Source organism: Phyllopteryx taeniolatus, chromosome 9 (genome assembly GCF_024500385.1).
Source record: "Phyllopteryx taeniolatus isolate TA_2022b chromosome 9, UOR_Ptae_1.2, whole genome shotgun sequence".
Lineage (NCBI taxonomy): Eukaryota > Metazoa > Chordata > Actinopteri > Syngnathiformes > Syngnathidae > Phyllopteryx > Phyllopteryx taeniolatus.
In genome coordinates, this window is record NC_084510.1 from 4,407,508 (window position 1) to 4,533,699 (window position 126,192).

General features: G+C 43.5%; 3 protein-coding genes across 9 annotated transcripts; 2 read left to right on the forward strand and 1 right to left on the reverse strand.

Annotated features, from left to right (window-relative positions):
- Positions 1-34,279: 34,279 nt before the first annotated feature.
- On the forward strand, positions 34,280-106,676 carry slc41a1 (solute carrier family 41 member 1). 4 transcript variants are annotated; one of them, XM_061786134.1, is made up of 13 exons: positions 34,282-34,816; positions 37,129-37,245; positions 37,381-37,437; positions 37,503-38,281; positions 59,880-59,987; positions 74,508-74,579; positions 89,859-90,003; positions 90,924-91,070; positions 99,232-99,379; positions 99,899-99,978; positions 100,910-101,050; positions 101,170-101,318; positions 102,399-106,676. In XM_061786134.1, exons 4-13 carry the CDS (start codon positions 37,799-37,801, stop codon positions 102,582-102,584), a joined length of 1,659 nt encoding a protein of 552 aa, XP_061642118.1. In that variant the 5' UTR covers positions 34,282-34,816; positions 37,129-37,245; positions 37,381-37,437; positions 37,503-37,798; the 3' UTR covers positions 102,585-106,676. The 4 variants fall into 4 exon arrangements, with proteins under 4 accessions (XP_061642120.1, XP_061642118.1, XP_061642119.1 ...); XM_061786135.1 differs by having other exon boundaries at positions 37,384-37,437; XM_061786133.1 differs by lacking the exon at positions 37,381-37,437.
- Positions 59,998-74,501, forward strand: LOC133484062 (uncharacterized). Of its 2 annotated transcripts, XM_061786138.1 has the most exons (3): positions 59,998-61,736; positions 61,927-62,044; positions 62,248-74,501. In XM_061786138.1, the coding sequence occupies exon 3, from the start codon at positions 65,454-65,456 to the stop codon at positions 66,372-66,374; it is 921 nt and encodes a 306-aa protein (XP_061642122.1). In that variant the 5' UTR covers positions 59,998-61,736; positions 61,927-62,044; positions 62,248-65,453; the 3' UTR covers positions 66,375-74,501. The 2 variants fall into 2 exon arrangements, with proteins under 2 accessions (XP_061642122.1, XP_061642121.1); XM_061786137.1 differs by having other exon boundaries at positions 59,998-62,044.
- A 2,206-nt stretch (positions 106,677-108,882) lies between the features above and the next one.
- si:ch211-112f3.4 (EF-hand and coiled-coil domain-containing protein 1) lies at positions 108,883-123,257 on the reverse strand. 3 transcript variants are annotated; one of them, XM_061786130.1, is made up of 9 exons: positions 122,542-123,257; positions 119,442-119,868; positions 119,225-119,359; positions 116,771-116,829; positions 115,621-115,765; positions 115,349-115,499; positions 109,430-109,546; positions 109,213-109,279; positions 108,883-109,127 (listed from the first exon to the last, which is right to left on the reverse strand). In XM_061786130.1, the coding sequence occupies exons 1-9, from the start codon at positions 123,098-123,100 to the stop codon at positions 108,958-108,960; spliced, it is 1,830 nt and encodes a 609-aa protein (XP_061642114.1). In that variant the 5' UTR covers positions 123,101-123,257; the 3' UTR covers positions 108,883-108,957. The 3 variants fall into 3 exon arrangements, with proteins under 3 accessions (XP_061642114.1, XP_061642116.1, XP_061642115.1); XM_061786132.1 differs by lacking the exons at positions 108,883-109,127; positions 109,213-109,279; positions 109,430-109,546 and adding exons at positions 112,721-112,996; positions 113,087-113,143; XM_061786131.1 differs by lacking the exons at positions 108,883-109,127; positions 109,213-109,279; positions 109,430-109,546 and adding an exon at positions 114,605-115,266 and having other exon boundaries at positions 122,542-123,254.
- Positions 123,258-126,192: the final 2,935 nt, after the last annotated feature.

Consider the following 126,192-nt stretch of genomic DNA (forward strand, 5'->3'; position numbering starts at 1 on the left):
GTGTGTGGAAACCTTGTGAAGACTTACAGAAAACGTTTGAATTCTGTCATTGCCAACAAAGGGTATGTAACAAAGTATTGACATGAGCTTTTGTTATTGACCAAATACTTATTTTAGACTGTAATTTGCTAATAAAGTCTTTAAAAATCGGTGATTTTCTGGATTTTTTTCTTCTTATTTTGTCTCTCATAGGTGAGGTATACCTATGATGAAAATTACAGGACTCAATACTTTTTTGCCCCACTAGGTCAAGTGTGTGTCTGTTGGTAGGGGTGCGTCCGGGGATTTCATCCATCCATCCATCCATTTTCTGAGCCGCTTTTCCTCACTAGGGTCACGGGCGTGCTGGAGTCTATCCCAGCTATCATCGGACAGGAGGCCGGGTACACCCTGAACTGGTTGCCAGCCAATCGCAGGGCACATACAAACAAACAACCATTTGCACTCACATTCATACCTATGGGCAATTTAGAGTTGTCAATTAACCTAACATGCATGTTTTTGGGATGTGGGAGGAAACCAGAGTGCTCGGAGAAAACCCACGCAGGCACACGGAGAACATGCAAACTCCACACAGGTGGGGCCAGGGATTGAACCCCGGTCCTCAGAACTGTGAGGCAGACGCTCTAACCAGTCGTCCACCGTGCCGCGTTCTGGGGATCAGCAGCTCCTTTGAAGTTTTATTTTACTCGAGCGCTATAGCTTATTGCACTTACGTCCACTAGAGCGCAGTGAAGACATGCATGAGTGAGACCGCCATCACAACACTGGCCTCCAGAGGTCAGAGGAAATCAAAATATGGTTGCACTTCCTGGCAATATATGCAATGTCAGGCGTCTTGCTCAGTTGCCATGACACAACCACACGTTTTTAAAGTGTCATTTACATACTGCAAGGTCTAAATAATAACACGTGCAGTATAAACAAAATATACATCGCAAACCTTTCACAAAAGTAAAAGTAAAAATGTGGTGTGCTATTTTTGTGTTTGTTTTATCTGTTTTCACAATGAGGACACTGCTTTAGTAGATGATACAATCAGTGATAATAAATGTTTGTAAAGAGTGGACTCTCCTCAAATGAAATGTAATATACAGTGTGTGTATATATCAGAATCATCTTTATTTGCCAAGTATGTCAGAAACACACAAGGAATTTGTCTCCAGTAGTTGGAGCCACTCAAGTACAACAACAGACAGTCAATTGACAGAGAATATTTTTGAGACATAAAGACAGAGAAAACACAGTCACTGAGCAATAAAAGGTTACCAGTAATGTGGTAATGCCAGTACAATTTTTTATTGTTTTTCTTTTTTTGACAATGTGCAAAAAGATGCTCTACCAATTAGAGCAGTTTGAAATGACTAAAAAACAGTGCTGTTTCATGACCATTTGCAAAGGGCGCAGAGACTTCAGGAAATGTGTGCAGTTTAAAGTGACTAGTAGTGCGATAATAATCTGGGACAATGTCAATTGTTCAATTGTGTTTCAGATGCAAGTCAGTCAGTGGCCAGTACAATGAGTGCATGAGTAATGTATAATTGGCTCGACAGAGATGTGACAACAAACTCAAGACACAAATGGCAGCATGTTGCAATGGAATTGTAAGTTCACTGTTTAAGAAGTTAATGGCAAGCTGTTGGAGTGTCTGCTTGTTTTCGTTTGCATTGATCGATAGCACCTACCTGAGGGAATGCGCTGGAAGAGGTGGTGACCAGGATGTGGAGGGTCCAAGAGGATTTTGCATGCTCTTGTCTTAGTTCTGGCAGCATGCAAGTTCTCAAGGATAGGTAGGGGCATATTGACAATCTTTTCAGCAGTTTTGATTGTCCGTTGCAGTCGGAGTTTGTCCTTTTTTGTAGCATCACCAAACCAGAAGAACACAGGACTGATTCCATTACTGCAATATAGAACTGCCTCAACAGCTCCTGTGGCGGGCCGTGCTTCCTCAGAAGCCGCAGGTAGTACATCCTCTGCTGGGCCATTTTGATGATGGAGTTGATGTTGACCTCCCACTTCAGGTCCTGAGAGACTGTAATTCCCAAGAACTTGACGGTCTCGACGGTTGACAGGGCAGTTGGACAGCGTGAGGAGCAGCTGTGGCGAAGGATGCCTCCTGAAGTCCACAATCATCTCGACAGTCTTGAGCGTATTCAGCTCCAGGTTGTGTCGGACACACCACAGCTCCAGCCGCTCCACTTCCCGTCGATACGCCGACTCGTCACCGTCTTTGATGAGTCCGATGACTGTGGTGTTGTCTGCAAACTTCAGGAGTTTTTTACAGCCAGGTGCGTTGAGGTGCAGTCTTTGGTGTAGAGAGAGAAGAGCAGCGTAGACAGGAGACAACCTTGGGACGCCCCGGTGCTGGTGGTGCGTGAAGATGAGGTGATGTCCCCCAGCTTTACGTGCTGTGTCCTGCCCGTCAGGAAGCTGTAAATTCACTGCCAGATGGCAGGCGAGACGCTGAGCTGGAGAAGCTTGGAGGAGAGGAGTTTTGGAATGATGGTGTTCAACGCAGAGGTGAAATCCATGAACAGGATCCTCGCGTAGGTCCCTGTGCCGTCGAGGTGTTCTAGGATGAAGTGCAGTCCCATGTTGACTGCATCATCCGCAGACCTGTTTTCTCGACAGGCAAACTGCAGGGGGTCCAGCAGGGGACCTGTGAGACTCTTGAGGTGGTCCAGCATGAGGCGTTCAAAGGATTTCGTGACCACAGATGTCAGGGCAACAGGCCTGTAGTCATTTAGACCCAAGATTGCAGGTTTCTAGGGGACTGGGATGATGGTGGAGCATTTGAAACAGGATGGTACTTCACACAGATCCAGATATCTATTAAAGATCTGTGTGAAGACTGGAGTGAGCTGGTCCGCACAGATTTTGAGGCAGGATGGGGAGACAAGAGCTGGGCCTGCGGCTTTGTTGATCTTTTGTTGTTTGAAGATGCATCTTACATCCTGTTCATGGACAGTCAACGCAGAAGTCAGGTGTGATGGTGGTTGGTGGTGCGGCTGGGTGGGTGTGGGGTGTAAAAGTGTCCTTTTCAAATCTGCACTAGAAGGTGTTAAAGTCCTTGGCTAGTCTTTTATTGTTCTCAGCTTGGGGGGTTGGTCGCTTGTAATTGGTTAGCGATTGTAATGCATGCCATACTGATTTAGAGTCGTTAGCGGTAAACTGTTTTTCTAACTTTACTGCATAGTTTCTCTTTGCAATGTTAATTTCTTTGGTCAGCTGGTTTCTAGCGCGACTATACAGGGCCCTATCCCCACTTCGATATGCATCCTCTTTAGCCTGGCGAAGTTGCTTAAGTTTGGCAGTGAACCACGGTTTGGTGTTATTGAACGTGCAAAATGACTGTTGGTACGCACACCTCTTCACAGAAACTAATATAGGATGTGACATTGTCCGTATATTCATCTAGGCTGCCAGATGAATTTTCACAGACACTCCAGACTGTGCAGTCTAGACAGCTTTGAAGTTCTATATTTGCTTTGTTGGTTCACTTTTTCACTGTTTTCACCATCGGCACATTTAGGTTCTTGCCTGTATGTTGGTATTAAGTGAATTAACGAGTGATCAGATGAGCTCAGAGCTGCACAAGGTATGGCATAGTATGCGTTATTTAGCGTAGTATAGCAGTCGTCTAAAGTGTTATTTTCCCTGGTAGGACAGTCAATGTGCTGCTTGTATTTAGGGAGTTCATAGTTGAGTTTAGCTTTCAAGTTCAAAAGAATAATGAGGGGTGAATCTGTGTGTGTTTTTTTTCCAATTTTGTTTACTTGTTGAGCGACCATTAGCAGTGTGGCATTCATTTTAGCTTGAGGAGGAATCTAAACACCGGCGAGAATGAAAGATGCGAACTCACGAGGCAAGTAGAATGGCTTACAGTTCAAAACCAGCGACTCTAAATCCAGGCTGCAGTGTGTACTGAGCTCCGTGACGTCAGTACACCATTTTTCATTGATATAGAAGCATATCCCACAGCCTTTTGTTTTCCCCGATAACTCCATGGCATGGTCTGCCCAGTGAAGATCGAAGCATTACGCCGCCATCGGGGACACCCTCACAAAGCCATGTCTTCGTGAAGCACAGGGTGGCAGAACATCTTTACTGGTCTTTGTGAGAAGATGAAGCTTGTCCATTTTGTTGGGTAGTGAGTGTAGATTCACGAAGTGGATCGATGGGAACGCCAATCTGTATCCTCTCTCACGGAGCTTAACTTGGATACCGTCGCGCTTCCCCCTTCTTCACCAAAGTGTCCATCGCCATAGACCGCAGCCGCCCCCTGGTGAGTAACTCGGGGGAAAAAATGGGAAATTTAAAATTTGTGAAACATAGTCTGGGGTAGACTCCCTGATGTTTACCGAGTCTTCGCTTGTGTAAGTGAGTCGAGTAATGTCTCCAAAGACAATACCAGAGAGAACGTAACCGAGGCGTCCACACGGATAAGCGCATCTTGTTTTCCACACACACACACACACACTCACACGCACAATTCCGAGGACCCGGGTTCAAATCCGGCCTCGCCTGTGTGGAGTTTGCATTTTCTCTCCGTGCCGGCAAGGGTTTTCTCCGGGTACTCTGGTTTCCTCCCACATCCCAAAAAAATGCAGCGTAGGTTAATTGAGGACTCTAATTTGCCCATAGGCGTGAATGTAAGTGTGAATTATTGTTTGTTTCTATGTGTCCTGCTATTGGCTGGCAACCAGTTCAGGGTGTACCCCGCCTATTGCCCGAAGTTAGGTGGAATTGGCTACTCTAGCAGCCCTAGACAGCGAGCTTAGGGCTGGAGCAAAAAAGCTCTCTCTACTGCGGCAACATCATTAAAACGTCAGTGCTCAGAGTTGTGTGTGTAGTTCCCGCCATAATACATAGAAAAATTTCCCCTACGTGTGTGTGTAACTGATAATAAACCATAATCAGAGCGGCACACGTTATCAATATTCAGGCAGGAGTTGAATTCAGTGTACTCATTTTCAGTATCATTTGATTGACAGGTAAATGTCTCAGATCACGGTCCAGCAGCTCAAGTGTGAGCCTTATTTTACATTTTATGTATCCTTATTTAACTTGGTAAAAGTGTACTGAGAGATAAACAACTCTTTTTCAAAATCCAAGAGGCAGCAGAAATTATAAAGTAGATGACAATGTTCATACAATTAATAAAAATGACCAAAGAATAACATAGATATTAAAATGTATGTCATCTGATTTCAAACAGTGACCAAGCCCAGTTGCTTTCGAGGACAAACAGTGGGTACGGAAAGTATTCAGACCCCCTTAAATTTTTCACTCTTTTTTATATTGCAGCCATTTGCTTAAATTAATGTAAACACAGCACACCATATTGACAGAAATTGTTGAAATCTTTGCAGATTTATTAAAAAAGAAAAACTGAAATATCACACAGCCATAAGTATTAAGACCCTTTTCTCAGTATTGAGTAGAAGCACCCTTTTGTGTCGAGGACAGCAAAGCTGTAAGAGCAGATCCCAAAAAATAGACTCTAGATAAAAGGTCCAAAAATAATTTTTAATTAAACAAAAGAGCATGTGATGCCGAGACATACTAAGCCAAAGGGACTCACAACCAGAGAGAATAAAAAAACGGATAACACAGGGGGACACGACAAAAGGTCCGTGTGGTAAACGATATACTCGTAGAGTAACTAAGTTAAGACACAGGACAAACGGCGGCGGCGAACACGGGGCAAAAACGGGCGAATATTCCGACGCCCGCACACTGTAACGGTGCCCCCTAAAAAGGCTGATGATTACAATTCACGACAGGTGCGTCACCGATGTCAACGCCCGCCATCACTCACCCAGACACTGCAACACAAAGAAAAACAATTGGAAAAACAGGGCCATGAAATTTTGAGCTAATACAGCCATGAGTCTTTTGGGGAATGATGCAACACGTTTTTCACACCTGGATTTGGGGATCTGCCATTCCTCCTTCCAGATCCTCTCCAGTTCTGTCAGGTTGGATGGTGAACGTTGGTGGGTAGCCATTTTCAGGTCTTTCCAGAGATGCTCAATTGGGTTTAATTCAGGGCTCTGGCTTGGACATTCAAAAACAGTCACGGAGTTGTTCTGAAGCCACTCCTTCTGTATTTTAGCTGTGTGCTTAGGGTCATTGTCTTTTTTGAAGGTTCTGAGCACTCTGGAGAAGGTTTTCGTCCAGGATATCCCAGTACTTAGCCGCATTCATCTTTTCTTCAATTGCAACCAGTCTCCCTGTCCCTGCAGCTGAAAAACATACCCATAGCATGGTGCTCCCAGCACCATGCTTCACTGTTGGGACTGTATTGGACAGGTGATGAGCAGTACCTGGTTTTTGAAACACATGCCACTTAGAATAAAGCCAAAAATGTATATCTTGGTCTCATCAGACCAGAGAATCTTATTTCTAACCATCTTGGAGTTCTTCAGGTGTTTTTTTTTTAAGCAAACTACATGCAGGCTTTCACGTTTCTTGCACTGAGGAGAGGCCTCCGTCGAACTACCCTGCCATAAATCCCAGACTGGTAGAGGGCTGCAGTGATGGTTGACTTTCTAGAACTTTCTCCCATCTCCCGACCGCATCTCTGGAGCTCAGCCACAGTGACCTTTGGGTTCTTCTTTACGTCTCTCACCAAGGCTCTCCCCCCTCAATTGCTCAGTTCGGCCAGCTCTAGGAAGGGTTCTGATCGTCCAAAACCTCTTCCATTTCAGGTTTATGGAAGCCACTGTGCTCTTAGGAACCTTAAGTGCAGCAGAATTTTTTTTGTAACCTTGGCCAAATCTGGGCCTGGCCACAAATCTGTCTCTGAGCTCTTTAGGCAGTTCCTTTGACCTCATGATTCTCACTTGCTCTGACATACACTGTGAGCAGTAAGGTTTGATATAGACGGGTGTGGCACAGCAAAGGGTCTGAATACTTATGGCTGTGTGATATTTCAGTTTTTTTATATATATATATAATAAATCAGCAAAAATTGCAACAATTACATTTTTTTTCTGCCAATATGGGGTGCTATGTGTAAAGTAATGAGGAAAAATTTTACTTAAATGATTTTAACAAATGGCCGCAATATAACAAAGAGTGAAAAACTTAAGGGGGTCTGAAAACTTTCCGTACCCACTGTACATGGTGTTTTTTTATTCATTCAAATGTGGCGGGCTTGAAGACATGTTTTGGGCCTCTTTAGTGGGTTAATGACTCTGTACCTATGTCCCAAATGTTTAATATTTGTTTAAGTGCAATTTTTGCCAATAGAGCCTGAGTCTTATTGATTTACATTTTTTATTCATCTTGGGTATTTTATTTATTGTTCTAAATTATAATGCCAATATTCAATGTTCTATTACACATACACGTACACTTGTGCAACCACATTCTCCCACTTGTTTATTTTTACTTTCTCTCTAAAAGTGAGTTATATACTCTAGGTTACATATCACATTAATGGTAGAGAGAGTTTTGCAATAGTTAAACAGTTACATTTTTTTTATATCATGAAAAACTGGCATGAATAGGTGTGTAAAATATGTCTACTCAGTCACGTTTAACATAATTCAAGTAATAGCTGCGCACAACCAAATTGTGAACGACAGTACCCATTGGGATATTCAGCCCCATCAGTGTCTTTTGCACAGTATGAGATATAAAAGAATGCATTGCGCCATTGCATTGCTGTGAATAATTTCCACTTGTTGTGGATGTCTGCCAAAAGGTCTTATTCGATCTGGACACAAGGTTTCCAATTCACCGGTTGCATAACTTGTTGGAACATGAGTGTTTGCCCAGTAAAATGTTACGTGGGTAGTTTGTTTGTCCTTACGTGTGCACCGATCCAGCTTGGGAATTGTTGTTTTTGAACGCTAAATTTATTCTTTTATGAGTTGGAAATGGAATTAGGAACTACAGTTTCATTTTCAGCCGCCAAGCCACAGGCACCATATTGCAAAATTCGCATGGACACAAGTTAATCGAGTTGCTGTTAACCATTTTTCCAGAAAGCCTGCAGTTGAAGTAGTTGAAAACTAAAACTACTGACCCGGTCCAATAATACCAGTCTGTGTTTTATCTGTGAAATACTGTATAATGTTCTATAATAAACTTCCAAATTCACACCTGGGCATCTGGTGTTCTTTCTTAGGAAGAGTGTCACACATACATACATTTCATAAATCAGACTCACAGTCTGAAGGTGAGTGAATCACTTCACTATCTGTGACATGTTTCAGATCATCAGTTTTTCAGAGGCTGTCAAAAAAATAAAGAAGGGGGTCTTTCTTTTAAGGGAGTGTGATGAGTTTATATTAGCTTTTTTTAATCATGTATCTAAGTAATTACAGTATATGGTATAATCACCCAGATGCATACACCCATGCTTAGTATGAAAAATACAGGAGCTAGTATGAAAAATACAGGAGCAATTTCATGATCTTTTTGTGTGTGGCGTGATGATGTGTTTTGTTTTTTAATGGCTAAGCTATGTGCAGGCTGCAAGATGTTACTCTTTAGTCACCCATGAACGCAAAACAATTCACTTCCAGCATCACAAACTTGAACAAAGGAAAAGCTAGTTAATTTGTAAGGGTGTTCGTTACTTTCTAACATATTTTTTTCCATTCACAACGAAATGTGTATTGACCAGCAGCAGCATGATGCAAGCCCCAACAGCATCTGGAAAATCATTCATTGCAAGAGTTTTTGGGGGCATAATACATTTCTTTGAAATTATTTTATCACTTTAACATGAACACAAAGAAATATGAAAACTGTATCAGGAAGTGTCATTTTTATTTAGACAGTATAAACACACAATAGTGGGGTGTATTTGCTTTAATTAATAATTGCAAATCAACATGACTACACGCTGCCAGTAATTTTGGTAGGTTGGCCACTCCTAGGTTCTACATAACAGTTGTATTAGGCTCACTCTAGAAAAGAAAAACAAATAAGAATAAAGTCATAATCTCATCATGGGAAAGAGAAGTAAGGATATACATATGAGAGGCAGTTGCCTGCATAAATATGAGCAATGCAGAGGATCTCATCCAGCAGGCTGGATCATCAATCAGTAATGCCAATGAAATGATCTTACCTGATGAGTGTACAGAAAGAATTATTCATTTATAATTGCATATCAAGTATCGAGAGACAGTGTCTGCTTGGCTCAGACGGATGCACGGTGTGTGTGACATTTAATCTTGACAGTTTAAAGCTGGCAAATGTATGCACACAGGAAATACACAGACGGATCGCATACATTTGAACTCTTCCCGTGTGACATAAAACCCATCCATCCATCCATCCATTTTCTGAGCCGCTTCTCCTCACTCGGGTCGCGGGCGTGCTGAAGCCTATCCCAGCTGTCATCGGGCAGGAGGCGGGGTACACCCTGAACTGGTTGCCAGCCAATTGCAGGGCACATAGAAACAAACAACCATTCGCACTCACAGTCATGTCTACGGGCAATTTAGAGTCTCCAATTAATGCATGTTTTTGGGATGTGGGAGGAAACCGGAGTGCCCGGAGAAAACCCACGCAGGCACGGGGAGAACATGCAAACTCCACACAGGCGGGGACGGGGATTGAACCCCACTCCTCAGAACTGTGAGGCTGACGCTCTAACCAGTCGGCCACCGTGCCGCCTGACATAAAACCAATCAAGTCATTACATGTTGGGCCAAGTAGTGTTAATAGTGAAGCACAGCAGTTTACTAAAAGGGTTATTTGTGTACTTGTAGGCCAAAAGTGGCAATAGTAGTGGAAATTAACACATTACTACTAAGCAGTGATGCCAGTAGCACGTTACAAAGTAATGCGTTACTTCCAAAAACCGGCAGTTTGAGAAATGAGCAAAGTAAATTGTTACTTTTCCCGGGAAAGTAATTAGATTTCAAACCAACTAGGGTTACTTTTGCGTCATCAATGTCTCTCACCAAATACTAATTTGTAGCTGGTGATGCGACCAAAGAGCAGTCCAGATGTGCAGAAGCATTAAACCAAAACTCTTCTTTTCAACAAACAGAAGAAAGTGATTGGGAAGTGATTGTTTATTACACAATGCACAGTGTAGTGTATATTGGCGTTGGATAAAATTTTATTTATTTAAGAAATACATTTGTTGAAGGTGAACGCCTGCGTTCACTTCTGGTTTAGTTCGATATACGTTTAATGTTAGAATCAAACTAATTTTGTCTCGAAAGGGCACCATATCTCTTTTTTATATGTGTAAAATTTAGGAAAAGTGACAGAAAATCTCTTATCAGTCTCATAATCTGAAGGTTGCTACATTTAGGAAATAGGAATTCTAAATTACAGAGGTCTCATTCTTAAACTCAAACCACACACAAAACACAACATGGAGTGGAATTTTATAGAATATTTATGAAATCTACAAGGTATCTATAGGGAAATACACAGATGGGTTTAACTACAAAAAAGAAACACGAATAATGGTGAAAGAAAGAAAAATAGGCATATGAAGCCCAGCATATGTGTTGCTGGGCTAAAATTGAGAATGTGAGCGTTTAACGCGTTGAGTCAGAGCGAGAGAAGACAAAGTTGGGTTTTGTGTGAAGCTAGTATTTTCCCCAAATTTATTAGGCACTAATTTTGTACATGCTGGCAACGATAGTTGTGTCCTACTCACGACCGTAGATCCATGGGTCTTTGGGGATGGTCTTTCACCTCGCATCTCAGACGGAAAGCGAAGCAGGTTTGGTTGAAGAAGGTGCACAAAAATCCATCCATCCATCCATTTTCTGAGCCGCTTATCCTCACAAGGGTCGCGGGAGTGCTGGCGCCTATCCCAGCTATCATCGGGCAGGAGGCGGGGTACACCCTGAACTGGTTCCCAGCCAATCACAGGGCACATACAAACAAACAACCATTCGCACTCACATTCACACCTACGGGCAATTTAGAGTCTTCAATTAACCTGCCATGCATGTTTTTGGGATGTGGGAGGAAACCGGAGTGTCCAGAGAAAACCCACACAGGCACAGGGAGAACATGCAAACTCCACACAGGCGGGGCCGGGATTTGAACCCCCGGTCCTCAGAACTGTGAGGCAGACGCTCTAACCAGTCGCTCACCGTGCCACCATGCACAAAAATATTTAAGGAAGAGAGACAGTCATATTGTTTCAACAAAAGCGTGAAGAACAACTTATTTTTCTTTTTCCGCCTGTTTTTATTTTTTATTTATTTATTTTTTTTGGGGAGGTTTTTTGCACAAAAATATAAAAAAAAAAAAAAAACGGGCGGAAAACGAAAAATAAGTTGTTCTTCACGCTTTCGTTGGGAGAATATGACTCTCTCTCTTCCTGGCTTTTTCGTTGACCCGGTGGTACATCAGAGTACCTCACGCTTGGCGCTACTTGCACTTTTATCAGCAACTTCTCTGATCGCCTGGCGGTGAACAAGTAGTGGCTGGGAAGCCAAGCCTTCATCCCGGGCTTCGCGTTGGCTGAGCCACGTGTTCAAACAAAGAAAAGGGGAGGGAGAGGGGTGGCAGGACAGCTGAGCCGTGCCTAGGTAGGCCTCAGCATGAGGAACCAAGAGCGAGAAGAACCAAAAGCCAAGATGAGGCGGGAGTCAAAAGTTAAATACCCCGGCAGCGTGTCTAAGGGACAGTGAAAATGGAGAAGACCATGCCCATCGACTTGAATTTTAGTCTACAATTTAGCCATAAAAATTGTGTAAAAATCATATATTAATATAAAATACTCCCAACTTTGTACTCTTCCTCATAGAGCACATAGAATGGTTGTTTAAACTTTAGTCTTGGCAGATCAACGACTTATTGTTCAATCCAACATTTGTACTGTTTGGCTTCAAATCTAGACGAACAGCTCTCAGAGCCTTGCAGCTGGACCTGTGAACTGACACATTGACACAGGCATCAAGGCATACATTTGGAATATTTCTGTAGAGTTTGTGAAATATCAAAACAGACATTTATCTCTAGTTAAAGAAACCCCGAATGGGAGTCCACACATTGCAGTAACTCTAAAATGTCATCCGTGCTCCAGCAATATTGGTGGCTGAGAGAGAGTCTAACCCTTTGGTCGCTCTGTCACTTCAAAAGAAGGAAAGCAGTCTTTGATGTCTGGAATCCAGATTTGACGGGAAGGTGGTAATTTGTTTAAGATCCAGCTGAGATACCCAGGTGTCCTTTGGTGGCCGTCTCGCACAGTGGGGCGGATTGGGAGAATGCAGTTTATGTTGGGGGGGGGGGGGGGGGGGTGCTTGCAGTGACAACCGGGCCACAGTCACTACAACAGTGAGGGTAAAGATAGATAGATAGATAGAGAGAGAGAGAGAGAGAGAGAGAGAGAGAGAGAGAGAGAGATAGATAGATAGATAGATAGATAGATAGATAGATAGATAGATAGATAGATAGATAGATAGATAGATAGATAGATAGATAGATAGATAGATATACACACACAGTTGGTACGGAAAGTATTTAGACCCCCTTAAATTTTTTACTATTTGTTATATTGCTAAAATCATTTAAGTTAATTGTTTTTCTCATTAATGTACACACAGTACCCCATATTGACAGGGAAAAAAACAGAATTGTTGACATTTTTGCAGATTATCCAGACCCTTTGCATTGACACTCATATGTTTAACTCGGATGCTGTCCATTTCTTCTGATCATCCTTGAGATGATTCTACACCTTAATTGGAGTCCAGCAGTGTTTGATTATACTGAGGACTTGATTAGGAAAGCCACACACCTGTTTATATAAGACCTTACAGCTTACAGTGCATGTCAGAGCAAATGAGAATCATAAGGTCAAAGGAACTGCCTGAAGAGCTCAGAGACAGAATTGTGGCAAGGCACAGATCTGGCCAAGGTTACAAAAAAAATTCTGCTGCACTTAAGGTTCCTAAGAGTACAGTGGCCTCCATAATCCTTAAACGGAAGACATTTGGGACGACCAGAACCCTTCATAGAGCTGGTCGTCCAGCTAAACTGAGCAATCGGGGGAGAAGAGCCTTGGTGAGAGAGGTAAAGAAGAACCCAAAGATCACTGTGGCTGAGCTCCAGAGATGCAGTCGGGAGATGGGAGAAAGTTCTAGAAAGTCTTTATGGCAGAGTGGCCCGACGGTAGCCTCTCCTCAGTGCAAGACACATGAAAGCCCGCATGGAGTTTGCTAAAAAAAACACACCTGAAGCACTCCAAGATGGTGAGAAATAAGATTATCTGGTCTGATGAGACCAAGATAGAACGTTTTGGCCCTAATTCTAAGCGGTATGTGTGTAGAAAACAAGGCACTACTCATCACCTGTCCATTACAGTCCCAACAGTGAAGCATGGCGGTGGCAGCATCATGCTGTGGCGGTGTTTTTCAGTTGCAGGGACAGGACAACATGGGTGCAATCAAAGGAAAGGAGAATATGGCCAAGCACAGCGATATCCTGGATGCAAACCTTCTCCAGAGTGCTCAGGACCTCAGACTGGGCAAAAGGTGGTAATTTGTTTAAGATCCAGCTGAGATACCCAGGTGTCCTTTGGTGGCCGTCTCGCACAGCGGGGCGGATTGGGAGAATGCAGTTTATGTTGGGGGGGGGGGGGGGGGGGGGGGGTGCTTGCAGTGACAACCGGGCCACAGTCACTACAACAGTGAGGGTAAAGATAGATAGATAGATAGATAGAGAGAGAGAGAGAGAGAGAGAGAGAGAGATAGATAGATAGATAGATAGATAGATAGATAGATAGATAGATAGATAGATAGATAGATAGATAGATAGATAGATAGATAGATAGATAGATAGATAGATAGATAGAGAGATAGAGAGATAGATAGATATACACACACAGTTGGTACGGAAAGTATTTAGACCCCCTTAAATTTTTAACTATTTGTTATATTGCTAAAATCATTTAAGTTAATTGTTTTTCTCATTAATGTACACACAGTACCCCATATTGACAGGGAAAAAACAGAATTGTTGACATTTTTGCAGATTATTCAGACCCTTTGCATTGACACTCATATGTTTAACTCGGATGCTGTCCATTTCTTCTGATCATCCTTGAGATGGTTCTACACCTTAATTGGAGTCCAGTAGTGTTTGATTATACTGAGGACTTGATTAGGAAAGCCACACACCTGTTTATATAAGACCTTACAGCTTACAGTGCATGTCAGAGCAAATGAGAATCATAAGGTCAAAGGAACTGCCTGAAGAGCTCAGAGACAGAATTGTGGCAAGGCACAGATCTGGCCAAGGTTACAAAAAAAATTCTGCTGCACTTAAGGTTCCTAAGAGTACAGTGGCCTCCATAATCCTTAAACGGAAGACATTTGGGACGACCAGAACCCTTCATAGAGCTGGTCGTCCAGCTAAACTGAGCAATCGGAGGAGAAGAGCCTTGGTGAGAGAGGTAAAGAAGAACCCAAAGATCACTGTGGCTGAGCTCCAGAGATGCAGTCGGGAGATGGGAGAAAGTTCTAGAAAGTCTTTATGGCAGAGTGGCCCGACGGTAGCCTCTCCTCAGTGCAAGACACATGAAAGCCCGCATGGAGTTTGCTAAAAAAAACACACCTGAAGCACTCCAAGATGGTGAGAAATAAGAATTATCTGGTCTGATGAGACCAAGATAGAACGTTTTGGCCCTAATTCTAAGCGGTATGTGTGTAGAAAACCAGGCACTGCTCATCACCTGTCCATTACAGTCCCAACAGTGAAGCATGGCGGTGGCAGCATCATGCTGTGGCGGTGTTTTTCAGTTGCAGGGAAAGGACAACATGGGTGCAATCAAAGGAAAGGAGAATATGGCCAAGCACAGCGATATCCTGGATGCAAACCTTCTCCAGAGTGCTCAGGACCTCAGACTGGGCAAAAGGTTTACCTTCCAACAAAACAACGACCCTAAGCACACAGCTAAAATAACGAAGGGGTGGCTTCAGAACAACTCTGTGACTGTTCTTGAATGACCCAGCCAAAGCCCTGACTTAAACCCAATTGAGCATGTATGGAGAGACCGGAAAATGGCTGTCCACCAACGATCACCATCTAACCTGACAGAACTGGGGAGGATCTGCAAGGATGAATTGCAGAGGATCCCCAAATCCAGGTGTGAAAAACTTGTTGCATTATTCCCAAAAAGAGCTGTATTAGCTCAAAGGGGTGCTTCAAATAAATACTGAGCAAAGGGTCTGAAGACTTCTGGCTGTGTGATATTTCAGTTTTTCTTTTTTTAATAAAACTGCAAAAATTTCAACAATTCCATTTTTTCTGTCAATATGGGGTGCTGTGTATACATTAATGAGGGAAAAAATTAACTTCAATGATTTTATCAAATGGCTTCAAAATAACAAAAAGTGAAAGATTTAAGGGGGTCTGAATATTTTCGGTATATATAGCCATTCACATAGTTATTCAAGTCATTCACTACAATAAAAATGACAAGACGAGTTTGCAATCACACTGTAGTTATCAGATGAGCTAAAGTTTTGCCTAGCTACTTCTATTACTTCTTCTACTACTTTCTATTCAATTTTTTCCAGCAGTACGGATGCCCTGTGTCACCATGTTGCTTCTCACAAACCAGTCTTTGTACTATGCTGGATATCTGGTTTGGTGGAGGAGACTTGCAATTGCTGGTGGAGATATCATTACGTGTTGTCCTGGTCATCTCAAGTACCCCACACATTACAAGAGCAGTAAACCGATGTTTTCCTAATCAATAATGTCCATACTGTCTGCAGTGAGACTGTAGAAACGGGCATCATTTATTGTTTCAGGAAATATGTTCATCTTTATCGTTTAAGTGCCTTGAACAGTTATTAATTTTGTATGTATATATATAAAATGTTGTTGTTTGAGGATTCAAATTTATGTAATTTGCGCATATGTGACATAAGTGAACCCAGATATGAAGACGAGATACGCCAGCGTGCTGTTTCAGCTGACATATTTGGTTTGTAGAACTGACCAGACCAGAGACATCATCAAGAGCAAACATGAGAAAAACTATATAGCTTTATAAACTACCTTCTTGATGCTGGCCAGAATGATTTGTGACAGTGGCAAGAGACTTTAATCATGCAAACTGTAAGGCAGTGCTTACAATGTTCTGTAAGCTTTCCAACCAGAGTCAAGAACGATCTGGACCAAGTGTTCACAATCACGTTGGACCTTTAAGATGCTTCTTTGCATATTTTGATTAATAGCTTGGCAGAGCAAGGACAATCGAGGCTGAAAGTTAGCACACACTTACTCTCCAGTGTCACCAGATGAGGTCCATTCTGAGAAGACCTCCTCTTCCTTTATTCTCAGTTTAAAGATTTTATCCTCAACATATCACAGAATGTCAAGACAAGGAAATGTGATCTTCAACCACAATCCTGAAAACAGGTGTGCCACAGGGCTTTGTGCTGAACTGTCCGAACACTCCCCAGCCCTTCCCCTGGACTGCATCCCACTCCTCCAACATATTTAATTTGTAGATGACGCTACTGTTGTGGGACTCATTTTAGATAACAATGACTTCCACTAAAGACAGGAGTTCAGCATCTGGAACAATGGTGTTTGGATAACAACCTTGTCCTTGAAGACATGAAGAGGTTATGATACCCTTCCACTGGCTCAGGGGAACAGCACAATCCCCTCAGATCATCAATACAGAGATGGTGGAAAATGTGAGTTCCATCAAATTCCTGGGCATCCCATTAACTGAGGATTTGACGTGGACACTGTACACCACAATCCTGATAAGGTGAGCTCGACAGAGACTATTATTCAAGCTAAAACTGAATTGAAATGATCTACCCCTAGCTGCTTATCAACTTTAATATGAGCACAAAAGAGGTCATTCTCTGCTAGTGCTGCAAAGGGTGCTCTGGAAGCTCCTCTGTGGAAAAAAGGAGGGACTTGTCTCAGGTGGTTAAGAGAGCACAGAAGACTGGGGGTGGAGGGTTTGGCTTTACTCCTCACCTTTCACTTTTTATACTGATTGCCTGGATCAGAAGGTAAAATCCATCATTACTGACATAACTCATCCAGGACACTCATTGTTTGATACCCTGCCATCTGGAAGAAGATACAACACTTAAAAACTACTCTGAACTGCATCTTCCCCAGAGCTGCACTTGTTACTTTTCTCCTGAAATTAGTGATGGGCGTATCGATTCCATGGTATCGATATATTCATACTTTCACGAGTATCAATTGGGTATTGACTAAGCTCAGAAAGTTTTCATACTAATTAATAAAAGAAAAAAGTGCATGTGTCACTTCCACAATTGTTAGGATAACTTACTACATAGGCTTTTGTGCGCTCTTCCCCCCGTGGTATACTATTGGTCTAATCCATTCTAGTCACGTGACCACTAGAGTGGCGCCGGCGACTTCATACTCGAATACATTAGCATAACAGCAACAGTCATTCACTGACACTGTCATGATGGAAACTATTTCCCATTTTAACGCTTTCTACACACTATCCATCCATTTCCCATACTGCTTATCCTCACTCGGGTCGCAGGCGTGCTGGAGCCAATCCCAGCTGACTCTGGGCAAGAGGCAGGGTACACCCCGAACTGCCAGCCAATTGGAGGGCAGATATAAACAAACAACCATTCACACCTACGGGCAATTTAGTCATCAGTTAAGCTACCATGCATGTTTTTGGGATGTGGGAGGAAACTGGAGTACCTGGAGAAAACCTATGCAGTCACGGGGAGAACATGCAAACTCCACACAGGCGAGGCTGGATTTGAACCTGGGTCCTCAGAACTGTGAGGCAGATCTGCTAACTTGTCGCTCACCGTGCTGCCTTCCACGCACTTATTTATTATTTAAATAAATTGTGTGTGTGTGTGCATGTGACTAGAGAGAGAGGTATCATGCTCAATGCCATTTTAGCAAGAGGCTCTTTAACCTTTACATGCATGATGCAGATAATGTCATTGAAGTAAATGGCTAAAGCTGAGATTTTTACGATTATTGGGGCAAAACAAATTGTGTGGTATCACTCATCACCACCTGAAATCCTTTCAGCATTTAGAGATTATTGATCTACATTAATAACGTACATTTGTATTGTACAACCCCAATTCCCAGTTGGGACGTTATGTTATGACATTATGGACCGTAGATGATGAAATCCCTAAATTTCTTGCAATTGTACGTTGAGGAACATTGTCCTTAAACTGTTCGACTATTTTCTCACGCACTTGTTCACAAAGAGGTGAACCTCGCCCCATCTTTTCTTATGAATGACTGAGCAATTCAAGGAAGCTCCTTTTATCCCCAATCATGGCACCCACCTGTTCCCAATTAGCCTGTTCACCTGTGGGATGTTCCGAACAGGTGTTTGATGAGCATTCCTCAACTTTCTGTCTTTTTTGCCACCTGTCCCATCTTTTTTGGAACGTGTTGCAGCCATAAAATTTTAAGTTCATGATTTATCAGTTTGAACATGAAATATCTTGTCTTTGTAGAGTATTCAATTAAATATAGGTTGAACATGATTTGCAAATCATTGTATTCTGTTTTTATTTGTTTAACACAATGTCCCAACTTCATTGGAATTATGGTTGTATATATTTTTAAGATATTTGAGCTGTCTGTCAGCCAAAGCCAGAAGTCTGTGGTTTGTAGCCATAAGTTTCTTGTGGGCCTTTTCCTCTGTGGTGATCTTTTGTGTTAGCTTACAATAAATGCATCCTAAATGGTTTCATTGTTACATTTTTCTCATCATGCCAATCACTGACCACTTTTCAGAAAGCTTGCACACAATAATCTTTAACAGTTTTTAAGTTTCCATCAGTTAAATGGGTAAAATCATATATTTTTAAAAAGTTGTTTTATAATCCCCCGACTGTTATGCAGTTTTTAAAATCTATTTATGTAATGTGGCATGGGTACAGGTCTTGTACTTAATATGGATGATGATATATTGTGCAGGCTATCCTGAAATGTGTCAGTGATTGGTTAGGATGATGAGATAATGACATTCAGGACAATGAGGAGGAGGAAAACCGATTGTTCACACTTACTCTGCTTTTCTAGGTCTAATGGAGGAAGGTTGGTGGGGATTGGAGGGTGTTTGTTTTTTTCCTCTTTTTTTTCTGTAGCAGCCATTCATCTTGAACAGAGGGAAGGTTTCCAAATCCCCCCTCGACATTCTTCTGGGCTCAAAGAATCCCCAGGACAGAAGTGGCCCAAAACTGGCACAGACCGCCACTGTGTTGCCAGGAACCGAGCGCCACTGCTATGATGAGGTCCAGCACTTTTTTATCCTTAGTCTCACCTCACTTCCTGGTTTGTGGAGAATCATTTACGAGCAGAAGCACCCCTTACAACAACCAGCTTCCTGTTGCTATGTCTTTAGATAACCTCTGTTGCCCAGCTTAACATTTGCTTTGCTCAAGGCAAACATTAATTTACTGTTAGTGTACAGCTGTTTTCACTTAGAGGAAGAATTTTTTTTTAAGGTAGTTTTACGCATCAGTTGCCACTGGGGCATGGCTGCAGGGAAGCCAAGACTTCCTCTCCCCATCTGCTTCATTCAAGTCTTACGAGGGCATCCTGAGGTGTTTCCGAGCCAACCTGGAGACTTAGTCTCTCCTGTGTCTTCTGGGTCTACCCTGGGACCTCCTCCTCTCTATGCGGAGGAGCAGCGGCTCCACTCTGAGCCCCTCCCGCATGACCAAGCTTTTCACCCTCTCTCTGTTAGCACGATTTTTGGCACCCCTTCATTTTTTTCATAACCTGTATAATATCTTCAGAAATAAATAAAAATGTACCAAACTTATGTCATCAGGATGTTTTAATTGGAGGTCCAAAGTAATTTAAGATTTTTTTTTTTTTCCAGTTTATATATTGTAATTTCGGGGGGGGGGGGGGGGTGGAAAAGAGCATGTGCAGCAATTGGCACCCCTCCTTAATACCTGGTTGCACACCCTTTGGCAGCGATGACAGCCTCTAAATGTTTCTTGTATCCATCTATAAGGTTTTTGCACTTCTCATGTAGTATTTTCTACCACTCTTCCTTTACAATTTGTTCAAGCTCTTAAACATTTGCAGGTTTTTTTTCCCAAATGGCAGATTTCAGCACCCCCGAAGATTTTAAATTGGCCTGAGATCAGGACTCATTGCTGGCCATTTTAAAACAGTATTTTTTTTTCCTTTTCAACCATTCCTGTGTGCTTTTGGATGTGTGATTTTGGTCTTTGTCTTGCTGGAGGACCCATGATCTTCGCCTCAAACCACGTTTTCTTACACGAGGTAAGACATTTCGCTCTAAAATCTCTTGATAATTTTCTTATTTCATGATACCTGTGATGCAGTCAAGGCCTCCAGTACCAGATGTAACAAAGCAGCCCCACAGGATTATGGCTCCTCCACCATGTTTGACTGTTGGCAGGGTATTCTTTTCCAGGCTTCAGTGCGCTGTCAGTAAACATACTGTTTGTGTGCATTACTAAAAAGCTCCTGTGACTGGCTGGCGACCAGTTCAGTTCAGTTCCTCTCACCCGAAGATAGCTGGGATAGGCTCCAGCACGCCCGCGACCCTAGTGAGGATAAGCGGTACAGAAAATGGATGGATGGATGCTAAAAAGCTCTATTTTTGTTTTATCTGTCCTTAAAATATTATTCATCATTAGATCTTTTGTATCAAACACGTTTTCTACGGAAAAATGTTGTTTCACTTGATTCATTTTCTTCAGGATATTCCACATTTTGTACTTCAGCTTCATCGCTGCCAATAATGGTGAGCACGACTGCAGTTCAATAGGTTCAAACGTTAGTTCTAAAGCTTCAATAGGTTGTAAACAGATGAGGCGTACTAGTCCTGATGTTCAACAAAACACAGAATGTATCAAAACTGGATCCACATTTATACCGCATAGCCCACTGAACTCACAAAGACTGGAAATCAGGGTCCGAAATTAACACTCGCCAGGCACCAAATGCGACTAAATTATATGTTTGACAAGGGAATTTCAGCGCGCTACTTGCCACGTGGCAAGTGCCCGGGTTGTACCGACGTACACGAACATACACGCACCAATCATAGTGCAGCGGCGCGTGTGGTGGAGCCAGTAATATTGGAGCAGGGCGTGTCCTGCCAGGAAAGTGCGTGGGATTCCTAATAACGGCAGTCTCGGTTATCAGCTGTGTGCGTATTTCCTCCATCTAACATAACGGTAATGAGCTTAACAACAGCCAATCAGAGACATCCTTTTCTTGCTCCACTTCCGTTTGCAAGTCGCGGGAGTAAATAGATACCGCGCTTCCTCAGCTGGTGACACCGGTTGTGTGACGGCGTATCCAAAGCAACGTGAAGCCATGCTATTATAACTAGCAGATGTGTAAGGTATGGCGGCGACCTCAAAAACGGACAATCCTGTATTTATTTATTTGAAGAACTACCACCCAAGTAATTATGTGGAAAGCTATTTTTAAAAAAAAAAAGTCAGTCAGCACAGCTTGTCACTCTCTATTGCCAGCACAAGTAGCATTGGACGATATGAAAAACAATCAATAGTGATCGTTTCTTTTGCCAGATCGAAGAGCCCGACAACAGCTTTGACAGTACAAGCTAATCAGATCATTTCATAATAAAACAATCAGCCGTTTTACTACGCAAAATCCAAACTCTTTAAAACTAAATTAAATGAAACGTAGACAGCTTGATTTTTTTTTAGCCTCCAAGCTGCTTAAACGTCCTTTAAGTGTTCAATGATGAAAAATTAAACAGACCAGGGGAGTATGATCCCACAGAGGCTGTAATTCTGTGGCACGAGGACCGTGTCAGGAGGAGGAGAAGGCCAGACTTTATGGATGTGAAAGAAAGAAAATTAATAAATAAATGTTATTGCGCGGCACGGTGGACGACTGGTTAGAGCGTCAGCCTCACAGTTCTGAGGACCCGGGTTCAATCCCCGGCCCCGCCTGTGTGGAGTTTGCATGTTCTCCCCGTGCCTGCGTGGGTTTTCTCCGGGCACTCCGGTTTCCTCCCACATCCAAAAAACATGCATTAATTGGAGACTCTAAATTGCCCGTAGGCATGACTGTGAGTGCGAATGGTGGTTTGTTTCTATGTGCCCTGCGATTGGCTGGCAACCAGTTCAGGGTGTACCCCGCCTCCTGCCCGATGACAGCATGGGATAGGCTCCAGCACGCCCGCGATCCTAGTGAGGCGAAGCGGCTCAGAAAATGGATGTATGGATGTTATTGGTGTTGTTAATGTTGCAGTGACTTCTCTCAGTTTGCATTCAACATAATACCTTATTATAAAAATATGTGTAGAATTAGGGCTACACATACATATTAGACACATACACATATTTCGCGTGCCATTATCATGATGGCAATATTTTTTCAATATATTGTGCAGCCCTATGTAAAACGATTTAATATTTTGGCCAGTTGTCGTGGTACACTCGCCTGACTTTGGTGCAGGCAGCGTGGGTTCAGTTCCCACTCAGTGACGGTGTGAATGTGAGTGCAAATGGTTGTCTATATGTGCCCTGTGACTGACTGGCGACCAGTTCAGGGTGTAGTCCGTCTTTCGCCCGAAGTCAGATGGGATAGGCTCCAGCGTCCCGTGACCCTAACCAGGATAAGCGGTTTTGAAAATGGATGGATGGATGGATGGATTTTGGCCGGTAAAAATATGCTTGGTCGGGGGATTTTTTCATCTAAGCCAGTGAGTCAAAAAGTTAAATTCAGAAACTACTGGAAATTATTAAATAATTATTGTTATTATTATTATTAAGGATGCGTCCTTTCTCCGCTGCTCTTCTCTATCTACACGAACGACTGCACCTCAATGCACCCGGCTGTCAAACTCCTGAAGTGCGCAAACGACACCAGAGTCATCAGCCTCATCAAAGATGGTGACGAATTTGCGTATCGACAGGAAGTGGAGCGGCTGGAGCTTTGTGCAACCAAATCAACCTGGAACTGAACACGCTCAAGACTGTAGAGATAATGATGGACTTCAGGAAGGATCCTTCGCCACAGCTGCCCCTCACGCTGTCCAACTGCCCTGTGTCAATCGTTGAGACCTTCAAGTTCCTGTTACAGTCTTTTAGGGCCCGAAATAGAAGACCAACATCAACTGCATCCTCAAAAAGGCCCATCAGAGGATGTACTTCCTGCAGCTTCTGAGGAAGCACGGCCTGCCACAGGAGCTGTTGAAGCAGTTCTACACAGCAGTCATCGAATCAGTCCTGTGTTCTTCCATCACAGTCTGGTTTGGTGCTGCTACAAAAAAGGACAAACTCCGACTGCAACGGACAGTCAGGGCTACCGAAAAAAATAATTGCCAGAAGACATCCATCAATCCATCCATCCATCCATTTTCTACCACTTATCCGAGGTCGGGTCGCGGGGGCAGTAGCTTTAGTAGGGACGCCCAGACTTCCCTCTCTCCAGCCACTTCATCCACCTCTTTCGGGGGGATCCTGAGGCGTTCCCAGGCCAGCCGAAGGATGTAGTCTCTCCAGCGTGTCCTGGGTCGTCTCCGGTGGACGTGCCCTGAACACCTCACCAGTGAGGCGTTCGGGAGGCATCCGAATCAGATGCCCTAGCCACCTCAGCTGGCTCCTCTCGATGTGGAGGAGCAGCGGCTCTACTCTGAGATCCTCCCGGATGACTGAGCTTCTCACCCTATCTCTAAGGGAGAGCCCGGACACCCTGCGGAGGAAACTCCTTTTGCCCGCTCGTATCTGGGATCTTGTTCTTTCGGTCACGACCCATAGCTCGTGACCATAGGGGAGGGTAGGAACGTAGATCGACCGGTAAATCGAGAGCTTCGCCTTTCGGCTTAGCTCCTTCTTTACCACAACGGATCGATACAAAGTCCGCATCAGTGCAGATGCTGCACTGATCTGCCTGTCGATCTCCCGTTCCATTCTTCCCTCACTCGTGAACAAGACCCCGAGATATGGCTTGATGAAGCCAACAGAACCACATCATCAGCAAAAAGCAGAGATGCAATACTGAGGCCACCAAACCGGACCACCTCTACGCCTCGGCTGCGCCTAGAAATTCTGTCCATAAAAGTTATGAACAGAATCGGTGACAAAGGGCAGCCTTGGCGGAGTCCAACCCTCATCGGAAACGAGTCCGACATACTGCCAGATATGCGGACCAAACTCTGACTGCAGTCGTACAGGGACCGAACAGCCCGTGTCAGGGGATTCGGTACCCCATACTCCCGAAGCATCCCCCACAGGACTCCCCGAGGGGCAAAACACAAAACACATGTAGACTGGTTGGGTGAACTCCCATGCACCCTCGATGACCCTGCCAAGGGTGTAGAGCTGGTCCTCTGTTCCACGGCCAGGACGAAAACCACACTGCTCCTCCTGAATCTGAGATTCAACTTCCCAACGGACCCTCCTCTCCAGCACCCCTGAATAGACCTTATCACAGAAGCTGAGGAGTGTGATCCCCCTGTAGTTGGAACACACACTTCGGTCCCCCTTCTTAAAAAGGGGGACCACCACCCAAGTCTGCCAATCCAGAGGCACTGTCCCCGATGTCCACGTGATGTTGCAGAGGCGTGTTAACCAGGACAGCCCTACAGCATCCAGAGCCTTGAGGAACTCCGGGCGAATCTCATCCACCCCCGGGTCCCTGCCACCGAGGAGCTTTTTAACCACCAAGTCTTTCCCCATGGCTACACCGAACTCCTCCCATGCCCGAGTTTTTGCTTCAGCGACCACCAAAGCTGCATTCCGCTTGGCCAGCCGGTACCCATCAGCTGCCAATCCAGAGGCACTGTCCCCGATGCAGAGGCGTGTCAACCAGGACAGTCCTACAACATCCAGAGCCTTGAGGAACTCCGGGCGAATCTCATCCACCCCCGGGTCCCTGCCACCGAGGAGCTTTTTAACCACCTCGGTGACCTCAACCCCAGAGATAGGAGAGCCCGCCTCAGAGAACCCAGACTCTGCTCCCTCATGGGAAGGCATGTTGTTGGAATTGAGGAGGTCTTCGAAGTATTCTCCCCACCGGCTCACAACGTCCCGAGTCGAGGTCAGCAGCGCCCCATCCCCACTATACACAGTGTTGATGGTGCACTGCTTCCCCCTCCTGACACGCTGGATGGTGGACCAGAATTTCCTCGAAGCCGTCCGGAAGTCTTTCTTCATGGCCTCACCGAACTCCTCCCATGCCCGAGGTTTTGCTTCACCGACCACCAAAGCTGCATTCCGCTTGGTCAGGCGGTACCCAGCAGCTGCCTCAGGAGTCCCACAGGCCAAAAAGGCCCAATAGGACTCCTTCTTCCCATCAACGGGTTCGGGGATTGTCGCCACGACAGGCACCAACCACCTTACGACCACAGCTCCGGTCGGCCGCCTCAGCAATGGAGGCGCGGAACATGGTCCACTCGGACTCGATTTACCCCGCCTCCCCCGGAACATGAGAAAAGTTCTGTCGGAGGTGGGAGTTGAAACCCCTTCTGACAGGGGATTCCGCCAGACGTTCCCAGCAGACCCTCACAATACGTTTGGGCCTGCCACATCAGACCGGCATCTTGCCAGAAGACAAGAGCATGCAAAATCCGCTTGGAGCCTCCACATCCCGGTCACCACCTCTCCCAGCTCCTTCCTCAGGCAGGTGTGATCGAACAATGCAAACCAAAACCAGCAGACATTCCATCAGTTTCTTCCCTCTTGCCATCAACTTCCTAAACAGTTGACTTATACTACAAAGGAATTGTAACATGTTGCTAATTTTGCACATCTCTGTTGAGACACTACCACATTATTTGTGCACTCACTGTCGTAGTCTTGTCACTCTGCACTATTGGCATATCTGTTGGTGATCAATACTGGCCACTCATGTGCTTGAGAACTATCTGCACTATTTGCACAATTGTCACTGTTCCAGATTATCACACTGCTCGTCACTTTAAACTGCTTAAATTTCTTGAGGCCTCTGCACCATTCTCACAATTATCACTGTACCAGATTATCGTACTACTCACTCAAACACACTCAAACTGCTCTAAATTGCGTGCTCATTTTCACAATTTGTCATTGTATCAGTATTACCACATTACTGGTAACCTTTCGTTGTTCAACGACTCTCCGTTTTGTGTTTTTATGTCCTAAAAGTATATTTCGTCACAGTGGCTGTCTGTTGTCGTACTAGAGCAGCTCCAAGTACCGGAGACAAATTCCTTTTGTGTTTTTGACATACTTGGCAAATAAAGATGAAGAATAAAGATTAAACTAATTTCAAAGTAACAATAAGTATTCATCATTACCATTAAACGTTTGATTAACATATATAAGAAACAGCAATGACATTTAAAAATTGCATGTAAATACTGCAACTGCCCAGCAATGACCCAAGATCCGCTCCCAGTCATCATGGTAATGAGAGCCATGCTGGTCTTTGGACCAACAGTAGAGGGGGGGCCGGGTGAGCAATGGCTCATTGAGTTTCAGGGTTTGAATCTCAGCTCCGGCCTTCAGTTTGCAAGTTCTTCCCATGCTTGTGTGGGTTTTCTCCGGGTAATCCAGCTTCTTCCCTCATTCAAAAGCATGTTAGATTCTAAATTGTCCATAGGTGTGAATATGAGTTTAAATGGTTATTTGTCTACTGTATATATGCCCTGCAGTTCCCTGGCGACCAGTCCAGGGTGTACCCAATTTCAGCTGGGAGGGGCTCCAGTTTATCCTCACCTAACGAGGATAAGTAGTTTAGAAAATTGACTGAAGGATAGTTACCGATAGTACAGTACAGTGGTGCACTCACTTGACTTATGTGCAAGCAGAATGGGTTAAATTCCCACTCAGTGCCGCTGTGAGAATGTGAGTGTGAATGGTTGTCTCTCTCTATATTGCATGTCCCCTGTGATTGGTGACCAGTCCAGGGTGTAGTGTGCCTTTCGTTGGGATATACTCTTCTCTCTCTTCTCTTCTCAACCCTCAGTAGTATAAGTGGTATAGAAAAAGGATGGTCGGATGGATGTTTCATAATTATTTGGTTTTGTAAGAATTGCTATTGTAACAAACCTCACAATCCTCAAATCTTGTTACTTAATAGTCATTCAATCAAATAGGGATCATCTTTTCTGAGGGTGAGAATTAATCCTTTTAGCTCCTGAATCCTCTTAAGAACAACCCGTGAGTTTCCATTCTCTCAACTTGCATTCCTCCAGGGCTCCTGCCACTGTCCACTACCAAGCCCTGGGTTGGTGTACCTGGAAACATCAGCAGATGGAAATCATCCATCCATCCATTTTCTGAGCCGCTTCTCCTCACTAGGGTCGCGGGCGTGCTGGAGTCTATCCCAGCTATCATCGGGCAGGAGGCGGGGTACACCCTGAACTGGTTGCCAGCCAATCGCAGGGCACATACAAACAAACAACCATTTGCACTCGCATTCACACCTACGGGCAATTTAGAGTCTCCAATTCATGCATGTTTTTGGGATGTGGGAGGAAACCGGAGTGCCCGGAGAAAACCGACGCAGGCACGGGGAGAACATGCAAACTCCACACAGGCGGGGCCGGGGATTGAACCCCGGTCCTCAGAACTGTGAGTCTGACGCTCTAACCAGTCGTCCAACATGCCCAGATGACATTTGTGATTATTCTAATTCACAAGTACCCATTTTAATGCTTTTTACTTGAAAAAGAAATGTGTTTATTTAACGGTTTTATTCATATTATTAATTGTCATTCTAGATAGTATATTCCTAGAAACAACTAATTTAAATGATCTCAAACATTTGCCAAAACCAAGACCATGTAGACACACAAGTGGAAAATTCTTCAACCATCTGCTGGATGTTATGTATTAAAGACCAGTAAGATGCCATTTTTCCCGCATCATTTGATAGACCCAATGCCCTAAAACTCTGTTCCATTTCCTTATTTAGTTACACATATATTCAGGAGGAAATTAAATCTGCAGTTATTCTTTGAATCTCCTCAAGTAAAAGTATATTGTAATTATAAGACTAAAATAATGCAAATTTGAGAGGGAAAAAACATCTCTTACATAATCAAAGAATGATTGATTAATGATGGTACGTGTCTAGGTGTTTGTGTGCGGCCGTGTGTTCGGCCGTGTGTTCTGTTATATGTAAACCAGAATGCAGAGTCAATGAACAGATGAGCAACCCAGCTTTATTGATCAACTACAAACTTGTCAGAAAAAAAGATCCGAAGCAAAACTTCACAAGTTTAACCTTAAATTTAGGCCCAAAAATCTGCAGGAAGATTATGAAAAAACTATGTGGAAATTTATATACATACATGTATACAACTACCTCAAACCTTTAGTCACCTTTGTTTTTTTTAATTCATTTTTAAAGGAAATAAAAATGACTCCTCCAAATTACCCTGTCAAAATGGGATGTGTATGCTGTGTGTGCTACTCACTGGGGTGGAAGTGGGTTAAGGGAGGGGCTGCTGTATAAAACTGTGACCTCCGCACTCTGAGTGATACTGAGGCTACGGATGCTAAACTGAGTGGCTGTACAGCAACAGCACAACAAACATCCTCTGAGGACATTTAGAGTTCTGCTGTGAGCAACATGACGAGGAAACACACAATTTGTTTGTTAGATAACACACACATTGAACAAACACACACACATGCATAGTGAATAACATTACCATAAATAACAAAGCCAGTCTCGACCAGGGGTGTGAAATGTACGGTCCGCTGGCCAGAACCGGCCCATCAGGGGGTATAAAATGGCACATGGGGATGGATAACACATTTGCTGCTATTTTTCAGGTGGCACGGTGAATGTCTGGTTAGCACATCTGCATCAGAGTCTGAGGAGCGGGTTTCAACTCCAACCTCGCCTGTGTGGTGTTTGCATGTTCTACCCGTGCCTGCGTGGTTTTTCTCTGGTTACTTCGGTTTCCTCCCACATCCCAAAAACATGCATTAATTGGAGACTCTAAAATTGCCCATAGGTGTGACTGTAAGTGCGAATGGTTGTTTGTTTGTGATTGGCTGGCAACCAGTTCAGGGTGTACCCCGCCTCTTGCCCGATGACAGGTGGGATAGGTTCCAGCACGTCCTTAGTGAGGAGAAGCGGCTCAGAAAATGGATGGATGGATGGATGGATACTCCGGTTTCCTCCCACATCCCAAAAATATGCGTCCTTGGTTGATTGAAGACTCTAAATTGCCCATAGGTGTGAATGTGAGTGTGAATGGTTGTTTGTTTATATGTGCCCTGCGATTAGCTGGTGACTACCCCTGTCTCTCGCCCGAAGCTAGCTGGGATAGGCTACGGCACGGTCGCGACCCAAGTGAGGATAAGCAGTACAGAAAATGGATGGATGGATGCTAGTTTTCAATCAAAATAACTGTTGTTCCTAATTTTGTCCACTGGAGGACGCACTGACAGCCAATGTTCCCTCAAAGGCAGTGGTCCCCAACCACCGGTCTGCGGACCGGTACCGGGCCGCGAGGCATTTGTTAACGGGCTGCAGTGAAAGAATTACCAATTTATATAATTTCTGATGTGTTGCAATTTGCGTGTCAATGTGTTTTATTTGAAAATTGACCAGATCTTCTCTGCCGCAGCAGCCGCGCGTCTCAATTGACTCCACAGAACGCTTCTGTTTCCGGTCTCAGCCGGCTGGAACGCTTCTGTTTCCAGTCCGAGCGGGCAGCTAAAGGCGGCAGAGCTCAAAGAACGAAATAATTTCATAAACTAATTCAGCTCATTACGTTTACTGAAAAGATTTGTTCTTTTGAATGAAACGTTCGCGAACGAAACAACACTATATCAGGAGTCCTACTCAAAATACGGGTTTATCGCAATAGTTAACTCTCACGCACCAAGCCCGCTCTGATACAGATACAGTCGTAGGTTGCTGCTCGACACAGGCAGAACTGCTTTTACGGAGTTCAAAGTCTACTCTCATTGAGGAGCTCCGACCCCCACTCCTGCATCGCGCCCACAGTGGACGCACCACGAACGACGAAGGAGGAAGCAGAAGCGAGGCAAGCGTGTGTGTGTGCGCGTGCGCCACCACAGCCGGTCCGTGAGAAAAATGCCGACTCCTAACCGGTCCGCGGTGCAAAGAAGGTTGGTGAACACTGTTCTAAGGCATATGGGTCAAACTCAGGCACGGGGGGCAAATTTGGCCCTTGAGGTAATTATATTTGGCCCGCAAGACCATATCAAATGTGTATTAGAGCTGGCCCGCCAGTATATCGCACATGCACCACTAATAATACAAATCCCAGAATGCTTTGCTAGTGTGTTGGCCCATCAGTCTAGACCGGCGAGCGCTGCTTCCCTTTCTGTTGCAGTCATTAGCAACTATGCTACCAGTCTCCTCGAGCAAATTTATACTTCCCCTTCCCAAAAATGGCCAAACGAAAGATGGTAAACAGTTAACTTCCAAGACAGGTCGGAGCCAGATTATCTGTTCATTAAAGTAAAAGACAGACCTGATTGTCGTGTGCGGCGCAACGTGGCTGTTTCAAAGAATATAACATAATTTAATAAATGGTTTTTTTTAATGCCCTTTATCACCTCCTAGGCAGGGACTGTTAATAGTTTGAAATTTAGATTTTTATTGAAGGACATTCTTATTTTTTTGGGGTTGTTTTGATTTACATATAAAAGAAAGGTAGTTGGAGATAGATAAATAGAAGATGGAGAGACAGACGAATTCATGTTATCTCTTTAAATACAAAACAACAAACAAATCCCCTGTCAGTAGGATTTTCAACTTCCATCTCCGGCAGAACTTCACCCACGTCTCTGGGGAGGCGGGGGACATTGAGTCCGACCATGTTCCGAGCCTCTATTGCAGAGGTGGCCGACCGGAGTTGTGGCCGTAAGGTAGTCATTGCCTGTCGTGGCGGAAATCCCCGAACCTGTTTGTGGACACCAATGGTGAGGGATGCCGTCAAGCTGAAGAAGAAGTCCTATCGGGCCTTTTTGGCCTGTGGGACTCCTGAGGCAGCTGATGGGTACCGGCTGGCCAAGCGGAATGCAGCTTTGGTGGTCGCTGAGGCAAAAACTCAGGTGTGGGAGGAGTTCGGTGAGGCCATGGAAAAAGACTTCCGGACGGCTTCGAGGAAATACTGGTCCACCATCCGGCGTGTGCAAAAAGATGCAGTCTTCTAGCATTTAGAGCAGTTCGAATGACTAATCTCGTAATAGTCCGGTGCAATGACCATTGTGCAAAGGGCGCCGAGACTTCAAGGAGTATATGCAGTTTGAAGTGACGAGTAGCGCGATAATCTGGGACAATGGTGATTGTGCAAATGTTGCAGATACTCCTCAGTCAGTGTGCAAATGGGGCAGATGCTACTCTGGCATGAGTGGCCAGTATTGGTCAACAACAGATATGCAAATAGTGCAGCGTGGCGAGACTACTACAGTGAGTGCACGAGTTGTACATAATTGGCCCGACAGAAATGTGACAACAAACTCAGACAAAAAAAAATAATCAGGGGTGCTGGAGAGGAGGGTCCATCCTTGTGTGTTTTTTGGACATATTTGCCAAGTATGTCCAAAAAACACACAAGGAATTTGTCTCCGGTAGTTGGAGCCGCTCTAGTACGACAACAGACAGTCAATTGACAGAGAACACTTTTGAGACATAAAGACATTGACAAAAAAAAAAAACAGTAAATGAGCAGTAAAGGGTTGCTAGTTATCTGGTAATGCCGGTACATTATTTTATAATTGTGCAAAAAGATGCAGAGTCCTCTAGCACTTAATAGCAGTTCGAATTACTAATATTGCAATAGTCCGGTGCAATGACCATTGTGCAAAGGGCGCCGAGACTTCCAGGAGTGTATGCGGTTTAAAGTGACGAGTAGTGCGATAATCTGGGACAATGTTGGTTGGGCAAATGTTGCAGATACTCCTCAATCAGTGTGCAAATGGAGCAGATGCTACTCTGGCATGAGTGGCCAGTATTGGTCAACAACAGATATGCAAATAGTGCAGTGAGTGCACGAGTAATGTATAATTGGCCCCATAGAAATGTGACAACGAACTCAAGTCAAAAAATTGCCAGCATGTTGTCATGGAATTGTAGGTTAGGTGTTTAAGAAGTTGATTGCAAGAGGGAAGAAGTTGTTGGAATGTCTGCTAGTTCTAGTTTGCATTGATCGGTAGCGCCTACCTGAGGGAAGGAGCTGGAAGAGCTGGTGACCGGGATGCGGAGGGTCCGAGAGGATTTTGCACGCTCTTGTCTTAGTTCTGGCAGCGTGCAAGTTCTCAAGGGTGGGTAGGGGGGTACCGACAATCCTTTCAGCAGTTTTGATTGTCCCTTGCATGGTAAGCCAGATGCTTTATCACGTATTTTCTGCGAAGAGAATTCTTTGTCCGACCCTCAGACTATTTTGGCCAAGTCATGTTTCATTTCTGCTTTTGTTTGGGATGTTTAAACTGCGGTTAAAGAGGCTCTGAAAAACACTCTTAGCCTTGAAGATTGCCCTTAAAACAGGGTTTATGTGGTTCTGACCTTAAGGGGCTCACACTAACCGGACCGTATGTCACCCAGGAATTGCCAAAACGCAATCTGTGGTCGAACAGCGCTTTTGGTGGCCTAATGTTAGGAGGGATGTTATCGATTACGTTAATGCTTGCCAGGTATGCGCTGCTAACAAGCCCTCTCGTCAAAGTCCTTCTGGGGAGTTGTGACCCTTGCCAATACCACAACGTCCTTGGTCAGACATTTACGTAGGCTTTGTGACAAGATTACCGGCCTCTAAAAGTAATACCACCATTCTCACAGTTGTTGACAGGTTCTCTAAGATGGCACACTTCATTGCACTTCCGAAACTCCCCTCAGCTAAAGAGTTGATGAGATACCAGGTATTCAAGTTTCATGGTTTTCCCAAGAATGTGGTATCTGATAGGGGCCCCCAATTCATTTCACGATTTTGGAAGGAGTTTTGCAGTCTAATAGGTGCTACCATCAGTCTGTCATCTGGGTTTCATCCTGAAACCAACGGATAAACCGAGAGGCTGAACCAGGACCTGGAGACTGGGCTCCAATGTCTCGCTTCACAGGACAATCCTGGTCTCAGAAACTGGTTTGGATCGAGTTCTCTCACAATTCCCACCCCTCTGCATCCACTGGTCTATCGCCTTTGGCTCCACATCGAGAGGAGCCAGATGAGGTGGCTGGGGCATTTGATTCGGATGTCGCTGGTGAGGTGTTCGGGCCACGTTCCATCGGGAGGAGCTCCCTGGGACGACCCAGGACACGCTGGAGTGACTATGTTTCTCGGCTGGCCTGGGAACGCCTCGGGATCCCCCCGGAAGAGCTGAAGGAAGTGGCTGGGGAGAGGGAAGTCTGGGCGTCCCTGCTAAAGCTACTGCCCCTGCGACCCGACCTCGGATAAGCGGTAGAAAATGGATAGATGGATAACAAACTAATATTATATCCATCCATTTTCTGAGCCGCTTCTCCTCACTAGGGTCGCGGGCGTGCGGCAGGCAGCCTATCCCAGATATCATCGGGCAGGAGGCAGGATACACCCTGAACTGGTTGCCAGCCAATCGCAGGGCACATACAAACAAATAACCATTCGCACTCACATTCACACTTACGGGCAATTTAGAGTTGTCAATTAACCTACCATGCATGTTTTTGGGATGTGGGAGGAACCCGGAGTGCCGGAGTGCCCAGATTGAACCCCCGTCCTCAGAACTGTGAGGTTGACGCTCTAACCAGTCGGCCAACGTGCCGCCTCCTAATTTTATAAACACGAGAAATCAAATTTGCGATAAAAGACATCAGTGGTATTTGTTTGTTGTTGTTGTTCTGTTTTTCTGTGTTCTTCCCCTGTAGATCCCCAATGTTCAATCATTAAATTTTCCATAAAATTCACTACCTGCATTGTTGTGTGTGTTTGGATTTGAGAAAAAAAAAAACTTTGGACGTCTAGAACTTATCAAAGTTTGTGGGATACACTCCACTACTAAAAACATTTACAAAATCTGAAAAAGAAAAGATAGGTCTACCCATGGTTAGAGCAATTAGCTTGATGATGTCATTTCTGCTAAGTCATGAAGCTCAACAACTACACCTTCAGAACATCATTACAGCTATTTAAAAAATATTTCACTGATAAAACAAAATGTTTCAACAATAAGAAGGATGCTGTATTAACAAAACCATACCAAAAGAGCTGGTTTAAAACTTATTTTATCTGTTGAATTTGATATCTAATTTGGTCAAGAGGGAGGGACAGGAGGATTTTTTAATTATTTTTTTTTGGGGGGGGGGAGGGGGTGCTCAAAAGCTACTTGGTATTTTCAATAATATTTAGGAAACACTTTTACAACAGTCACAGGACAACGATACGGTGATTTATACAAGAAAGTACAATTTATACAAGAAGCGCATGAGGACAGAGAGCGTATGGCTATCAATGGTGTGCAATAAATGGCCAAACGGCGTGCCGGGGGAGACCGGTCATAGCAGCCTGCATGTGAGCAGTGGACACGGGGGGCTACAGTGGTGGTGGTGGAGTAGCGCGGAGGGTTGCTCGGCCCGTCCCGTCGGCTCAAAGTGCGGAGGGAGGGCTCGCCTTGTGGCTTCCTGGCCCCCTGCATCGGACGGCTGTATTCTCGATGCACATCCGAGCAGCCCGGTGGCTTGGGCCAATGGACGGGGTCGGGGGAGAGTGGAGTTGAGACAGTTTAACTATTAACCGTACGCGGTCGGTACCACCATACTTAAGGCGTGCACACCGGCATCCGCGGCTCAGCCCGAGCGCGTAACCAGCGGGGTGGAGGATACATGCAGCCAGCTCGCCGGACTCCAGCGGAACCTCTGCCCGGGTCGTTCGCCGGAGCACGGCCACTAAAAGGTAACCATGGCACTGACGTCTCCTATAAAACAGACTGCTGGACAATGTGAGCTTTTCCTTTTATGTTTAACCGTGGCGGAATGTCTCATCATGTCTTGGTGACTGTTCAGCCCAGCCTTTCCTTTCGCGATGTATTCCAACGGCAGTGCCATGTTTGTACTCGCGTTAACTAGTTAAATAGGCATGCTTATGCGGTGGAAGTGACTTTCTCTCCCAACCCGGGGTTGGAACAGAAAGCCTCCTGGCGTTGACGAAACGAGCCGAAGAATAGAACTGGGGGGCTCGTCTATTCAGTCCTGACGAGGGAGCACTAATTTACGCCTTTGCCATGTTGGGTTCGCCTGGTGTTGGTCCTGACTACTAAACAAGATTGTTTCAGCAGGGATAAACGCTATCTTAGACTGTGTCGCAACACGCGTGCGTCCAGTCGGCGACAAGAAGACGACAAGCGATTTCAAATACAATATTTGTGCACCCGGCGCAATACAGTGATGTCTGGTGTATCGGGCACCTGTTAGCGTTACTAAATTTGCTACAGGTGACAAAAGTGCTTAAGTATAAGTACACATAGGCTACATGTGTTTAAAAAAAAAAAACTAACAAAAAAATACTGTCAAAAGTACAATTCTCATTCAACTGCTGTACTTAAGTCAATGTAAAAGGTACAGACTGACATGTACAAAACTAAAACAACTAGCATTATGCTATCAAAACAACTTGTTCCCATAGCTTTGTTAATGTTGTGAACTTAGTCACACCAACAACAACAAAAATGCTAAATTAGCTCACGATAACAACAAAAATGGCGGCACGGTGACCGACTGGTTGGAGTGTCAGCCTCACAGTTCTGAGGACCCGGGTTCAATCCCCGGTCCCGCCTGTGTGGAGTTTGCATGTTCTCCCCGTGCCTGCGTGGGTTTTCTCCGGGCACTCCGGTTTCCTCCCACATCCCAAAAACATGCATTAATTGGAGACTTTAAATTGCCCGTAGGTGTGACTGTGAGTGCGAATGGTTGTTTGTTTGTATGTGCCCTGCGATTGGCTGGCAACCAGTTCAGGGTGTACCCCGCCTCCCGCCTCCTGCCCGATGACAGCTGGGATAGGCTCCAGCACGCCCGCGACCCTAGTGAGGAGAAGCGGCTCAGAAAATGGATGGATGGATAACAACAAAAATACTTCTTACCTGTATGTGTTTTTCAGATGAGTCTGAATGCCAAAAGCTGCTGGTTTTTAGGCCAAGAACCTTTATTGGAGTCGACAACCTCCAACAATTGTCTTAAATAAAGCCATGGATGGGGCATACCATGCTTCTCTGAATCTGTTGCCTCCCAGCTTCACATTCCTTCATGTCACTGCTGTCTTTGTATATTCTGCTTTATAAGACCCAAAGATTTCATTTTCTCAAGATCTCAACCGCGGCTGTCTTTACCTCTCGATGCCTTTTTTTATTTTTCATGCTGCGTCATCGCGGAAGTTGAAAAAAGTAACCAGTAAGGAGTAAGAAAGAAGTACAGCTAATCTGCTTTCAAATGTAGGGAGAAAAAGTAATATCATCAGAAAAAGAAACATTCCAGTCCAGATATCTGAAAAATTTACTTACTGTAGGTATAGTAACATTATTTGTACTTTATTACCCACCACCACTGGATTGAAACATTTAATTTCCTGCATTAGCACTAACATTAATAGTCCTAATGATTAATAGGGGGAGATTTGTGATTTTGTTTGTGAGGGTTGGTTATTTATTTGGCGTTTAGCAGATAGGAATAGTATAAACGATAGTAATAGAAAGAACATTTTCACAAAAGTAGTGCCACATACTTGTTCTGTGGGCTTTACACACTCTAATGAATGAACATTGATCTTAAATTAGATTTGTGTGTTTTCAGAGGGCGAATTAATGTATTGTAGCACCTCATTTAATAGTGCCATATTCTAGTTGTGCTTAAAGATGAGGTTTCTTGTTACTTATTATTCATCCATCCATCCATTTTCTGAACTGCTTATTCTCACTACGGGAATTCACATAGACCATTTTACTGAGCGGTCTTTCTAATAGTTATACACAGTATGTATATTTGTTTTCATGCTAGTATAAGTAGGATGCCAACACTATGGTGTACTGTAGATGTAGAAATTGTAGTTCCTCTGCATATGTGCATATTAAGATTCAGGCTCTGAGGCACTACTTTTAAATAGTGTATATATGCGTAAAAGAAAATCATTCTTACTATTTATCACAGCCTTTGACTGTTACCTTTTTAACTTGATTGAGAATACATACATGATCATTTGATATGTTCTTCTCCCAGTTTATGGTCCACTCTGTTTGGAGAAGACCCTTTCTGTGGCTGGTAATTCAATCCTTGTGCTGCAGACCTTTAAATATCTTCAGTGCAAAGACCTTTCCAGCAGCCACGTGGTGTAAGGTGAGCCATCGCCAGCCCGTTATGCCAACTAGTCTACTGTGATCAGTGGATTGCGAGCAGGACTCGCCTGCACTGCAATATAGCTACTTCAGACATCTGACTGTTCCCATTTAACTTAAAACCAATGCTGTTCAGAAGAATACAACAACAACAAAAAAAACTCTGGAGAACATACGAATGGGGGTTTCTGTGGTGAGTGCCTGCGCCAAGTCATTGAACTATAAATATGAACTATACCCTCTTCTTTTTCTTGCCAGCCCACACAGAGCTGCTTGCATTGAATGGAGAACATACTGGTCCTGCTCCCAAAACACCGACAGGAACACGGGGTGTGCAGACAAACGGATGCATGTGCCTTGTTGCAATTTTTTTCCCCATAGAGCAATTTCCATTTGGCTCTTCAGTAATAGTCGTCACCCCCTGTCCACATTTTTAATGGGATAAATGACTTAGACTGATCAGGATCAAAACCAGGTCAGGTGATCCAGTGACTCCTTTATAACAGTTAGTCTATATTTTCTTTTCAAGCCCATTGTCTTCCAAAGGCTTCCGTATGGTACTTTGGTCGAAAGAACAAGAGAAATTGCCCGACATCAACATGTCCTCCGGGGCCATTGAGGTGAAGAAAGATGGAGGGCCCCTTTCGCCGGCCTTCCTTAACTCCAACTCCACTGTCCACCCGGTGATCCTCACTCAGGGGCCCGAGGAAGGGAGCCCAGATACTGGAAGTGAGTTTGAGCTCAAAGAGGTCACATCTTTCACAGAAATGGCCAATGAAACCCCGGAGAATGAAGAAAGGTTGGAGATTGTTGCAGTGATGGACTGTCGGGCTAATGCCAAAGGCCAGCGTGAGGAGGATGCGCTCTTGGAGAATGCAAGCCAGAATGAGAGCGATGACACCAGTAATGACCAGAGCCCTGAACCACCGGCACCCTTCAAAGAAACCTCCTTCTCAATTGGTCTGCAGGTGGTTTTCCCGTTCCTGCTGGCTGGGTTTGGGACAGCGGCAGCAGGAATGGTGCTCGACATTGTTCAGGTGAGCTACAACACAACAACGCATTATAAGCATATTAGGAAGACGTAACACTCAGAACCCAATCTCTGTTCATACCAAAGCAAATTATGGTAATGTTGAGAAAGGCTTATTTATACACCACACCCTGTATCTATTATGCCATTTTTTATATGAAATTATTATTTTTATTTGGGGTAGGCTAACCCTGTGATAGTAATTTTTTCCCCCTAATATTTATCTATAGACCTGGTACAGGGTCCCGGAGAATAGTGCAGCAAAAAGCAAGTGATAAAAAGTTCTTCATTTATTTTGTATGTATTTGTTACTGTCACAGATGTTTTGTCGGTGTAGTTTCCTCTCCAATACCTCTTAGTTAAAGTAACCATAGTTTAGATTTAAATCTCTAACCTGAACTGGTTCTGCAGACAGACCACGCATGCTGAAACTCACAATGGGATAGGCCTGTCGCTCAAGCATTTCAACAAACTGGTGGTAAAAATCATGTACCTTTTGGGATATGTCGTTGTGTTAACTACATGCTTCTGAGAATGCCTGTCCATTTAAAAATACTACAAACCTTCAATTTGGAAAAAATAATACTTTCACATAAAAAACTAAATTAGATGCACTAGTAGTACAAACACACGTGCAAGATTCTATTTCATACTTGTCACCATTGTTTTACTTTTTTTGGTTAAATCACTGTAGATTTGGTTGTTCTACTAGTATATTACATCTTCATTGTGTTAATGAAGTATTTAGGTTGTAGTCTAAAATCAAACATGGCATCAAATCCACTAGTCAGTGTAAGAGAAGTGATGTGGTGAAAGGTCAAGCTTTAAGATACCATATGTTACTGCATGTTCTCTGAAGACCTAGAATACTAGCGTTTTATATATATATATATATATATATATATATATATATATATAGTAAAAGAAAAGAAAAATACAACAAAGTGGCAACGTGAAAGCCTTAACTATAGAGGTATCCCGACAAATCTGGAATTCTGAGGTATGAGGTCAAACATTTTTCACGCTGTCCCATGTTAGACCCCATGCTGCTGTGGTGTCTGTTTTCCAAAACACTTGCTTGATGCACCATTGCTTAAGGCCTGGTTGTTTCCCCTCTGTCTGCCATCACAGAAGTACTTGTTTTGAGGCAATGATAACCTTGACAGCCTGTTGTAGTGAGTGTCTTGGGGTTATCTTGCTGTGTAATTTCCTCTCTCTGACACTGTGAAATGCTAACTCAGCTAATCCCACACATCCTTGTAGGAGGGCATTTCTTACTTGCTCTGTCTGCTCTTACTGATTCTAGTACATTCTGACTGTGCCAGTCTGCAGCCTCTAAAAGGCCTCATAGAAGTGTGACCTTTTAATGTTAGTCACTTTGATTTTCTACTGTATACACACACACACATACACGCACACACACACACACACACACACACATGCAGAGTTTTTGGCGTCATTCCCACTCGAGGCTGGCCCAGAAAAGACTGACCAGACTGGTCTGGAGATGTCTGCATAGCTATGGTCAGTGACTTGGCAGTCAAATGGGCTAAAACCGTCAGTCTCTCACTCCCATGGCCAGAAACTGAAGGGGGTGGTTATAAAAGGGTTATATATGGGTTTTAAAGGTCGTGCAGTGCAAATCATCTCGGGAATTGGGAATGGTACTGTGGTGGGGAGCCAGTATCAAAAATTATGATTCAAAATCCAAATAACCGAGACACTAGGAGCACGAATAACATGGGAAACTGACTCACAATGTATGACAACAACAGACGACAATGACCACGGGGGTATTGCAGCAAGCAAGTTCTACATGCTCACATGCTCTTAATCTAAACCTGACTTCTGAGTTGACTTACTCCGAACTTGAAAACTGTAATTATTTGGGTCCAGAACATCCATCCATCCATTTTCTGAGCCGCTTCTCCTCATTAGGGTCGTGGGAGTGCTGGAGCCTATCCCAGTTATCATCGGGCAGGAGTACACCCTGAACAGGGGTAGTCACCAGCCAATCGCAGGGCACACATAAACAAACAACCATTCGCACTCACATTCTCACCTACGGGCAATTTAGAATCTCCAATTCATGCATGTTTTTGGGATGTGGGAGGAAACTGGAGTGCCCGGAGAAAAGCCACACAGGCACGGGGAGAACATGAAAACTCCACAGAGGCGGGCCCGGGGATTGAACGGGTCGTGGGGGCAGTAGCTTTAGCAGGGACGCCCAGACTTCCCTTTCCCCAGCCACTTCATCCATCTCTTCCGGGGGGATCCCGAGGCGTTTCCAGACCAGCCGAGAGACGTAGTCTCTCCAGCGTGTCCTGGGTCGTCCCCGGGGTCTCCTCCCGGTGGGACGTGCCCGGAGCACCTCACCGGGGAGGCGTCCGGGAGGCATCCAAATCAGATGCCCCAGCCACCTCATCTGGCTCCTCTCGATGTGAAGGAGCAACGGCTCTACTCTGAGATCCTCCCGGATAACCGAGCTTCTCACCCTATCTCTAAGGGAGAGCCCGGACACCCTGCGGAGGAAACTCATTTCGGCCGCTTGTATCCGGGATCTCGTTCTTTCGGTCACGACCCACAGCTCGTGACCATAGGTGAGGGTAGGAACGTAGATCAACCGGTAAATCGAGAGCTTCGCCTTTCGACTTAGCTCCTTCTTTACCACAACGGATCGATACAAAGCCCGCATCACTGCAGACGCTGCACCGATCCGCCTGTCGATCTCCTGTTCCATTCTTCCCTCACTCGTGAACAAGACCCCAAGATACTTGAACTCCTCCTCCTCCTGACATTTAATAATAAAGTAAATACTCATTTAATATTCACACCGTTATTTCAGTTTTATTTACATATTTTGTTTCATTGATTTGTTGCACAACATGTAACAGTCTACAGTATATGAATGCATCTATACAAAAAATAACATTGGATTTCTACTCAGCTACCCAGCCATTATCATGATTAAGATGATGATGATGATGATTATAATAATAATAATAAATATTATTATTATTATTAACAGAAGGACGTTTTCTGCAGAAGCAGTGATGGGATATGTGTCAGCCAAAACGACATCTAATTAGACTAGGGGTGAGCAAACCTTTTGTGCGCAACCTGATGTTTTAAATGGACAGGCAGGTCATTTGTAGATGAGGAAAAAATAAATAATGTGTATAAAAAAATTGTTTACTCTAATAATAAAATTATAATTTGTTTCATAGTCTTGTTTATTTTATTTGCAATTCATCAATTAACCATTTGTTTATTAAGATAAATGAACATAAAGTAAATTAAAATGTAAAATAGTGTATTTTACTAATTTTATTACAGTACAGTAATTCAGTAATTTAGTCATTCATTCTGTAAATTAATTCATTCATTCATCTTCCGTACCGCTTATCCTCACTAGGGTCATGGGCGTGCTGGAGCCTATCCCAGCTGACTCTGGGAGAGAGGCAGGGTACACCCTGAACTGGTCGCTAGCCAATCGCAGGGCACATATGGACAAACAACCATTCGCACTCACATTCACACTTATGGGCAATTTAGAGTCTTCAATTAAGCTACCATGCAGGTTTTGGGGATGTGGGAGGAAACTGGAGTACCCAGAGAAAACCCACTCAGGCACGGGGAGAACAAACAGGCGAGGCCAGATTTGAACCTGGGTCCTCAGAACTGTGAAGCAGACGTGCTAACCAGTCGTCCACCGAGCTGCTCATTCTCTAAATGTGTATGTATTTTATTATATTAATATTTGACTAATCCACCATTAATTTAATGATGGAATGAGTACAAAATAATTGAAATGGAAAAAAATACATGTAAATAACCCATTCGCAAATATTTGTGACTCTTGATAACGTAAATGCTTGTCGCGCCAAATTAAATAACGGACCAGGCTCCTGTTATTTGCCCACCCGTGAATTAGACTAGTTTGAGCAGCAGCTTGTCTATCATAATTTAATACAACATAAAATATGAGTTTCGATAAAAGAGTTCTACATGACGCACTTGGAATCCTATGGAACTATTTTTCTTACAACATTAAAGCTAACAAGTGTTTTAACTGTGACGTTGACTTTTATCATCAGTGGACACACCGTTGCGTTTACGCAGTATGCTTTGCATCAACTCAAAACTCCCATCCATCCATCCATTTTCTGAGCCGCTTCTCCTCGCTAGGGTCGCAGGCGTGCTGGAGACTATCCCAGCTATCACCGGGCAGGAGGCGGGGTACAGCCTGAACTGGTTGCCAGCCAATCGCAGGGCACCTACAAACAAACAACAATTCGCACTCACATTCACGCCTACGGACAATTTAGAGTTGTCAATTAACCTACCACGCATGTTTTTGGGATGTGGGGAAACCGGAGTGCCCGGAGAAAACCCACGCAGGCACGGGGAGAGCATGCAAACGCCACACAGGCGGGGGCCGGGGAATCAGAACTGTGAGGCAGACGCTCTAACCAGTCGTCCACCGTCCTGCCTCAAAACTCCCATTAGCAAAAAAATAAAAATAAATTCTGCTGTGCACAAAATTTGCTCAGTCAACACAAGTCACAAGTCAGTCAACACAAGTCACAAGTCAGTCAACACAAGTCAGTCAACACAAGTCACAAGTGTGTGAGATTAGAGATATATAGCCGGAGAATGTTATGAAGCTACAGCACTAAGTTTGATGAAAAGCAATATTGTTCAATGAGAAACTAATCTGTGATTGCCACTTTATCATTTTAGATGTTTTGTGCCTAAATATCAAGGATAAACAGACAAGCTATGTTTGGTTCAGGTGGGAGGAGACTAGTAGAAAGTCAGGATTTAGCATACAAAACCTGCTAGCGAGCAGGTTAGGCCTGTTGCCACAGTGACTCAGTCGGAATTTCTCTTACCCTGCTCTTTGAAACAGATAATGCAGATTTTCCCTCATCTCAGGATTAACTTCTTCCGACTCTTCACATAACCTGCTTGCCTCTCAGAGAGTGAATGAACACAACAGAGGGAACAAAATGCATACAGACTAATTGACAAACCGGTGAGCAGAACACAATGGCAAATGAGCTGATTGACTGACACAGGAAAGCAGCAATGACAAGACCAAGTTGTAGACAATGACACAACGACCAGACAAAGACGGCATGAACACGGTATCACCTCACGCCTAAAAAAACTTGCCTGGCTAATGAGGCACACACGTAGTAGAAAAGTAACAATTGTTGTTTTACCGTCTTGGGCACATTCGTGTCGCAAAAGAGCCACCCCAATACCCCACACATCAAAATAACCAAATATATGATAGAGGCTTATGTCGTACGGTAGATGTTTTTATATCACACTACAACACACAGTATGTATGTATATCATTATATGGCACAGCTCTATGCAGTAGTGAACTGTGAGAGACAGTAACGGACTGTCTCTGTATTGCTAGCACGGAGACAAGTCCTGGTTTACACATGCTGACTCACAATGGCGCTTAGACAGTGCACTTGGTTTTCGCAGCGCTTATCTGGTGCACTGCCCCCCTCGTGCGCAGCCAGACTCAGCTGCACGGTGCTGCGCTGATGTGTTGCTCCAGCAAAGTACAGTACAATATGAATGGATTGATCAACAGCACGCTGTGCTATGAAAAGGCCTTAACAGTCCAGGGGCCACAAATAGACAGCAGCAGCCTGGTGCAGCGAAATAACACTAACATTCACACCTATTAACAGTTAGTCTTAATTAACATACCATGTTTTTGGAATCTGTGAGGAAGCTGGAGTACCTGGAGAATACGTGGATGCACAGGGAGAACATACAGTGCAATGAAAAAGTATTTCTCTTCTCAAATTATTATTTTTTTGAATAGTTCTCCACTTTAACTTTAAGATCGTCAAACAAATGGAATTATCACACTAAGATAATCCAAGTAAACATAAAATGCAGTTTTAAAATCGAAATTTTATTTATTAAGGAAAAAAACTATTCCAAGCTACCTGTCCCTAAAAAGTAATAGCCCCCTAAACCTATTAACTGGTTGGGCCACCCTCAGCAGCAAAAACTGAAATCAAGTGTTTTTTTATAACTGACAATCAGTCTTTCACATCTCTTTGGAGACATTTTGGCCCGCTCTTCCTTGCAGAATTGTTTTAATTTAGGAACACTGTATGGTTTTTGAGGATGAACAGCCTTTTTAAAGTCATGCTGCACCATTTCAATCGGCTTCAAGTATGGTCTTTGACTGCGCCACTCCAAAATATTAAATTTTCTTTTTTAATCAGAATCAGAATCATCTTTATTTGCCAAGTATGTCCAAAAAACACACAAGGAATCATTCAGAAGTTGACTTGCTGGTGTGTTCTGGATCATTGTCCTGCTGCAGAACCGAAATGCGGTTCAGATTGAGGTCACGGACTGATGGCCGACATCAATCACAGCAAGTCGTCCAGGTCCTGAAAAAGACAAGCAGCCCCAGACCATCACTACCACCATTATGTTTGACTGTTGGTATAATGTTCCTTTTTCTGAAATACTGTGTTACATTTCGGCCAGATATAACGAGACACACACCTTCCAATAACTTTTACTTTCGTCTCGTCAGTCCATGGAATATAGAAATAATTATTCTGTTTTTATTTGTGTTCTTTTTTGCAAGCGTAAGACAAGCCTTTGGTCAACAGTGGTTTTCGCCTTGGAGCTCTCCCATGGATGCCATTTTTGCCCAGTCTCTTCCTCATTGATGAGTCATGAACAATGTCAGTGACTAATCCTAACCTTAACTGAAGCAAGGGAGGCCTGCAGTTACAACCCCAATTCCAATGAAGTTGGAACATTGTGTTAAACATAAATAAAAACAGAATACAATGATTTGCAAATCATGTTCGACCTATATTTAATTGAATACACTACAAAGACAAGATATATAATGTTCAAACTGATAAACTTTAGTGTTTTTAGCAAATATTCATTAACTTAAAATTTTATGGCTGCAACACGTTCCAAAAAAGCTGTGACAGGGTCATGTTTACCACTGTGGTACATCACCTTTTCTGTTAACAACATTCAATAAACTGAGGACACTAATTGTTGAAGCTTTGTAGGTGGAATTCGTTCCCATTTTGCTTGATGTACAGCTTCAGTTGTTCAACAGTCCGTGGTCTCCGTTGTCGTATTTTACTCTTCATAATGCGCCACATTTTCAATGGGAGACAGGTCTGGACTGCAGGCAGGTGATATCCTTTGCACATTGATGTCGGTTTTTGATGCAGTGCCGCCTGAGGGATTGAAGGTCACGTGCATTCAATGTTGGTTTTCGACCTTGCCGCTTACATGCAGTGATTTCTCCAGATTCTCTGAACCTTTTGATGATATTATGGACCGTAGATGATGAAATCCCTAAATTCCTTGCAATTGTACGTTGAGTAACATTGTCCTTAAACTGTTCGACTGTTTTCTCACGCACTTGTTCACAAATAGGTGAACCTCGCCCCATCATTTCTTGTGAATGACTGAGCAATTCAGGGAAGCTCCTTTTATATGCAATCATGCCACCCACCTGTTCCCAATTAGCCTGTTCACCTGTGGGATGTTCCAAACAGGTGTTTGATGAGCATTCCTCAACTTTTTTGCCACTTGTCCCAGCTTTTTTGGAACGTGTTGCAGCCATAAAATTCTAAGTTAATGATTATCTGCTAAAAACAATAAAGTTTATCAGTTTGAACATTAAATATCTCGTCTTTGTAGTGTATTCAATTAAATATACGTTAAACATGATTTGCAAATCATTGTATTCTGTTTTTATTTATGTTTAACACAACATCCCAACTTCATTGGAATTGGGGTTGTCCTGGGTTCCTTTGTGACCTCCTGGATGAGTTGTTGCTGTGCTCTTCGGTTCATTTTTGTAGGCCAGCCACTTCGTTCTTTTTGATTACTTTATTTTGTCAGATAGGTTCTGTTTAAGTGATTTCTTGATTGAACAGGTCTGGAGGTAATCAGGCTTGGGTGTGGTCAGTGAATATGAATTTAGCGTTCCAAAAATATGATTAGTCACAGTTATTTCCAGATTTAACAAAGGGGAGAATTACATTTTCACACAGGGCCAGACAGCGTTGTATAGTTGTTTTCCTTATACATGGATCGGAATACAGGATTTTAGCTTTGTTACAACCCCGATTTGCTATCGCGTGTGATTTCCCAGATCAGGCCCGACAAAACTTCTTGTAGTGTGACATAATCCACAACCAACGAATTGGGCCAACAATAATCCCTATTATGCAGAAATGAAGTCTAGCATTTTAGATTTTTGGGGAAATCTTCCGTGGAGTGTGACATATGAACAACAACCTTCCGCCTTGACGTTGACCAGTAGGATTGCGTATTGCAACCGGCGCATCGCCTTCCTTGCTCGTCGTTGTCAACATTTCTTCACATGCACAAACCAGTGTTTGCTGAAGCTTTAGAGCATGAATCGACAGAATGCCGGCATGTTACACCTTATGTGTACACCGAGTTCCAAAATCTGTAAATGTTGTTGTGTGACTTTGATGAGCGCTCCGCTTGACTGACTGGGAGCATTTCCTGCTGACACGCTGCTTATATAGAGGAAAGGTGGACGTGACTGAGGACAGCATGGCTGGATGGACGAGGAGAAAATGAGACAGTGGCTGAATGAGGTGTACGTAAAGATTTTCCACGCGTCACCGTCCCTGTTGATCTGTGACTCCATGCGTGCCCATCTCACAGCCGCTGTTAAAAAACAAGTGCAGCAAATGAACTCTGAGCTTGCCATCATTATGGGAGGCTTGACGAAGGAACTCCAATCGCTGGACATCGGTGTAAACAGGGCGTTCAAAGTGAAGTTGCGAACAGCGTTGGAGCGATGGATGACAGATGGCAAACACAGCTTTAGTAAGACTAGGAGGCAACGCCGGGCGAGTTACGCCACCATATATAAATGGATTGTGGATGCCTGGGCTAAGGTATCTGCTTTGACTGTTGTCCGACCTTTCGCGAAAGCCGACATCATTGCTGAACAGCCCCCCGGCAATGAGACTGACTCCGACAATGACGAGAGGGCACCAGGCATTTTTGATGGAGAACTTGCCCAGCTGTTCATTTCGGATACAGAAGATGAGGACTTTGATGGATTTGTGGATGAGGATTGATAAAAAAATAATGTGATACATTGTTAAGTACTTCAATAAAGTACGGTATTACTGATGGCTGGTTTAGAGTTCTATGTGTCCTTTTTAAGGGAGGTTTGGAGTTCTATCCTTTTTGGGGAGTCGCCGATATTTGTTACAATAGTAATTGCTGAGATTTGTGTAGCAATTTTTCAAAATGTTGTTTTGGGCAATAATTTGAATAAAAGTTTCACTAACTACTAAATCACTGTCTAATTTTATGATTTCTCTCCTAAATTGCAAAACAATTTACTCTCTATATAGAGGCATGTTTTTGATCCTTTTGAACAAGTAATGCGATGCATTGTGAGAATGTTTGACTCGTGGAAAAGCAGAAATTCTATTGTAGCAACCCTGCATATTGTTCATGAGTCTGTGGTTTCTGATTGTCCGGGGGGACATGAGGGTGGACGTTGGAGAAAAGGGCAGTTGACTACCACGCTAGTTAATGTTTTTCCCCGTGGTCCTCTCTTCGTGATACCAACATGGTGCAATGGAGGCGATGATAAGTGACTTACAATTTCTTGACACCGGACGTAAAGAAAGCTTTCGCCTCCAAGGCTCGGTAGCCGCGGGGCTTAATAAAATATCGTGCAAGTATTCACCGGCAGTAGTACTCAGAAAGCAGGGAGGTTGGGCGACTGTTCAATGTCGACAAGCCGTTTGTTTGATCCTAAAATACAGAGTTTATTTCATCAAATTAATTTAAGAAATTTTTACCCAGTGTTACGGCTGGAATGAGTCAGCGTTTTGTGATTTCCATAACAAAATACGGACGTTCCCTAACATTTGAAAGCTCTATCTATCAATCAGCGATTGCCTTTCTGTTTACCTCTGCCTGGCATGTAGTTTTAATTTCTGTTATCAATCCTTGCTCTTTTTGTTGAGTTAGGAGAAATCAGTCTTTGTTTTGAGAACTGATGACCGCTCAGAGAAGGGTTTTACTCACTGTAAACTTTAAAAAGATTCATCACATATTGTAGCAATGGAAATTGAAGAATGCATCGCCAAAGACGTCATTTTACGTTGCATTTGCCGATGCAAGATACTGGATAAATCTGACCCTGTTGCAGTATATTATGTAATCAGATAAAAATGAATTATGATTTCAATGTGTTATTTTATTGTATTTATTGCATCAATATTGTAATGAGTGCTGAGTTGCAGCGAAATGTCTTCGCCTGCATGCTATTTTTGTATTTCCTCTATCCAGCATGCTGCTAAAAAGATTCAAGTTTCCCAATTGTGGGATTAATAAATGTTACCTTGGCTTATAATATAAATATTTCATCCATCCATCCATTTTCTACAACGCTTATCCTCACTAGGGTCGCGGGCGTGCTGCGTGGTAAAACATTGAGTGAATAAATAATGTAGAAAGAAGAAGAAGGAATTGTATCACAACTTCTGTGAGGATTCTCATTAGCACACAGATTTTTTCTGGCCATTGGACATAACATTTTTAAGATGGAGCTTCACTTTGCGCCACTGCCCCTGTTCCTCGTCGGCAGTCGTGTGGTCCCGCTGGTATAAATATTTTAGGTCTATCGATCGGAATAGACAAAGCTGGCGAAGCTAACCGCTATGCTAATTCACAACCGGCTTATTTTCATATTCTCAGACCCACATGGATGTATGAAGGCTGTGTCGCGTAATTGGCCGGACATTTTACTGCTCCACAGCGTCTTTATAGACAGGTGACGGCACCAGGTGGGCAAGTAAAAAGTCCACTGTAAATTGGCCGATTGAAAGACAAGATGCTAAAAATGTGATTAGCGATTAGTTGACCTAAGATTGAGAGTAGTAAAAGTTGACTCGTTGACTAATGTATTGAACCCTACCGTGAGAAGAGCTATTATCTTAGTGAGTTAAAGTTCCTATATTTTGGCTATGGCGTGGCGTGGGTTTTCTCCGGGCACTCCGTTTTACTCCTACATCCCAAAAACATGCATGCATTGGAGACTGGGTGTGAATGTGAGTGCGAATGGTTGTTTGTTTGTATGTTCCCTGCGATTGTCTGGCAACCAGTTCAGGGTGTACCCCGCCTCCTGCCCGATGATTGCTGGGATAGGCTCCAGCACCCTAGTGAGGAGAAGCGGCTCAGAAAATTGATGCATGTTTTTGGGATGTGGGAGGAAACCACAGTGCCCGGAGAAAACCCACACGGGCACAGGGAGAATATGCAAACTCCACACAGGCAGGGCTGGGGATTGAACCCCGGTCCTCAGAACTGTGAGGCAGACGCGCTAACCAGTCAACCACCGTGCCGCTCATAGAGACAATATTACATCCCAAATACTAGAAACAGTTGGTTTGGCAAAAGTAAGTACTTGACATGCTCCTACTTAGAGTCTGTGCTTCCAATCCAGCTTGCACATATTTCTTTTTGTTCTTCTTTGAATCGTGATTACGTCTTTCTACCAACACAGTAGAAAGACACTTGTCAATCAATGTGTTTTATTACATTACTCTTAATAAATTATTTTCTGTGCATCTCGTGCAGTGATTGCAGTCAAGAGAAGTTGCTTTTCATTTGTTATAACACAGTTGTCAACAATTGAATTGCATGTCTATGTTTAGAACATTAATTTCCCTCCTTTGTTGTTGCTTGTTCGTGCTTCTCTCTGCCTTTGCATTTAATGCATCTTCACACAGTGGCACCAGAGCAGTTTGCCAGTAGTTGGATGTATGACTATTTAGATGATTAATAATAATAATAATAATAATATAATAATAATGAATGCAGTATACATTTATAAATATGTTAAATATTGTATTTTAAATTTAAAAAATCTAACTTGTGGCCAGCTTTACACACTCCCATTTACCCTTACCCCCATCTCCTCTCCTTTTATTACTTCCTATGAAGTCTATGAAGATAATTGGGACACATTCCCCAATGGCAACAGGGTGTGTATGTGTGTGTTTAGTTTCATGGGGCTTGATATGCTTGGATAACAGCATATGTTTCTCCAAAACCTGTATGTACCTTTTATAATTAATGGTGACTTCACAGATGTGTAAGTTACCCATGCCATTGGCACTAACACAGCCGCATACCATCACAGATGCTGGCTTTTGAACTTTGCGTCCATGACAGTCCGGATGGTTCTTTTCCTCTTTGGCGCGGCGGACACGACGTCCACAATTTCCAAAAACAATTTGAAATGTGGACTCGTCGGACCACAGAACACTTTTCCACTTTTTATCAGTCCATCTTAGATGAGCTCGGGCTCAGAGAAGCTGGCGGCGTTTCTGGGTGTTGTTGATAAATGGCTTTTGCTTTGCATAGTAGAGTTTCAAGTTGCACTTAACGGATGTAGCGCCAAACTATATTTACTGACATTGGTTTTCTGAAGTGTCCCTGAGCCCATGTGGTGCCCATATCCTTTACACATTGATGTCGGTTTTTGATGCAGTGCCGCCTGAGTGATCGACGGTCACGGGCATTAATTGTTGGTTTTGGGCCTTGTCGCTTACATGCAGTGCATTTCTGTAAGCACTGTGTAATGAACTTAATCAATCCTCAGTGGGGTTGTACCCAAACTGTATTATCCATAACTGTTGCAAACTGAAACAGACACGACTTACTGAGGGCTCTATGACGCTGCCAATTTGCGTCAACATTGCATGCCTTGAGGTTCAGCTGCTCAATTGGTACAGCAAGTAAGTGATCACAAATGAAATACGGCCATGTTACTTAAGAGGGCTACTTGACCCTGGAAGAGATCGCATACCAGAACTCCTATAGGTCTTCACATAGTGGTACAGGGGTTATCCTGTCAAGTTCCTAGAACAGAGGAGGCCATGAAGAGCGAGGGCTTCTTTGGCTAAAAGCCAGTTTTCAGTGGAGACAACAACATATATCACCACAGGGGGGGCCAAGAGCTAGCTTGTGAGACAGAAGTAGAGTGAGATAGAGTAAGCTCTAAAAGCATGTGGCTGTGAAAGAGGAGAGGAGTGCTCACAGAGGTGCTCTCAAGGCTGCTGCTTTGGCAGATGGCAGTGAGCCAAGTCAAGGGACTTGGCTGTAAGCAGCTCTGCTTGACCTAACGACAGCAAAGGCAAAGTCACAAGTACTGTAACTACTAGTGTTTAAACGCCACACCTAAAGAATACACAAACACAAACACAGAGCTTTGATATCAATTCTTTTCTGTCCTCTACATCTGCATGGACAGTAGGATCAACATAGCTGACATCTTTAATGCCCATTTCCTTGCCGTCCATTCCTCTATCCGTTTCGTTTTTAGTGTTCCCTGACATAGAATTCTAGGCGCATTGATTTAGCCCTGAGTAGACTGGACTGTAAATGCAAGGAGCCTATGGAACTAGCTCCAAAGATAAGCACTTTTATTGGAGATGGATCAATGGCCTCAATGTTAGCAATAGCTGGCTACAGTGTTCCTGGTTACTACTGTACACCACCAACTTGCCATTTGCTCCCCCTAATGTGCTAACCTATTGAGACAAAGATTTAATATGCTCACATTCCCAATTAATTTTGTTCATTTGCTCAAGAGGTAACTGCAAAAAATAGCTATTTAATGACTGAAGTGAGTTGTTGAGTAGCTATGTATCTGGCAGTCAAAGAGTATAAGCCAGACAGAAATGACCAAAGTCTGGCCTTTGGGCCCCATCCAGCCCACTGTTCAGTTTATACCAGCCAGCCACATATTTTAAAAATAACATGACATGGAGCTTATTTCTTTGTGGGTGGTTGGTGATGTCTTTTGAATTGCGGAGCAGTTGCTTGGTGTGAGGATAATTTTAAAGGGCCACAAATATTTTTGACTAAAATTAACAACGTTAACTGTCAAACTATTTACAAATAACAAAACAACAAAACTTATGTTCAAAATTCCCTGATGAATGAAGACAATTAAATTAGTGCATCACATAGTTTGCATTGCTCCTTTTTCTCCTTTGTGTCAAGGTCAGATTGATAAAACAACATGCACACACACACACATACACACACACACATACACACATACCAGTGTGCATATGTGCATGTGTGTATGTATGTACAGACCCATCCATCCATTTTCTGAGCCGCTTCTCCTCACTAGGGTCGCGGGCGTGCTGGAGCCTATCCCAGCTGTCATCGGGCAGGAGGCGGGGTACACCCTGAACTGGTTGCCAGCCAATCGCAGGGCACATCGAAACAAACAACCATTCGCACTCACAGTCATGCCTACGGGCAATTTAGAGTCTCCAATTAATGCATGTTTTTGGGATGTGGGAGGAAACCGGAGTGCCCGGAGAAAACCCACGCAGGCACGGGGAGAACATGCAAACTCCACACAGGCGGGGACGGGGATTGAACCCCGCACCTCAGAACTGTGAGGCTGACGCTCTAACCAGTCGGCCACCGTGCCGCATGTACAGACCCTTTCCAAAAAATTTTATTATCATGGAAAAGTTTATTTATTTTCATAATTCCATTCAAAAAGTTAAACTTTCATAGATTATAGATTCAGGGCCTACAATTTAAACAATTTCAAGTATTTATTTGGTTATCTTTACATAATTTGGGCTTCCAGTTCATAAACCCCACAAAATCAGGAATTCAAAAAAATTGAATACTGTGAAGAAATCACCATTTACTTCTCTGTTTTTGTAGAAAAAAAGAAAGAAATTCGGGTCACATTAAATCAATCAAAATATGGTACTTTCAAAACGATACGTTAATCTTCAATACTTGGTTGGGGATCTCTTTGCTTTAATCACTGCCTCGAAGCGCCGTGGCATTGAGGCAAACGGCCTGTCGCATATCCTCGGAGTTATAGAAGCCCGAATTTCCTTGATGCTTGCTGTCAGTTCTCATTGTTTTTGGGTCTGGTGCCCCTCATTTTCCTCTTGATGATACCCCGTAGATTCTCAATGGGGTTTAGATCCAGGCGAGTTGGCTGGCCAGTCAAGCACTGTGATGGCATGGGCATCACACCAGGATTTGCTTCTGGCGCTATGGGCAGGGGCCAGGTCCTGCTGGAAGATGAAGTCTGCATCTCCGTACAGATCCCCAGCAGAAGGAATCATGAAGTCCTCTCAACATTCTGGTAGACTGCTGTAGTGACCTGGGATTTAAGAAAGCAGAGTTTACCAACACCTGCACTGGACATTGCATCCCAAATCCTGACTGACTGTGCATATTTCACACTGGACCTCAAGCAGCTTGGGTTCTGTTCTTCACCCGTCTTCCTCCAACCCTTGGACCTTGATTCCTGAATGAAAGGGACACTTTACTTTCATTGGAAAAGAGGACCTTGGACCACTGGCCAACAGTCCAGTCCTTCTTCTGCTTGGCCCAGTTGAGACGCTTCCTACGTTGGCTCAGGCTCACAAGTGGTTTGACCCGTGGAACCCGACAGTTGTAGCCTCTCTCCCGGATGCGTCGGAATGTGGTGGTTTTTGAAGTTGTGACTCCCGCCTCATTCCACTCTTCCTGGATATCTGCTAGATTCTTGAATCTTCTCTGTTTGATAATCCGCTGAAGCCCATGGTCATCTCTTTTGCTGGTGCATCTTCTCCTGCCACATTTTGTCCTTCGACTAGACTTTCCATTGATATGGTTGGACACATTGATATGGTTGGACACAGCATTCTGTGAACAGCCAGCCTCCTTAGCTACAAACTTACTCAACCTATGGAGGGTATCAATGATGGTCTTCTGGGCTGTTGTCACGTCTGCAGTCTTCCCCATATTGAACCCAACGGAGGAAAATAGACCAAGCTGAAGCAATTTAATGACACCTGGGGAAACCTATGCAGGTGCTTTGAGTTTAGTAGATGATTAGTGTGTGACACTCAGTTTAAAACATTTATGCCCTGCAAAATTTGGTCTGATTTATTTACAGTATTCTAATTTTTTGAATTCCTGATGTTGTAGGTTTAGCCCAAATTATGTAAAAATAAACAAATAAATACTTGAAATTGTTTAAATTGTGGGCCCTGAATCTATAACCAATGAAAGTTTAACTTTTTGAATGGAGTTATGGAAATTAATAAACCTTTCCATGTATGTATGTTTAAATATATATACATATAAATAGTGTATGTATACATATATATATATATATACGTATATATGTGTGTGTGTGTATTTATATATATATATATATATATATATATATATATATATATCCATCCATATATCCATCCATATATATATATATATATATATATCCATCCATTTTCTGAGCCGCTTCTCCTCACGAGGGTCGCGGGCGTGCTGGAGCCTATTCCAGCTATCATCATCGGGCAGGAGGCGGGGTACACCCTGAACTGGTTGCCAGCCAATCGCAGGGCACATACAAACAAACAACCATTCGCACTCACATTCACACCTAAGGGCAATTTAGAGTCTCCAATTCATGCAGGTGCACCTACGGGCAATTTAGAATTTTCAATTAACCTACCATGCATGTTTTTGGGATGTGGGAGGAAACCTGAGTACCCGGAGAAAACCCACGCAGGCACAGGGAGAACATACAAACTTCACACAGTCGGGCTGGAGATTGAACCCCGGTCCTCAGAACTGTGAGGCTGACGCTCTAACCAGTCGTACACCGTGCCGCCTACATATATATATATATATATATATATGTGTGTGTGTGTGTGTGTGTGTGGAGCCAAAAGTATTCACTCACCTGCATTGACTCTGATATAAATTTAAGTGACATCCCATTCTGAATCCCATCCATCCATCCATTTTCTGAGCCGCTTCTCCTCACTAGGGTCGCGGGCGTGCTGGAGCCTATCCCAGCTGTCATCGGGCAGGAGGCGGGGTACACGCTGAACTGGTTGCCAGCCAATCGCAGGGCACATAGGAACAAACAACCATTCACACTCACAGTCATGCCTACGGGCAATTTAGAGTCTCCAATTCATGCATGTTTTTGGGATGTGGGAGGAAACCGGAGTACCCGGAGAAAACCCACGCAGGCACGGGGAGAACATGCAAACTCCACACAGGCGGGATTGTCAAGGGACTTGGCTGGATTGAACCCGGGTCCTCATTCTGAATCCCTTAATCCATAAAATTGAATCCCTTAATCCATAAAAAAAATGACATCAATCCACCCTCTGCAATTGTAACATCTTAAACTCTTCTGGAAAGGATTTCCACAAGGTTTAGGAGTGTGTTTATGGGAATTTATGACCACTTTTCCACCCGTGCATTTGTGAAGTTACACACTGATGTTGGACGAGAAGGCCAGGCTCTCAGTCTCATCTCGAATTCATCCAAACATGTTCTATAGGGTTAGAAAAACAGAACAGTCCAGTTGCAATCGATTCAATGCCCGAGAATGTATTTATTTATTTTAGCTTTTATTTTGAAGTCGGCCTCCCCACCTTATTAAGGCTTCCTGCATGAACAATGCTACGGGCATATTAGCCCCACTGGCCGACCTCAACTCTTTGACTGAAAGCTGCCCTGACTGCAGTTTGTATTTACCATCATATACTGTTGCCACCAACATCAGCACAACACTATCCCGAAATCGTGTTCATGGCTAATTTAATGCGCTAAATGTATTACGCTGTCATTGATTAATGGTAGAACAACGGCGCTAGCTCACCAGCATTAGCGGCTAACAGCTAGCTACCCAAGTGCTCAGTAGGCTCGCGAAAGCTTGGGGACTACTTTTTTGAGGCAGTTTAATAGGTGAAAATGAAGGTGCACACTTACCTTTGATGCTGACAGCCTGACACGGTTTCAGTTCCTACCGATCCATTTTTAACAAAGTAGGCTTGCTCAAATGTAAAGGATCGCACTAGCTCGTAGCTATATTACCTGTGATACTACTTACTCCCTTTTGCCCGAAGGAGGGATGGTGTGACATCACATTCCCCTGACTTTTGCACATGGAATGATGTGAAAATGGTGTTTTAAAAGTATTTTTTTAAGAATAAATACTCGTAGATTTAATTAACCTGCATCAGATAAAGAAGATATGGACAATAAATAAATTTCCTGATTTAAAAATGGATAGTGAATTAAACACTAGCCAAGCCACATCATTGAAAAAGAAGAAGTTTAAGAAAGCAAAGCATACCTGATCTTATATTTTTTGCATTATCTGTGGTGACTGGGATATTAGTATTGGGTCTCTCTATCTTCAACTCAGTCACTGCTTCTGTCAGGAGGCTACCTATGCCTGTGTGACTCTCACAGAGGGGGCACAAATTCCTTGTGTGTCTTGTATGTAACATACTTGACCAATACAGCTGATTCTGATGTCTGGAGCAGTCGTAGTAATAGCTTTTCGTTGCCCTGGAAGTCCACCCATCTGTGGAGAGCACAACAGACGATACCCGATATTCTTCTTTTCCTACTCATAAAGACTTGGCTTGATCGTCTCACTGAAGAGCGTGCATGACAGGATTTCATAACGGAGTATGGCCTTCATGTTTTTAAGCAATAAACACCCCAATATCTTAACCCCGCTGCCCTGTTGGATTGTGCAGCAAGGTGCTGGTGTTGCGATGAAAAGCAGTTGTTGGGCAGCCTATGATGCGACTTATATGATGCAGGATCCAGGGTTTTCAAGTTTCTCTGCTCCTCCACTATGCTAGCCATGACTATAGTCTACCGTTGTGCTTGATCAGTGAGTGTGGATTAAACATGCTACCATCGTGTGAACACGCAAAAAATTTTTTCACCCGACATCAACCAATCGAGATGGGTACGGATGCAGTGTGGAGACACCACCACACTTCACCGTTCATGCGCACGCAACCTCTCAGCTCACACAGCGAGATTTTAGTTTTCAAAATAACAATATGGAATAGTCACGGGTAAAGCCGGTACGCGCAAACAGACAATTGGCCTGTTTGTGGCCCTTCCCGACCAAACACATCAAACGACAGACAATCTTATGTCTTTTAAGATTATCCTATAAGATTGTCCTGAGGACCAATGGTGAGGGATGCCGTCAAGCTGAAGAAGGAGTCCTATTGGGCCTTTTTGGCCTGTGGGACTTCTGAGGCAGCTGATGGGTACCGCGGTGCTGGCGAAGCGGAATGCAGCTTTGGTGGTCGCTGAAGCTAAAACTCGGGCATGGGAGGAGTTCGTTGAGGCCATGGAGAAAGACTTCCGGACGGCTTCGAGGAAATTCTGGTCCATCTTCCGGCGTCTCAGGAGGGGGAAGCAGTGCACCATCAACACTGTGTATAGTGGGGATAGAGCGCTGCTGACCTCGACTCGGGACGTTGAGAGCCGGTGGGGAGAATACTTCGAAGACCTCCTCAATTCCACCGACACGCCTTCCCATGAGGAAGCAGAGTCTGGGTTCTCTGAGGCGGGCTCTCCTATCTCTGGGGTTGAGGTCACCGAGGTGGTTAAAAAGCTCCTTGGTGGCAGGGCCCCGGGGGTGGATGAGATTTGCCCGGAGTTCCTCAAGGCTCTGGATGTTGTAGGGCTGTCCTGGTTGACACGCCTATGCAACATCGCGTGGACATCGGGGACAGTGCCTCTGGATTGGCAGACTGGGGTGGTGGTCCCCCTTTTTAAGAAGGGGGACCGGAGGGTGTGTTCCAGGGGGATCGCACACCTCAGCCTCCCTGGTATGGTCTATTCAGGGGTGCTGGAGAGGAGGGTCCGCCAAAGGCTTCCCTTTGTCACCGATTCTGTTCATAACTTTTATGGACAGAATTTCTAGGCACAGGCGTAGAGGGGGTCCGGTTTGGTGGCCTCAGTATTGCATCTCTGCTTTTTGCAGATGATGTGGTTCTGTTGGCTTCATTAAGCCGTGACCTCCAACTCTCACTGGAGCAGTTCGCAGCCGAGTGTGAAGCGGCTGGGATGAGAATCAGCACCTACAAATCTGAGACCATGATCCTCAGTCGGAAAAGGGTGGCGTGCCCTCTCCAGGTCGGTGATGAGATCCTGCCCCAAGTGGAGGAGTTCAAGTATTGGTGTCTTGGGGTCTTGTTCACGAGTGAGGGAAGAATGGAACGGGAGATCGACAGGCGGATTGGTGCAGCGTCTGCAGTTATGCGGCCTTTGTATCGATCCGTTGTGGTAAAGAAGGAGCTAAGCCGAAAAGGCGAAGCTCTCGATTTACCGGTCGATCTACGTTCCTACCCTCACCTATGGTCACGAGCTTTGGGTCGTGACCGAAAGAACAAGATCCCGGATACAAGCGGCCGAAATTGAGTTTCCTCCGCAGGGTGTCCAGGCTCTCCCTTAAAGATAGGGTGAGAAGCTCGGTCATCCGGTAGGATCTCAGAGTAGAGCCGCTGCTCCTCCACATCGAGAGGAGCCAGATGAGGTGGCTGGAGCATCTGATTTGTAGGCCTCCCGAACACAGGGAGGTGTTCCGGGCACGTCCCACCGGGAGGAGACCCCGGGGACGACCCAGGACACGCTGGAGAGAATACATCCTTCGGCTGCCCTGGGAACGCCTCGGGATCCCCCCCGGAAGAGATGGAGGAAGTGGCTGCGGAGAAGGAAGTCTGGGCGTCCCTGCTAAAGCTACTGCCCCCGCGACCCGATCTCGGATAAGCGGTAGAAAATGGATGGATGGATGGATGGATGATTGTCCTTAGGTCTGATGTTTGTTAAGAGTCGATTCATCCCCATTTTAGTGTCTGAAACAGGTCGGGGCCGACAGTCTTAAATAATGAACATGTTCAATATTTACGACCAAAACTCTTCATGTGTGTGGGGAAGTCAGACTTCTCCTGAGTCATGACGCCGAGAATGGTGACGTGAAAAAGAATGTAGCCAATCAAAGAAGCACCCAAGATTGACGAACACGGAAGGTACCCTAAATGAAATAAAAAATGCCTTCCTTACCCGATGTCGTTTTATGTGTAAAAGTGGGTTCCCCACACAGCAAGAAGTATTTTCCAAAGCATTTTTTGAGAACATCGCCATTTTATAAGGCTCTTGGCCCTGGCAACCTTCAGGAACACTTGGGAGACATTGGCGCGTATCCAGAATTCGAGATCGGCGGTGCAATAGAATCTTTATGCGTGTCGTCAGCAGTGTTGAGATTCTCGGAACACACCACACAACCAAAACTGTTGAACCCCCGATTTTCTATCTTTATGTGTGGGGTATGTTGCAGATAAAAAATCTTTTATGAGTGGAAAAAATCTTTATGTGTGTACCAGGTCTAAATTGCATCATTATGCAAGCGTGTATCTGCAAATGTAGACATGAGCTCATATTAGCTAACATTTGATTTTGTGGCCACCCCGCAAAATTTCTGGCCAACCCACTGAAAAATTCCTGGCTCTGCCACTGATTACGTCTAAGGAAAGACTTTAAGGACCTCACAAGTGAATTAATGTCAAAGCACAAAGTTGTGACGACCAACGGGCAATTTAAAGACGAATTTATCAGCATAAATGCGCCTGGGTTGTTTAATCTGCGGTTAACTATGCTATGTTGATAGTATATGTACATTGTGATTGTTTCAGCACTGGACTGTGTTTACGGAGGTCTCAGAGGTGTTCATCCTTGTTCCCGCACTACTGGGGCTCAAAGGGAACCTGGAGATGACGCTGGCGTCTAGACTTTCCACAGCGGTAAGTAATGTTTGCCTCTTTGGATTTATTTTGCTATTGAATTGCCCAACTTGTTATTGATTCTGTGGCTATTTAGTGTTTTTTTTGTCAAGAGTTGCCCAATTCCATTTCCTGGCAATCATCAAACTGTGACAGTCATTAGGACAAATTGTTCATGGGGTCACAGGTCATATTGACAAAGGTACCTGCAGTTTTAGACCAACTGATAGCAACATTCCTCTAACCCACTTGACTGAATGTTTCACCCCAACTTGGTCTGCCAATTCACATTTTTTTTGTTTAGTTTTTTTCATCTCAAATGTGTACTCACCCTACATGTATATGTGACAGCTAAAATGTATTTTTATCTGATATATATATATTTACACACACACACACCAACACACAGCGACTAAAATAAGTATTTAGGACGTCACGATTTTTCTCACTAAATATATTTCCAAAGGTGCTTATTGACATGAAATTTTTACCAAATGTTGGGAACAACCCAAGTAATCCATATATACAAAGAAAGTAGAAAAATAAGATCAGAAAATAAGTTGTGTGTAATAATGTGAAATGACACAGGGGAAAAGTATTGAACACACCAACTGGTATGTTTTTAATACATTGTACTAAAGCCTTTGTTTGCAATGACAGCTTCACGATGCCTCCTTTCTGGAGAAACTAGTCGCATGCATTGCTCTGGTGTTATTTATTTTCTCCGCTGGGGAGCATTAGATCAATCGAATGTCGAGCTGTGGATCGGTTGTCGCGAGACTAGGAACCGGTTGCCTGAGGTTAGTGTTTTTCTCTTAAAAACAACGCGAGAGCACACGTAACGACCATCGCGCATGCTCCTTGACAACATAGAGTAACAACTGATGCTTGGACGTCATGTGCAACGGAGTCATATGTGACCATGAAAGCCCACCATATTATTTCAAATTGGCAGCTAAAGTGTCATGTTTTACAGACAAGGGTGTTTAAAGGGTCGCACACCGGGAAGAATATAGGTACTTTGCTGAAACAGGCATGCATTGACTGGAACCTTGTTGATAAGAATCTAGCCCTGGTTTGGACAATGCCAGTAATATGGTGTTAGCTGGGGAGGAAGCAGAGATGAGCCCTCACCTCATGTGCTTTGCACACACCATTAATCTTGCCACACAGAAAGCCTTCAGAGTGAACACGGTAGCAAGGTTGCTGGGAAAAGTGAGGAGAGTGGTTGTTTTTTTTCACCACAGTTTTAAGGCAGCAGAAATTCTACAGGAGAAACAAAAACTGCTGGCCTCGCCTTCCCACAAGATGTGACAACCCATTGGAACAGCTCCTATGACATGCTTGAACACTTTTTGGAGCAACAACCTGCTATTTCTGCTGCACTCCTGTCCAGGGATCTCAGAAATGGAGGAGATGTCAACACTCTAAAGGACAAAGATTTTTGCAATTGTGAAGACATTGTCAAGCTGATGGCAACGGTCAAACTTGTGACCATGACCATGTCTGAAGACAAGCAGCCCACACTTTCAATGATTTCCCCAGTCAAAGCAAATAACTTTGAAGCATCAGATAAAGACAGTGGTAATCAGAGCGATGAAGCAGGCATTCACGAATGACTTGGAGAAACGCTACCCAGGCCTCGATGATCTCTTTTACACTGCAGCAGCTCTGGATCCCCGGTTTAAGGCTCTGCCCTTTCTGAGTGACAATGATGCTGAGAGGATATTCACAAGCATCTCAGCAGACGCAACATCCTTGAATGAAAATGTAAGTACTTCAAGTCAACACTCAACAAACTGTCATTTACTCAAAGTACATTAGAATACATTCTGATTCTATTATGTCAGTCTGCTGTGCTTTGTTGCTGTTACAATATTTGCTCTCACTACTGTTACTGTTACAGTACACTACATTTAGCCATACACTGACTGTAGGATGATATATTCTTTATTTCTAGGCAGCAGCCCATCCAGCTTAGAAGGGTTCAGTGCAGACACATCCATGTCAGACTCACCCTGCCAATGAAGACCAAGACATCACCACTGATAGACCCCAGACCCATGATATATCAACAGGTTTGTGTGTGTGTGTGTGTGTACAGTACATCTCAATAAATGACAATATATTTATTGTAATTTATAAATTACAATATATTTATAATTTATTGAGATGACATACCTAAATAAATAAACATAATCCTGCAGATCAGATTTATTGTTCTCAAATTTGTAGTGGAACTATGTGAGGCTTCATTATATGTCCCTATTGCATTTTCCAGCTCATAACTCTCCTTGCAAAAAGAAAAAAATATCAGCTCTGGACCAGCTGTTTGAAGAAGACTTTGAAGTGAGGAGCACAGCAGCTAGATCTGTGATTGACCAGGCCAGTGATGAAGCGAGGAGGTACAGAGATTGTGAGACTTTGCCCCTGAAAAACAACCCACTACAATGGTGGAAAGAGGAGTGACCTGCCATTGCTGTCGTCTCATTTGACACGTCAAGACTCGAACGCTTCTGTTTCCGGTCCGAGCGGGCTGGCTAACGGTGGCAGAGCTCAAAGAACATAATCATTTCATAAACTAATTAAGTTCATTACGTTTACTGAAAAGGGGGCACGGTGGACGACTGGTTAGAGCGTCAGCCTCACAGTTCTGAGGACCGGGTTCAATCCCCGGCCCCACCTGTGTGGAGTTTGCATGTTCTCCCCGTGCCTGCATGGGTTTTCTCCGGGTACTCCGGTTTCCTCCCACATTCCAAAAACATGCATGGTAGGTTAATTGAAAATTCGAAATTGCCCGTAGGTGTGAATGTGAGTGCGAATGGTTGTTTGTTTATATGTGCCCTGCGATTGGCTGGCAACCAGGTCAGGGTGTACCCTGCCTCCTGCCCGATGATAGCTGGGATAGGCTCCAGCACGCCCGCGACCCTAGTGAGGAGAAGCGGCTCAGAAAATGGATGGATGGATGGACGTTTCCTGAAAAGATTTTTTCTTTTGAACGAAACGTTCGGGAACGAAACAACACTATATCAGGATTCCTACTTAAAATACGGGTTTATCACAACAGTTAACTCTCACGGACCGTGTCCGCTCTGATACAGATACAGTCGTAGGTTGCTGCTCGACACAGGCAATACTACTTTACGGAGTTAAAAGTCTACTCATTGAGGAGCTACGGAACTGCAGTCTTGTCTGGCTGCCTACAATAACTCCGACCCCCACTCCTGCATCGCACCTACAGTGGACGCACCACGAACGGCGAAGGAGGAAGCAGAAGCGAGCGTGTGTGTGTATATATATGCACGCCACCACAGCCGGTCCGTGAGAAAAATGCAGTCCTAACCGGTCCGCGGTGCAAAGAAGGTTGGGAGCATAGAGCCAAATAATTCAAGTACATCCTTTTTAAGAACAATTAATCCAAATAATACATTAAACATTAGCATTGTAATATAGTACAATAAATTAAACATTTTGGATAATTAAAAACAAATTGAACACACTCTGCCTCTGTTCACAAAAATTGCACTGAACAAATATTAAACATTTGGTACGGAGGTATAAACAGTCATTAATGCCCTATCAGGAAATATCCATCCATCCATCCATTTTCTGAGCCGCTTCTCCTCACTAGGGTCGCGAGCGTGCTGGAGCCTATCCCAGCTGTCATCGGGCAGGAGGCGGGGTACACCCTGAACTGGTTGCCAGCCAATCGCAGGGCAGATAGGAACAAACAACCATTCGCACTCACAGTCATGCCTACGGGCAATTTAGACTCTCCAATTCATGCATGTTTTTGGGATGTGGGAGGAAGAAAACCAACGCAGGCACGGGGAGAACATCCAAACTCCACACAGGCGGGACCGGGGATTGAATCCAGGTCCTCAGAACTGTGAGGCTGACGCTCTAACCAGTCGGCCACTGTGCCGCCATCAGGAAATATGCTGCCAATCAAGTTTCCAGTTGGTAAAGAAAAAGTGCACAAATAGCAACATTAATAACAGCACAAGTAGATCAAAGCAACATGTTTTGATTCAAGATTTGTACTATTCAAAAGTCTGAAGCCTTTTTTAAAAATCTGCTTTGTCAATATGTTCAATGGCTCCATCTCTGACAATAGTGAGTACGCTATACTGTATATAATGTGACCATACTGTATGTTGTCACGTTTGTATTTGCATTATTTGGGCAAAAAAAAGATAATTGCAAGCTGACGGGAAATGGGAAATGTACCATCGTGTTTTTTTCTTCCCAGCTAAAGAAATTGGGAAGGATGGTTGTGTTTAAAATGGATTTTGTCTTTTTGAGGTTTTAAGTTGTGTTGTCTTTGTTGTGACTTCATACAAATTCGACATACCAGCTCGTTGGTGTTAGCGGGGCGCCCGCGTTCATCTGGCTTGAATCCAAAATGTTCCCACATCGTTGCGATGTCACGGGCCTCCCTCTGGAGCCAGGCCTGGAGGTGGGGCTCGAAGGCGAGCGCCTGGTGGCCTGCACCCATTGGGCCTGGCCAGGCACAGCCCAAAAGGGTAACGTGGGTCCCCCTTCCCATGAGCTCACCACCTGTGGGGGGGGCCATAGGGGTTGGGTGCAGTGTGAGCTGGGCGGTGGCCGAAGGCGGGGTCCTTGGCGATCCGATCCCCGGCTACAGAAACTGGCTCTAGAGACGTGGAATGTCACCTCTCTGGCAGGGAAGGAGCCCGAGCTGGTGTGTGAGGTTGAGAAGTTCAGACTAGATATAGTCGGCCTCACCTCCACACATGGCTTGGGCTCTGGTACCAGTCCTCTTGAGAGGGGTTGGACTCTTTTCCACTCTGGAATTGCGTTGAGCAGGTGTGGGTATACTTATTGCTCCCGGCTCGGCACCTGTACATTGGGGGTTCACCCCGGTCGACGAGAGGGTAGCCTCCCTACGCCTACGGGTGGGGGGACAGGTCCTGATTGTTATTTGTGCCTATGCACCAAAAGCAGTTCAGAGTACCCACCCTTCTTGGAGTCCTTAGAGGGGGTGCTGGAGAGTGCGTGGGAGGAGTTCGGTGAGGCCATGGAGAACGACTTCCGGACGGCTTCGAGGAAATTCTAGTCCATGATCCGGCGTCTCAGGAGGGGGAAGCAGTGCACCATCAACCCTGTTTATAGTGGGGATGGGGTGCTGCTGACCTCAACTCGGGACGTTGTGAGTCGGTGGGGAGAATATTTCGAAGACCTCCTCAATTCCACCGACACGCCTTCCCATAAGGAAGCAGAGTCCGGGATCTCTGAAGCGGGCTCTCCTATCTCTGGGGTTGAGGTCACCGAGGTGGTTAAAAAACTCCTTGGTGGCAAGGCCCCGGGGGTGGATGAGATTCGCCTAAAGTTCCTAAAGGCTCTGGTGCCAGTACGACCGGTGCCAGTTTGGTCTGCATTGCTGGCAGTAAGTCGGACTCGTTTCCAGTGAGGGTTGGACTCCACCAAGGCTGCCCTTTGTCACCAATTCGGTTCATAACTTTTATGGACAGAATTTCTAGGCACAGCCGAGGCGTAGAGGGTGTCCGGTTTGGTTGCCTCAGTATTGCATTTTTGCTTTTTGCACATGATGTGGTTCTGTTGGCTTCTTCAAGCCGTGATCGCCAACTCTCACTGGAGCGGTTTGCAGCCGAATGTGAAGCGGCTGGGATGAGAATCAGCACCTCTAAATCTGAGACCGTGGTCCTCAGTCGGAAAAGGGTGGAGTGCCCTCTCTGGGTCGGGGATGAGATCCTTCCCCAAGTGGAGGAGTTCAAATATCTTTGGGTCTTGTTCACGAGTGAGGGAGGAATGGAACGCGAGAGCGACAGGCCGATCGGTGCAGCGTCTACAGTGATGCGGACTTTGTATCGGTCCGTTGTGGTGAAGAAGGAGCTAAGCCGAAAGGCGAAGCTCTCGATCTACTGGTCAATCTCCGTTCCTACCCTCACCTATGGTCACGAGCTGTGGGTCGTGACCGAAAGAAAAAGATCCCGGATACAAGCGGCCGAAATGAGTTTCCTCCGCAGGGTGTCCGGGCTTTCCCTTAGAGATTGGGTGAGAAGCTCGGTCATCCGGGAGGGGCTCAGAGTAGAACCGCTGTTTAGGATGCCTCCTGGACACCTCCCTGGTGAAGTGTTCCAGACCCCGGGGACGCCCCAGTACACGGTGGAGAGACTACGTCTCTCGGCTTGCCTGGGAACACCTCGGTATCCCCTCGAAAGAGTTGGAGGAAGTGGCTGTGGAGAGGGAAGTCTGGGCTTCCCTGCTGAAGCTACTCCCCCCGCGACCCGACCTTGGATAAGCGGAAGACAATGGATGGATGGATGTATTGTCGCGGTGGGGTTAGGCTTCGGAACTAATTCCATTTATGCCGCTCAACTTTCTATAACTGTGCAACAACCAGTTTGCTGTCAGAAAACGTAGCTATAAAGACCCTTACAAATGCCTGCATTTGAAAAGCACGCACACGTGTGCGCGCACACATATGCAGCCGCACATACGCCCGATCGGAGGGAGGGTAGGATATTCCCGTCCCGCCCTTCACTATTTATGATTGGTTTGGAGACCAAATGGGTTTTATGTGTCTGGTTTCAAGTCACATTTCTTCCTCAAAAGGCTGGGCGTACAGGTGGACCCGCTCTCTCTCTTTTTGTTAGCATTAGCATTCAGAAGTTAGGGTGCATATGCGACCAAATTAGTCGCACTCTTGTCAAAAAAATAAATCATACGCTGGATATCCAGCACCAAGATGGAATATTTTAATCCATAACATTGCAACCTTGGACGCAGATTCATCTTAGTTTATGCACCCCTGTTCATTTTTGTGTGTCTCAGACAAGGGACGCACATCAAACGAGATCCCCGGGATTGCAAAGTTATCATTGTTCTTTCACCATCGTTCCTGTCATACAGTGTTGTGTGTTTTTGTTTGCACATTAAGGACAAAAGTCCTGTTTTTTGTTTTAATTCCTCATTTAAAAAAAAATAACAACAAAAAAAAAACACCATTCATGCAACACGTTTTTCATTCATGTTTATAACATTGTAGGGTGAAAGCTGCAGCTGGCTGCTTGTGTGGAGTGAATGGGTGGCAACGATGGGGGAATGAAATGCCAGTATTTTGAGGGTAATATCCCGTCAGCAACATATCGTATTTTTAAAAAACACTATGAATTATTTCATTTTTGGACCGGTGAACTTTGTTCAGAATTTTGAATTATGATCTATGAACTGAACCCGTTCATTTTTGGAATGGTGAATTGAACTAGTTAATTTTTGGAATGGTGAATTGAAAACGAACTTTCCCAGCACAGATCCTGTATTGTTTCATATCGCAATATATAACGCAGATTTACAAAAAATCGCAATGTCATTTTTATCCAATATGGGCCAGCCCTATGCCACAGTGCACATTCCTCATACCTCTGTGTGTTTTCTGCAACAGCCTACACATGCTACTCTGTGCCAGTGACAGCGCTGTTGTGCCACTTCAGTCACAATTTAACCAAGTTTGGTTTACCTGCAGCGGCACGGTGGACGACTGGTTAGCACATCTGCCTCACAGTTCTGAGGACCGGGCTTCAAATCCCGGCCTCGCCTGTGTGGAGTTTGCATGGTCTCCCCGTGTCTGCGTGGGTTTTCTCCGGGTACTCCAGTTTCCTTCCACATCCCAAAAACATGCGTGGTAGGTTGATTGAAGACCTTAAATTGCCCGTCGGTGTGAATGTGAGTGTGAATGGTTGTTTGTTTCTATGTGCCCTGCAATTGGCTGGTGACCAGTTCAGGGTGTATCCCACCTCTCGCCCGAAGATAGCTGGGATAGGCTCCAGTACGCCAGCGACCCTAGTGAAGATAAGCGGTACAGAAAATGGTTGGATGTTTTACCTGCATAGAAGAAAAATGGCATCATGATTTAGTCCATACCATGAGTTTGCTTGATACGTTCATACATGTCCTATTGAACCACAACAGTGGGGTGAAAAGAAAAAGAAAAGAAAATTAGTCAAGTTCCATTAAAATGGACTAAAGGGTGCCAATGTGAAGCCACCTTCCTTTGTCCAATAAAGAGAAGATACCATGTCTGGTACAGTATTTGTGTATATTCAACTATAGTTTATAGCAACAGTAATCTCGTGACCAAGACAAGTCTTAGAGCTGGCAGCACAGAAAATGATTGTCCATTTTAAATGCTGACCTTCCAGTATTGGACTCCACACTCCACATACTTAGAGACATAAGAGAATTAGGCAAGAAATGCAGCTAAGCAGACCAATCCTCACATTCTTTCCACTCGTGTGTGGGAAACAAGTGACAACGCTGATTAGCACTGGGCCCAACTGACCTGGCTCAAATGACTCCTACTTCACAAGTAATCCATTCTAACAAAACTAGATTTCAAGTCTCCTATGAAATTGTGAATATAACAGTGTTAACATGTTGGCTTTTATCCTTGTAGTGTGATCGGTAAGTAAGCCAATGTTTCTAGCTGCTATGGTTAAGCTATTAATCAAACATTTGCACAGGAAAATAAATGTGAACGTGTGCAAGTTGGATAAATATAATGCCTATTTACAGCTGTTGTTTACGGTCAGGTTTGAAGTTCAAACCATAATCAGCTTCCTTATGCAAAAGAAAAACCAAGAAGACAGAAAAATAACAAAAACTACATGACATCAGGTGCATGAAATCTAAATCCGAATATGACTTTGCTCTTGGTTTTGCCCGAAACCTGTTGTCATTGCCCACAGGTGTAAGCATAAAATGATCTACCATCAGTCCTCACAAACTGGGCCAGAGCATGTCTTGAGTGATTACTGTCAGCTCTTTATTGGTTGGCCCTAGCTGGAGCATGTTACTTTCCATGTCGTTGCTAATTAGGAGATTAAAGTTTCCTCGATGCGCTTATCATGTTAAAACATAATGTAGCCCTTAGTGGGTGTCAGCCGTCTGAGTTTTCATTTCTTTTGCATGTTTCCTTTTCCTTCCTCTTTACTGATCTTCATCTGATCTGATATAGAGACTAATATTACATTAAATTCCTTTCTAATTGTTTCAATGAAACAATACAGTATATACTGTATATTTTTATATATCTTCATTCTATCTCGACCTGTCCTGTATGATCTACAGTAATGTGGATTTTTGAGAGCATCTGTGACTCAATTTGCATTTTGTGATGGAAAAAACTCAAAAGTATTATTCATTAAGCTTTATTAAATAGAATAGTCAATCTGATGTGAATCCATGAATCGGAAAACAATACAACGGTACCAAATAAAATGTTCTGTCTGTCTCTTCGTATTTAAAGTTCTTTGGAAGTCTATGATGCTCTCGATGCCGATATACTGTATGACTTTTTGTTTTCAACCCCACATAAACTTTCTTATCAACATGAATGGAGGTTTGCTCTCTTTGAACAGCCGTATGACGTTACAACAGGAGGCTTCTATCCACATCCGTGTTTACATGGCCCTGATAGCCTTGCATGCTCAGATACTTTTTCTACAAGTTAAACTCACATTCAGTTTGACACACAGGGAGACATTGGGATGTCACTGAGGCCTTTCAGAGTTCTATCAAGTAGGTATTTAGAGTTTAGTAGGTATAGTATTTGTCAATTGTCAGAAAAGTAATTTTAGACATCTTAACCTTCAGATTTCTTTCTCTCAAATCCTGGAAATGCATGGTGAGTTTGTTAAAGTCCAGTTGCAGTTTTAGTAGCATGTATTCACTTTAATTTAACAGCAGCATTGGGATGCATTTTTTTCTTTGACATAACACGAGGACTGTTCCTTTCAAGCTGCTCCTATTAAAAAAAGCTAACACACATTTTCCTCTTTTCTACTCCTGTCTGTTGCCATAGTGGTGCGATGGTTAGTACTGTCACCTCACAGCGGGAAAGTTTTGGGTTCAAACCTGCCCGCTGGGGCCTTTCAGACTGGAGTTTACATGTTCTCGATATGCCTGCATGGGTTCTCTCTCGTTCTCCCACAGACCAAAAACATGCAAGTTTTTACAGATTGGTCAAACTCTAAAATAGCCGTATGCTATAAATATGTGTCTCTCTATGTCCGTTTGCCCAGTGACAGATGATGATCTCGATGAATGAACAATATCTAATCCAGTTTCTCAAATGCTCAGCTACTTTTGTCTGTCAGATTGCATATCAGTGTGGCTCATGTTGTAGGGCACATATAGACAAAAAACAAAACAAAACATTCAGTCATTCACATTCACACCTATCGACAGTTCCGTCCACACAGAAAATGTTATTCGTTTTTAAAATGTTTCCTGTGAACATGGAATCGTTTCAACAAATATTATATTATATATGCCAGCCTTGAAGTGGCACTGTAACCCTTCCATAGGAAGTCACCAAAAAGCCTGTGCGATGCAAACATACTCCCAACAATGGTGGCCAATGCAAATCGGGCAATAAAGGAGACATTTATGTGGACTGACAACGAGGTAGAATTTCCACTTTGGAAAGAAAGCCCAGCTTAAAGCCAAGGTAAAGAACATCCAACACGCTGATCCACAATTATTGTTTTATTGTTGGTGATGTTCGTGCATTGTCATGTGATACTGGGACAACCGTGTCGTTGTTTCACGAAAGATGGACATGTGTTGCACACATGGAAACAGGAGGACATTCTTTTAAGAGCTATCCACCTGGTTTGAGAAATGATTGTTTTCAGGCTCACAAAACATGGATTAAATTTTGAAACAACAACAACAAAACCTTTGAATATACAGTACACTGAATAAAGCCTGCAATTAACAAACGGGCAAGTTTTTGCAGTATGTGATGGAACCGGATTAACCGAAACTACAACCACAATTCCAATGAAGTTGGGACGTTGTGTTAAACAAATAAAAACAGAATACAATGATTTGTAAATCATGTTCAACCTATATTTAATTGAATACACAACACAGACAAGATATTTAATTTTCAAACTGATAAACTTTATTGTTTTTAGCAAATAATCATTAACTTAGAATTTTATGGCTGCAAAACGTTCCAAAAAAGCTGGGAAAGCGTCATGTTTACTTACCACTGTGTTACATCATCTTTTCTTTTAACAACATTCAATAAACGTTTGGGAACTGAGGACACTGTTTGTTGAAGCTTTGTAGGTGGAATTCTTTCCCATTCTTGCTTGATGTACAGTTGCAGCTGTTCAACAGTCCGGGGTCTCCGTTGTCGTATTTTACGCTTCATAATGTGCCACACATTTTCAATGGGAGACAGGTCTGGACTGCAGGCAGGCCAGTCTAGTACCCGTACTCTTTTACTACAAAGCCACGCTGTTTTAACACGTGCAGAATGTGGTTTGCCATTGTCTTGCTGAAATAAGCAGGGGCGTCCATGAAAAAGATGTTGCTTGGATGGCAGCATATGTTTCTCCAAAACTTTTCAGCATTAATGCTGCCTTCACAGATGTATAAGTTACCCATGCCATTGGCACTAACACAACCCCATACCATCACAGATGCTGGCTTTTTAATTTTGTGTCCATAACAGTCCGGATGGTTATTTTCCTCTTTGGCCCGGAGCACAAGATGTCCACAATTTCCCAAAACAATTTGAAATGTGGACTCATCGGACCACATAACACTTTTCCACTTTGCATCAGTCCATCTTAGATTCTAAGGTTCTTTACCTTAGCCAGAGAAGCCGGCGGCGTTTCTGCGTGTTGTTGATAAGTGGCTTTTGCTTTGCATAGTAGAGTTTTAAGTTGCACTTACGGATGTAGCGCCGAACTGTATTTACTGACATTGGTTTTCTGAAGTGTTCCTGAGCCCATGTTGTGATATCCATTACACATTGATTTCGGTTTTTGATGCAGTGCCGCCTGAGGGATCGAAGGTCACGGGCATTCAATGTTGGTTTTCGGCCTTGCCGCTTACATGCAGTGATTTCTCCAGATTCTCTGAACCTTTTGATGATGCTATGGACCATAGATGAGGAAATCCCCAAATTCCTTACAATTGTACGTTTAGGAACATTGTCCTTAAACTGTTCGACTATTTTCTCACGCACTTGTTCACAAAGAGGTGAACCTCACCCCATCTTTGCTTGTGAATGACTGAGCAATTCAGTGACGCTCCTTTTATACCCAATCATGACACCCACCTTTTCCCAATTAGCCTGTTCACCTTCTAAATAGGTGTTTGATGAGCATTCCTCAACTTTCTCAGTCTTTTTTGCCACCTGTCCCATCTTTTTTGGAACGTGTTGCAGCCAGAAAATTCCAAGTTAATGATTATTGGCTAAAAACAATAAAGTTTATTAGTTTGAACATTAAATATGTTGTCTTTGTATTGTATTCAATTAAATATAGTTTGAACGTGATTTGCAAGTCATTGTATTCTGTTTTTATTTTTGTTTAACACAACGTCACAACTTCATTGGAATTGGGGTTGTACAATGACACTGTAGTAGCTCATCCGAAATGATGAACTAAATGTGCCCTGAAGCAAGATGTTTATTGAACATTTAAGAGTAATAAAGTGCATGTGCTTTTCATTAGATTACTGGATAAAACAATGAAAAATGTATATTATGGGAAAAGGATAAATGTAAAGCAAGGTGAGGTGTAATAAAAACTCAGTTGTCATGGAAAGAGCACATGGACACAATACAGATAATAAAGAAAATGAATACGGGCATCTCTATAGGGAGACAATACCTTCCTTATGTTACTGAACACAGTGTGGGTAAAGTAGATTAAATCTTTAATATTGAGTTAACTGGACTATAACTCATCTGTGTGGTCCTCTGTATCAAAAGGTCTCATTAAATTTCAAATTGCCGAGAATAGAGCTGGTAAGGTAGTTTTACATTGCCCCAAAGGATATAACACACAAAGTATGCATCGTAAAATAGGCGTGCCTTTAGCACAGTCACATTCTTCAGCAATACTGTTTATTCCACCTAACCTGAGTTTTTACACAATCAAATTATAAGAGGTAGTCAAATCCATACTTATTCCACTAGATTAGCAGATGATGGTCAAATTACATGACCAATCTCAAGCTCTAACGCTTTAAAAAAGGCAGTATAATCTGTTGTGCCTTCAAGCTTTGGAATAGCTGCCCCCTCCACATATGACAATCTAACAGGATGTCTCCATTCAAATTCCATTTAGTAATGCATTACTGAACAGCCCAGCAATAATCCAGTCTGACAAGTATGTTTTATCCCTGTTTATCCATCTATCCATCCATCCATTTTCTGAGCCGCTTCGCCTCACTAGGGTCGCGGGCGTGCTGGAGCCTATCCCAGCTGTCATCGGGCAGGAGGCGGGGTACACCCTGAACTGGTTGCCAGCCAATTGCAGGGCACATAGGAACAAACAACCATTCGCACTCACAGTCATGCCTACGGGCAATTTAGAGTCTCCAATTCATGCATGTTTTTGGGATGTGGGAGGAAACCGGAGTGCCCGGAGAAAACCCACGCAGGCACGGGGAGAACATGCAAACTCCACACAGGCGGGGCCGGGGATTGAACCCGGGTCCTCAGAACTGTGAGGCTGACGCTCTAACCAGTCGGCCACCGTGCCGCTGTGCCGCCTATCTCTGTTTAGTTTTGCGTTTTGTTCCGTTGAATGAATTATTGCGATAAAGACAGGTAACTTGTTAATTGATTGTGAGGTGTAAATGCAAGACAAAAGTGTTTTTTTGGGACTACTGTAAACATGGTGTTAATTAAGATTTCTATTTGATTGTGGTGATATTAAAAATGTGATCTTCTGATGCAAGGTTTTATGACCTCTTGGAAGACTACCTGGTTCCATTATTAATATAGAAATTTTTTTTTAAATACATTTGGATATTTTTAAACAGCTACGATTTAGTGTGATTGTTTGTATCCTCTCATATCATTTGCATAAACTTTAGAGAGATCAATTTGCATAATAAGCGCAGTCTGACTTTTTTTTAAAAAGCTGACTGTTATGGAATCAGATCTCAAACTGCACAAACCATCAACTAGGTTGTGCCACAGAGTTAATTTCCTTGCTTTGCATTTTTAATTCATTTATCAAGTGTATAAAGCAGGAAGGAACCAATCCTTTGTTTTCTGATGGATTACACAACAGTTTAAAGGTCAGCGCAGTGATGTCAGAGAGACAGATGGAAGTGCAAGATTGGGGTAAACTTGTAAAAGCTGGGTGACCCACCGGGCTCACCAAATCCAGCAGATGGACCTGCAATGAAAAATCCTGACTGCCTCTGGCAGTTAGGCTTTACACAGAGGACTACTGTTACCACTGACCACAACCCTTTGATGCTTGAGAACGTCTGCGCGTGTACGTATCTGTGTGTGTGTGTGCGTGTGTGTGTGTGTGCGCGCGTGTGTGTGTGTGTTTGGTGAAAGAGCGGAGATGAGATAAGTGGAGTCGGCCTGGGTAGGGATCAGCGATCAGAGCATCTTTGTTTAGAAAACTGATCACTTATTGTTCTGATGGGGCCAAGAGGCAACACCATGCACAAACACATTCATATGCAAGTGATAACTATTTTGCTGTGTTGTGCTTTGTCTTTCAGGCTAATATTGGTCTGATGGACACGACCAAGGACATGTGGAACATGATCATGGGGAACTTGGCTCTCATCCAGGTATAGAAAACATCAATAGGTGCACACTTCAATTAAGCAGTGGTGGTTTGGGGGCAGAAGGTGTCAATGCCCCCCTAACACTGTGACTGGACCCCTCTGTGCCCCCCCTTCATACTGTTACTAAAAAGTACTCTAGTAAGACAGCACCATTGGCAGCTCATGCACACTAACTACTGTATGCACTTGCCGTACAGTAAAAATGAGCAAGGAGCCACTACACAGACCACAACCTACACTTACAGTACAACAGCACAACAAAAATGAAAACCAACAGGTGAGTAAAACACACAGACAATTATTATGATGGGAAAACACAAAAAAAACTTCTAACATTACGATTGACGCATAAAAACCTTCAACATTACAACTTTACGCATAATTACCATGTGTAGAACATGTCGCTAGGCTGGGTCCACTTCTCCCGGCGCTACAGTACGTACTGTAAATATTAAAATTGTGATATTGCACCAACGGAAAAGGCGGAACTAATGTGTTTTGCTCAAGTTCAATATTCTAGTAGAATCCTTGAGTGTGTTTTGTTGAAAACGCCAGCACAACGTTACCATCCACCTGGCAAGAGGCAATCAGAACCAAGTAACAATTACAGTATTACGAGATATAAAGGAAATACTTGTGGCCAAAACTGGTTGTTAGCCAACTTCATGAATTATAATAGCAGACTGTCAGACCAGGCATTAATGTCAGCTGGAGTTAATTGCATGTTTCTAGCTAACAATAGTTAACCTCACTACAACAGAAAACCAAGCAAGCCCAAAACAGTAGTCCATTATAATAAATGTTCTTTACTGTATATAGACCTACTGTGTTGCTGAAAAGTATATATTCCTCTCTACTGCTCTTTGTTGCCTTTAAAAATATGAATATGTGCTAATTTGCAGTCTTATGCTACGTTCACACCGGACGTGAAAGTTCACTTCGCCTCGCGTCCACCTTTTGAGTTTGATCACAGGAGTCATTGAATGCTCATTTGCTTCATTTCCATCACAAATGCTGAAGAGGAGTGACTTCTCCTCCAGGAGGCAAAGACAACATTTCCTCCTGCCATACGTAAGCAGCAATGGAGCAGCAATGGAGCGGCAATTTGACCTGTATTGTGGCTCTGTACTTGTTGTGGAACTCCAAATGTCGTCGGAATGCCAAACGCCGTCGTTCATGTCTCCACAACACCATCCAGAGGTGCACGCACCTTGGTGAATTTCACCGCCTTCTTCAGGAGCTGCTTCTGGATGACTGCCGCTTCCAGTGATACATGAAGCTGACCTGTGCCCAGTTTAACGACGGTAACACTCGGTCCCAGGATTTGCTTACAAACTTCTAAACTACAGCTACCTGTCCATTTGTCTCCGGTGAGTGGCTGTTTTGTGTCATTATTAATTGGTGCGTCACAAGGAATTATTTTTCACTTTATCTACTAAGTGACAATCGACAGGTTTACTACAGCACTAATAAAAGTATAAAAATGATGTTGAAATAACTACCTCATGCTGTCTAATTGTAAAAAGGAATGGATTGATAAAAGGAATGGCATGAATGGAGTTCGGATCGATCAGATTGTCTGCTCTATTAACAGTCGTACACATCTACAGTATGTACTGTGCACAACTTTAACATTATATAAGGTTACTGGAATGTATGCTGTTTATTATTTTGGAAATCAGCTATATATCCATATCAATAAAATAGTACAACCACCAGCAACGCGTTTTATGTATTTGTTTGATGTACTGTATTCGATATATGTTCATGATGTAGTTATTTCCACATCATTTTGACTCTATAACAAAGACATACACTTGATTTTTTTCCTTGAATCCTGACAGTCTGACATGAAGTTAGACTCACCTGTTCCTGTTTTAGCTCAATTGGGATTAACGAAATTATTTCTATTTGCTAAATGCCAGAATAATGAGGATATGATGTTATTTTTTAGGTAAATATATATCATACACAATACAGTCATGGTCCCTGCCAGTGTTTTTAGCCATGACTATATATTATTATTATTATTACTATTATTATTATTATTATTACATGTTATGTATGTAGACTAGTACAGCATCTTCAATATAGTGCTGGTAAATTTAACGTTTTATATGTTGCAGATGGTGGCGGCACGGTGGCCGACTGGTTAGAGCGTCAGCCTCACAGTTCTGAGGAGCGGGGTTCCGGCCCCGCCTGTGTGGAGTTTGCATGTTCTCCCCGTGCCTGCGTGGGTTTTCTCCGGGCACTCCGGTTTCCTCCCACATCCCAAAAACATGCATGGTAGGTCAATTGAAAACTCTAAATTGCCCATAGGTGTGAAAGTGAGTGCGAATGGTTGTTAATTTGTATGTGCCCTGCGATTGGCTGACAACCAGTTCAGGGTGTACCCCGCCTGCCCGATGATAGCTGGGATAGGCTCCAGCACGCCCGCGACCCTAGTGAGGAGAAGCGGCTCAGAAAATGGATGGATGGATGTTGCAGATGCTTTTGCCGTGTTGGGGTCTCTACGGTCTCCATGATTATCCCTGATGTGGCAACACCAATTTGGAACTCGCTCGTGGATGAGTTCATAACTGTGCTCACGACAGAGGAGTGGAGGAAAATTGCTGAGATGTTTGAGAAGCGGTGGGACTTTCCTCTCTGCTGTGGAGCACTGGATGGGAAGCCCCTGCCAACTCCGGATCCCAGTTCTACAATTTACAGTACATCAACAATTCATATGCAACATTGTGTCTGCTTTTATATTTTATCCAAGATGTATTGAATTTTATTCATTGTATTATATCGTAGGGCAATAAAGCATCACTTTTGGAATAGCAACACTGTAAAATGTATGGACTGCATTTATCAAACAAACAAAAAACTTTGTACACGCTAGAAAAATACTGAAATAAACCCTACACAGATGTGACATAAGGTAATGCACATAAGGTAGTTTTGTGTAGATAATAACTGTATTTTTGTCTGAAAAATGTAAAACAGTGGCCGACTCGTTAGCACGTCTGCCTCCTAGTTCTGGGGACCTGGGTTCACATCTGGCCTCGCCTGTGTGGAGTTTGCATGTTCTCCCTGTGCCTGCGTGGGTTTTCTCCGGGTACTCCGGTTTCCCGCCTCTCGCCCACAGTCAGCTGGGATAGACGCCAGGACCCTAGTGATGATAAGCGGTGTAGAAAATGGATGGATGGATATATTCCTTCCGCTCTAGTGGCAATCTTTTCAAAGAAGGAATCATGCTTGTCATGAACAGCATACTGTATTCTTGCAGGGCAGTGGGGGCTGGAGTGGAGGAATGCTTGTATGCTCCTCAAGGAGATTAAGAAGATGCTCCTCAGTTCCTCCACTCCATTTACATTTTCTCTTTCTTGTATGAAATGGAAACAACATTTTGTGATACAAAGCAGTTTATCCATCCAATTTCTTTTCCGCTTATCCTCACACGGGTAGTGGGCGTGCTGAAGCCTATCGCAGCTATCTTCGGGCGTGAGGCGGGATACACCCTGAACGGGTCGCCAGCCAATCGCAGGGCACAAAGCAATTTATAAAGTTCATATTTGTTAATTTTATCAGTAATGCATTTTATTTTCGGCACCTTTCCTGTCACTTAAGGTCACCTTACACATGTAATTAGGTGACCAGTGGTTGTGCTAAAACATAGGCCAATGCTATCTTGGTTCACAGTTCGACAGCTGTAAACAAGTAAATTAATACACTTAGCAGGTATGCCAACTTCCTCGCTCACAACTTTCCAAGCCTGCTTCTTTCTTGTTCAGTCCAGGTACTGATAACTGATGTAGTGTCGTACTGATAACATGTCGTGTCATACAGCTGAGTGTGCCCACAGACTGCAACAATGACCTTCTCCTCCATTTTCTCTACTCAACAACAGTGTACAGGATACTATGTATGACATAGTCCATTTTCGACACTGAAAGTCGCTTGAAGTTCAAATCTCCCAACTCGAGCGAACGGGCAAAGGAGGTGAATTTTTGCATGCCATCCCCACTCGCGCCGCGTCAAACGCGTTATATGCATTGCCCGGCACGGCTATTCACGCTAACTGCATTGACTGTATATGTAATCACGCCTCGTGAAACGTCCAAAACGTGTCCGGTGTGAATCAGAATCAGCTTTATTGGCCAAGTATATTACAAGACACACAAGGAATGTGTCTCTAGAAGTTGGAGCCACTCTAGTATGACAACAAACAACCACTATGACAATATACATGTGGGACATAAAAAATGGAGAGTATGGAGAGTCATTACGCAATGAAAGTGTACCACTAGTGTGGTGATGCTGATATAATAGCATTGTGCAATTGATGCAGTCCTCAAGCAATTTAGAGCAATATAAAGTGATTACTAGTATCTGGTTTAGTGACGATTGTGCAAATGGTGTGCAGAGAGTTCTCAAACACATAAGTCCCAACAGAGATGTGCAAAATTGGCAGCATCTTACAAAGAAATTGTAAGTCAACTGAAGTTGATGGCAAAAGGCAAGAAGCTGTTGGAATGCTTGCTGGTTTTAGTTTGCATTGTTTGATAGTGGCAACCTGAGGGAAGGAGCTGGAATAGGTGGTGACCATGATGTGGAGGGTCCAAGAGGATTTTGCATGCCTTTGTCTGAGTCCTGGCAGTGTGCAAGTCCTCAAGAGTGGGTAGAATGGGTCTGATAATTTTTTTTGGCAGCCTTGACTGTCCGTTGCAGTCTGATTTTGTCCTTCTTTGTGGCAACACCAAACCAGACGCTGATGGATGAACACATAACCGATTCAATGACTGCTGTGTAGAACTGCTTCAACAGCTCCTGTGGCAGGCCATGCTTCCTCAGAAGGCACAGGAATTACATGCTATGCTTGGCCTTTTTGAGGATGGAGTTGATGTTTGTCTCCCTCTTCAGGTCCTGAGAGACCCAGAAACCTGAAGGTCTCGACAGTTGACACAGGGCAGTTGGATAATGTGAGTGGCAGCGGTGGCAAAGGATGATTCCTGAAGTCCACAATCATCTCTACCATCTTGAACATGTTCAGCTCCAGGTTGTGTTGGCCACACCGAAGCTCCAGCCGGTACACCTCCTGTCCATATGCAGACTCGTCACCGTCTTTGATGCGGCCGATGACTGTGGTGTCGTCTGCAAACTTCAGGAGTTTGAATGTCGGGTGCGTTGAGGTGCAGTCGTTCGTATAGAGAGAGAAGAGTAGCGGAGAGAGGACACATCCTTGGAGGGCGCCGGTGCTGTTTGTGCATGTAGATGAGGTGGTGTCCCCCAGCCTCGCTTGCTGTGTCCTGCCCATCAGAAAGGTGTAAATCCACAGGCAGATGGCAGGCGAGACACTGAGCTGGAGAAGCTTGGAGGACAGTAGTTTGGGGATGATGGTGTTGAACGCAGAGCTGAAGTCAATGAACAGGATCCTCATGTATGTCCCTGCACCTCCGAGTTGTGATGGTGGTCGTCGGTGGTGCAACTGGATGGGTGAGGGTTGTGACAGTGTCCTTTTCAAATCTGCAGTAGAAGGTACTCAAGTCATCAGCGAATCCTTTGTTGTTCTCTGCTTGGGGGGGTAATCGCTTGTACAGTAGCTGGTTCGAGATTGTAATCCACGCAAGACTGACTTAGAGTCTTTCGCAGACTATCAGTTTCTCATCTTTTCTGCATAAGTTATTTTTGCAATGCTGATTTATTTTGTCAGCTGATTTCTGGCCTGATTGTACAGGGCTAAGTCCCCACTCCAATAGGTGTCCTCTGTAGCATGGCAGAGTTGGCGAAGTTTGGCATTGAGCCACGGCTTATTGTTATTGAACGTGCAAAATGTCTTAGTTGGTACACACACGTGTTCACAGAAGCTGATGGAGGATGTAACCGTGTCCATACAGTGGATACGGAAAATATTCAGACCCCCTTAAAAATTTTTCGGTTTCTTATATTGCAGCCATTTGCTAAAATCATTTAAGTTCGTTTTTTTCCTTATTAATGTACACACAGCACCCCATATTGACAGAACAAAATTGAATTGCTGAAATTTTTGCAGATTTATTGAAAAAGAAAAACTGAAATATCACACAACCATAAGTATTCAGACCCCTTGCTGTGACACTCATATATTTAACTCGGGTACTGTCCATTTCTTCTGATCATCCTTGAGAGGGTTCTACACCTTCATTGGAGTCCAGCTGTTTTTGACTACACTGATTGGACTTGATTAGGAAAGCCACACACCTGTCTATATAAGACCTTACAGCTCACAGTGCATGTCAGAGCAAATGAGAATCATTAGGTTAAAGGAACTGCCTGAAGAGCTCAGAGACAGAATTGTGGCAAGGCACAGATCTGGCCAAGGTTACAAAAAAAAAAGTCTGCTGCACTTAAGGTTCCTAAGAGCACAGTGGCCTCCATAATACTTATATGGAAGACATTTGGGTTGACCAAAACTCTTCCCAGAGCAGGCCATCAGGCCAAACTGAGCAATCGGGGGAGAAGAGCCTTGGTGAGAGAGGTAAAGGAGAACCCAAACATCACTGTGGCTGAGCCCCAGAGATGCAGTCGGGAGATGGGAGAAAGTTCTCAAAAGTCAACCATCACTGCAGCCCTCCACCAGTTGGGGCTTTATGGCAGTGGCCCGATGGACGCCTCTCCTCAGTGCAAGACACATGAAAGCCCGCATGGAGTTTGCTAAAAAAAAAAAAAAAACCTGAAGGACTCCAAGATGAAATAAGATTTTCTGGTCTAATGAGACCAAGATAGAACTTTTTTGCCTTAATTCTAAGCGGTATGTGTGGGGAAAACCAGTTACTGCTCATCACGTGTCCAATACAGTCCCAACAGTGAAGCATGGTGGTGGCAGCATCATGCTGTGGGTGTGTTTTTCAGCTGCAGGGACATGATAACATGGGTGCAATCGAAGAAAGATGAATATGGCCAAGCACAGGAATATCCTGGACGAAAACCTTCTCCAGAGTGCTCAGGATCTCAGACTGGGTCGCAGGTTCACCTTCCAACAAGACAATAACCCTAAGCACACAGCTAAAATAACAAAGGAATGTCTTCAGAAGAACTCAGTGACTGCTCTTGAATGGTCCTGCCAGAGCCCTGACTTAAACCCAATTGAGCATCTCTGGAGATACCTGAAAATGGCTGTCCACCAACGTTCACCATCCAACCTGACAGAACTGGAGAGGATCTGCAAGGAGGAATGGCAGAGGATCCCCAAATCCAGGTGTGAAAAACTTGTTGCATCATTCCCAAAAAGACTCATTAGATCAAAAGGGTGCTTGTACTAAATACTGAGCAGAGGGTCTGAATACTTATGGCTGTGTGATATTTCATTTTTTTCTTTTTTAATAAATCTGCAAAAAGTTCAACAATTCCGTTTTTTTCTGTCAATATAGTGTACTGTGTGTACATTAATGAGGAAAAAATTAACTGAAATGAGTGAAACAAAGAGTGAAAAATTTAAGGGGTTTAAATACTTTCCGTACCCACTGTATATTCATCCAGACTGCTAGTTGAAGCTTCAAAGACACTCTAATCTGTAGTCTACACAGTCTTGGAAGTTCCAGTTTAGCTTCATTAGTCCACTTCTTCACTGTTTTCGCCACAGGCTTTGCCCATTTACGTTTTAGCCTGTATCTTGGTATTAAGTGAATTAAACAGTGATCAGACGAGCCCAAAACTGCACGGGGAATAGCACGGTACGAGTCCTTTAGCGTGGTATAGCAGTGGTCTAGAATGTTGTTTTCCCTGGTTGTACAGCCAATGTGCCGCTTGTATATACAGAGATTGTGGTTGAGTTTGTCATAGGTGTGTGTTCCGGTTTTTGTCTTCCCCCTGTTTCACACACACCTGCTCCTGAGAGCATCTTCACCACCTGTGCCTCGTTCACCCTAATTACCCCTTATATTTAACCTCGTGTCTCATTCTCTCTCGTCGCCAGTTCGTTGTACCTTGTCGTCGCGTTCCAGCATTGCTTGTTTCCACGTCACAGACTCACAGTAAGATTAGACCCTGTTCCGATTATCGACCTCACCTTTTGCCTTTTGGATACTGTTCAGAATCAGAATCAGAATCATCTTTATTTGCCAAGTATGTCCAAAACACACAAGGAATTTGTCTCCGGTAGTTGGAGCCGCTCTAGTACAACAGACAGTCAATTTACAGAACACTTTGGAGACATAAAGACATTGACAAAAAACAATTGTGCAAAAAGATGCAGAGTCCTCTAGCACTTAGAGCAGTTCGAATGGCTAATATCGCAATAGTCCGGTGCAATGACCATTGTGCAAAGGGCACTGAGACTTCAAGGAGTGTATGCGGTTTAAAGTGACGAGTAGTGCGATAATCTGGGACAATGGTTGTGCAAATGTTACAGATACTCCTCAATCAGTGTGCAAATGGAGCAGATGCTACTCTGGCATGAGTGGCCAGTATATGCAAATAGTGCAGCACGGCGAGACAACTACAGTGAGTGCACGAGTAATACATAATTGGCCCCACAGAAATGTGACAACGAACTCAAGTCAAAAAATTGCCAGCTTGTTGTAATGGAATTATAAATTAGCTGTTTAAGAAGTTGATTGCAAGAGGGAAGAAGCTGTTGGAATGTCTACTAGTTCTAGTTTGCATTGATCGGTAGCGCCTACCTGAGGGAAGGAGCTGGAAGAGCTGGTGACCGGGGTGGGGAGGGTCCGAGAGGATTTTGCACGCCCCTGTCTTAGTTCTGGCAGCGTGCAAGTCCTCAAGGGTGGGTAGGGGGGTACTGACAATCCTTTCAGCAGTTTTGATTGTCCGTTGCAGTCGGAGTTTGTCCTTTTTTGTAGCAGCGCCAAACCAGACTGTGATGGAAGAACACAGGACTGATTCAATGACTGCTGTGTAGAACTGCCTCAACAGCTCCGGTGGCAGGCCGTGCTTTCTCAGAAGCCGCAGGAAGTACATCCTCTGCTGGGCCTTTTTGAGGACGGAGTTGATGTTGGTCGCCCACTTCAGGTCCTGGGAGATTGTAATTCCCAGGAACTTGAAGGTCTCGACGGTTGACACAAGCCAGTTGTTCCCTTTTTTGGATTGCCTGCCTGTGTACCGACCTATGCCCGTATATTAAACCTCTCTTTTTGGAAGCTGTCCATTTGTTTTGGAGTCGTGCATTTTTGGGTCCTATTCTCTGTTCCGTTCATGACAGAACGAACTGGCCATAACATGGACCCAGCAGACTCAGACCCGGTGCGCAAAGCCCTTCAAGCGCAGGGTCAACGCCTCTCGAAACAGGATGAGCAGCTTGCTGCCCTCCACCTTCATCTAGAGGGACTGTCAAGGCATCAGGACAATATGATGAGACAGGTGGCCTCGCAGTTTGAACTTCTTATGAAAATGATTCAAGAGAAGGAACCAGTTGGCACAACACCTGATACCAACATTTCCATGTGAAGCAGTCACCATGCAGCCACCTGCCACCTCCGCTGCTGTCTGCCCACAGCTCTCTCGACCGGAGAGGTTCTCTGGAGATTCTGGGAACATTAAGCCGTTCATCACGCAGTGCGAACTCCACTTTGAGCTGCAGGCAGCTGCCTTCCCCACCAAGCGTGCAAAAATCGCTTTCGTCATTTCCCACCTGACTGGTCGTGCGGAGGCGTGGGCTACTGCTGAATGGAATCGCAATTCCGCCGCGTGTCATTCATGGGCTTTTTTCGTAAAGACTATGGAGCAAATTTTTCAATTTTCCACACCAGATCGTGAGGCAGCTCGGTCCCTTGTCACCTTACAACAAGGCAAGCGCAGGGTGTCAGATTACGCGATTGAGTTTCGCATTCTAGCAGCTGAGAGTCAGTGGAATAATCGGGCGCTACTCGATGCCTTTTTTCAAGGACTATCCCCCGCCGTCAAGGATTATTTAGTCCCGCTAGACCTGCCGACCGACTTGGACACTCTCATCGCTCTCGCCGTAAAAATCGACAAGAGGCTTTTGGATCGCGAGCTGGATGGAGATCGGCGGAGGGCTGCGTCACCGCGCACTTGGAGGACGAGCCTCGGTGACCAGCCAAACCAAGGCAGATCCCCTGTTTCCGGTCTCAACCCACTGGCTAGCGTCCCCACGGATGAACCCATGCAACTGGGCAGGTTCCGTCTCTCCCCTGAGGAACGTCAACGCCGGCTGAGGGAAGGGTGGTGCTTCTACTGCGGGCAGTTGGGTCATTCTGTGAGCAACTGTCACGTCAAAGTTGCCGGTGTCGGTAGCAAGGGCACGGGAGAGGTGAGTCTGAATTTCATTAAGGAAGACCCTACACGGGTTCTTCCTAAAGTGACACTATGCTCTCCTGATCAAGAAATTCATACACCTGTATTAATTGACTCTGGTTCTGACGCAAACTTACTTAACTCCCTCCTCGTTAGACGTATGCGCTTTAGAACCTTTCAAATAAAACGCCACCGCAACACCTATGCTGCAGACGGCAGTTTTATGGGCAAGATCACTCACCGCACCCAAACACTCACATTGACATTTCCTGATTCCCACTCGGAACGCATTAGTTTTCATGTTTTTGACGCCATGAATCATGACCTTATTTTGGGGAACCCATGGTTGAAATTACATAACCCCCACATTGACTGGTCCTCTGGGCAGGTTATGTCATGGGGCAGCAATTTTGCCCGGAACTGTTTCAAGTCGCCATGTGATGTTCAGGGCTATGTTTCTAGTGACAGTCCACAGACCCCATCTGGGGATCCTGATTTATCTCAAGTACCCACCTGTTACCAGAATATTAAAGACGTTTTTTCCAAGTCCAAGGCCAAATCCTTTCCACCCCACAGACCTTATGACTGTGCTGTTGACTTGCTGCCTGGAACCACACCCCCACGTGGGAGGTTGTTCTCTCTTTCAGGGCCGGAACACAAGGCCATGAAGGAGTACGTGGAAGAATCACTGGCAGCCGGGATCATTCGCACATCTTCATCCCCTGCGGGAGCAGGATTTTTCTTTGTGGACAAAAAGGACAAGACCCTGCGACCCTGTATCGATTACCGGGGTCTCAACGAGATAACTGTAAAAAAACAGTTACCCTCTTCCTCTCATCTCCACTGCCTTTGAGTTCCTGGAGAGAGCCAAGATTTTCACCAAACTGGACTTAAGAAATGCGTATCATCTAGTCAGGATAAGGGAGGGGGATGAATGGAAAACAGCATTCAAGACACCAACGGGACATTATGAGTATTTGGTAACGACTTTTGGACTTACTAACGCTCCAGCTGTTTTCCAAAACCTTGTCAATGATGTCCTGCGTGACATGTTGAATGTTTATGTTTTTGTCTATTTGGACGACATTTTGATATTCTCCCCGGATGAGGAGACTCACATTATTCATGTTCGCTCTGTATTGCAGCGGTTACTGCAGAATCAACCATATGTCAAGGCTGAGAAATGTGAGTTCCACAAGGCGTCCGTTTCTTTTCTGGGTTTCGTCCTGGCTCAAGGTGAAGTCAAAATGGACTCTTGCAAAGTCGATGCCGTTATTAATTGGCCTACTCCCACGTCACGCAAAGATGTACAAAGGTTCTTAGGGTTCGCAAACTTTTACAGAAAATTTATCAGAAATTTCAGTTCTATAGCCTCTCCTTTGCATGATCTTACCTCGCCACACAGACCTTTTGTATGGAACCCGCTTTGTCAGGCAGCTTTTCAGAAACTTAAATTGAGCTTTACCTCCGCTCCCATCCTTACTTTGGCAGATCTCAAACAGCAGTTTGTGGTAGAAGTCGATGCGTCTGATGCTGGAATAGGAGCAGTGCTCTCCCAGATATCTCTCAAGGATGATAAATTACATCCTTGTGCTTTTCTCTCCAAAAACCTGACCCCAGCTGAGAGAAATTATGACATTGGTGACTGTGAATTGCTGGCAGTCAAGGTGGCTTTGATGGAGTGGAGGCACTGGCTAGAGGGGGCACAGACTCCATTTTTAGTATGGACAGATCACAAGAACCTTGAGTACATTAAAACTGCTAAAAGATTAAATGCGAGGCAAGCTAGATGGGCTCTGTTCTTCACTAGATTTAATTTCATGTTATCCTACCGACATCGTTCTAAAAATGGTAAGCCAGATGCTTTGTCACGTATTTTCCGCAAAGAGAATTCTTTGTCTGACCCTAAGACTATTTTGCCCAAGTCATGTTTCATTTCTGCTTTTGTTTGGGACGTTGAAACTGCCGTTAAAGAGGCTCTGAAAAACACTCTTAGCCCTGAAGATTGGCCTGAAAACAAGGCTTTATGTGGTTCCGACCTTAAGGGGAGGAGTCATCCACTGGGCTCACACGAACCGTGCTGTATGTCATCCAGGCATTGCCAAAACGCAATCAGTGGTCGAACAGCGCTTTTGGTGGCCTAATGTTAGGAGGGATGTTATCGATTACGTCAATGCTTGCCAGGTATGTGCTGCTAACAAGCCCTCTCGTCAACGTCGTTCTGGGGAGTTGCGGCCCCTGCCAATACCACAACGTCCTTGGTCAGACATTTCCATAGACTATGTGACAGGATTACCGGCCTCTAAAGGTAACACCACCATTCTCACAGTTGTTGACAGGTTCTCTAAGATGGCACACTTCATTGCACTTCCGAAACTCCCCTCAGCTAAAGACACTGCCGAGTTAATGATTAATCAGGTATTCAAGTTCCATGGTTTCCCCAAGAATGTGGTGTCTGATAGGGGTCCCCAATTCATTGCGCAATTTTGGAAGGAGTTTTGCAATCTCATAGGTGCTACCGTCAGTCTGTCATCTGGGTTTCACCCTGAAACCAACGGCCAAACCGAGAGGCTGGACCAGGACCTGGAGACTGGGCTCCGATGCCTCGCTTCTCAGAAGCTGCGATCCTGGTCTCAGAAACTGGTTTGGGTCGAATTCTCTCACAATTCCCTCCCCTCTGCATCCACTGGTCTATCGCCTTTTCACGTTGTGCATGGTTACCAACCATCTCTGTTTCCTGCCATAGCCCCAGAGTCCACAGTTCCAGCGGCATTGACCTTGGTGAGACGCTGCAGGAGGACCTGGGAGCGAGCCCGCCAGATGCTACTGCGCCAGGGACGGTCCTACAAAGCCGCTGCTGACCGTCGGAGGACACCGGCCCCGAACTACAAAGTGGGTCAGCGAGTTTGGCTCTCGACCAAATATATTCCACTCCGGGTGGAGTCCAAGAAGCTCGCTCCCAGGTTCGTTGGGCCCTTCCCCATCACAAAGATCATCAACCCTGTCACCATGAAGCTGAGGCTCCCAAGGTCGATGTGGGTCCACCCTGCTTTTCACGTCAGCCTACTCAAGTCAGCCCGGGAGTCCCCTCTGGTCCCGCCTTCCAGGCCCCCTCCTCCCCCCCGGTTTGTGGATGGGGGCCCTATCTTCTCTGTGAAGCGGCTGTTGTCATCTCGTCGGAGGGGGAGGGGGTTTCAATATCTGGTGGACTGGGAGGGCTACGGGCCTGAGGAACGTTCATGGGTGCCGTCTGCCTTTATCATGGATGACTCGCTCATTCGGGACTTCCACGTTGCGCATCCAGGGGCCCCGGGCCCGGCCGTTAAGGGGGGGTTACTGTCATGGGTGTGTGTTCCGGTTTTTGTCTTCCCCGTTTCACACACACCTGCTCCTGAGAGCATTTTCACCACCTGTGCCTCGTTCACCCTAATTACCCCTTGTATTTAACCTCGTGTCTCATTCGTTGTACCTTGTCGTCGCATTCCAGCATTCCTTGTTTCCACGTCACAGACTCACAGTAAGATTAGACCCTGTTCCGATTATTGACCTCGCCTTTTGCCTCATGTTTTTGGATACTGTTGCCTTTTTTGGATTGCCTGCCTGTGTACCGACCTATGCCCGTATATTAAACCTCTCTTTTTTGAAACAGTCCATTTGTTTTGGAGTCGTGCATTTTTGGGTCCTATCCTCTTTTCCGTTCATGACAGAGTTTTGCTTTGGTAAAGTCCCCAAGAATCATGAGCTGTGAATCTGGGTGCCTTTTTTCAAGTTCATTTATTTGGTTGGTCAGCGTTTGCAATACGGTGTTCGTGTTAGTCTAGGGGGGTGTAAACATCAAAGAGTATGAATAAGGCAAACTCACCCAGTGAGTAGAATGACTTACAGTTCAAAAACAGTGACTCCCAAGTCCGGGCTGCAGTGTGTGCTGAGCTCCGGGCTGCAGTGTGTGCCTCTGAGCTCCATGATGTCAGTACACGCTTTCTCGTTCATGTAAAAGCATATTCCGTCACCTTTCGTTTTCCCCGATAGCTACGTGTCGCGGTCCGCTCGGTGTAGTTGGAGTTGGAGTTGGACAGCAGTACGGCGCCGTTGGGGATGCGTTCACAAAGTCAAGTCTCCGTAAAGCAGAGGGCGGCAGAACGTGCAAAGTCTTTCCTTTTCTTTATGAGATGAAGCTTGTCCATTTTGTTGGGTCGAGAGCATTGATTTGCGAGGTGAATCGACGATAGCGGCATTCGAAATCCACGCTGTCAAAGCCTAACCTGCACCCCGGCACGCTTTCGTCTGTGGCGTCATCTTTGTCTTCTCCAAGGACCGTAGAGTGCAGACGGACCGTAAGGGAGTAACTCAGAGCAAAAGCTTTGTAAATTTGTGAAAGTTGGCGAAAGAAGATTTGGAGTAGGATCCCTAAGTCTTCCCTGGTGTAGGTAAGTCGCGTAATGTCTCGAAAGACAAACAAAAAAAGTCAGAATTAGGGAAAATACTAGAGAGCTTGTCACTGAGGCAACCACTCTTGTAGGCCCCTTAAATGGTCAAAAGTTACCATAAACATAATCCTAAACTTTATGGACATCATTTCCAGAAGAGTTGAAGCTGCTATAAAGGTGGACCAACGTCATATTGAACCCTATGGATTGGGAATTGGATTTCACTTAAATTCATATGCAAATCAAAGCAAGTGAGCAAATACAATGCAGCAGTGTCTGTCTACTTGTGCCCTGACCAACAGCATGTTAGACCCGCGGTCTTGCTTATGGCAAGATTTAGATATGGGCTGAGCAGGTGTAAGTTCAGACGGACTTGTCACTCCATCAGCCGCATCTCCAAGGGCACACCTTCGCTGCACCGGAATGCCCATCTTGGACATTCCAAATTGGCAGACACACGCAGTGAGCATTGCTCTTAGACAAGAATCAGAATCCGCCAGCATTTGTGTTGCCACCACAGATACACTGACTACAAAAATAGAGCCCATGGAGTCCAACAGTCTCAAAACAATTATCTGTAGCTACAGTATGTAAAACATTTTGATGTTTCCATGCATGTGTTCAGGTCCAAGCCACAGTTGTAGGGTTCCTGGCCTCCATTGCTGCTGTTATCTTCGGTTGGATTCCAGAGGGGCACTTCAGACTGGGCCATGCAGTGCTGCTTTGTGCCTCCAGTGTAGCCACTGCCTTTATTGCTTCTCTGCTACTAGGTACACAATTACCACCTCACACAATATCACGGATATTCAGTATAAACACCGACTCATGAGGTTTAATTGAACTCTTTCAGCATTACAAATAACATTTGGGTTAATGAGCCCTCATGAACATTAAATATATAGTCCCCTCCAAAAGCATTGGAACTGTGAGGCAATTTCCTTTATTTTCGTAGTAGACTGAAAACATTTGGATTTCTGTTCATAAGATGAATATGAGACAAGAGGTCTACATATAATTTTTTTTTCCAGTTCTTTATATCTGGAGTGGATACACAACTTAGAAGATATCGCCTCATGTTTAAACCCACTAATTTTTCATTTGAGCAAACATATTGGACTATGTGACTGACAGGTATGTTTTGTTGCCCAGGTGTGTCCTATTACATTGATTAATCAAACAATAAATAGCGATGAAGGTCCATACTCACTTTCAGATGTTGGTTTTGCCAGTCAAACGTATCGGAGGTATCAATATCTGGACTTAGACTTTCATTGTTTCTTCTTCTTAAGAGGAGACTGAAAAGAGTGTCTCTCCCCAAAAACAAACAACAACTTAAAGAAGGTGCAGCAAAAGCCTGGAAAATAATATAATATCAATATAAATTATTTACTCAAATAATCTCTTTTAATTATGTCTCTTCCAAAACATTTGATCATCAAAAAAAAATTCTGTTGCAAGTACAGCTGTAATCTTCAGTCAGTTATCATTTGCCACTGTGAATACATGTAAATGAAAACTGAAAAGTTAATCACTTGTTTCATATTCATCTTTTGATGTCAACCCCAAATGTTTTCATTCTACAGCAAATATAAAGGAATTTGGCTTGCTGTTCAAATACTTTTGGAGGAAAGTTTTGATGATGAACAACAAGTGAAACTGACCGTAAATGTCTGCCTCCTTTGGCCCACAGGACTTATCATGATTGGTGTGATTATTGCATCCAGGAAAGTTGGCATCAACCCAGATAATGTGGCCACACCTATTGCTGCTAGCCTAGGAGACCTTATCACCCTTTCTCTACTGGCCGGCATCTCAACAGGGCTGTACAAGGAACTCGGTAACAAAACCACATCTTTAAGATACTTGAGTAACAAGATTAAGACCTATATCATGGAATTTAGAGTCCATGGTCTGGCAGTCGAGTCATTTTGGGATTACAAATATTACAATATTTAGAAGAAAAATACTTAACTCGTCCAAAAATCCAGAACCAGCATTGTGCGTCTCGTCATGCATGACCTCAGTAAACCTCAGTTCTCTGAGCATCTTGGGCAGCGATCCTAACCACAGTACTGTTTCACGTGAAGCAGTTTTTTGACCGTACGGCATAGAAACAAATAAAAACAAATCATTAAAAATACATGTCATTTTTACACTTAATGTAGTTGTTGTAATTAGAAGGAGCCCTGTCGTTGTTTCTGTTCAAAGAGTTGGTCCCATTTTGGGGTGATAAACTGCAGCGCAGTTCATTTTGCGTGTTGTAGGAGAAGCCTATGCAAACAGATGAATTTAGCATGAGCGATGTGATTTTTCAAAATAAAGGCTTCTCTTATTTTGTATCTTTAATTGCAAGTCTGAGACGGGCGCAAACCAGACACAAAGCAGTGTCAGCGTAGCGGTGGCAAATAAGAGGCAGTGGGAGAACTTTGTGGTCATGTAAACTAGTGGTGCTCTGATCGATCAGCCACGGTTCACGATTGTTTTCCGTGGAAAACGTGATCAGCACTCATCTATCAATGCCTTTCATTGTTGATAAAAAAAAAAAATTACGGCTCGTAATTTGCAGCCTGCAGAGAAGGTGGGCAGTGTAGCGCAAGGCTAGGTAATTAATCCAAATTTGAGCATACTTTAAGCTGTTTATTGACACCCCAGTTGGAGTTTACTGTTATTTTTCCCCCCATAAAATTGTCAAAAGTCAATAGTGCACATTATATATAGATATAGGGGCAAATGGAAAAAAACTTTCACATTTTACAAATGTATGCCGCCATCTAGAAGTTATGAAAAGGCGGTACACTTTCATTCCAAAAGGCCACCTCCACCTCGATGTTATGAGAAAGGTGTACACTTTCATTCTAATATGCCACCTCCACTTAGTGGTTATAAAAAAGGTTGTAGTCTACACTGTCATTCCAATATGACAGGGGTATGTATGACTGCATATATATGTACAGTTGTGCTCATAAGTTTACATACCCTGGCAGAATTTGTGAAATATTGTTTTTTTAAAAAAAGACTGATAGCTGAACAACAACCATCATTCATTTATTTATGGTTATGTTTTGTTTAATGATAATGGTTTTCTGAAATGCTTGACCGTTTAATTAATCCCATTAAAATAAAATTAAATGTGGTCTGGTCCTTCATGTTTTCTTTAAAGAATTGTACCCATCTTACAAATTCTGCCTGGCTAATCAAACATATGAGCATGTGAGTTTTCTAATTTATTAAATAAAAGTAGGGCTGAGAAAAGTAAATGAAAAAAGTAATATTTGTTCAAATAAAGTGCTTAACTTCAGCATAATTCTTTGGAAAAAAAAAACAGATAATACTTTGTTTTGATCATATGGGTAGAAGCAAAATCATGCATTGTAAAAATGCATTATACATAGGTAGAAGCGTCCAGAATTTGGAGGTCAACATTGGGGGTGTGTATTACAGACATGGGTGCGCATTATACACGAGAAATTACGGTACCTTCATTTTATATCACAATACAATAAATTATTTTAGAAATATCCAGCTTATGCTAACAGGTAATGGTAAACCCTATTGAGGGTCTAGCTAATATTAGCATTTCCTCACGGGAGGAAATTAACATTGCAAAGAGGAACCATGCAGCAAAGTTGGAAAAACAGTTTAGCGAAAACGACTCTAAATCAGTTTGGCATCCATTCCAATCGCTGACTAATTACAAGCGACGATCCCCCCAAGCTGAGAACAATAGCACACTAGCCAACGACTTGAATACCTTCTACTGCAGATTTGAAAAGGACACTTTCACACCACACACCCACCCGGCCGCACCCGCGACCACAATCACACCTCTGACTTCTGCGTTAACCATCCATGAACAGGATGTGAGACGCATCTTCAAACAACAGAAGATTAACAAAGCGGCAGGCCCGGACGATGTGTCCCCATCCTGCCTCAAAGTCTGCGCGGACCAGCTCGCTCCAGTCTTCACTCAGATCTTCAATAGATCTCTGGAAATGTGCGAAGTTCCATCCTGTTTCAAACGCTCCACCATCATTCCAGTCCCCAAGAAACCTGCAATCTCGGGTCTGAATGACTATAGGCCTGTCGCTTTGACATCTGTGGTCACGAAGTCCTTTGAACGTCTCGTGCTGGACCACCTCAAGAGTGTCACAGGTCCCCTGCTGGACCCCCTGCAGTTTGCCTACCAAGCGAACAGGTCTGCGGATGATGCAGTCAACATGGGACTGCACTTCATCCTAGAACACCTCGACAGTGCAGGGACCTACGTGAGGATCCTGTTCGTGGACTTCAGATCACCGTTCAATACCATCATCCCTGAACTCCTTTCATCCAAGCTTCTCCAGCTCAGTGTCTCACCTGCCATCTGCCAGTGGATTTACAGCTTTCTGACGGGCAGGACACAGCAGGTCAGGCTGGGGGAGGCCACCTCATCCACACGCAGCATCAGCACTGGGGCGCCCCAAGGTTGTGTCCTCTCTCCGCTGCTCTTCTCTCTCTACACGAACGACTGCACCTCAGCGAACCCGACTGTCAAACTCCTGAAGTTTGCAAATGACATCACTGTCATCGGCCTCATCAAGGACGGTGACGAGTCTGCATATCGACAGGAAGCGGAGCGGCTGGAGCTGTGGTGCGGCCGACACAACCTGTAGCTGAACACGCTCAAGACTGTAGAGATGATCGTGGACTTCAGGAGGCATCCTTCGCCACAACTGCCACTCACGTTGTCCAGCTGCCTTGTGTCAACCGTCGAGACCTTCAAGTTCCTGGGAATTACTATCTCTCAGGACCTGAAGTGGGCGACCAACATCAACTCCGTCCTCAAAAAGGCCCAGCAGAGGATGTACTGTCACTTCTGAGAAAGCACGGCCTGCCACCGGAGCTGCTGAGACAGTTTTACACAGCGGTCATCGAATCAGTCCTGTGTTCTTCCATCACAGTCTGGTTTGGTGCTGCTCCAAAAAAGGACAAACTCCGACTGCAACGGACAATCAAAACTGCTGAAAGGATTGTCGGTACCCCCCTACCCACCATTGAGGACTTGGGCGTGCAAAATCCTCTCGGACCCTCCGTACCCCGGTCACCAGCTCTTCCAACTCCTTCCCTCAGGTAGGCGCTACCGATCAATGCAAACTAGAACTAGTAGACATTCCAACAGCTTCTTCCCTCTTGCGATCAACTTCTTAAACACCTAACCTATAATTCCATTACAACAAGCTGGCAATTTTTTGACTTGAGTTCGTTGTCACATTTCTGTGGGGCCAATTATGTATTACTCGTGCACTCACTGTAGTTGTCTCGCCATGCTGCACTATTTGCGTATACTGGCCACTCATGCCAGAGTAGCATCTGCTCCATTTGCACACTGATTGAGGAGTATCTGTAACATTTGCACAACCAACATTGTCCCAGATTATCGCACTACTCGTCACTTTAAACCGCATACAATCCTTGAAGTCTCAGCGCCCTTTGCACAATGGTCATTGCACCGGACTATTGCAATATTAGTCATTCGAACTGCTCTAAGTGCTAGAGGACTCTGCATCTTTTTGCACAATTGTTTTTTGTCAATGTCTTTATGCCTTCAAAGTGTTCTGTAAATTGACTGTCTGTTGTACTAGAGCAGCTCCAACTACCGGAGACAAATTCCTTGTGTGTTTTGGACATACTTGGCAAATAAAGATGATTCTGATTCTGATTCTGATTTACCTTCAAATATTGAATATTTACACACAAACGCCGTAGTAACACATACAGACAGTTAATATAACAATACTCACTGCCATATATTCTTCTTAATCAGTGAAAAACGAGTTTATTAATGCAACTTTCTTCTACTCTTTTTTTAGCTTATAGAAAACAAATAGCTCCTTGCGTGCACTGCACCACACTGCCCCTAAGAGGTCAAGGCGCGCATAGCAGGGACAGCAGATCGTCATTGACTGCATAAAAATACACTTTTTTTTGATAGACTATACAGCCATGACTATTTATTTTCTTTCTTTTTTTATTTCTATTATTTTGATAGATTATTATTTTCTTGTAACTAATTTATTTTCTGGTTAATTCTTTTAAGTATTACTTAAAGTTTAGTTATCATAGTTAAATAACTACAAAGTTGTAAAATAAATGAATAATCAGGTTAATTAATCATGATTTCAATATCGATCAAAATAATCGTACATCCATCCAGCCATCCATTTTCTTCAGTTTATCCGAGGTCGTGTCGCGGGGGCAGTCGCTTTAACAGGGACGCCCAGACTTCCCTCTCCCCAGCCACTTCATCCAGCTCTTCCAGGGGGATCCCGAGGCGTTCCGAGGCCAGCCGGGAGACATAGTCTCTCCCTCGTGTCCTGGGTCATCCCCAGGGTCTCCTCCCGGTGGGACTCACCACGGAGGCGTCCGGGAGGCATCCTAATCAGATGCCCCAGCCACCTTATCTGGCTCCTCTCAATGTGGAGGAGCAGCGGCTCTACTCTGAGCCTCTCCCGGATGACCGAGCTTCTCACTCTATCTCTAAGGGAGAGCCCGGACACCCTGCGAAGGAAAATCATTTCGGCTGCTTGTATCTGGGATCTTGTTATTTCAGTCACGACTCACAGCTCGTGACCATAGGTGAGGGTAGGAACGTAGATCAACCGGTATATTGAAAGCTTCAGCTTGCAGACACTGAACCGATGCGCCTGTCGATCTCCCGTTCCCTCACTTGTGAACAAGACTCCAAAATCCTCCACTTGGGGCAGGAGCTCATCACCGACCTGAAGAGGGCACGCCACCCTTTTCCGACTGAGGACCATGGTCTCAGATTTGGAGGTGCTGATTTTCATACCAGACCCCATACACACCTCGGCTGTGGCTAGAAATTGTGTCAATAAAAGTAATTAACAGAATCGGTGACAAAGAGCAGCCTTGGCGGAGTCAAACCCTCGCCGGAAACGAGTCCGACTTACTGCCAGCAATGTGGGCCAAACCCTGACATTGGTCGTACTGGGAGCGAACAGCCCGTATCAGGGGGTTCGGTACCCCATACTCCTGAAGCACCCCCCACAGGACTCCCCGAGGGGCACGGTCGAACGCCTTCTCCAAGTCCACAAAACACATGTAGAATGGTTGGGCGAACTCCCATGTACCCTCGAGGAGCCTGCCGAGGGTGTAGACCTGGTCCACTGTTCCACGGCCAGGACGAAAACCACACTGCTCCTCCTGAATCTGAGATTCGACTTCTCGATGGACCCTCCTCTCCAGCATCCCTGAATAGACCTTTCCATGGAGGCTGAGGAGTGTGATCCCCCTGTAGCTGGAACACACCCTCCGGTCCCCCTCCTTAAAACCACCACCCCAGTCTGACAGTCCAGAGGCACTGTCCCCGATGTTCACGCGATGTTGCTGAGACGTGTCAACCAGGACAGCCCCACAACATCCCAACCCTTTAGGAACTCCGGGTGATTCCGGTCGCCACCCAAAAAAAAAACAAAAAAATTTGAGTAGGGTTGGGCATTGAGTAGCAGGGTGAGTAGGGTTGGGCATCGAGAATCGAGAACTGACCGGAACTGGGACCAACACCCGACGCCCACAATCTGCCCACCCCGAAGAAGAAGCAGCGAAAACCAACCAAGAAGAACCCGAGGGTCCAAGACATGCGGCCGCAAGTCAAATGACACAACCCCCAAGTCGATCGTCGAACTGGAGCCTCGGATGTCCTGGTGCCAAGTGGACGTGTGGACACCCTTATGCTTGAATATGGTGTTCGTTATGGACAATCCGTAATGAACACAGAAGTCCAATAGCAGAACACCGCTCTGGTTCACGCCCTTACAGCTCTCACTGTCATTGCCCACATGAGCATTGAAGTCTGCTCTCCAGCACCCCCTCCAAGGACTCGAAAAAGGGTTGGTACTCTGTACTGCTGTTTGATGCATAGGCACAAACAAGAGTCAGGACCCATCCCCCCACCCGAAGGCAGAGGGAGACTACCCTCTCGTCCACCGGGGTGAACCCCAATGTACAGGCGCAAGGCCGCGGCGCAATAAGTATACCCACACCTGCTCAGCGCCTCTCACCGTGTCATGGGTGTGTGTTATGGTTGTTGTCTTCCCCCTGTCTCGTACACACCTGCTCCTGAGAGCATCTTCCCCACCTGTGCCTCGTTTACCCTAATTACCCCATGCATTTAACCTCGTGTCTCATTCTTTCTGGTCACCAGTTCGTTGTACCTTGTTTTCACGTTCCAGCATTTCTTGTTTCCACGTCACCGACTCATAGTAAGCCTAGACCCTGTTCTGATAATTGACTTTGCCTTTTTGCCTCACGTTTTTTGGATACTGTTGCCTTTGCGGATTGCCTGCCTGTGTACTGACCTCTGCCAGTTTATTAAACCTCTCTTTTTGAAACTGTCCATTTGAATTGGAGTCGTGCATTTTGGGTCCTGTCCTTTGTTCCGTTCATGACACACCGTGGGCAACTCCAGAGTGGAAGAGAGTCCAACCCTTCTCAAGAGGACTGGTACTAGAGCCCAAGCCATGTGTGGAGGCGAGCCCAACTATATCTAACATCTGGACCTCACACACCAGCTCAGGCTCCTTCCCTGCCAGAGAGGTGACATTCCACGTCCCTAGAGCCAGCTTCTGTAGCCGGGGATTTGATTGCCTTCGGCCACCGCCCAGCTCACACTGCACCCCAATCCCACTCACCATAATTACATTGACAAATGTACAGCTAATCCATATGCACGGTATCGGCAGTGATCAGCAGATCTCACTCATGGATGAAAGCCCTGATGGGAGCACCCCTCGTGTAAACATTTTTGAAATGCCAACAAAAATTATTGTGACTTATCGTCTATTCAGCAATGCAATTTTTGTGCTTCTGAGCGATCTATGGGCTGACTTGTAGCCGGCCATCGAGACAATGACATTGCCTGATTTGCCAGGCTGTCCCTACATATTATGCAGGTTTGGTGCATCAGAATCACCTGCAGTGAGAACCCTGTACTGTAGGACTTAGGACTACTAATATTGTCCTTTAAATGCAGCTTTGCTGTCCTTGGAAGTTGCGGGTTCTTTTTCTTCTGTCTCATAATTGGGCATTTACCGCTTTACGAAGAAGCTCTCCAAAGAAATTTGTTTTTAACTTATTTTTGCTAGCTTGTGGGCTGTGCATGATGTATTTCATAAAAGATTTTCTCACTTGATTAGCTGACAGGTAACTGTCACGTCAACTTTCAAAACACAAAGCACTTTTTTAAAGCCTGCCCTCTCGTAATAAAAGTCACCTGTCAAGAGAACATGACAGACTGGATGTCATCAATCGTTGCCCTCTGTTGACTGTCATGTTACTCGTTTTTATTGAATTACAGTAAATGGCCCGCCATTGTAGCACTGGAATGATTTCACACTCGTAATGCTAAAGGGAAGGGCAAGCCTGGTCACATTTTTTCTTTCCAAACAATACAGTGCTGCGCTGAATTGTGTAGCTTAGTAAAGGTGTCTGAAATGTTGAATGATGCGTGAAATAACAGGGCAAATGATTCCTCAACTATTTGCCTTCATTGTTGGTATAGTCACCACACCCAGCCTCTCCACACAATACACTGTCCCATCAACTAGGCTGAGGGACAGATGGACAAACACAGCACACCTTTTAGAACAATCTAAACCATTGTGACCTGACTGAGGTGTAGCCTCACATCTATTTACAGATGTTCTGACTTTAAATGTGACACATAAGTCAAACATATTTTTTGCTCAAAGACACATCCTGGTTTCAAAGAATTGCAGCACTTGTTTCCTGATGTGCCTCTAGGAGACGAGTTTATGTACACCTCTAAACTCTAACACAATCTGTCCAATTACAATGGCAACTAGTGGAGAGGGTGAACATGTCCATCTAAAAACTTTTAACTGCACATTTTGTAAGTAACATTCGATAGTTACACGTTCTTTGAAGTGTAATTTAAAAAGTGCCTGGATGTAAATCACATATGTGATCCTCCTGTGCAGATTACAACAACTATGCCAATCCTCTGGTATGTGCGGTGTTTGTGGCATTATGTCCAATATGGGTGCTGATAGCCAGGAAGATCCCATCTACTCGAGAAGTCCTGTACTCTGGATGGGAGCCGGTCATCATCGCAATGGCCATCAGCAGGTATGTAACTTAAGGTTCTTTCCGCCTATAATTGTCTTACTTTGTGCCAATGCGGTAAATACATGTCAAATAATCATAATACATATTATTACAGTAATCCCCCCTCAATCGCTGAGGTTACATTCCAAACCACCCGTGCAATAAATTAAATCTGTAATATATAAATGCCCTGTTTAAAAACACCCTAGGCTTGTTTTTTTTTTTACAGCATTTATGGGATTTACATGTTTTAAGGTCTTTAAACACACTTTTAAAACAATACAAAGCAACGGATTTAAACAAATAATATATTGAGAGAGAGCAAGAACAATGGATAACAAAATATTGTACAAACAATATTTACAAAATAGAAAAACTGTAATAACAGAAAAAATTATACAAAATGTGTGAACCGCAATATCACGGGGATTACTATATGGAGTTTTTATTTTGTTTATAGTATAGCTGATGTGATTTCACTGTTAATATGTTCATTCTAAATACAAAACCTATGGTCCTAATACGTATTTCTTGTTTCAGTGTCGGTGGTCTTATTCTTGACAAGACCGTTACCAACCCAAACTTTGCTGGCATGGCGGTCTTCACTCCAGTCATCAATGGTGAGCAGTCTTCGCTTGTTGCATATTATGTCTTCATAAAAGATCTCCGAGGGACAGAGGGATTCTGAATCATGCAGAAGCAGAGTACGGCTACGGTACATTACCATGACGACTTGGGGCGGAGCGAGGGTATGCGATTAAGTGAACAGCCACTCAGTGTTGCCTACTTTGTGACTGTTTGTATATTTAGAAACTTTTTCGACCTCTCAAGCGACTATTTTTCAAGAAAGTGTAAACAGTCTAGCGGCTTTTTGTGGTGTTATTGGTTGCTTCGAGAGACTCTGGGAGTCCCTTCACTGCAGGAGATTTACCCCTCCATGTCCAGACTGCAAATGAATGGTGCTTGCTCAAAGCCACCACTGACTAGTTTCACCATAAAGCGAGCGCCATGGTGTCAGTCAGCACTTCATCAGTAAAACTCCAAATTCCAGTTGTCAAATAATGTCGCGCATGACATCGCCAAGTTCAAATACTCTCCATACATTCTGAACATTCAAGTATGTCCTGGTTATTGCAAGCAAACTCTGGTGACACTGTTAGCTCTACTGACCTTATCACTTTGAAATGTTAGTGCTTTCTGGTAAATGTGGCAATCGGACTCCAGCCATCACTTGACAATGTTGGATCTAGGGGCTTAGCTGCCAAATCATTGGTGGTGTAACTCGAGCGGGCAGTTATTCTGTAAATTAGCCGATTTGTGATGACACGTCGCAAAATACAAATTGGTTCGCTCACAGACACTCTTTCAGATCAAATCTATTTTCAGATGTGTTTGGATTTAGCGTTTGTGTGTAACAAAAATAAATAATAATTTGAACGTTTACTTTCTTGTTGGGAGAGTTGAGAAAAAATGTCAATTTGGTTATTTCAAGTACAAAATGAACGGGACTCCAAATGTGTTTACAACCTCATTTGTGTGTATGTTTTTCAGGTGTGGGTGGTAACCTGGTTGCAGTTCAGGCTAGTCGAATCTCCACCTATCTGCACATGAATGGGATACCGATGGGGGATCCGAACCCCATGCCGAGGAACAGGAAGTGTCCCACACCCTGCTCCACTTTCTTCACCTCCAGTAAGTTCTGTTATTTAATTAGAAAAATATCAATGATAGTTTAAAGTACAATAAAGTCATATGGTTCTAGTTTTCAATGGTGAGTTTAAGCTAACCCCTGCACACTCCTCGCTTTGTAGCTGTGAACTCCCGTTCTGCGCGTGTGCTCTTCCTCCTGGTGGCCCCGGGTCACCTTGTCTTCCTCTACACCATCAACTCATTGAGGGGGGGACACACCACACTAACCCCTGTCTTCATCACCTTCTACCTGGGAGCTGCACTGCTGCAGGTGAACATGTGGAACACAAGTGTGTGTTTTCCAGCTCAACAAAAAGTATTGATTATTTCAGAGAGGATCCAGTTGGGCACACCACAATCCGTAAATACTGTATGCGGGGCGTTATAATGTGCTGTGGGTTTTCTTTTCATTCTTTTTCATCTCGGCCATGCCATGCCGCATTATTCTGGACTGCACATGAATAGGCCACAGTTCCACCTTGTCATTTCAGCTGTCCATTGGCATGGGTGTATTTCAACCATGTCATAGTTGTAAGGTATTTTTGTTCTAACTTTGTCTTTTAACCCTGAGAAGCAGACAATGTGCAGTGTACTTTAATTGGACAGTAAAATTGTTTCTTGTCTATCTGAACAAGCCAGTTCAGTTTAATTCGCACACACTGATTAAATGGTAAGTCCCAGAATGTAAAAGTTAATCTATTATCAAGAAGCTGTCCACTGCTGTGTGTTGGCAGTGTCACTCATGAGCATTCATGGAGCTAATTCGAATTTAGTTTAAGTGGTAGTTTTAACCCAAATCCATGATTCAGAATGCAGATTTGAAACCCTCTTTGCCATTTATATTTTTCTCTCTGTGCTTGCAAAGTGTATAGTGCAGTATTTTCAAACTCAAGCAACTCAGAGCGTAAATCCTTGAGTTTCTCCACACCAACTCAGGCTAGTGATGAGTCCGAACAAAGCCTTGTTGCATGAACTGATGAAGCCTGCTTGGATGAGAGGCGAAACGTCTTCTAAGACAACAGTCCAGTTGCAATCGATTCAATGCCTTGAGAATTAGGCTTACTACTATGCTACTGTATTTTAATCTTGGTCATGATGGTGGTACTTGGAGAGTTTAGTATTTTTTGAGAACCACTGGCATAGTATATTTGCACTACACTACAAATACAGTGTAGTGCAAACGTTGATAAAACCAACAAAAGTGTGTTGAAACAGGAGATTGGTTTTCTAATTTTTGACAACGAAAGTGGAAAACGTGCATACAGTACAGAACTGATGAGAAACCATAATATGTATAGGAAACTAGGTTTTAGTTACCTTTCCATAATGAATATCATTGGTTGTCTTCCAGGTGATCATCCTGCTCTACCTTGCGGACTGGATGGTCCACTGGATGTGGGGCAGAGGGATGGACCCCGACAACTTCTCTATTCCCTACCTGACTGCTCTTGGTGACCTGCTGGGAACCGGCTTCCTTGCCCTCTGTTTCCATGTGCGCTTTTTCATTGGTGACAGAGACTCCAATTTGGGAAACTGATTGCATGCGTCAGCAAACAGTTCTCTTGCACACATGGACACTGATTATGTATAACTGGATGTTTCCTATGAAAGGGCTAATCCCTTGTAGGGTTCTGATTGAAGATATAGTGCTCTAGTTTACAATGATAACTGGGTGCACTATAGTCTGTTTTAATGTGGAAATATTGGGAACTATTTGTATCTTATTCAGCCCCACAGATTGTTTTTGTTGATAACAGAGTCCCCTGTCTCTGTTATTATTGTACGATTGTAAATGATTATTATTATCAGTAAATAATCCATTTGATGTAAATTTATATCAATTCTATTTTGAAAGGCTATTTCTCATTATTTTAAATGGGGAAACTAGCCAAGAAATCAGTTTTTACGTGATCAACTTGCAACAAATCCAAGAAAATAAGCAAAAAATAAACCCTAACAAGCCTACAGTATGTTACTTAATCACCACGTGCTTTGTCTAGAAATTCTATGAAATCATTGAAATGCAAATGTATCAAGAGTGCTTTAGAAGAGTGCATATGGCTACATAGAGCAAGCTGTAGCTCTGTTTTACCTTCATCTAATGACAGCAGACTGATGCGCTTTCACCATGAGATGGAACCAGAAATGTAGCAATTGAAAGCTCCTTCCACAACACAAGAAATCGTGGTTTAATTCTGGTTTATAAGAAATGGAAGGTCAGTCCGTAGGATCACACACAGTAGCAATGTTTGAGCCTGTTCATTGGCTGTCCTCAAAACAGCATATCCCTCAATCCTCCTTCTTCCTGACGTTGCAAAACTTCCTGTTTCTGACTAAATGCGCAAAACAAATTATGAAAATAGAGCTTGATTCCGATTAGTCTGTGATGTAAGGACAACGCACTGAAATGACAAAGTATTGTACAAAGATACCGGCAGCCATTAGGGTCCTGTACCGCTTGCAAAACAATCTGCCAATTCTGTACTAAAGCAGTTATGTTATGCAAGTCCAACCTTTAGCCATAAACAAGAGGCTTAAGAAACCTGCAGAGTTTAGCTCACTTAACATTAGTGTGCACTTTGTATTTTGGGTCCCCGCAGACTGTAAGAAGTGTCATTTGTAAGAGATGCCTTCTGTATTACTGGGACCTGGAACCATTAGATTAAACAGCACCAAAGACTCACCCTCAGTCCTCATTGAGCTGATTTGAAATCACTGGTTCCAGGAAGTTCACACAGAACCACACAAAACATTTATGTTGATTTCAACTATAATATTTCATTTAAGTTTTATATCCTGCTTTTTGTTTTGTCACAGAGCATTCTTTAAAAATGTTGTAGTACATGAAGTCAGGAGTTTTTTTCAAGAATAGCACAGGATGGTTGCAAAGCATTTCGATGAAGTCAGTTATTTTGTAATTCGTCTAACTGTTAATATTTTTCTTTGTCCTCTGGTTACGCAAAATGACAAGAAAACAAAGTCTCATTGGGATTTTCTCAAACTCCAAAAAATAACTGCAGTGCTTATGTGTGAAGAATAAAGTGGTGCAACAACTGTTGTATTGCCACACAGTGTGTAGGCAAAGATGTTTAGGAGCTTGGATTTGGTAAATCACTTAAAGTTAAATGGTGGTGTCATTAAATATTTAATTGGTTGCATACAATATCACCAGGCGGCACGGTGGACGACTGGTTAGAGCGTCAGCCTCACAGTTCTGAGGACCTGGGTTCAATCCCCGGCCCCGCCTGTGTGGAGTTTGCATGTTCTCCCCGTGCCTGCGTGGGTTTTCTCCGGGCACTCCGGTTTCCTCCCACATCCCAAAAACATGCATTAATTGGGGAGTCTAAATTGCCCGTCGGCATGACTGTGAGTGCGAATGGTTGTTTGTTTCTATGTGCCCTGCGATTGGCTGGCAACCAGTTCAGGGTGTACCCCGCCTCCTGCCCGATGACAGCTGGGATAGGCTCCAGCACGCCCGCGACCCTAGTGAGGAGAAGCTGCTCAGAAAATGGATGGACAATATCACCACAAATTCTTGTGTAACTTCGTTTATGACACACAACTGCATACTAACTCCCCTTTGCCATGAAGTGGTATACTCAAGGATTCCATCCATCTCATGACTTGATGAAAATCCTGACCCATAACTGGAACATTTGGAGTAAAAAAATAAAATAATAATAATAATCAAACTGAACCAAAATCTTCCCGACAAACACATGCCCAATAATTGCACCTACTTTTCCTCTCACTCTGTTTTTGTAATAGTGAGTATAAGGAAGGCGGCACGGTGGCCGACTGGTTAGAGCGTCAGCCTCACAGTTCTGAGGTGCGGGGTTCAATCCCCGTCCCCGCCTGTGTGGAGTTTGCATGTTCTCCCCGTGCCTGCGTGGGTTTTCTCCGGGCACTCCGGTTTCCTCCCACATCCCAAAAACATGCATTAATTGGAGACTCTAAATTGCCCGTAGGCATGACTGTGAGTGCGAATGGTTGCTTGTTTCGATGTGCCCTGCGATTGGCTGGCAACCAGTTCAGGGTGTACCCCGCCTCCTGCCCGATGACAGCTGGGATAGGCTCCAGCACGCCCGCGACCCTGGTGAGGAGAAGCGGCTCAGAAAATGGATGGATGGATGAGTATAAGGAAAATGAAGGCTGAAATGCAATTTCTTTATGAGAAAGTAAAGAGCTATTTTGACCAATTGAAATAAGTCCAAATATGCGGTGTCTTTGAGAAATCTTGCATGAGATGCTTGAATTATTTGCCACTTGTCGGACTTCTGTGTTATCGCAAAGGGGCCAGAAGAATAAATGTGCAGCGCACATCCTATGAATGTGAAAATATACCTAGTATGTATAGAGAGATATCATCTGTCAATCTTTTATTTGGGTTTTGACTGGTTTTCTGGAGAAAGTTTTAGTTTTGTTAAAATTCTGATTCCCACCCCCCCTTCCTTTACCTAATCGTTTCAACACTTGGTGATTTCTGTCACGAAAAGAAACCTGTAAAGAAGCAACTTCTCAAAGCTGGGCCACGACGCAAAGTACTGTAATTTGCTAAACTGACACTAGAGAGCGCTAGAGAGATTATTTGTTGTCTTCTTTTTTTGTTTTGTTTATCTTGGTTCAAATCCACCTTGGGAGTCGTATTATTATTATTTTTAAGGTTTTTATTGCTTTTTTTTGGTTAAAAGTCATATCCATATATCTGTTAACTCATTTCTCTTTTTCCTCGACCTCCTTACTGACCAGGTGCCAGCCTTCTGCTCTAAATTAATGGAAAGTTGTGAATACTTCTATAAGAGCGCAGATAATGGTTTATTTATTTTTAGAAACACACAAAGCAATTTGTACATACTATATTTATTCTATATATAAGGTTGTTTATTGTGTCCTTTCATTGTGGCTCTGTTACTTTGTCACCCGGTGTCAAAGGTGTTTCCTTCTTTTTTTTTTGCAAATGGCTAGTAGTAATTTTTTGTTTGTTTGCTGCTTGCCACAATAGTGGTGAATTGTTGCATAGTGCCTAATAATGACATGGCCTTAACCTCTATGAGAGCCAAGCTCAACTCAGAGTAACCAATCAACAGCTTGGTAGCACCTTAAATTAGCCCTGATTAACAAATGATTTACAATACCTTGATTGTGCTATGCAATGTAATGTAATACTGTAACTTAGTGTGATGTAGCTGTGGTGGAGGACTGGGAGATTTGGTTCCACACTTGAGTTCACATGTACAATATGTGCAAACACCTCTGCAGTTTGGGTACAACTGCCTGGGACAAAGATAAGCATAAACAAAACTGTCAAACGCAAGAAACTGTGTAGTGTTACATGTAATTCTAGATTGTTATGCAATCTAAAATACCCAACCAAAACCCACATAATGCCTTTTTAACCTCAGTGCTTCAGCCCCCTTGAACTCAAAAGGAACCAGATGGGCTCTCAGGCTATCAGTGTTCACATTAAACCGTGACGTCCATTTCCTATCACATTTGCTGCTCAGTAAGCAAAATAATAAAAAATAATAATGATAATTTTAAAAAGTATGTATAGTCTCACCAGGGCTGAAGATTGTGGGTTCTTTCCTGATTTGCTGGGAATAAAGGACTATTGTTTGATACCAGTCAACTGTGGTACTATCGTGTGTTTTCTAATATGCATGGATCATTTTCATATCATTTGATCAATAACGGTAAAGACACAGCCCATTGAATTTCCTTTGAAAATCAATTTTACTGATATGAGTATATGAATTATTGGAAGTTGTCGTCCATCAAAAGGTAATAATTGCTGTTTACCACTGGTGTCCGAAATACAGTTTCATCATTTGCAACACGTTTTCTGAAGATGCTAATGACTTCCTATTTTTGGGGGGTTCTTTTACAAAGGGTCCTTCTTTGTCACTCCTCACCAATGTCTCTCACCACATACTAATTTGTAGCAGGTAGAACAGCTGTGCAGAAACACATAACCAAGCTCGTTCTTCTTTTCAAGCAAATGGAAGCAAGTGATTGGGAAGTGATTGTTTCTTACACAAGACACATTGACGGTGCAGTACCATAAAAGTGAAGAAATGCACGGTTTCACTGTCGCCACACTATTTTTGTTATTTTCCTTAGTAAAAAGTGGATTTGATTGTTGTTCGTTTTTTATTTACACATTAAGAATACAGTTTTACTGGCACGTTAAACGCGGAATGCATTGTGGGTATATTATTCATACCGAAGTGCACGGTCACGGAGGGTAAAGACCGACTCACTGAAGGACTTACGATATTTAGCTTTAATAATATTTATAATGAAAAGTGAGAACGCTCAACTTTGTCTGGAGTCCGGACTGTGCGCTGGTTGAACGCGGTGCACGGCTGACATCACGTAGTAAGAAAAAAAAAAAAGTTTTCTCGTTCTTCGCATCAAAATTACTGCGGTGGGAGCAATGGTGTGTGTGTGTGTCTCATTTACGCGTTTACGTACATGCACGCACAAACTCACGCGCACAAATGCACGCACGCACGCACATACTTCATGGACCACAATCGGCAGTGTACTGAGAATGGTGTGCTTGTTTACGTTTAGGTACTTACTGTACTGTGTTGGCATGTCAAGACTGCACTAAGTTGCTGATTTAATGTGGCTTCAACTACACCAATATTTAAGTTATAGCTTCATGTTGATGACATCATTCTGTAACTTGTGTCCCACACCCTGCTAAGTAATGGGTTCAGTTACGCTATTGCTTTTATTGTCCTGTGGATAAGTGATATTCCTGCCACTTGGCAGCTGCAGAACAGTTACTTTTGAAATCAAGCAATCAGTAAAGTAACTAAGTTACTTTTAAGCTCAAGTAATTAGTAAAGTAACTAAGTTACTTTTTCAAGGTAACTGTGGCAAAACTGATAATGAACTATGCCACTTTCCTGTTGCAGGGTCAATCTCATCAGCTGGTTACCTTGTCTTGTCATGCAATGTACAGTATATGCAGTACACAGTGGAAATTTGGCCTATACCCTGAACAGCTTTTCTGAAAAAGAAACAGGAAATGTACAACAAGCAGTGCACATACTCTAATGCTGCCACTTTGGGTAGGACTGCAGCATGACACACCTTGACTTGGCAACATCTGCAAGGGAATCTCTTGTGCGCAGCCCTCTTCAGCTCACCCCACAGATTTTTATTTGTGTTGAGTTCTGGGCCGCAGCTCAACCTTTCTAAATGTTTCAATATTCTCCTTGTGAAAAGTTTCGTTGGCGGTTTGGATGTACACATGGCGTCATTGTCATGCTGACAAGCATGTTTGTCACACAATTTGACCCATATCTAGAGAAATGAATGCAGACACGATAACAAATGGCAGTAAGTAGCTAGTAGGAATCCAAATGATTCGTCACATTTTGTGTTATGTCCAAATATCCTACTGTTGCATTCAGTATGATTTGGCCACTCTCCATCTTTTGTATACAATTAAAAATGTATAAGTCACAGTGATTTTATGTTGTGGATGTACAAGGATACTAATAATTTAATTCAGTACCACAAATACAGCAGCGTTTGAAAACCCCATTCTGTCACCCTCTTCTGTACTGTTACGCATTACATACTGCTAGAAAATGGACACACACATTTGCCTTGTGGACATGTAACTGATTGGGGATGTATCTCAAATCAAAGTAGCAAAAGGATTTTTAATTTAGGGTTAAAGTGGTTAGGAAGTTAATCGTCTTACAAAAGTAATATGTGTTTCCTGAAGGAAAAAAGCATCCCAAATCAAAAGTGCTTGTCTGCTCCCTGTGAAATAATTTATGTTGAATTAAATAATAAAAGGAAATAGCAATGTATAGATTTGATGACATTTATATTCTACACAAGTTACATTATTAGAATTAAAAGATTATTTAATTTTTTTAGCTTAGTTAACAGGAGATGACCAGAGAGCTGGTGCTGCTTGTTTGATGCCTTGATGGTGGAAGCAGGCGTTTGCCTTCCCTCTCACCTCCTTTGGCCTCGCCTCCTTCTCTAATGTGCACAGTGGAGGATAATTGCACGTAGAGGGCATCAGCCACGTGCAGTGCCTGGGATGGACCTGCACAGAGAAAAAAAAGAAAAAAAGAACAAAAAAGTTGAGCAAAAACGTATTTGAGTATTTGAGAAATTCAGAGCTGGTGTACCGTCTCCTTTACTGCACATATCTAGCGTGTCCATCATGATGCTCCCCAGCTCCCTGCGGGACAACTTCTACAGAGACAAGAAAATGTTCAATTGATTAAGTTTTGTAACAATTAATAATAAATATTTTAAAAAGGTGACTGGTCATAAAAACATTTTTGTTTTAAAGCTAAACACGAATAAACATGACACGACACCAATGATTTGGGGAGGGGTTACCTTATTGCGTAGGTGCAGAAGTAGCATGAGGGCATCTCTGAACTTTCCCTCCATCAAAGACAGCCTCTCCCTCTCTTTCTTTTCTTCACTTGCCTTGTCCTCCTCTTGCGCTGGCCTCTGACAGGAGGAATAATTATGATATATAGTGAAAAAAAAACAGTTGGAGTGAGGTCAAGACATTTTGTCAGTATTTGTGTTTCGGTATAGTTCGGAAACACATTGGTACACACTGTATGAAATAAATCCAATAAAAGTAATTTAATGTGAATATGGTACTTATGTAATTTATGTAATCCATCCATCCATTTTCTATATCTCTTATCCATTTGTGAATCATGGGGAGCTGGAGTCTATCCCAACTGACTTCAGAGTGAAAGGCGATCTACATCCTGGCTTGGTCACCAGTCAATCAAAGAGCACATTAGACTATATTGTCCCGTCTTTTTTTCCCAAGCCTGGGCTCGCACACTTTTCATCTACGTATATGCTCACATCCAGACATCTGACACACCCCCCGCACGTAAACTGGAAATGAGTGCACAAACTACAAAGAGGTGTGATTCATTGAATTCTGAGGCTAGCCCTAAATCATTGAGCATGGTGTTTTCCTGCACCTTGTGAATGTCATTGAAATCTTTTAGAAAAAAGTAGCACATTTTAAATTTGAAAATAACTCACGAAGCAAATGTGTCATCACTCAGTCAGACGTGTGCACCGCTCAAAAACACACTAACACTTTGAAGGTTACCATGTTTTATTATTATTATTATTATTATTATTATTATTCTGTTTGAAATAAATCCAATAAAAGTAATATAATCTGAATACTGTGCTTATGACTGAGTGCATGTTTGGAGGTCCATCAAAAAAAAAGGGGTGCTCTTGCTATTCTATAGATCAGCTGTACTTAAACTTTCTTGCACCACGGACCGAACGAGTCACTTCATCATGTTGATATATTTTGACGACGAGCATAGACACAAAAGCAAATGACTGAATCGTTAATTCACCATTGCACCATTATGATGACTATGGTAGGTGTAGTGGGAGCCCTGCGCTTTCAAAAACCGCTAAAGACTTAATACCGGCCGCCGCCACTATGTTTGAAGTTCTTGGTTAAAAAAGTTTGCTCTCGCCGATATTCTTCACAAATAAAAATTACAACTAAAACACTGTATTAGCCAATCACAGCACCTCTCTGATCAGCTCAATAAAACAGATTTTGTTCAGTCTCTCTACTTACTTTTGTAGAGTTTCTTACAATGTGTGGTGACGTATGTTGTAATTGTATCCAAATTTCAAGAAATGTGCCCTGAGTTACCAGAGGGCTGTTCACCTTCACATGGCGCTGGATTTACTACAGCCTCTGGAGCGTGTAAAACGAAATGTGCGTAAGTTGACGTGCGAATGCCCACACGAATAGATTTGACAAGGCGCGCCCACATTTTAAGTTTTCACCACCCAGAGTGTGTTTCCAGCAAGAAGGTGCATAAATGGCAGACTTAAGCGGACGGTAAAATCTACACAGAGAGAAAGCCGCAGAGCTGTGCGGATTTTTTTATGATGATGTAGTCAACTAATGAAATGTAGTGAAATTACCATCTTTAATGGCTACATTTGCTCCAATGATGATCATGTGATCAGCTGATGAAAGTTTGACTTCAATGCAAATCAACTACATGATAGGGGATTCTCGGATTATAACGGTCCCTCCATACACAGTTTTTAGGTTACAAACATCATGCAATGAAATAGTTTGAGCTGCAGCATAACAATATGGCATCGCGCGGCACAAGAACTTAGGCTCAGAAACCGGCCATAGTTATTGTTTTTCATTGGACTGTTTTATATTTATGGCTTATAAATGTTTTTCATGCATATACAGTAGTCCTGCTTAAAAGTCTTAGGCACCATTAGATTTTTTTGTTTGTTATAACAACCATGTAAAACTACAATTCATAGAGCTGGTTTAGTAAAGCCACGACTGGTTGAACTGTTAAGAAGTGGGAAAAAAAATTGCAGCGTGTCAAATTTGAGTTTGTCCATCTGGGCCCGGTTGTTCAAAACTCGGTTATTTTTCAACCACTGGTTAAGTAGACTTAACCGACCGTTAACTTTAGCGGCACCGTTATCTTGTTGTCCAAAACTTGGTTAACTTTAACCGGCTGTTAACTTGACGTTAAAGTTAACACACCTCAGGGTGTGCTAACATTTTAACAGTGTGGTAAACTCTCGAGATGGCGTTCGCTTCAAACTTGGTGTGTATCATCACACAATATTGAACATTAAAAGTTGGGAAAATAACATATATTTCATAGATTTATTCAATAAATAAGACATGACTGTGATCTCTTTGGACATTTGAACGATCTTACATAATGAAGTCAAAAACAAATAAACATGCGTCTGTATGAAGCACCTGTAAAATGCCTATATTTTCCTTGTCCGCGGTAACTTGAATAACAGTCTAAAATTTTATTCAATTAGATATAATAATATAGGTTAAAATAGATACAACAACCCAAAAGAATTAGCTCATGGATTTATTAAGAATTGTTGATTATGTCCCACAATGAAGTCCGTTTTTCAGGAAGAGATATTGACAGAATCATATTACATCCATGTGAAGGACCCGCAAAATATCTGCTGTAAAGTTTTTACTGATTTTCTCTGTTCACAGGATCATTGAATACCATTTAAAGTTCGTTCAAAGAGACATGGCAATGATGATGTATTTTATATAAATATATGTAGGAGTCATGAGTTTTTATATTGATTATTATATTTCAAAATATTATAAATAAATTTAAAAAACAGTAAAAAGTACAATGAAACCTAAACTGGCATTCAGTATAATTATGATAAAAGAGATGAGTTCTTTTTTTTTTTTTTTTTCAAACCATCCTTATCAAAATTAACTCATTCACTGCCAGCCATTTCCTGAGCAGGGAACCCCTAGACTGCCAGGCATTTTCGAGCAATTTCACTGATTTTTCAAGCCCCATAGAATATTATGTACTATGACGATGTACACATCAAAACCACCAAATGAAAGGTCAGACTCTCTTCTTTCATCAGAAAAAACGATTGTCTCGAGCTTATACCGTTCTTGAGTAATCAGCAGTCAAATATAGGCTACTTTCAGCCAAATCTGTTTTTGGAAGAAAATAAAACAGAAAACAGCCTTTTTGTGAAAGCAGGCAGATCAAGCAGAACAATGACTTTGACACCAATATTTTTTTTCTTTTGTAAAAATCTCAAACATCTGAACATAAAAAAACACTGAGAAAGTACTTTTGACATAAAAAATATTTATTTACAAGTTTAACTATGTACAGAATTTACATTAGACAAAAATGCAAATGGACCCTCCACACTTGCACTTTTTTCCTCCAAATTCTCCTCCTCTACCGTTTGCTCAATAATCCAGGTTTTTTTTACCTTGCACATAAAATCTAGCAAAGTTTTATCCACATATGGATTTTATTCTTCTGTTGGCAGTGAATGGGAACTTGTGTGGTTGTCATTCTCCTTGAAACCAGTCATTACTTCTGCTCGAAGCACAACCTGTGCAGTTTAGAAATATAACTGTTACTATAAAAATACATTGTTGAAATTGCTGTCGTGGGACGTGGAGAAAAAAAAGCTTTCAAATACCTTTTTTGTCTCCACTGCGTACTGGAATGGGAGTCGAACGTCTGCTGGATGCATCACCTGTAAGTTTAAAAAAATACATACGATTACTAGAGAATACTTTTTATTGATGACGTGTTTTGCAAGGGTAAAAAACAACATTACTTTTCTTCATCGCAAGCGTAAAAGACGTTCGACTTGCGGGTGTTGGAAAAAATGGAAAATTCACATCAGTACTGGCAACAGATGTTAAATTGTAATGTGAATTCGTGGGACTAAATTATGTTTGTAACAAGGATTTAAGTAGCGTGTTTGCTCGCTAAATGTAGCTAACGCGAGCTGCAAATGAGTTACCTTCGTCTGACTTTGTTGATCTTCATCGGAGGAAGCTCGGGATGAAGCTCGGCTGGCTATCCAAAAGGGAGTTCACTCATCTGATGATTTCGGATCCCATTTATTCAAATCCTGGTCCGCAGACGATCAACCGGCAAGCGGCCAAGAGCATCTCGCCATATGTATGGGCCGGCATTTTGCGCAATCGCTTTGCAACAACGTGATCGGCTCGGTGCGTCATCCTTTACTCCCCCGCATGATCTAAGGCGTCTTTCCTATCGGTCGCAGGAATATTTTTTTTGCCTTGGCTCAATAAATTTCTAGTACCGAAAGGTTTCTTTTTTTTTTTTTTTCATTTTGTCTTCTCTCTTTTCCGCCATTATATTTGTCTCTTCTCATTGTCTGTTGCACCCCGCCGACCCGCACTATCCTCCTTCTTCTTCCTATTCTTCAATCTGAGGAAGGGACGTGCACCTCAAGGCATTGTTGACCTCTCCAGGGTGCCATTACTCATATCCAGAGGCTTGACGATCACACATAAACTGCACAAGACCCTCCCCCACCCATCCCCATTTAAAAACGGCATTGACGTCTTTAGACGGCATTGGCAGGGAATGAGTTAAACATGGGGTATGATCATAATTGCTTGATATGAAGCATAAAATCAATGAATCCTCTATAAAATCTCGAATAATTATAGGTGATGCCCTTCAATCTTAAATACAAAACAGAGAGCTGTACGTGTTTGGAACATTAATATTAATAATAAATAATGAATTAATTCAGTGAATTTCATTTCAATATTATACTTATTATCATTATAGACACGCCATAATTGTTCCTGTAGACTATGTTACAGTGTACAAAACAATAATAAGTTTATGGTTGTTTAATCTTACAGGAAGGTTCACCAACATTTGTGTTAAATGCCCAGGGTCTGCTCACAGCTTTATGGATTTTTTATTTTTTTTTGCATAATCCTTCTTACTGAATCAGTACCATTATTTACTCTTTTACTATGTCCAAATGATTGCTGTGAAACAAGTCAATAAAAGAACAAAGCTCATACTTCCTAAGACATTTTCACAGAAACCGGAAGGTTCAGCAGTCAGTGGTGTTCTGTATTTCCTTTTCCTTTCATTGCAAGATTAATTCTAAAAATAATTATCAAATCATTTTGCAATTGAAAAAAAGACAATGTGCGCTGAATTGGAAGCAGAACTTTATAAGAGGACAGTTTTAAACAAACTTGCACTGACATGTCTAATAACAGGCTTCGGCAAAGACAAAAATGAGTCACCAGAGGGCTGACACTTTTATTCACTTGTAAATAATGTAGCACTCCCTTCACTATGTAACATATCAGCCTTTACAAAGATAGTATTGGTATCGATGAGTCTTAATTGAACATTATTTTGTATCTGTCATCACTAAAAAATAACCAAGATACTAGACGTCTCTTAATGAAGAAAAAACTCAATTATTATTATTACTTATGCAAGGGCAGATTTTTTTATACACCTCATGTATTGAATAATTTTATTAACGCAACAGTAGTTATTCAATTTAAAAATGTTGAAAATAATTGTGTATGAATAAACTCGACAGGGGCTCTTTTTTTTCTTGTTTGGGTCGTTAACCTCATACTCCTGGGAACAAACAGGGACATGTCACATGCAGACCAGACCAGGCAAAACATATTAAAACTTGTGTTGATCTATGCTGAAGTGCCTTCCCGCAAGCTCAAATTTGGACTCATGATTGATTTGTGTGTGAGGCCCTGCCACTGAAAGATGAATATTTATTCTATCTGTTCTCATTTGGAAAACTAACAAAAGGTTTTCTTCTTCTTCTTCTTCATTGAAGGATATCTATAATGACAGGTTGTGGAATTGCTACTTTCATACTGAGCAAAATACTGAAATCGTGTTTTTCCTTGTCAACTTCACCCACCTTCTCCTCACAATCTTCTCTGCTTGCTGAGAGCTCTTGCTTTTGTCGCTTCCAGCTGCAGCATCCCCTGTTGCCCTTTGAATCGCTGCTGAGGTGGCAGTCGTGCAGGTCGCCCTTCGAGAGGAACTGAGGGATCACGTGACTCTGACACCTTTAAGACCAGGCAGAAGAGGAGTGGAGTAGAGTGGAGTGGGGTGTTTTCTGCATGTCATCTTAGAAAAATAGCAACGATAGATTTTGTGCATTTTATTGAATGTTCAAAATGAGCTAACCCTTTGGCCCAGTCGTGCGATTGACTGATGTGCTTCTTCACCTTGAAAAGGCAGCATTGCTCTTCATCACTCATGCTCCTGCCACCTTCCTCCTCTTCGTCAGAGGCAGCTCTTCCCTCCACTGCTCTCTGCAGACAATCAGCATCTGCAGACAAACAAACTTGTTACTTTTACGAGTTGATGGCAGTCAGACTTTAAAAGCAACATATACAAAGATGTGGGTTGAAACAATAACTTTTTAATTGCAGGTGAATCCTTTTGAAAATCACAAGCAATAACAGCAGGCTGAAAAGGAGCAAATACGCATTACACCAAACCATTGAAAGCAAAGTAAAGTCTCCTTCTCGTCGATTAACCCTTTTGCTGATTTTTTTGGGTGGGGGAACCTATTGCAGAAAAACTCATATATTCACTGTTTTTGTGCTGAGGCCAAAGCCTTGTCTATTACTAAAGTATTACTTTGACACCATCTTGTTGCATCTTGGTGCCAAGGAACTATGCTGAAGTGAGTTGAGGAGCGTCACGTAGTGCTTTGTGGCCATTCTGTAGATGCCACCATCTGTAGGTAATCCTAAACATTGGAGGGCGTCAATTACTTGGCTGTTCGCGGCAGTGCTCGCGCCTCCACCCCGTGAATAGCTGGGTAACACTATACAGTCAATTCAAACTAGAGAGCACAAATATTTGATTCCATCTATTTTTAATTGATCATGGGTGAGCTGAAGTTTATCCCAGCTGACTTTGGGCAAGAGGGATATTTGATTCTTATTTATCATTCATTAGTTCCTTACCGGTGGGACGGTGGACGACTGGTTAGAGCATCAGCCTCACAGTTCTGAGGACCAGGGTTCAATCCCGCCTGTGTGGAGTTTGCATGTTCTCCCCGCGCCTGCGTGGGTTTTTACTCGGCACTCCGGTTTTCTCCCACATCCCAAAAACATGCATTGATTGGAGACTCTAAATTGCCCGTAGGTGTGACTGTGAGTGCGAATGGTTGTTTATTTGTATGTGCCCTGCGATTGGCTGGCAACCAGTTCAGGGTGTACCCCGCCTCCTGCCCGATGACAGCTGGGATAGGCTCCAGCACGCCCGCGACCCTAGTGAGGAGAAGCGGCTCAGAAAATGGATGGATGGATGGATAGTTCCTTACCTGTCTTACACAATGCTCCACTTGTAGAGGAAGGTTCAGGAAGACATACACAGCCAGATCTGAAGGAGGAGAACATACCTCAAATCATAAACACCATTCATGCTCCTTCACACTGGATATACAGTATGAGCATGATGACATAGCTATCAATGCAGGCAAAGTATATAGGTTTTCGTTTTTATGTCAGATTAGGTACGATTATTTGTTGTTATTTATTGTGATTTGGCTTTGATACTACTTCTTTTAGGTTCAGCCAATTTTTTTTCCTGAGGAGAGAAAAAAAAGAAAGAAAAAGTTAATGGAAATAACTGTCTTTGAACAAACTTTACGAAGACCATTATAAACAGGCGGAGGAACCAGGGAGGCACTGGCTGCACATGCCTCCCCACTTTTTGGCCTGCCTTTAATATTCCCCTTTTTTTCTTTTTATCACATGTTTTCACTCCTCTTCTCTATTGTTCTGGGTGGTGTCAATCTGACCATATGTTGCTTATCAGTATCATAAGCACATGTAGCAACCCATCAAAGAGTAACATAAACAACAGTATGCATTTGAGCATGGTTGCCCGTGGTTTGTCCAAAAATGCATTAGGTCAATTTATTTATTAGTTTAATTAATGCCCTGATCTTGAGGTTTGGCCTTGGGCGCTGAAAACATCTATACCAGGGGTGTCAAACTCATTTTAGTTCACGGGCCACATTCACCGCAAAAAGATCTCAAGCGGGCCGGACCACAATATTTTTGGCTTAAAAATCCATTAATAACAACTATTCAGAATTTTCCCCATTGTTTGTGTACAAATGATTACAAGTACTTTCAGAAAATATTTACATTTATTCATTATTTTCTTGTTGCAAATTTTGCTGCAAATCATGAGCAGTCTGAAATTTCCATCCACCCATCCATTTTCAACACCGCTTATCCTGGTTAGGGTTGCGGGGCGCTGGAGCCTATCCCAGCAGACCTTGGGCGAAAGGCGGACTACACCCTGAACTGGTCGCCAGTCAGTCGCAGGGCACATAGAGACACGGACAACCATTCGCACCCACATTCACACCATCACTGAGTGGGAACTGAACCCACGCTGCCTGCACCAAAGTCAGGCGAGTGTACCACTACACCATCAGTGACTCAGTCTGAAATTTTTTAACCAAAAATTATTTCAGCAGTCTTATGAATCAGTGAGCGTGCATCATTCAATTATGCATCCTTTGTAAATTAATTTAAAGTTGTGGCAGTGCGTGGAGAAAAAAAAAAAAAAAAGATTCTAACAAACCAACCTCTTTGGAAGTGAAGCTTTTGACTGAAATTTTGTAATATTCAATGTCTTAAAACATTTCTACAGGAGGTATTTATTTTCACAGAATTGTCGTGTGAACATGGCACACCATTTTATATGAGTGTGATCCATTGTTTGGCCTTCAAATCTGCATCAATGTCATTTAAGTGTTGTCAGTGCACCCTCCAGTGGACAAAACTAGCACTAAAAGTTACTTTTATTGAAAAAAGGAGTGAATGTGTTCTCCATCCCCGCGGGCCGGATTGGACCCCCTGACGGGCCGTTTCTGGTCCGCAGGCCGTATGTTTGACACGGGGTTGATTTATGATATTGAACATGAATTTTACAACTTTCAACGCAACTTTCACAGCTTTCAAGAGAGAATGCCTGTTCAAATGTCTTTTTCAACTGTGAGCGACAGGTCGGCAAATTTCATTTGCGTTAAACTTTTTCATCAAGATTGAGTCTAACCAACTTTTGGGGCTCTATTTTTGTAGACAGTGCATGTGCGGCGTTGGCACAAATGCCGGCGGATTCTGATTTTTGTGCAAGCGCAAGGCTCGCTGCACGTGTTTTCCAATTTGGCAGACCGGGCTGCCCCAAAACTGGGCGTTCTGACGTAGTAAGGGTGTGTCCTTGGAGATGCGCCCAGCGGTGTGGCAGAAAGTTAATCTAAACTTACACCTGCTCAGACCACACCTAAGTACTGGCACAAGGTAAAAGGTAAGGTCTAACTTGATTTTGGTGAGTTTGATTGGGGCAAAGGCAGACAGATAGTGAGATACACAGACATATTTAAGTCGCCAGAGGTTATCAGAAAGTACACTGTATTTAATAAGGCTACCCGCTCACATTGTGTGTTGCCACACCGGCCAAGAGCAGTGACAATGCTCCACTCACGCACGGATCGGTACGATTACCCATCGTCCTCCTCCGCAGAGAGATGTCTCCACTGAGACTGCCATTGCGCCACATTTAAAGGGAATGAAAGGAGATGCTTTGATTGGCGGCGAATGAAGTGGGCTGTGAACACACCCACAGAGGCGCAGCCCGGCCACTCTCGGATCCGCCAGGCTGCAGCGGTCAACAAATTTACCAACACTGGTCTAACAGATACAAATGATTTGTAACTTGATGCATAAACAAACACATACGCTCACTCACACAAACATACCTGTACTGCTGCAGTTCACTCTCCAGCTGGGTGATCCTGGATTGAAGGTGTGGCACAGATTCGGCTTGTTCCTGAATCAGTCGCACCCTCTCGAGGCCCAAGCTCAAAGCATCTCTGGCCTCCTCTGCTCGTCTCCTGATGGAGTTCATCAACATGATCCCGCTTGATAAAACAGTATTATATCAGTTGATGATTTGTGATGGAACCCAAATCCAACCTGATTACGATGTTCTCCCTCCTGAGGGCAGATTCCACCCCCTGAAGCTTGCACACTTCCTGGTATGCCCATCGCAACTCCTCCTCCAGACGTTCATTGAACTTGATGGCCTCCTCCAGCTGTCCATCACGTGAGGAACGGATCAACTGCAACTCTCTTAAAAGGGGGTCCCTCATGTCCCATCTTCTCCCCAATCTTCTCCCACCATTTCCGCCAGCAATATTTAGCCCTTTAATCCGGCGTGTGGGCACCAGTTTGCCTTGTATGAGGGAAATGGAAGTTGTGGGCGATGAAACACTGATGGGAGCTGACTGCGTGCGGCTCCTCTCTTGTCTCAGAGCCACTTCAAGGGCTAAACAGCGAGCGTCGCTACCCTGCAGCGTTGATCGGAGGTCCTCCACCAGCTCCCTCAGAGCTCCTAACTCTTCTGGGAATGGAAAGAATAAAAGGATTGAAGAGAGGCGGAAAACTTCATAAACATATGCTGGTACCACAAATGATGTTCATATTCTGGTTTTGTTGGCATGTTCAAATATAACCATAAATATACTGCTCCATCAATTAACTCATTCCCTGCCAATTCCGTCCAAAGACGTCATTCAGAATCCATCTATTCCCTGCCAATGCCGTCTAAAGACGTCAATGGTGTTTTTTAACGGGGATGGGTGGGCGAGGGTCTTGTGCAGTTTATGTGTGATCGTCGAGCCTCTAGATAACTGCAATGAGGATTGGCACCCTGTAGAGGGCAACAATGCCTTGAGGTAAAGTCCCTCCCTCAGAGGAAGAGGAGGAAGAAGGAGGGGGCAGACTGGCGGGGTCCAAGAGACAATGAGAGAAGGCAAACATAATGGCAGAAAAGAGAAAAGACAAAATGAAAAAAATCTAACAAAAAAACTTTCGGTAGTAGAAATTTATTGCGCCAACACAAGAAAAATATTCCTGCGACCGACAGGAATGACGCCTTAGATCATGCGGGGGAATAAAGGATGACGCTCCGAGCGATCGCTTTGTAGCACAGCTATCGAGCAAAATGCCGGGCCAAATGGCGACATCCTCGGCCGCTTGGCAGCTGATCGTCTGCCGACCAGGATTTGAGTAAATGCAATCCGGAATCGTCAGATGAGTGAACTGCATCTGGATCGCCTGGAAGCAGCCGATTTCATTTGGAGCTTCCTCCGGATGATATGGAGACGAAGGGAACTCGTTTGCAGTTCGCGTTAGCTATATTTAGCAAGCAAATACGCTCCTTCAGTCCTTGTTACATAAAAACATAATTTAGTCCCACTAGTTCACATTGCAATGTAACATCTGTTGCCAGTACTGATGTGAATTTTCCATTTCGTCCATCTTGTAGGAATTCAACACCCACAAGTCGAACGTCCTTTATGATTGCGGCGAAGTAATGTTGTTTTTTACCCTTGCAAATTATCAATAAAACATATTCTCTAGTAATGGTATGTATTTTTTTAAATTTACAGGTTATGCATGCAGCAGACCTTTGACTCCCATTCCAGTACGCAGTGCAGACAAAAAAAAAAGGTAAATGAAAGGCTGTTTTCTCAGTTTCTTTCCTCCCGAAACAGATTTGGCTGAAAGTAGCCTGCTGACTAAAGAACGGTGTAAGCTAGAGACAAACTTTTTTTTCCTGATGAAAGAAGAGAGTCTGATTTTTGGGTGGTTTTGGTGTTTACATTGTCAATATTCTGTGGGGCTTGAAAAATGAGTGAAATTGCTCGAAAATGCCTGCCAGTCTAAGGGTTTCCTGATTTTAAGAAACGTCTTAAAGTCTACACTTCAATCACACCTTCATTGTTTTATTTCAAATCACTTGTGGAGGTGTAAAAAAATCCATCCATCCATCCCTTTTCAACACCGCTTATCCTGGTTAGGGTCACGGGGTAAACTAAAACCTTTTTTTTTTTTTTAATCCATGTTATACATCTTTCTGTCTGCCTGTCTGTCTCATCTAATACTTTTGCTACAATGTATTATTAATGAGAAGGCCATAATGTAAGATTTGTTCTCGGGACGATGCAGTGCAGTTCTACACAACTACAAAATACACGTGTAGTAATACAATCCATCCATTTATTTTTATTTCTATAGATCTTGTACTCATGTGAGCTGGAGCCTCAAGATCTCAACTGACTTTGGACAAAAGATAGGGTAGGCGACACCCTGGAGTGGTCTCCAGTCAATCAAAGCTTTGAGACTGATGTGCTGAACACAATTTCCACCACGCTGCCCGTCACATCCTTTTATGTGGCCCGCTAAATCAAATAAAGTGTGTCTAATTAATGTTTCTTGCCAAATGGATTTTGTTCTTTTCCTTTTGGCCCAAAAAATCAGGACCAGATTTGCAATGAATCTTCACCTTTAACAGATATTACAAGCATTTTGTTAAAAAAAAAATATATATATATAATAATAAATCCTTCTTGATAATAAGTCATTGAACAATTGTCTACTTAAGTATAAGAATCAAATGCAGGGGCAATTTTTGTTACCTGTAAACAATGACATACATTTACTGTATAATGGTTTTCAAAGTCATAGCCTTCTGAAAGAAACCTATGTGAAGTACACGGTGATGAAAATGAGTTTGATACCCCCTCATTACACCAATATAGCCAGGTGTACAAATGACAGTAGTTTGGAACTTTAACTTGGCCTTTTGTCATTGCTCTTGTTTTGTCTGCCAGTAATAAGTAATAAGCAGTGATGGGAAATAACAAACAAACAAACAAAAATACTTTGTTTCTGTAGTTAAATAGATTTTTCATTTATACTGTATGTACTTTATGTGAGTATTTAATTTTCTGACCACCTTCTACTTTTGAAAACCAACATCTGTACCAGTCAGAATTTAGTTCTAGTTTAGTTTAGTCCAGATGGGTTTTTTTTTTTCTTTTTTTTTCTCCTCAGCATGAGCACTATGTACGTTTATAAAAGATGGAGACTGTTTTGTGTTCCCCGGGTATACTATATCATGGACAGTTTAATAAAAATAATAATAATAAGACAGTAATCTGTACTTGGCAGAAAGTTCAATGTAACGCGCGCTGTCTTTCCAAATGGCAACAACATGCCACAATCCTACCAGAAGAAGCGTCCTCCGCAGCCGTGGATCTGTTGTGATTTCTCGACGATTGCTCCAAACTAACATATTTCCTCCTTCTGACGCGAGGCCAGCGCAGCCTGATGTGCCTCTCCACCATCTCCGTCTCCTCGGTAACGGGCAGTCGCCACACGTTTTGCGCGCAACGCACACGAAAGTAGCCGCACAGACGCGAGTGAAAGTCCTGAAAAGTCATCTGACGAGGCAGCCCGGAGCATACGTCTGCGAACTCTTCGTCCGGTTCGTCGTCACTCCCTTTCCTCGTCTTCTTCCCTTTGTGAGCTGCTCCGGTGACACCCAGCACGGCGCACAGGGTGCGGAAGTCCTCCGCCGACACTTTATCGTCCCGGCTGGGATAAGCGAGATGGTGGAAGACCTCTTGCAAGTACTGGTCTATCCCGGTGGCCAGGACGACGATTTCGTTGTCCGCGCCGGGATCGGGGCTGTGGTGGTGGGCCAAGGCGCTCCGGAGCCACTCGCTCCTCCGCGCTGCTCTTGGCCAAGGCTGGACGTGCTTCAAAGATAATGCAGTGCGCTCCATAGTCGCGCAGTGACGTGTTCTTCTTCTCCGCAATCTCAGCAAAGAAATTTGTCATGCAAAAGATTCCAAAATCAAGCGTTGCACTTCCCCTGTGCATCAAATCGCAATCTGAGCCTTCCCAACCAGAGAAAACAAAGTCGATCCCATTCAAGCCTGACTCCACCCTTTCATGCAAATACTCTGACTGCAGAAGTCTGCCTGTGCAGCCGCCATTGAAAAAAAGAAAGAAAAATGTTGCCTGTGGGCCATGTACGGAAACGTATTGCATTCACTTGGGAAAAAACAAAAACTCCTGTTTTTCTGAGTAATTTTTTTCCTTTTTAGTGAGTAATAGTCATAAAACGGGGGGGGGGGGGGGGGGGGGGGGGGATTTGACAGAAAAACTGAGAAAAATAATTAGTCCGAAAAACAGGGGGAAAAAATACTCAGAAAAACAAAGCCCTCAAAATAATTACTCAGAAAAACAGGATTTTTTATTTATTTTTTTTATTTTTTATTTTTTAATCCAAGTGAATGTAATACGTTTCCATAATGTCGCACAGCGGTTATTGGAATATTATTCCATCCTAGGACTGTCGAACTCTCAATGATAACTGTGTGTTACCAGTTTATAAAAGTCTACAAATTAACATCTAGTGCTTCATTAGTAGCACTAGTAGCCAACTATACATATATATACAACATATGCCAACTATTGCAAAATCCGAGGAAAACCTAATGAACATATTCTGATACCAAAAATGATGTTCATATCTTTCATCCATTTTTCAGGTCATAGCAGTGGTATTTGATTGACAGTTGACAGCTGAGTGGGGCATGGTTTCAGCACATTCAGCAGAAACACCCACAGTGTTCGAGAGCAGAGACAACGGCTTGATTTCTCACCATTTTGAAGCCTCATTTGACAAACTTGCCAATTTCTGAAGTCATTGAAATTTGACAGCGTCTTCTCTGTGTTGTGTCAAATTTAGATGACATTAATTTTATTTTTAGGGGGGACTTTAGGTCTTACCCAGCACGTCACATACTTCCTCTTGACGAAGTACTGTACATCTCTGGAAAACTGTGAATTCTATCTCGATTTTATTCATGCCCTTATATTTGGCAGAAACACACACACCTCCAAAATAAATCCCTTACTGACAGTTCTTTGCCTGGTAGGAGTGGAAGAGAAACCTCTGTCGCAATCACCAGGTAACCTCCCCTTCAAAGAAAATATGTCTGAACCCTTAGTGGAAATACCTCTCCCCACCCTGACATCAGCACTTGTCATTCGTTTGACAGCCAAAACAAACATTTTCTTGGATACACTCACCTGGGCATGACTAGACCGCACCATGCGAGTTGGATCGCATGCATTCCAGTTTGTGGAGCACATTGCATTTGTCAGGAAAAATGCAATTAGTTGAAATACAGAGCGAATGCGTTTGTGTGTTTGTGTTATTGGGTAATTAACAGTTCGGTGAGAAGCTCAGTATCGGTCCCCTCGGTCCTGCCGTTGTTCTCCTGACCTCTCTGAGTAAAATGCTTAAAAACAGCAGTTGTTTATACCGTGGAACTTCAGTTCACAAACAATTCAGTTTACAAACAACAATTCCAAAGAAAAGTTGCCTTTTTTCATGAAAAGTCTTGGCATAGATGTTCAATTGGCATCTGTCTCGCACTGCGTCACACAGATAATGTTGCTCTAAATTAGGCCTCAGTATGGCTCCAAAGAAACCTGAAAAATGTCGCTTGTCGCTTTTTGGAAAAATAGTCGCTTGAGGAGTTGGAAAAGTCGCAAAATATAGGAACTCTAGGAAACTACAAACTACATTCAGATAGTTACACATTTATTTGTGTCCACAAAAGAAATATTGTTTTATTCATTATTAAGCCTGCAGGAGTCTAGTTATTGCACTACAGATCTATGAGAATAGATCAGCCAATTAAATGGTGGTAGATCTGTGCTGACTCAAATTTAACATGAATTGAAGAACACAGCCACATATCCAGATATACAAACATAAGATATGCCACATCTCCAGATATAAGACATAAGTGGATGGGCACACTTGTGTAACCACATTACCTTATTTGCTTTTTAATTTTACTTCACCTCTCAATTTTTTTTATTTACTATTTTGTGCTTGGTGTCTGTTTTATCTTGTTTTGTGTACAGTTTGTGTACATCACATTGTACAGTCTGTTGCACTATATGTCTTTATTTGTATTTGCTTTTATTTAGCATTGTTTTACTCTGGGCGGCAAGGTCGACGACTGGTTAGAGCGTCTGCCTCACAGTTCTGAGGTCCGGGGTTCAATCCCCGGCCCCGCCTGTGTGGAGTTTGCATTTTCTCCCCGTGCCTGCGTGGGTTTTCTCCGGGCACTCCGGTTTCCTCCCACATCCCAAAACCATGCATGCTAGGTTAATTGACGACTCTAAATTGCCCATAGGTGTGAATGTGAGTGTGAATGGTTGTTTGTTTGTATGTGCCCTGCGATTGGCTGGCAACCGGTTCAGGGTGTACCCCGCCTCCTGCCCGATGTTAGCTGGAATAGGCTCCAGCACGCCCGCGACCCTAGTGAGGAGAAGCGGCTCAAAAAATGGATGGATGGATGGATGTTTTACTCTGCTCTTTGCAGTCAGGTCAGCATTGCCTGGATTAAAGACGGTGGGAAATAAAATAAAAGAAATTGTACATGTTATTGGTAACATTAATGGTGGAAAAAGCTTTGAAATGATTTTTCTTGGTCCCATTTTCTTTATATCCCCTGACATTTGAACAGGGGTGTGTTGACTTTTTTTATGGAGCTGCTAAGGTGACATGGAAGAAAAAGAAAAACTTTGCGTTATCTCACAGTAACTTCGCGTTCTGACACAAAAATCTACAGTGAATGTACTTCTGTTTTGAGTACTTTTTAAACCCACTGTATATCTGATATATTGTTGGCATATTTTTTGCACTAAATTAATTAAAGAATTACTTTAACAAAGTCAGCATTTTAGTTGTAATATTTGTTTGTTTTTAGCTATTCGTATAATGCTTCCAAGCTCATTATGTTAAGCATCAGTCATCACACAACAAACCATTTAGTGATTTATAGACCAG

What these genes read in the sequence shown, in the direction of transcription:
- slc41a1 (XM_061786134.1), top strand. Translation starts at nt 37,799, where the DNA reads ATGGTACTTTGGTCGAAAGAACAAGAGAAATTGCCCGACATCAACATG. An exon ending in TGGTGCTCGACATTGTTCAG is followed by an intron (nt 38,282 to 59,879) that starts GTGAGCTACAAC and finishes TGATTGTTTCAG; the next exon opens with CACTGGACTGTGTTTACGGA. An exon ending in TGGGAGCTGCACTGCTGCAG is followed by an intron (nt 101,319 to 102,398) that starts GTGAACATGTGG and finishes GTTGTCTTCCAG; the next exon opens with GTGATCATCCTGCTCTACCT.
- LOC133484062 (XM_061786137.1), top strand. Translation starts at nt 65,454, where the DNA reads ATGGACAGAATTTCTAGGCACAGCCGAGGCGTAGAGGGTGTCCGGTTT.
- si:ch211-112f3.4 (XM_061786130.1), bottom strand. Translation starts at nt 123,100, where the DNA reads ATGGAGCGCACTGCATTATCTTTGAAGCACGTCCAGCCTTGGCCAAGA. An exon ending in TGGAGCATTGTGTAAGACAG is followed by an intron (nt 115,766 to 116,770) that starts GTAAGGAACTAT and finishes GTTTGTCTGCAG; the next exon opens with ATGCTGATTGTCTGCAGAGA. An exon ending in TCGCACGACTGGGCCAAAGG is followed by an intron (nt 115,500 to 115,620) that starts GTTAGCTCATTT and finishes CTGGTCTTAAAG; the next exon opens with GTGTCAGAGTCACGTGATCC.